The sequence below is a fragment of the Procambarus clarkii genome, chromosome 34 (assembly GCF_040958095.1).
Source record: "Procambarus clarkii isolate CNS0578487 chromosome 34, FALCON_Pclarkii_2.0, whole genome shotgun sequence".
Classification (NCBI taxonomy): Eukaryota; Metazoa; Arthropoda; class Malacostraca; order Decapoda; family Cambaridae; genus Procambarus; species Procambarus clarkii.
In genome coordinates this window covers 4971665-5094951 of record NC_091183.1, presented here as the reverse complement: position 1 = coordinate 5094951, position 123287 = coordinate 4971665, and the positions used below count along the sequence as shown (strand labels likewise).

Genomic DNA, 123287 nt, shown 5'->3' with positions numbered 1-123287 from the left:
AACGCACTTCTCAGCCTACTATGCAAGGCCCGATTTGCCTAATAAGCAAAGTTTTCATGAATTAATATATTACCTCTAATTTTTTTCTTATGAAATGATAAAGCTACCCATTTCATTATGTATGAGGTCAATTTTTTTTATTGGAGTTAAAATTAACGCAGATATATGACCGAACCTAACCAACCCTACCCTACCTAACCTAACCTAACCAATCTTTATAGGTTAGGTTAGGTTAGGTAGCCGAAAAAGTTAGGTTAGGTAAGTTAGGTAGTCGAAAAACAATTAATTCATGAAAACTTGGCTTATTAGGCAAATCGGGCCTTGCATAGCAGGCTGAGAAGGGCGCTCTGGCTACTAGGTACGACATATATAAATATATATATATATATATATATATATATATATATATATATATATATATATATATATATATATATATATATATATATATATATAATATATATTTTTTTTTTTTGAGATATATACAAGAGTTGATACATTATTGTACTGCCACTAGTACGCGTAGCGTTTCGGGCAAGTCCTTAATCCTACGGTCCCTGGAATACGATCCCCTGCCGCGAAGAATCGTTTTTTCATCCAAGTACACATTTTACTGTTGCGTTAAACAGAGGCTACAGTTAAGGAATTGCGCCCAGTAAATCCTCCCCGGCCAGGATACGAACCCATGACATAGCGCTCGCGGAACGCCAGGCGAGTGTCTTACCACTACACCACGGATATATATATATATATATATATGTCGTACCTAGTAGCCAGAACGCACTTCTCAGCCTACTATGCAAGGCCCGAATTGCCTAATAAGCCAAGTTTTCATGAATTAATATATTGTCTCTAATTTTTTTCTTATCAAATGATAAAGCTACCCATTTCATTATGTATGAGGTCAAATATTTTTTGGGGGAGTTAAAATTAACGTAGATATATGACCGAACCTAACCAACCCTAACTAACCTAACCTATCTTTATAGGTCAGGTTAGGTTTGGTAGTCGAAAAAGTTAGTTTAGGTTAGGTTAGGTAGTCGAAAAACAATTAATTCATGAAAACTTGGCTTATTAGGCAAATTGGGCCTTGCATAGTAGGCTGAGAAGTGTGTTCTGGCTACTAGGTACGACATATATATATATATATATATATATATATATATATATATATATATATATATATATATATATATATATATATGTGTGTGTGTGTGTGTATATAAGTATATTCGTTTTGGTAGGGACGCGAGTCTTATTTTCCTCGGCGTCACCCCTTTTATATGAAAGGAACCGTCATATATATATGTATCATATATATATATATATCATATATATATATATATATATATATATCATATATATATGACTGAAAACTCACACCCCAAAAGTGGCTCGAACCCATACTCCCAGGAGCAACGCAACTGGTATCTACAGGACGCCTTAATCCGCTTGACCATCACGATTAAGGCATCCTGTAGATACCAGTTGCGTTGCTCCTGAGAGTATGGGTTCGAGTCACTTCTGGGGTGTGAGTTTTCAGTCGCATATAGTCCTGGGGACCATTCAGGCTTGTTTGCATTTGTGTTCCTCACGTGTTCCCCAAAGAATGAGGTGATTTGATAAAAATGCTATGCCCAAGATTACCATCCGAGTGCCGGCGAGGGAGTGGTTCAAATAGCTTCGGCTATCACTTCCTTATGTCCGGTCGTGATGGTCAAGCGGATTAAGGCGTCCCTGTACATAACAGTTGCGTTGCTCCTGGCAGTATGGGTTCGAGTCACTTCTGGGGTGTGAGTTTTCAGTCGCATATAGTCCTGGGGACCATTCAGGCTTGTTTGCATTTGTGTTCCTCACGTGTGCCCCAAAGAATGAGGTGATTTGATAAAAATGCTATGCCCAAGATTACCATCCGAGTGCCGGCAAGGGAGTGGTTCAAATAGCTTCGGCTATCACTTCCTTATGTCCGGTCTTGATGGTCAAGCGGATTAAGCATCCCTGTACATACCAGTTGCGTTGCTCCTAGCAGTATGGGTTCGAGTCACTTCTGGGGTGTGAGTTTTCAGTCGCATATAGTCCTGGGGACCATTCAGGCTTGTTTGCATTTGTGTTCCTCACGTGTGCCCCAAAGAATGAGGTGATTTGATAAAAATGCTATGCCCAAGATTACCATCCGAGTGCCGGCAAGGAGTGGTTCAAATAGCTTCGGCTATCACTTCCTTATGTCCGGTCTTGATGGTCAAGCGGATTAAGCATCCCTGTACATACCAGTTGCGTTGCTCCTAGCAGTATGGGTTCGAGTCACTTCTGGGGTGTGAGTTTTCAGTCGCATATAGTCCTGGGGACCATTCAGGCTTGTTTGCATTTGTGTTCCTCACGTGTGCCCCAAAGAATGAGGTGATTTGATAAAATGCTATTCCCAAGATTACCATCCGAGTGCCGGAGGGGGAGTGGTTCAAATAGCTTCGGCTATCACTTCCTTATGTCCGGTCGTGATGGTCAAGAGGATTAAGGCGTCCCTGTACATACTAGTTGCGTTGCTCCTGGCAGTATGGGTTCGAGTCACTTCTGGGGGTGTGAGTTTTCAGTCGCATATAGTCCTGGGGACCATTCAGGCTTGTTTGCATATATATATATATATATATATATATATATATATATATATATATATATATATATATATATATATATATATATATATATATATATTAGTATATTTTGGTAGCAGTCTTTCCTGTAGACATATATTATTAAATATGACCGAAAAAGTAAGATTAATAATTTTAATTTCCCTCTCTTTCCAGCCCTAGATAATTTTATCACGGAGCTGAACACAGCACACGCAAGGAACCTGATGGGAATCTACTCCTTGCTGCTGAAAGCCTCCTTGGCAAGAGAGAACACAAAGCTAGAGACAATCACAGAAGGACTAATGGATGGAGCCTGGCCCCCGCTGAGAATAGGCGCAACTTTATGGGAGGGTTACAGACGAAAAACCCATCCGAAACACTCTCCACCTCCAGCGACTTACTAAGGGGAACTTACTGTACGGTCAGGTCAGTCCACGACAAAATATTCAAACTTTCAGACAACGCCATCCGAAGGAAGGAACTACGGCAGAAGGTAATGAACATCCTAAGACCACAGGTCCAGACCCAGGGGCAACAACTAGCTACACCCCGCTCAGTCTTATGGCCGCTCCCTGACGACGAGATTGGTACAAGCCAACAAACCCAGGTACAGTCTTTAGCCCCACCTAAAAACCCGGGGCAGCAGTCTACACAGCCTGGCAGAACGACATCTCAATCCCAGCCTCAGGTAGCTCAACCCCAACTACAGACAAAGGTTACTCAACCCCAAGCACAAACCGAGGTGGCAGCCCAGGCCCCCCAGCAGCCTCCACCCTGGCCTTATGCTCAACCCCCAGCAGGGTTCCTACCCTATGCCTACAACCCCTACTTTCAATCCTATGCCCAACAACCCGGGCCATACTCTAACCAGAATTTTCAAGGTCCGCCCAGACGCCCCCGCAGGGGCAGACCTGGGAGGGGCAAACCTGGGAGGGGCAGGGGCAGGAACAGAGTGTCCACACAGGGCGCCGGAAACGGCACCGGGTGGAACTATGGAGGAGGGCAAAACGAGACCTCAAACGGGCCAATATCAAACGGGCAAAATCCCTAAAAAAAATCGGTGGTATCCGAGGTCCCTCTGAGCACCATAGAGAGGGACCTCTTGAGTAGGGGCCTCTCCTTTGTGATTGGGCCCCCTACAGAACCCAAACGAGTACAGGCAGTAGAGGAAACCCTCTCACACCTAGAGACACAGATTAACAGGGCATGGAGCAAACTCAGGTCAGGGCCACAACCCCACCAAGAAAGGAAACAACAACCCGAGAGATCGCTTTCAATGAAATACCTGAATCCTGCCTCAGTTCAAGGCGCTACACGCCCTTAAGGCTCGCCCAGACATTATAATTAAACCCGCGGATAAAGGCGGTACTGTAGTAGTCTGGAGAAAAACGAGCTACACAAAGGAAATGGTAAGGCACCTCTCAGACGAGACGACTTACCAAAAAATACAGCAAGGCCACACAGCCCTGGAGAACGCCAGGACAAGGAGTAGAAACCTGGTCCTGAAATTCTTTAACAATAAACAAGCAAACTCAACAGGAGGTATACTTAGCTCAGCAGCAAGAGACTATTACCTTGCCTTTAAATCAGAGCTTCCGAACCTATACCTCCTTCCTAAGATTCATAAAGATATACACCCTCTTACAGGTACATGGCAGGGCAGACCAGTCCTTAGCGGTTGCAAAGCACCAACTCGCCCAATTGACTTGATCTGCACAGCATTACTAAACCCCCTTCTCTCTCTTTTAGATGAACGTCTGAAAGACACAACTGATCTTTTGCTGAAACTGAGGGATTTGAATGCAAGCAGAGGACCCGTCCCAGAGAACACGACCCTGTTCTCCCTTGACATAGTCTCCCTCTACCCAAGCATCCCCCAACGGCAGGCAGCGAGATTGGTCTCGACGTACTTTGACGACCATAAACACCTCATACGCCAGCCCCTCAGAGACGCAGGAGTTTAGAGGCCCCCCATCAAGGGCTCTCCTGGAGGAAGCGATTCTGCATGCCATGAGGGATACAATTCTATCCTTCGATTCAGCAGCTTACAGACAAGTAAAGGGAACGGCAATTGGAGCATCAAGTAGTGTGGCTATAGCGGAAATCTTTGCTTCACGTGGCCTTTGAGCACCAGAGAGCACTCCGCCCAGATAAACCAGACGTGTACTTCCGTTATATTGATGATATTTTCGGTATAGTGACTGGACAAGACACACTCCACCAGTCTTTCTACGCCTGGACAAATACGAGCCCACGAAAATCTGAAGTTCACCTTGGAGCAGAGTAAAACAAAGATAAACTTCCTGGATACGACAGTGTTCATTGGCAGTGAGGACAGGCTCCTCCACACGAAGGCCTACTACAAGCCCACGAACCTGCATAGGTATCTACGATACGACTCCAGTCACCCCTCCTCCTTGAAGAACTCCCTACCCTACTTCTTAGGTCTACGTTTGAAGAGGATAAACAGCCTTGAAGACACACTTGCTACTCAACTTCTAGACCTCTGGGACATGTTCTCAGCCAGAGGATACTCAGAACGAGTAATACCAACGGCTAAAAATAAACTAGACCTGAAGACGAGGTCAGAGCTCCTCATACAGGCCCCCACTCCAGACCCTCAGTCGAGATGGATCCTCCCATCGCTGTATTTTAACGGCCTAGCAAGCCCTCTCCATAATGCCCTGACTGACATCTGGAACTGGCTGAGAAACACCTATGGGGACCACCCTTCTTGGCCTAGGTTTGCCCAAACACCTCCAATGCTGGCCTGGAGACGAGAAAAGTCACTTAAGGATCATCTAGTACATTCCTGCCTCCCCAGGACACACTGCCTTTAACCGAACCTGACAGACCGATGGTGCAAGAGAATACCCCTTGGTTCCCTGGGTTCGGGCCACGAGGTTGAGAGGGCCCCACAACACAATACCTCGGTCTGTGAGGATGTCGAACAACACCTCGACATCCTCACAGACCGACATCACCTCAGCACTGAAACAAGGATAATCAAGAAACTAACAACGTTATATGGAGGACCTATGGCAATTCCACGACCAAGAGATGGCTTCCTGAACCTTGCAGGAATCAATCTCACTGAGGACCAAGTCACTCTCCTAAATCTGGGTATAAACTGTCACGTTATGTCCAGACCGAGTGAGATGGCCCGGAAAGTGGAGTTGGAGATTCTGTTGGACGACATATTCGACCTCGAGACACAAAAGAAGGTCACCACCAAAGATACCTTACAAGCAGAACTTATTGCGGAAGGAGGAAAGAATCGAGGCAACTACAGAAGCACCATACTGTCCTCCGAGCTCAAAGCGGCAGCTAAGAGCCTTCGTGAGAACAAGGAGATAGTTGTCAGGAGAGGTGACAAATCGCCAATGTATGTCATTCTTAAAAAAGACGAATATCTGGCGAAAATGAACCTCATACTCTCTGACCAAACTAAATTCCAAAGGGTAACGAAGGACACTACAGCCGAATTGAAAGCAAAGGTCAACAAATTGATCGAAACTGTGAACGCCAAGAAATCCGGACTCCACCTGCCAAAGACTATTCAGGAATATAAACCTGGATATGTGTATGGAAATGTCAAGACACACAAGCCTGGAAACCCACTTCGGCCAATCATCAGCCAGATACCCACACCTACGTACAGACTGGCGAAGCGACTCAACGGCTTGCTGACTCCTTATGTCCCTTGCGCCTTCAGCCTGAAGTCTCCAAGTGAATTTGTTGACTTACTGCGGGGAACACGGGCCACAGAGATAAGAGCCTCGTTGGACGTAGAATCACTGTTTACCCACTTACCTGTGGATGAAACAATCGGGATGATAGCCGACAGAGTGTATCGTGATCCGGCCTGTACTCCTCTTGACATACCAGAAAATATTCTAAGGAAACTACTCCAAGCTTGTACTAAAGAGGCACCCTTCTTGAGCCCGGATGGACACATGTATAAGCAAGTAGATGGGGTCGCCATGGGTTCTCCCCTAGGTGTCCTGTTTGCAAACTTCTACATGGGTATCATCAAGCAAAAAGTCTTAGTCGACATAAACTTGAAACTGGCCATATACTGCAGGTATGTTAACGACATTTTTACACAGGTACCTGATGTCAGACATCTGCAGGAGCTGAAGGAGGCATTTGAGCAGAATTCTGTGTTGCGTTTCACTTACGAGATGGAGAAGGATGGGAAGCTGCCCTTTCTAGATGTAACAGTCATGGAAAGGAGCGGAGTTTTCCACACTGCAGTCTACACTAAGGAAACAAACATAGGAATGTGCCTGAATGCCAACAGTGACTGCCCAGACAGGTACAAGAGGAGTGTTGTTAACGCTTATGTCGACCGTGCTCTCAGCCACAGCTCAGAATGGAAGCAAGTCGACGAAGAACTCTGTAGGGTAAGGCAGGTCCTAGTCAACAACGGCTTCTCCAATGGTTTCGTGGAAGATATCATAAGAAGGAAAGTGAAACGCCATGCAACCTCTGAAGAGACAACTAACACAACACCTATACCCCCTATTAGACTATTTTACAGGAACTTCTTTTCCACAGCCCATAAAACGAAGGAAAGGGTTCTGAAAGATATTGTTAGTAGAAACGTTATCCCAACAGACAAAAATCAGAAGATACAACTGACAATTTACTATAAAACAGAAAAAACGGCCAGCCTACTCATGAGAAACTCTCCAGACACAAAGCAGAACGCTTTAAAAGAGACCAACGTCGTCTATGCCTTCAAATGCCCTCTTGGGGACTGTAAGCCTCAAAAAACTCAGTATATAGGCAAGACAACAACATCTTTTTCCAGGCGTTTAAGGATGCATAAGCTACAGGGCTCCATTAAGGAACATAGTCTCTTCCCACAACCAAAGTATCACCAGAGAAATCTTACCAAACAACACAGAAATCATCGATAGATACAGCGATAGCAGGCGGCTTGACGTCTGCGAGGCACTACACATCAAGAAGTCAACACCAGCAATCAACAGCCAATTAATGCACAACTATATTCTACCCACTTCTAGACTCCGTTCCAATATAGAAGCATCAAGAAATATGGGCCAATAAAAATAGGCCTTCTGCAGTTACCTACCTTTAATACCCATTGTTTCGTGTTCTGTCTTGTGTAAAAAGTTTATTTTCACCTCATCCAAAACTATTGTAACATGTCACCTCACCCAAATGTAGTTATAAAAAACTCGAAGATGTTTAAGCTCTATTCAGTTAAAGTTGTGTGTGTGTGTGTAAACTAAAGTCTTTGAAAATGTAATAAGTTTTACGAAACACGCTCAAGTGTCGCGTCAGACTAGAAATAAAAATGAATTTTGGAGAATTGATTTTTGAGTTACCATCAACAGTGAAAAGAGACGTTATATATATATATATATATATAACGTCTCTATGGGACTACACATGTGTATCCACCCTGGCTGACACCTATGTACACTTCGGAGCTGATCAAGCAGGTGGGGCGGCCAACCACAGGGAAACAGCAAAATCACTCAAGTACAGGCGACTGGAAGGTCAATACCTCTTTGTTCCCATAGCGTCTGAGACGCATGGCCCCTGGGGCAAGAGTGCCTTGGGATTTCTCAAGGAATTGGGTTCCAAGCTCATTGACGTCACCAGAGACCCAAGGGCTTCCAGTTTTTTATTTCAGCGTCTCAGTGTGGCGATCCAGAGGGGAAGTGCTTGCTGCGTCCTCGGTTCCTGTCCAGAAGCGTAGGAGCTTCAAGAGATCCATAACCTTTAGGCATTTGTCTTGTATGTTTTGTAACCTTTAAATACACAATAAAGGAAAAAAAAAAGGGAAGGGGGTGGTAGGAGAAAAACACACAGAAACTGTATTGGAGGGGACCTACATTCCCTCCAATGCGTTATGTGTGGTTTCCTCCGAGGCTATGGGTCCCCCTTCTTCCAGCCAGAGGTGGTACTCCCTTCCCTATTTATATATATATATATATATATATATATATATATATATATATATATATATATATATATATATATATATATATGTATATGAAGCATATATACAATAGTTATATATATATACTGTATATACAGGTCCACATTCTGGCAGAGCCAATCACAATGAATTGTTATAAAGAAAAAAACTATTAATTAGAGCTAACATTATTCAGAACCTTCAAACATACACACATATCTACTGATGGTATGCAAAATATATAATCTAATAGTTGAAGTGTAGTGACTTAGCTCTGTATAAACTATAGCATTAAGCAACCTTTCTTGACTGGTGTCAAACAAAGTAGCTCTTCATCTTTGAGAAAAACATAGCAATACCATAATTTAAGACTCCAAAAAAATCGTGCCATAGGATGCGAGCCGTCTGCCTGGCTACCAGCCATCCCAGATCCCACCAGGTGTGTACCACTTGCATGTCCAGCATCTCTGTCACACAGTCATTGCTGTCAATCTTGTACCGATATTTCTTGAATGTATTAACTGAATAGTAATGCCTAGTTCGTGTAATACAGAGAATTTTTATTATAGAGGGTTTTTCAGAAGGGATTCCAATTAGTGCCGACACCTCATCTGTGAAGTTTTGCTGCCTCTCTAGTCCTAACTTATGGAAGTGTCTGTCAGCGTATCCGAGACGGCGACGCCGATGGAGCTCTGACAGTGTGGCATCATCCATTTCCTCGCGGGACAGCAGAGTAATCACTCCTTTCATCACTGCCATGAAGTACTGAACCTGGGTAAAAATTTATATTCATTGTCCTAAATTCTGCTTATGTGATGCATTTTTTTGTTTTGTTGATTGGTTTTCATATCTGCAGAACAGTACTACTACCACTTCCACAGTCAAGTAATTTACTCTAGCCACCTTTTACGATCAAACATTAAATATTCCTCAACTGAATTTAGTTTTTGTAATTCTTACCAATTCTTCCTTTCAAAAATTTATTTCAACTTGCTCATCCTTAAGTAAAATATTGATCTCTCATTGAGTTACCACATTTTATTAAGGTGGTCTCTATTTCTTTAATTATCAGTACTGAAGACATTCAAACATCTTTACTAGCACTTTTATCATAGTAAATCATTTACTTGGTTTTTAATTTTCTTCACAATTAATGACCTTCATTCTTAGGAAGTAAGTAATTATCAAAACAAGGCACCAAACCGGGAAGGCTATGTAACACCATCAAATGTATGGAATAATCAGAGGGCGCTAAATATCGCTAAGGATGCCAATACGAGAACAGAAACGCATAAGGCGACCACCCCTCAAGTGACTGTGAGGGGCGGTCAGAAAGCAACACACACGCTCATCCTGGAAGTCAGGACATTCAACAAGGATATGCACGACGGTAAGACGGACAACGCAATTTGGACAATAAGGATCTGGGCGGCGCTCCATTAAGTGACCGTGAGTTAAGCAAGTATGGGTAAGATGCAACCTCGCCTGAGCCGTTTTCCACCGCCGGTTACGGTGGCAGGAGGAAGGCCACGGCAGAACACAACTCTTAAGAGTACACAGTTTGTTACCAACAACAGAAGACCAACAACCCTGTCAACGGGCAAGGATGGAGGAATAAATAACTGGATAAAAGTCGGAAAAAGGAATACCTTTAAGGGAAACGGGACAAGAGCGGATTGCCTCTCTAGTGGCAGCATCCACACGCTCATTTAAAGAAACACCAACATGGTTGGGAACCCAGCAAAACTCCATGGATTTTAATTTACTAGAGATAAGAAACAGCCAATGTTGAATCTCGACGACAACGGGATGGACAGGATTAAAGGACCCGAGAGTCACGAGGGCACTACGAGAGTCAACGACAATCACAAAGGAGGATTGACAACGAAAAGGCAGGGGACGGAGAGCATGGAGTATAGCATAAAGCTCTGCTGTGAAGATGCTAGTCTCCGAAGAGAGGCAACACATATAAGTGCGGTCAGGAAAACACCGGAGTAGCCCACACCGTCTGCGGACTTAGACCCATTGGTGAAGATGGAAACGGAGCGGGAGTATGAAGTGCACTCACGAAAAAGGCGTTTCAGAACCATAGGAGGAGTATAAGCTTTAATAATGCAGGTCAAGGATGTACAAAACTTCGGAAGGGGGCCCCCTTCACGGAGGCAAGGAAGGAGCAATACGAGGAGAAATATGAGAAAGATGAATGGAATGAGACCTGTAAGTGAGATAGCTGGACAGAAAGAGGGAGGTGGTGAAGAGGAACAAGAACAACAGGAGGGGTAAAAGTCAAAACACGACAGAGGCAAGAGGAAGGATGTTACAAGGACTGCGCCAGATAGCGAAGACAGCAGCAATCACGTGGGTCCTGGAGAGATAGGAAACCAAGCTGAGGGCAAGAGTCGAACGAAAGACACCAGAGCTGAGGCGCAACCCAGCATGGAGCAAAACATGAAGACAGCGAAGAGTAGAAGGAGAAGTGGACGAATAAGCATGGCAACCATAATCGAGTTTAGACAGAACGAGTGAGGAATGTAGAAAGAGGAGCGTATACCTATCTGCCCCCCAAGAAGTATGGGACAAAACCTTAAGTAGGTTAAGGGCCTTAGAGCATTCAACTCGGAGGTAAGAGATATGGGCTGACCAAGACAAAATCGTGTCAAAGATTAACCCCACAAACTTAGCGAAATCCTTATACACAAGGGGGATGTCCATAAATTGATAAAGAGGGACGAAGAATGACATGCTTCCGAGTAAAAGTCATAGCAAAAGTCTTAGACGCAGAGAACTTGAAGCCATGATCGGTGGCCCAAGACAACATGGCATCAATTGCAAGTTGAAGTCGCCATTGAAGGAGAGGCGAATCACCCCGACAGCAAAGGGTAAGATCGGTAAGGTAACATAGAGAGCAGAGAAGACGCCAGAAGGGAGGGAGGAAAGAAGACCATTGAGAGCAACAAGAAAATGAGTAGTGCTCAGAGTAGTAGTGAAAGGAACGATGTGCTCAGAGTGGTGAAAGTATTAGTGTAGAGTAGTGCTCAGAGTAGTGAAAGGAACGACGAGAGAGGAAACTTTGGAGGAAGAGAGGGAGAGTCCCACGAAGGCCAAAAGAATGAAGTTGGGACAGAATATGATACCGCCAGGTAGTGTTTTAAGCCTTTTCGAGGTCAAAAAGGACGGCAACAACGGAGGTCTTCGCAACAAAAGCAGTACGAATATAGACCTCCAAGTTCACCAGGACATCTGTTGTGTTGTGGCATTTGCGAAAACCAAATTGAGAAGGGGAAAGGAGGTGATAGTGCTCTAAGAACCACATCAGACGAACGTTAACCATATGTTCAAAGAGCTTGCAGACACAACTCGTAAGGGCAATAGGGCGGAAGTCCTTGGGGGAAGACCCGAGAGACCCTGGTTTCCGAATAGGGAGGACAACAGCATCGAACCAGTCCTCAGGGACTGACGACGACTCCCTGACCCGATTAAACAGACTCAGTAAATACTGAGACGAGCATGAAGGGAGATGTCGAAGCATCTCATAATGAATGCCATCGGAGCCTGCCGCCGTAGAACCGCAGAGGGTCAGGAAGACTGGAGCTCAGAAATAGAGAAGGGATTGTTATATTGAAGGCAGAGATAGGTACAGAAATTCAAAGGACGAGATTCAAGAAGAGGCTTACGAAGAAGGAAGGAATGGGGAAGATGAGAACCAAAGCTAGCAGACGAAAAGTGGGAACCCAATTCGGTCACAACTTGCAACAGGTCCGCCACAAGAGTACCAACGAGGTGAAGGACCGGGGAGATATCGGGAACGAACTTACCTGCTATCTTGCGGATACGCTTCCCATACTTGACTGTACTTGACAAGATCATTGGCAAAAATGCTTGCCCTGATGGAAAACAAGGTCAATGAGTCTACCAGGAGATAAGAAACCTTGATAGATCATAATGGCTCTGGCACAGTGAGCATCCAAGGCTTCCCCTTGGACAAGTACCAGTAGGTTTCCTTCCAACAAGTCTCCATGTATGCAGTTTCCATTATAGCACACTTAGATTATATTTGCCATTATATTGTAATAATAGTTATTTATTCTTCCACTTTCCTTTATCTTATACAGGAACTGTGTTCTAAAGACCATTCGGTAACAAATGTCTCTCCATCTATAACATTTTGCAACTAAACTAAACGCATCACTCTGAACTATGACAAAATATTTACCTGCAGTATATAGTGATTTTGGCTGATTGAAGGATTTGCAAAGGATTCAACACGTAACACTTGACTCAGAAATCAGCTAACAGCTTTGCTTTTAATGCTCTGGTAAACACAAACATGAGCTTTTTCATTTAATTTGCTCAAAGGTATCTGGCCCAGTGATACAAAAACAATATTCTTTATAGAACATTAGTTGCATTTTCCTCAAGTCACTTACAGCCTTATATAGTTTTAGCACAACACTTTGTAAACCTGGAATACCCGCCATTCTTGCAAGATCCTCATTATATTCCCACTGCAATCCCTGGAAACACAAACCGTAACTGTCTCTATTTTCCGCTTGTTACAACTTGTAATAAAGTTGCTACATCTTGGCTTAACGTGTTTATGACGTATTAGAACGTTGTTATAACTTGCTATATTGATTATTATAACTGGTTAGGTGTTAAAACTTGTTCGAACGTTGTACCAACGTCGTAGTTTCAGTGTGTGTTTGGCGGGATGAACCCAATTTAGGAAAATATCTAATGGGAAGGCCTTTACTACACAGATCCCTAATAGCTTTGTCAGTATCTTCATCCATTTCCACCTTGCTAGGTAAAGTAACAGTTTGCGTTACTGTCTTCAGAAAGATATCTGAAAACAGTATGAAGACTATAGTATTTCTTCCTATGAAGAAGAAATACTATAGTAAGAAAAGTGCAACCATCTTTCAGTTGTTATGTCAGGTAATATATCTAAAAACATTCTACCATATACAACAATGATTTACCCAAATACTGTACTGTACGCAGATGATGAGTCACAATAACGTGGCTAAAGATATAAAGACTAAATCACACACCAAAAGATGAGGAGACGACAACGTTTCAGTCCGTCCTGGATCATTATCAAGTCGATTGTGAGGACCATTATCACAATGGACTTGATAATGGTCCAGGACAGACCGAAACGTTGTCGTGTCCTCATCTTGTCGTCCATGTAATAGGACCCATTATCACCACACTAGAAATACATATCTCTTTGATGTCCCCAGAGTCAAACTTAATCTGTGTAAACACTCTATGCAAGTAAAGGGACCCAGTCTATGGAACTCACTCCCTAATGAATTGAAAAGCTGTCCAACTTTTGCGTCATTCAAAAACAAAATTAAAAAGTACCTAATTTCATCTTCATAGTTTTTTACCTTGTTGCTTTAAAATTGCACTGTATCTATTGCTACCCAATCTCCCAATATTTATGTACCCAATCCGAACATCTTTACCATTGTGATCATTGCTGTCTTCTTATATATACTATCAATTTGCTGTATGATGCCTATTAATCTTGTTGAAAATTATCAATCAAGCTGTCAATGTAATCAATCAGAGCTTTAATATACCAATGTGCTTTAATATACTTACTAATCTCTCTCATTTGATTTATTCTTGCAATGTATCTTATCATTTTATTAATTCTGCTAGAATTTACCTACTTAAAATTATCTGTTAAATTTTCTTTCCTCCTATTTGGACACAAAACAGGACAACTATTTTTCTCTTGAATGTGAGCGCGCGACATATTTTCATGTCTGACGAACAAATAGTTCTATAATATTGAATTCTTATCCGATCGAGTTGGGATAGTATGAAGATGTTTGCCATGAAATTTTCGTTTTCTCTAATAGCCACATAACCTATTTGGGAGAACGGAATTGTCTTGTATCTACGTGGTAGAACTGTTGTATTGTTGACACGCGAAGTGTAATCAACGAAGTTTCTTTATATGGTGCCGGTCTAACGCATTCTTGTGTGAAATTTTATACATATGTTCTTCTCGAACATTCTATTGCGAACACATTTGTATAAAAATGAAATACGTACATAGAAAATTAAGGTCAAGACAGTGAAAAGAATATACACTTTTCAATACTGGTTTCGCTGATGTGCGGTAACAGGTAACACTTCGCCCACTTCCCACACACTTGCGGGTGAGCCGCGATCATGATTCTACATTTATATGCATATGTCCGTGTAGAGAATTTTATTGTGATCTCTGAGATACCAAATTTAACGCTGTAGGACAAGTGTGGAGTTGACAAACTTGAAAAGAATAGAAACATTTCGTCGCTGTTTGGAGCTCACGGCTAGTGATCGACGTAGTTCTTTATTTGGTGGTGGATTAACTCATGCTTTGGTGACATTTTATACATATGTTCTTCTAGAACATTCTATTGCGAACACATTGGTACTAAAATGAAATGTGTACATCGAAAATTAAGGTCAGGACAGTGAAAAGAGTATACACTTTTCAGTGTTTCCGCTCCATGGCCCGAAACGCCGAGAGCACTTTGTGCTTACTTTTTTCCTCGTTTGCTGGGAGGATGAGAGTCTTAAGGACCTGCCCGAAACACTGCGCGCACTAGTGGCTTTACAAGATTGTAATTAATTACCTAGGTGTAGTTACAGGATGAGAGCTACGCTCATGGTGTCCCATCTTCCCAGAACTCTTTGTCATATAACGCTTTGAAACTACTGACGGTCTTGGCCTCCACCACCTTCTCCCCTAAATTGTTCCAACCGTCTATCACTCTGTTTGCGAAAGTGAATTTTCTTATATTTCTTCGGCATCTGTGTTTAGCTAGTTTATATCTATGACCTCTTGTTCTTAAAGTTCCAGGTCTCAGGAAATCTTCCCTATCGATTTTATCAATTCCTATTACTATTTTGTATGTAGTGATCATATCACCTCTTTTTCTTCTGTCTTCTAGTTTTGGCATATTTAATGCCTCTAACCTCTCCTCGTAGCTCTTGCCCTTCAGTTCTGGGAGCCACTTAGTAGCATGTCTTTGCACCTTTTCCAGTTTGTTGTAACAAACTACGCTGTTGTAAGAATTATCCAGAGTGGTTTATCGACAAAAGAGAATGGGAAGCTGAGCCCGCATGGTGACCTGGGAACCTGACCCCAGGGGAATTCGCGGTGGAAATAACCGACGCCTTGTTCATAGCTGCGTATAATGAATCTATATAGATATATAGATTAGATATAGATATTATTAAATATTAATTAATATTTATTTATTTAGATATTAGTTAGATAGTTAGATATTAAGTCACTGCACATTCTCTCATGTGTATTATACATATATAAAACGCTAAACTATAATGCCAATCCTGATCTTAAAAGCTTCATAGAAGGTTGTAACAGAACCCATGAGCACCACACCAGAAATAAATACAGTTTTGATATTCCTAGAGTACGTCTTAATCAAACTAGAAATGCTCTGCAAATCAAGGGGCCCAGAATGTGGAATGACCTTCCCAACCATGTTAAAGACTGTACCTCTCTCAACCAGTTTAAGATAAAAACTAAACACTACCTAATAAATTCCCTGTAATCTACCTCACTCCTCTATTGTCAACCCATGTCTGTTATTTTCTTTTCTTTTTTTTTAATCAACACTGTTTGTCAACCTATTGTATTTGTGCTGCTTTTTCAGTCATGTTCCCCCTTTTTTTATCTTTATTTGTATTTGTTCTCAACACTTTTTATTCTTTATGCTCAATTAGTATTAAGTTCTAGATATTAATGTTTTTCTTGCCCGAAACGCATTGCGTAATAGTGGCTTTAGGCATTGTATGTACTAGCTCTATCTATATATCAATCCATTAATGTAACATCACTTGTATGTATATACCTTACCTGAATAAACATCTGAATCTGAATCTGAATCTGAATCATCCTATAGTATTCAGTAATTTAGAGAAATTAGCCTTTATTCATTTTGCATTAAAATTGTATTGTATAATAGTACTGGATACAATATCAAGAGTATTCTAATTATTGAGTTTAAGTCACCATCAGTGACATCACGAATCAGATCTAACTTGTAAGGCGGAGTGACCGGCGGTCATAGGTCATCAGGGTTGACAGGTCTACTATTTCTCAAAGTTCAATTAACCATTTTGGGGGATCGGGAACAGCTCTGCCGTTAGATGTTTGTGTAATTTAATTTCAGTAAAATAATTCAACCAGTCTGGATCAATTCAGTACAAACAGAGGTTAATTGTTATAACTTAAACCTTGCTAAGTAACTGGGGTAAGCGATGCGGAAGGATACAATGTTCTAGTCTGGGCTTGATCAGACGAGGACAGGTCAGTGTGGAAACAGGAGCAACTGGGAGAGGCCAACCATCTTACCTCTCCCCAAGACCAGCCCAACATCTTTAGCTGGTTGCCCAAGGTATAGTTGCTATGGTTATTTATAGAGGTAGTCTCATTGCCAGTCAGGTCAAGTAGGGAGTGTTAAAGTGACAGGGAGTGAACATATTTAGATTTTTGTTTTAGTTTTCTTTTAATAAATTAATTAAGTTAATAATTTGCATTTTTACTGTTTCCATGTGTTTTATGTGTACACTTGTCCTGGTCACGTGGTCCACACGAGGTAGAGTTGGATTGGGCGCCGATTCTAACATCGAATCATTCCCGTGTAATTAATTTCACACTCTTAAGTTTCCACGGTCATCGGTTATAGTGGGGATCAAGCCCCAAGGTTGATTAATTCGCATGATCGATCCAGACCTCGATCATTGCTGTGTTACTGGTCTGGTGGTGGCAGCGTAGAGGCGACTCTAGGGTTTTGCTCAAAGCCTAGGTCACGTCATACTGGGTGTAGAATCCTAAGTCGGTCAATCGTCTTAGGACCACGTGGCGTGGAGTTGGCTTTGGTAAAAGTTTTGGAGTCCCTTGGTAGAGAATAAAAAGTAAGAATACGGGTAGAAAGAGGGCAAAGAAGGAAGATAAGTCAGAGAGGAACCCTAACCCGTGTTACATTGTTGATGTGCTTCTTAAGATATGGGCACCACACAACTGCTCCATATTCTAGCTTTGGCCTAACAAAAGTCGTGAACAATTTCTTTAGTATATCGCCATCTATATATTTAAAAGCAATTCTGAAGTTAGAAAGCGTGGCACAGGCTCCTCGCACAATATTCTTTATGTGGTCCTCAGGTGCTAGTTTTCTATCTAGAACCACCCCTAGATCTCTTTCTTTATCTGACTTCTTTAAAGAGTTCTCACATAATATATAGGTTGTGTGGGGTCTATGTTCTCCTATTCCACATTCCATAACATGGCATTTATTAACATTAATTTCCATTTGCCAAGTGGTGCTCCATATACTTATTTTGTCCAGGTCTTCTTGAAGGGCATGACAATCATCTAAGTTTCTTATCCTTTCTATTATCTTAGCATCATCAGCAAACATGTTCATATAATTCTGTATACCAACTGGTAGATCATTTATGTAGGCAATAAACATCACTGGTGCAAGAACCGAACCCTGTGGTACTCCACTTGTGACATTTCTCCAGTCCGATACATTGCCTCTGATCACAGCCCTCATTTTTCTATCAGTCAGAAAATTTTTCATCAATGTTAGAAGCGTACCTGTCACTCCTCCAATATTTTCCAGTTTCCAGAACAACCTCTTATGTGGAACTCTGTCGAAAGCCTTTTTTAGGTCCAGATAGATGCAGTCAACCCAACCATCTCTTTCCTGTAATATCTCTGTTGCTCGATCACAGAAACTGAGTAAATTCGATACACAGGATCTTCCAGATCGAAAACTATACTGTCTGTCTGATATTATATCATTTCTCTCCAGGTGTTCTACCCATTTAGATTTAATTATTTTTTCCAATATTTTGACTATTACACTTGTCAATGATACCGGTCTATAATTAATTAATTAAGATTAATTAATCTTCCCTGCTTCCACTTTTGTAGATTGGAACTATGTTAGCCTTTTTCCACACATTAGCTACAACTCCTGTAAACAGGGATGCCTGAAAAATCAGTTGAAGAGGAATGCTGAGCTCAGGTGCACATTCTCTCAGAACCCATGGTGAAATTCCATCTGGACCAACTGCTTTGTTCTTATTTAGCTCCTTGAGCATTTTTTTCACTTCGTCTCTAGACACCTCTATGTGCTCTATGTTGTTCTCTGGAATTCTTATTGTATCTGGTTCCCTGAAGATTTCATTTTGTACAAACACACTTTGGAACTTTTCGTTTAATGTTTCACACATTTCCTTTTCATTTTCCGTGAATCTATTTCCCATTTTCAACCTCTAAATATTATCCTTTACCTGCAATTTGTTGTTTATGAATTTATAGAATAGACCTGGTTCTTTTTTACATTTGTCTGCAATCCCTTTTTCAAAATTTCTTTCTGCCTCTCTCCTCACTGCCGTGTAGTTGTTTCTCGCATCTTTGTATCGCTGGTATGTTTGGGGGTTTGTAAACACCATGCTATGTATTTTCCCAAACCCAATATACCTTCTTGTATATAAATAAATAAATAAATAAATAAATAAATAAATAAATAAATAAATAAATAAATAAATAAATAAATGAATAAATAAATAAATAAATAAATAAATAGCCAAACGTCTCTGACCTGCTGCAGGAATTGAACCCAGAACTTTTCAGTTAATGAACTGACTGCATTGACCATTGTATTACAGGACCCTCCTTTTATTTTATGTATATACAAAATGTACAGTGGGTCGTGAAAGTACATTTTTGCCAAGCCACTAACATGCATAGCATTTCAGGAACGTCCTAAAGCTAACAGAATTTGCAATTGATTTAAAACTAGGTGAGACAGTCAATCTTGTATACAAAAAAAATGTGATGACAGAATCTTAATCCACATAATTACTACCATGTACAGTAATAATGCAAGGTACAAAGAATGGCCGCTAGCTTCCCAGATTCCAACTTTGTGAATCACAGATTAACGAAGCAAAACTTGTTTAAAAACTTAACACATCCTCATGAATCCAAAATAGTTCTGCAACAAACCAGAACATAACAATGAATGTAGGCAAGAAATTCACAATGCATCACTCTAGATCAAAGTAAATCTAGAATGCAAAAATCTATATATGCAGCCATTCAAGGGTTCAATCCAACTGATAAACTATACAAAAAGGTGGTTAAAAAAAAGCTTCATCGTCTCAGGTATACTGTATACTTAGATAAAGCATTAGGAACATTTAACTCGTATCTAGAAAGTTTCCTCTATAAAGTTATATTTACTACATCTTTAGAGGAGTATATACCATACATTGCAAATTCTATACAAGAAAAATTAAACCAGATTTATGTATAATGTCTACATTAACCAGTACAGTAATATTTTATTTCCCATGTAAGACTAAAGTTGATAATATGAAAAGCATCTTTCTAAGATCATCCAGCTACTAAAGATTCCACCATGTCATAAAACAGGATCATGTACACTCACTGTTATCACAGTTGACTACCAAGAGAGAGCTCTCTCTGTACCGACCACTACAACTTGGCAGTCCCCACACACTTCTGGGTTTCCCTCACGTTAGTCACCTAACATGCTGCCATTAAAAACAAAGTAACAGAAAATGTGTAGGCCATAAGGAAGGGAACAGCAACAGCCAAATCTGATCTGAAAGGCTTTTTTCACATAAAGTGTAGGTTTTTCTGAGCTATTCCATTACGCTACACAATAACAATATCTACCAGATACATAAAAAGGAGAAATATATAGGGCGACTCCTGTGCTGCCAAAAATCCCTTGAAGGATGTTTGCGGTGTGTATGTGTAATTACCTAAATGTGTGTGTACTCCTCTAGTTGTGCTTGCGGGGGTTAAGCTAAGGCTCTTTGGTCCAGCCTCTCAACTGTCAATCAAATGGTGTTGTTACGACCCTGGGTTCTTCAGTGGAAACCAGAGGTCAAAAATTTAACTAATTAAGCTACGTTAGAGTAGGAAATCGCAACCCGATGTGGCTTTGTTTGTATCTTCCCTGCCAGACGTAAGACTATTCTTGTTTCTGAAAGAGCATTTAAAGACTGAGCTGGGGGTTGATTATTAAATAATAACATAGGCACCAACTATGCTTACTATTACTTTTTAATCATTTGTAAATTAAACCTGAGTAAACTTGGTATAGGGCTGCGGTACGATTAGTTGAGCAGTCTGCCGGCAGCTGTGGGGAAGGAGACTGAGACTCCATCTTTTTCTGAGCTGGTGTAATGTGGACAGGAACCTCTTACCCTTCCTCTTCGTTTCCATATTTCTGTGTCTTGTTCAAGCTAAGTATATACTGTGTACATTATTCAATTTCTGGCATACTCATGTTCTATGTGTAGGGCATTATATTTCGTGTGTAGTAGGTGTGTTTAGAGTTTATATTAATAGTTATTCTAAAGGGGGTCCCATTGGAACCACGTGGTCCCCTACCCTAAGCTGACTCTAACTTCAAGTTATTCAATAGTAGAGCTTTACCCTAGCTTGTGCTCAGTGTAAAACCTTGTATCCTGTTTATGTGGACCAAGGCATTTAACGTAAGGTAGTGTGGTAAAGTTATTATTATTATTGTTATTGGTGTGAATGTATATGGGAGGGCTGTTAACGGGTTAATAAATAAGTACCTTAAAACAGAGTATCCCTTCTTCCTGTGTGGGAGTGCATTGATCAACCCTTAGATTGACATATATGGTCTAGTAGCAAGTTATTATTACTGTGGATAGTTTATTTTGGGGGTCGGGCCTTTTAGCTCTCCCATATTTGATAACTGTCTTCTAACTACCCTTACCCCTTAATAGTACCAGTTCCCCCATAGCAAGCCCACCACCCATTTATATCTATAACAAGTGGGGGCCTGTCTGGGATGAACAGTATAAGTGTAAAAAATTAGATTCTTGAGTGCCAAAACTAAAATTTGTTGTTTTCCGCAGAACGGTTGTGTGCTAGCCTAGGGTCCAGCTCATCTAGCAAAGGACATTCTTGCACTGACTGGACACCCAGCTGGATCCCTTCACGATTAAGGTTAGTGTGGCCTTGTGTTAGGGGCCGTGCAAATTTTTGTTTTTTTCCAATTTTTATTTTTTAATTTTTTCTTTGGCTGGGAGCTAAAATTATTAGTGATGTCATCTGAAATGCAGAGACTGGCAAGGGAGCCTTCAGTGGTAGAGATAAAGAAACTTACCAAGTCTTATTTAGTATTGTTAGGCAAGGAATTTGGCCTAGAATTAAATGACGCGGATAAAAAGTGGACTTTGGTGAATGAAATATTACAGCATTGTATTGATGAAGAACTATTGGCAAGTGATACACCTTTATGCCAACCTAGCCAAGCAGAAAGTGCAACTCATAGGGATAGAGAATTAGCTCTAGAGTTAGCAAAAATATAATTAGAGGAGCAAAGACTCAAAACCGAGCAGGCTAGAATTAGAGCGAATGCCACTGGACCTCCACCTGCCAGGGATTCAAACCCCAGGCATTATGAGAAAAAGCATAATTCACCTGAATTTTCCGAGTCAGACCCTGAAAGGTTTTTCAACCATTTTCAGAGATTGGCCATGTCCATGAACTGGCTAAAGGAAGAGTGGGTGAAAATCCTACAGGGAAGACTTAGGGGGAAAGCACAAGATATTTTTATAAACATGCCTGACGACGAGTGTTTTGAATATGGTAAAGTCAGGGAACGTATTTTGCGGGCATATGAAATTACTTCTGAAGCTCACCGCCAAGTTTATCACAACCAACCGCTCACTGAATTTGCTAATGATCAAATTGGATTGTTTGATAAATGGATTCGCTCGGCTAAAGCCGAAACATACGAGGCACTCAAGAATACTTTGTTAATTGAACAGTTTATAGATAGTATGCCAGACATTGTAGCTCAGTATATTAGAGGAAGGGTAGAGGTAAATTCTAAAATAGGGGATTTGGCCAAGTTGGCAGAAAACTACTAATTGGCGGGCAAAAGGCCCAATAAAAATAATTGTACCCCACAGAGTAGCAAAATTTATACCCACAGCCAGTCCAGACCAGCTCATTCTAACACTTTAACTAATGCACCTTCTGTTTCAGACATAACTAACCCTGTTAAAGTGTCTAGCCCCATGGTACCTAAGGGTGAACTGAAGGGTAATTCTGTTAGTAATGTCTTTTCTCCCCGACGTTTTTGTGGTCACTGTAAATGTCCAAACCACACTATTAGCCGTTGTTGGCAACTGTACTCGGAAAAAAGACCCAATGCTCTAGTTGTGACACAGGGCTTGAGGCCTTCGGAAGGGTTAGAGAGTAAGACCTCCAACCCACAGTGGTTGGTCTTGCTTGCCCCATTCTTATCGAAAGGGAGACTACTTTTGTCTGAGGGTTCTTCCTGGAAGGACGTGGTGATCTTCCGAGACACCGGTGCCATCCAGACTTTAATTTTAGAGAGTGCGTTGCAAGGTGCCAACACTCTCGACACTGGAGAGGTGGTACTGGTCGAGGGTGTCACTAGTGATACTCGAGCAGTACCCCTCCATAAGGTTACCCTGGAATCTGATTTCCACAAGGGTGTACAGTTGGAGTCACTTCATACCTACCTTTCCCTAATGTTGATGTAATAGTTGGTAATGATTTAGCAGGGGATAAGGTAGGGGACTCCAGACTGCCTATTATGTTGCCTACCCCTAAGGTTTGCCTGGATCCACCCGCCGCAGAGGATAATGTTGTGTACCCTGCGTGCGCAGTGACCTGGTCTATGGAACTTAAATGTAAGGGCAGCCCTGTGCTTGCCAAGGTGGTAAATCCCGAGGACACAAGGAGCTTTCCGAGTGGTGAAAACCAAGTAGACCTCGCGGACACATTCATGGCCCGACTCGATGACGTGGCCGAGGACATTGTGGAGAGCCTGCCACCGCCATCTACCGAGAGTAGTGGGGAGGTGGAGGAGAACACTGTTGAGCCTCAGCCAATGGCATCTGACCAAGGACTAGATGCCTCCTTGAGTGACTTACAGAAAGCTGACCCCACTCTTGCAGATTGTCATGAGACGGCCGTCTCTATGGAGGAAATTGTAGACGCAGCATGGAGACCACAGAGTGCTCCCTTGTCAAATGAAACGAAACGCTTTGCGTAATACTACCGAAACGCTTTGCGTAATAGTGGCTTTAGGCATTGTATGTACTAGCTCTATCTATAAAGCCAACAAACTTTGTAAAATCTCTTTATGTATGTACCTTACCTAAATAACAATTATTATTATTATTATTATTATTATTATGAGTGGGAGGTAGTCCACCAGGTTATGTTGCCGACCTGTTATAGAGAAAGAGTTTTGGCAGCTGCTCATGATGATCCTATGGGGGGACATCAAGGTATTAATATTACGTATCACAAAATTTTAAAGTATTTTTTCTGGCCCAAGCTGAAAAGCGATGTGGCAAAATTTTGTAATGCGTGTATTGTTTGTCAACTGGTTGGGAAACCAAACCAGACTCCACCTAAAGCTCCTCTAAGGCCTATTGTCATGCCAGAGGAACCATTTTCTCATGTTGTAATGGACTGTGTTGGACCATTACCTAGAACTAAGTCTGGTAATATTTACCTAATCACGATGATGTGTATCACTACTCGTTACCCAGAGGCTTTTGCTGTAAGGAACATCCGAGCAAAACCTGCTGTTGCTTATATGTTGCAATTTTTTTCCACTTTTGGAGTGCCTCGGGTCGTGCAAACTGACAATGGTACTAACTTTAAGTCTGATATTTTTGAGCAATTTTGTAAGGACTGTGGAATAACTCATAAGGTTTCCTTCCCATACCATCCACAAAGTCAGGGGGTAATTGAACGTTTCCATCTAACTCTGAAGCAGATGTTGAAGACATCGTGCGAGAGTTCCCACACCTTCTGGGACGAGAATTTACCGTATGTTTTGTTTGCGGCTAGAGAGGGATTACAAAGTTCACTGGGTTGTTCTCCTTTTGAGTTAGTCTTTGGCCATAAAGTTCGTGGACCCTTGCAAATGTTACAGGAGAATCTGTTAGGGAACATAACGTTAACCGAAGGTTCGGCTTTCTTTTCGCAACACCACCAGAGACTCAAGGACTGCAAGGCGGCCGCACTAAAGTATCTTGGGAAGGCCCAAGAAAAGATGAAAGACCGAAACGATGCTACGGCTAAGTTGCGGGTATTTCAGCCTGGCGACCCTGTCCTGGTATTAAAGCCTCGACTAGGGAACACTATGTCCCACAAGTACGAAGGCCCCTACATTGTGACAGAAAAGACTGGGGACCTCACGTATAAAATGAGGCACTCTGACAAACGTAACCAGGTAATGCTCGCACATGTAAATCGGCTGAAGAAGTTCCAGGGCCCCAGGCCCATTGCACTAACCAATGTTTCCATTTCCAGTGAGGAAGGGGATGATTGTTCTGGGGACCCAACTAATCTCATTCTCAATAATTCTAGTTCTGTGAATGCTGTGGAGGAGGGACTGTCCAATTTGCAGATGGCCCAACGTGAAGAGGTGCAGTCGTTGGTTGATGAATTCTCCAGTCTGTTCGGGGAGGTCCCGACCCAGACTGATGCCATTTGCCATGATGTCGAGTTGACGGACTACACTCCCATTCGCCTTCAACCCTATCGGATGAGTCCAGAAAAGAAGGCCATCGTACGGAAGGAGGTCGACTTCTTGCTCCAGCACAGCCTCATCCAGCCAAGCCAGGGCTCTTGGTGCTCGCCCTGCCTTTTGGTCCCCAAACCAGATGGCTCCTGGCGATTATGCACCGACTATCGGCAGCTCAACAAGGTGACCATTGTGGATGCCTACCCGCTGCCCCTCCTCGAGGACTGCATCGACAAGCTGGGAAACGCCAAGTACGTCTCGAAATTCGACCTCTCGAGGGGGTATTATCAAATCCCACTCACTGAACGTGCTAAACAACTAACTGCGTTCGTGACACCCGAGGGTGTTTTTGAGTATCAAGTGTTACCGTTCGGCTTGCGTAATGCCCCTGCCACGTTCCAGAGACTCATGAACTCTCTGCTCGCTAAGGTGCCAAATTGTTGGGCGTATTTAGATGATATCGTGCTTTTTGACAGTAATTGGGCTGACCACATAGCTAGGTTACGCCAGTTGTTCGCAATCTTGAAAAAGGCAAATCTTACCTTAAATGCTAAAAAGTGTCATTTTGGCCAAGGCACAGTGACGTACCTCGGTTATGAAGTGGGCCAAGGAAAAGTGTTACCTCGGCAAGATAAAATCAGTGCCATTCTGGAATATCCAGTGCTAAAGTCTAAAAAGGACGTTCAAAGATTTATTGGTATGTGTGCGTACTATCGACGTTTTTGTCACAACTTTTCCAGTGCTGCCACTCCTCTCACAGACTTGTTGCGGAAGGCCGTTAAATTTAAGTGGTCATCAGACTGTGCAGAGGCATTTAAAAATTTGAAATTGATCTTAGCTTCCGCCCCAGTGCTTGCTAGTCCAAGGTTCGATCGACCGTTTAAAATTCATGTGGACGTGTCTGACTTGGGTGCTGGTGCAGTGTTGTTGCAAACTGGGGATGATCAAGTGGAACACCCAGTATATTATTACTCTGTGAAATTCGACAAGGCACAACGCAGTTATTCAGTGGTAGAAAAAGAGGCGTTGGCGCTAGTGTTAACATGTAAAAAGTTCGAAGTTTACCTCACAGGTAATATAGTGGAAATGTACACGGACCATAACCAACTAGTCTTCCTGACTCAGATGAAGGGTAAGAATAAACGCATCCTCAGGTGGGCGTTGTACCTACAGGACTTCAATCATTCCATTACCCACCTACCGGGCCAACTCAACGTGATGGCGGACGCTCTGTCCAGGTTGCCGGAATAACATTCATCTAGGCCACAGGAAGCCATTTACTAACTGTCATGCTTTAGTTATTTTTTTTTAGGTTCTCCTGTGACATTAAATATTGCGTGTCCAAATTATTTACTTCCCTGTTTTTTTTGTGTATGTTTTTTTTTTCTTTCAGAGAACTCCTTTGTATTTTTCTTGCAAAGAAACTGTTGTTTTTTATTGATTTTTTTTTTGTCATATGATTTTCTTTTTATTCTCTGTATACTCTTACAAAAAAATATGACTACTATTCTAGTAGTCACATTTTTTTATTCTCTGAAGGGGGGAGGAGTGTTACGACCCTGGGTTCTTCAGTGGAAACCAGAGGTCAAAAATTTAACTAATTAAGCTACGTTAGAGTAGGAAATCGCAACCCGATGTGGCTTTGTTTGTATCTTCCCTGCCAGACGTAAGACTATTCTTGTTTCTCAAAGAGCATTTAAAGACTGAGCTGGGGGTTGATTATTAAATAATAACATAGGCACCAACTATGCTTACTATTACTTTTTAATCATTTGTAAAGTAAACCTGAGTAAACTTGGTATAGGACTGCGGTACGATTAGTTGAGCAGTCTGCCGGCAGCTGTGGGGAAGGAGACTGAGACTCCATCTTTTTCTGAGCTGGCGTGGTGTGGACAGGAACCTCTTACCCTTCCTCTTCGTTTCCTTATTTCTGTGTCTTGTTCAAGCTAAGTATATACTGTGTACATTATTCAATTTCTGGCATACTCATGTTCTATGTGTAGGGTATTATATTTCGTGTGTAGTAGGTGTGTTTAGAGTTTATATTACTAGTTATTCTAAAGGGGGTCCCATTGGAACCACGTGGTCCCCTACCCTAAGCTGACTCTAACTTCAAGTTATTCAACAGTAGAGCTTTACCCTAGCTTGTGCTCAGTGTAAAACCTTGTATCCTGTTTATGTGGACCAAGGCTTTTAACGTAAGGTAGTGTGGTAAAGTTATTATTATTATTGTTATTGGTGTGAATGTATATGGGGGGGGGGCTGTTAAGGGGTTAATAAATAAGTACCTTAAAACAGAGTATCCCTTCTTCCTGTGTGGGAGTGCATTGATCAACCCTTAGACTGACATATATGGTCTAGTAGCAAGTTATTATTACTGTGGATAGTTTATTTTGGGGGCCGGGCCTTTTAGCTCTCCCATATTTGATAACTCTGTCTTCTAACTACCCTTACCCCTTAATAGTACCAGTTCCCCCATAGCAAGCCCACCACACATTTATATTATAACAGGTGTACAGATTCCTGACCCTACTGGGCTCTATCATATCTACATTTGAAACTGTGTATGGAGTCAGCCTCCACCACATCACTGCCTAATGCATTTCATTTGTTAACGACTCTGACACTGAAGAAGTTTTTTCTGACGACCCTGAGGCTTACTTGGGTAATAAGTTTCCACCTGTTTCCCCTTGTTCACGTACCACCCATGCTATGTGTGTGTCTCCAAGACTGAACCTTTACTTTTATATTTATCATTACTTATTTTGCTAATTTTTAGAGAACGTACTGTGATTTTTTAAAAATTCTTAACCTTGCTACCATTGAAGTAACAAAAGTGACCATATAATTCTTAGAGAGCCATACCATTATTTAGGGAAACTGAACATATATTGCAAAAAATCACATTGAAAATCAGTAATTCAACAGATGTACTCTACATACCTGGAAATCAAACATAGGAAAAGGGCAGACCATGGAAGTTATGCCAATGAATGCCATGGAGGTATACTTAGTGTTAATGAGGTGCTTGTACAGGGGTTTGACAACATTGTCTTCCACAGTAATGCCACACTCCTTTGACAAAAATGGGTATGAAAACGTATAACCTAGAAAGAAAATGTAAAAAAAATGTATTAGTAGAATGTACAACATATTTATTAGTAATTTATACATTATTCATGCCTCATTGGACATGTATATGGACATCGACTGGACATGTATATGAGTGGGATTGGGTGGTTATAGATAGGAGCTGCAACGTATCGGCCAATAGGCCTTCTGCAGTTGCCTTTGTTCTTATGTTCTTATTGTTTCCACTGTGTCTCAGCCCCATTAACTTCTGTTTCTTTTTCACCAAAATTAAATAAGATTAGGTTGGTTGATCAAGTGAATATATCCATGCAAAGAATTACACACAAGCACAAGATAGAAGCTAAAAAATAGAAGAAAAAGAGGTGATTTGATCACTATATACAAAACAGTAACAGGTACAGGTATTGACAAAATTGGCAAAAATTTTTTTGAAATCTGGAACTTCAAGAACAAGAGGACATAGATTTAAGCTATGGAAACAAAGCTGCTAAAAACCAGCGTTGAATGTAATGAAACGCCATTTTCTGGATGAGTTCCTGAGGCTCCCCGAAGCTATCCAGGCTGAATGGATATGTATATCTTTCTGGTATCAGTCAGTGCATGGAGTCTTTGCCTACCGGGGACCACGAGCCAGAACCTGGCCCCCTCTAGAGAGGCACGAGGAGCAATGGCCTATAGAGACCCCCCTGTGGTTGGGAGCATTCTGTCTGCCATCGACCGTGACAGGCACCCAGAAAGGTAGGCGCCCCAAAACAAACCCCTATTCTGGTAAAACTATTGCGACCGAAGGCCGAACAAGTGGACAGAACTCCCCAAACGAATTAGCAAACTAGCATGACGTCATCGCGCTGCTGTCTGCGCACCCCCCTCTCCCCTCCCCGGGAAGGGGAAGGGGGAGCCCCAGACCTACCTGCCGGCGACCCAACCTTTAGTTCTTAGGCTGGATCTCAAAAAGCGCGATAAACACAGCCGACCAGAGGGAGGGATGCCGGGGAGCCTCCGGGACTCACACAGAAAATTGTGTTTCATTACATTCAATGCTGGTTTTCTGGTTGGAGCCCTGTCGGCTCCCCGGAGCTACCTCACCACAGATAAGAAAAAGAGCGAAGGATCCAGGAGGCGGACGCCACGTGCCCTAACATAAAATCAAGACCACAGACGAAACTAAAAGACCTTGCAGACTAACCCCAGAACAGGAAGAAGGGAAGGAAGGGAACCCAGGCAAACCAAAACGCATCCACGGGCCCAAAGGCCAAGATGCGCAGAGAACAGCGAAGAGCCGCAACCGAACAACAAAGGAGCCACCCCTGGCTTGACCAACCAGGCAGCAACCCAAGGACCCCTCCAGAAAGCAGCAGACCCAAACAGAACCCAAGAAGAAAGAGACTGCATCAAACGAACCTATCACGAGGACCAAACAAGGCAGAAAAACACGGGCGCCGGAGGAGAGCCAGAAACTCCCCGACCCGCCCCTAGAGGTCAACACCAACAGAAGAATGAGACATGAAAGATAAAACAAAAACACACCAGAACCAAAACAAACAAACCGAGGAGAAGAAAGAAAATGACCACCCGGGCCAACGACCAGGATGGCACCGGAAGCACAAGAGCAGGCCGGAGGTGAAACAACGCCCAAGACAGCTAGTGGAACGGAGAAGAAGGAACAGCAACATCGAAAGTGACATCGTAAAAGCGGCTGGTCCGCCTGAGCCGGTAACCACCCCCTCCCCCTCCCCCAATATTGGGAGGGTAGGTTATGCTAATGAACAAGAGTACTAGTTAAGGACAGGGTTGTTAATTAATTTTATTTCAGCAGGAGTCTCTGTCCTTTCTGGCTGTCGATAGTAATTTTACCGACTAGCTTTTTTTTTTTGGTTTGTCTATCTTTCTAGGTAACCACCTCGGTCGATGACGGAATATGACACTTTTAATGTAAAGTGCTCACATGCCATTGTTCCCTGTTTCTCTGAGGGGACCAGGTTACCGGTATACATAAGAACTCCGGTAACTGATGACTACAAACTGTTGTAATCCACAAGTTAGTAGGAATTATTAGCTAGAGGATCATTACTACAACACTTAACGAATGATGATTGGAAGTACATGTAAGTAGTCAGACTATGGATCACATATCTAAGAAAGGTCAATGGATTAAGACCGAAGCGGTTTAGCCAAATTACTAATTCCTGGAAAGAGGAATTATTCTTCGTCAGGCTTCTAGGATCAAGGTTACCGCTCTAGGGATAAGGTTAATCGGATTATGCCTTCCTTGAGAGGCGGGGTGAAATGTTTGAGGCCATGGCTGACTGGAGTCAGTCTGATTGTGGGAGTTGAACTGGCAAGTCCTCTGGATCCCCGTTTGCGGCAGCAGCGAAGTCTAGCAGACAGCTATGCGAGAACCTGATGTGATCGTAGTGACGAAGTTAAGTCTGCAGTATGTGAGTATTGAATGAAAGACTAACCGAGTGTGGAGTGTTGTAGTAATCATTCCGTATTAGGGACTTAGGCGGAAGTTACGAGTGTGGGTGGTGATCGCGGAGGTCAAGTGGTCTATGGGTATTGGAAGTGTATTGACCTAATAGAGTATGTTAATATGTATTTATTTGTCAGAGTCTATTCTTTGTAATTAAATGACAAAACCCGACGGCCTTTAAATACCTTCCATATGTTCATTCATTGTGTTCCAGTACAAACCGAGTCGTACGCCTCAAGGGTCTGGTGTGTGTAGGAGTATAGGTGGTAGTAACGGTTGCTGAGGCAAGGTGTTATGTGTTGTGTATTCGCTGTGTTCGGAATGAACCGGGGTTCAGCGTCACGACATATTTGGTGGCAGTGCAAACAGGTTTTGGAACACTTTGAGAGATGAAGGAAGTGTGTTACTGGTTTAGTTGGTGAGGGAATGTTCGGGAATTGGTAGACGTCGGGTTGTGTTCAGGACGGTGGATATTGGAGTGAGGAAGGGAAGGAGTGTGGGCCAGTGAGTGGCCATAGTGGGGTGTGGGGCCAAGATGTGTGGCCAAGTGGAGTGGCCACGTTGTGCGGCAGGGAAAGGTCTCCTAAGGGGTGGAAACAGTAATGTGGGGAACTGATAAGTGACGTTGTTAATGGTGGCTTAAAATTATAAGTGATTCTAGTGAGATTAAGGGAATAAGGCCAAGTAAGGTTACTGTACGGCAAAGCGTCAAGCTGGTTCATACACGAGCACATAAGGGGCGAGTAGCCATGACGGGTACGGGTAGTAATAGGGGCGCCAGTGGCCAGGCCACGAGTAATGTCGGTCAGGGTGAGAGTGGTGATAACACGGCGGCGTTGCTTACGGCGCAGGCGGCAGCGTCAGAGACAATTGGGCAGGTTGCACAGTGGTTGAAAAATGTGTTGAGCACGCATGAGACGACTAATGCAGGACCTAAGGTATATGGAGACATACCCACGTTTTGGGGCGCCAAACGGGATTCGAAAGGTCAGTTACTGACGGATATTAGAACATTTTTCTTTGCTCTAGAGAAGGCGACTAGTGTGGGGTCATGGTTGGATCAGGCAAAGATTGCATTGGCATATTCCAAGGGGAAGCAAAGACCCTGCTCAACTCGGCGGAAATTAGAGAAATAAATAGTTATAGCGAGTTTAAGCAGGAACTGATAGATCATTACGATGTGCAGCACGATGCAGTAGAACTAAAGGCTCAGTTAGCTGCACTTAAACGAGAACCAGGGGAACAATTAAGGGCGTTTGGCCATAGAATAAGACTCTTGGGTGATGTGATTGAGCGGACGGAAACGCAGTTCACGGGGGTAGTAAGAGATTCTATGCAACGGAGTGTTTTTTTCGGTGCATTACCGCGGGAAAGTACGTTACACTGCAGGGAAGCTAAGTCTTTTAAGGAAGCGGTGAAACATGCAGTGTTTTGGGCGGAGAATAGCCCGACACATAAACTGACAGAGGATGACATTTTCAAGGAAGTGTCCCCTAAGGAACAGGCAAATCTTGCAGACACGCAAGAGAGACAGGCTCAGCTCTGGGCCCCAGTAGCTCAGCCAGTGGAGGATGGACCCGCGGCGGGGGTCACACATTCCAAGGGCAAGGGGCGAGGTGCTCCTCGACGTGACAATAATAAGGGCTGGGAGCCAAGGGTGTTCCACCCACGACACCCCACACAATACGAGTGGGGTGTCGTGGGGACCCCATCAGGGTACTCGTGGGCAGCGAGGAGGCTATAATCAAGGGGCACGTGGAGGCAGGTTCACTCCTGCTCCACCACGATACACGCCTGCTCAGGGAGCAACAGGAATGTACCACCAGAACCAGGGAACCGGTAGAGGGTATCCCCGGGGAACGGAGTACACTGCAGGTAAACACGAGCCAGACCGACCTAAGCAGACAAAAGTGTGTAAGCTGTGTGGTGACGGTAGTCACTTGGCCTGGCAGTGTAAGCTTTTTGTTCCACCTAATTACCCAGTGTGTACAGTAGGGGGTGGCGGACAGTGGTTGTGTACCGTCGGGTCGGGTCATCCCATAAAGGTTCATTTACGGTTAAAGGGCACTATCTATACAGCCTTGGTGGACACCGGTGCTTCCGTGTCCATCATGAGTCGTAGCGTGTTAGGATCAGATGTCAGGCTGGTACCGAACAACAGGAGATTAACGGCGGTGGGGGATAATGCGTTGCGGGTGTTGGGTGAGACAACTGTGGATTTCCAGCTAGAAGATAGATGGTTTAAACATAGTTTTGTAGTAATACAGGATATAGGGCTGAAACATAACAACATTATCTTGGGAATTGATTTCCTCGAAAAATACTCATGTACCATAGCGTTCAGCGCAAGGGGGAATAAATTGGTATGTGGGGGTCAAGCGGTAGACGTTAACAAGGTTAGGAGTAGAGAAGGAGTAGCAGTAGTGAGGGGTAACTGTGGTAACTCGGCTGGGGACCAGAATATACAGTGGGCAGTCACGGTACCCAAGGATGTCACCATTCCGGGAGAAGCATCCTTAGTGATTAAAATGGCATGTAAAGCCAAGGGAGTAGACGTTGTGCAAATTGAGCCATTGGATAATCCAGCAGGGTTGGTGATAATGGAGACTATTGAAGACATAAATGAAGGGGTAATTCGGTTGAGGGTTTTTAATCCCTCTCGGTGGCCAGTCACCTTGATTAAGCATGCACAGGTAGCGTGGGGGAACCCTGTGGAGGAGATTATTGCAGCCATGTCAGTAAGTCAGAGTGAGGGCGATGAGGACAGAATGGATAAATTAATGGGAATAGTGGATAGGATGTCCATGGAAAGGGAGGTTAAGGAAGCCTTAAGGGGCTTAGTCAGGGAGTTCCCGGATGTTTTTTGCGTTGAGAGGAGAACCCCCAGGGTGCATTACTCAAGGAGCACATAGGATTGACGTAGAGGGCGCACATCCAGTATATACGAGAGCATATAGCATACCAGTGGCACACCAGAGGGAGGTGAAAGAGGAGATAAGCCAGCTAAGAGATCATGATATCATTGAACCATCCAGTTCACCGTGGCACAGCCCTCTCGTAGTAGTCAGGAAAAAGAATGGGGGAGTGAGGTTATGCGTAGATTTCCGCAGAATAAACAAGCTGACGAAAGACGAAGCATACCCATTACCTAACATACAGGACACATTGACACACTTGAAGGGTACACAATATTTTACCACATTAGACCTACTCAGTGGGTATCACCAGATACCGCTGGAGGAAGAGTCGAGGGAAATCACAGCGTTTAGTGCGTGCAACGAGCTCTGGCAATATAAACGACTTCCTTTCGGGTTGAAGTCAGCACCTGCTGTGTTCAGTAGGCTAATGATGAGTGTATTATCGGGGTTGATAGGTCCCACAGCGTTGCTGTACCTCGATGACGTAATCGTGCTGGGAAAGTCATTAGAGGAGCACATGCATAATTTGAGGAAACTCTTGCTAAGGCTGAGGTCACACAACCTCAAAGTGAATTTCGAAAAATGCAGTTTTTTTGGAGAATCGGTAACATTCCTGGGTCATACAGTGGGCCGGATGGGTATCAGTCCATTGCCAGATAAAACCAGGGATATTCAAGAGTTCCCAGTTCCACAGAACAAGAAAGAGTGCAAATCTTTCCTGGGGTTGGTTAGCTATTATCGGCGATTTATTAAAGATTTTTCAAAAATTGCAAGACAATTACATCAGATCAGTGGACTTGCAGAGTTCGTGTGGGGGAAGGAACAACAGCAGGCGTTCCAGGTACTGAGGGCTGCTGTCAGCTCTCGCAGTATCTTCGCGCACCCAGATTTTAGCAAACCGTTTCTGGTGTATGCGGATGCTTCTGGCGCAGCGATAGGTGGTGTGGTAGCTCAGGTGGATGAGCGAGGACGGGAGCGTCCCATTGCATTTTGTTCACGAGTACTATGTCCTGCAGAGAGGAACTATAGTACGATTGAGAGGGAAGCGCTCGCGATCACATTCATATTACAACGGAACCGGTACATCTTGCTTGGACATGAAATTTGGCTCAGAAGCGATCACAAACCCCTTAAGTATGTGTTCGAGTCCAAGGAGCCTTGTCAGCGACTGGCACGGTGGGTTACCTCGCTCTCAGAGTTTAACATTACAAACTTTGAACATGTACCAGGGAAAAGCAATGTGGTCGCTGACGCGTTGTCAAGGTGTCACAATGTAGCAGTGGTGAGTGAAAGGGGGAAGGAAGATGTGTCGTGGAATGTGAGGGAGTTGATACGGAGTCAGGAAGGTCACCCCCTGTGGGGGGAGGTAAGGAAGTTTTTGAGGGGTCAGCGTGCGGAGTTGAGGTCACTTCCAGCCCCAGTGGATGAGTTTGTGGTTGAAGATGAGGTGTTGTATCATCTTGGTAGGGTTTCGGGTATACGGTCGGAACCAGTATACCAGGCAGTCTTGACACCGGAGTTCCAGAGGACTGCAATGTGTCTGTGTCATAACATCCCAGCAGCAGGCCATGGAGGGGAGTCCAAGACGTTGCAGAGGGCACGTCAAAGGTTCTATTGGCCATCCATGGGTAAAGATATCAAGGTCTATGTAACCTCTTGTGACAGTTGTCTGAGGTACAAGGCACATAGGTTGGGGGCGGAACCTTTGCGTAGGTGGCCGGAGGTGAGTACTCCCTTCGAGAGGTTACACATAGATCTCATTGGGCCGCTACCACAAGCTCATTCAGGGGCGAGGTACATATTTGTAGCAGTGGATGCACTCACACGGTTCACTGTGGTGAGTGCACTCCGTTCTAAGTCGGCAGAGGATGTGACCCAGGCAATGGTGGAAAGTGTGTTAACCAGGTTTGGGGCTCCTCAACAAGTTGTGTCAGACCAAGGGTCAGAGTTTATCAATCAAGTATTTCAAAGCATCGCGAGTGTGTATCAATTCAAACATACTCCAGTGCTGGCATATCGACCATCGGCGAATGGTTTGGTTGAAAGACACAATGCTGAAGTAATCAGTATTCTGCGGCATTTGGCTGCAGATGATGTGCTTGCATGGGATCAGAGTTTGTCGATGGTGGAGTCGGCGCTCAACACGGCGTTCAATAGGTCGGTGGGAGAAACCCCGCATTTTTTGTTGCATGGGTTCGATCCCCGACTTCCGTTCACGACGTTCACAAGCAAGCAACCGCCATGCTATGCATTAGACTTCAAAAGTGTTGTCTGTAGGCGAGCAACCAAGGCATTTGACTTGGTGAAACTACATTTAAGAAAGTCGACAGAGGTAGCAGAGGCATATTATAATGCACGGAACAAGGTCCAAGCAAAGGTGATCAATGAAGGTGATAGGGTATTCGTGAAGCAGATGCACGCTCAGGCAGAAGGTAAGTTGGCACCCAAGTTTGTGGGGCCATGTCGGGTAATTAGCAAAAAGAATGCAGAAGTTAAGGTTAAGGTGCTAAACACAGGGCATGTGTTCTCCTGTCACCCAGACCGCGTCTATACACTGACCGGTCAGGCAAGTGAGGAGCCATACCCTACGGGGAGTGTGCCAGGGGAGAGCACACCAGCGGCTGAGAACATAGGTAGGGGTATGAGGAGTTGGCAATCAAGGGTAGATAACACAGAACAGCCTTCGCAGGACCGGGGACAAGGTCCACAGGCGACGGTGACACATCGCTATCCGACCCGCTCTCGTGGGGTCATGAACACAGAAGGAGCATAGTATGTACTGTAGAGTAGTGCATGGGCATGGTAGTTTTGTAGAGTGTGGGGTAGTGTGTAGAGAGTGGTGTTGAGTGGTGCATGGGCATGGTAGTTTTTGTAGAGTGTGGGATAGTGTGTAGAGTGTGGTGTTGAGTGGTGCATGGGCATGGTAGTTTTGTAGAGTGTGGGGTAGTGTGTAGAGTGTGGTGTTGAGTGGTGCATGGGCATGGTAGTTTTTGTAGAGTGTGGGATAGTGTGTAGAGTGTGGTGTTGAGTGGTGCATGGGCATGGTAGTTTTGTAGAGTGTGGGGTAGTGTGTAGAGTGTGGTGTTGAGTGGTGCATGGGCATGGTAGTTTTTGTAGAGTGTGGGATAGTGTGTAGAGTGTGGTGTTGAGTGGTGCATGGGCATGGTAGTTTTGTAGAGTGTGGGGTAGTGTGTAGAGTGTGGTGTTGAGTGGTGCATGGGCATGGTAGTTTTTGTAGAGTGTGGGGTAGTGTGTAGAGTGTGGTGTTGAGTGGTGCATGGGCATGGTAGTTTTGTAGAGTGTGGGGTAGCGTGTAGTGTTGTGTAGAGTACCATGTGTAGTGGGTGGTGTAGTGTTGTGGCGTTTGGACGCCTGGTATGGAGTGTGGTGTTCTGGAGTGCATAGCGGCACAGGAGGCCAGGTGGTGGTGGGTACGGTGAGTATCGGTGTACTGAGGTCAGGTGCGTCAGGACGCAGAGCCTGGCTGTTGAGAGACATGGTGTTATAATGAGGTCATCAGTGGTTGGGTTGACCAGAGGTGATGGTGTGTCGGAGTGGGTAAGTCTTATGGATAGGATTATAATGTAGAATTTCAAAATTTCAGGTGTTGGTGGTTGCAGTGGGCGAGCCAAGTAGATATACTAATTTCTCATTAATTAAGTTGTTACAGGAATCTCGCTAGAGGCGAGCCAGTGGCAGTATGATGCTTTAGTGACATAAGTGTGAAATTATTTTAATGAGGTATTTATTGTGATAATGTATGTGTATGTATATACTGTATATTACCTCATCGGCACCATTACTGAGTGTTAGGCTTGAGAAGGTCCCCCGGGATCATGTCACAGAGCTTCAGGTAGAGTAGAAGGGAAGCTATGAGGCTACACTCAGTTATTCTAGAGAAAAAAAGGGGGAGGAAGTGAAGCCAAGGTGACGTTATAGGCGAAATTCGCCCCCTGACATCAAAGCAGGAATAAGGGCCAGCTGCAATGGTTTTGCAGCTGCACTCAGGCTATATACGGGGAGAGAGTAAGGAGCCGAGGGGGTTATGTAATAATGGGATCGAGCCAGGGGGCTCCGAGGGAATATTTTGCAGGTACAGCGGTCGGGAAGGTGTGAATACAGGTGGACACACTCTGGGCGGATGGGCCTAGACCAGAGAGCTGTGAGGGATCTACAGCGTTCTGGGATTGGTGCCCTGGAACGAGACGTCAGCACAGACCCAAGGGAACATGACCCTGGGGTAGGAATCTTCGTTGCTCTGGAGGCCAGGATCACGTTAGCTCAGAGCAACGATGGGACATTGACAACATTCACCAGGCTGGACAGCCTGGGTTTTGTCTGGGTCATGGAGGATCTATGACCTAGCAACCATGGGACACGAAGACAAGAGAGGTGATGCTGCCAATTGTGGAGGAGGCCAGTGAAACATTGTGTGATCATTGTAAGCCTTATGTCAACAGTACAGGGCAAGATGTTAAATTATAATTAACTTATTACTAAGGATGAAGAACCTTAGATATATATGTGTTGTGTATATATTAATGACTAGTGTCATTTCTGTTTAAGTGCCAGCATTCTGGTCAATGTAATTTTATGTTTATGTTTGTATGTAATTATATGTCAGCAGTTTAGGTATATGTGCATTGCTGGAGATGGGAAAAATTATTACAGACTATTTTACCTGTGCTATGATGTGAATATAATGTATATGTTGGAGAAGTGTTGTGAGCCATGTCGGGGAAAATTTTAATTTATTTCATCGTGTGTATGATGAACTTTTTGGATGATTTTTTAGTTGTACACATATGGTGGGTGCATCCTCCAGGTCCTTGCACTAATGGAACCATTGCAATGATGCATATGGGGACATATGCGTGTTTAAGGAGGGGAGTGGTGTTGTAATCCACAAGTTAGTAGGAATTATTAGCTAGAGGATCATTACTACAACACTTAACGAATGATGATTGGAAGTACATGTAAGTAGTCAGACTATGGATCACATATCTTAGAAAGGTCAATGGATTAAGACCGAAGCTGTTTAGCCAAATTACTAATTCCTGGAAAGAGGAATTATTCTTTGTCAGGCTTCTAGGATTAAGGTTACCGCTCTAGGGATAAGGTTAATCGGATTATACCTTCCTTGAGAGGCGGGGTGAAATGTTTGAGGCCATGGCTGACTGGAGTCAGTCTGATTGTGGGAGTTGAACTGGCAAGTCCTCTGGATCCCCGTTTGCGGCAGCAGCGAAGTCTAGCAGACAGCTATGCGAGAACCTGATGTGATCGTAGTGACGAAGTTAAGTCTGCAGTATGTGAGTATTGAATGAAAGACTAACCGGGTGTGGAGCGTTGTAGTAATCATTCCGTATTAGGGACTTAGGCGGAAGTTACGAGTGTGGGTGGTGATCGCGGAGGTCAAGTGGTCTATGGGTATTGGAAGTGTATTGACCTAATAGAGTATGTTAATATGTATTTATTTGTCAGTGTCTATTCTTTGTAATTAAATGACAAAACCCGACGGCCTTTAAATACCTTCCATATGTTCATTCATTGTGTTCCAGTACAAACCGAGTGGTACGCCTCAAGGGTCTGGTGTGTGTAGGAGTATAGGTGGTAGTAACGGTTGCTGAGGCAAGGTGTTATGTGTTGTGTATTCGCTGTGTTCGGAATGAACCGGGGTTCAGCGTCACAACAAAACTAGTAACTCACATCAGCTCAGATAGCTTCAGGAAGCCGACAAGGCTTTCCCAGAAAATCACAAAACATTGAATATAAATTCAAAGAGCCACAGAAATCAAAATATGTCTGTTTTTGTGTCTAATAACACAAAGCCATTCCAATACTGTACTTTATATTCTTCTGCCCCCCCCCCCTCACACTCCTTCCCAACAAAGTTGACTTTATAATAATTTTATTTACAAGAAGGTACAATGGGTTTGTGAGTTTACATAAGATTGGTATTTTTACATTCTTCCAAATCCATTAACATGCACAGTGTTTTGGGCAGGTACTTAATTTAACAAGTCATATATTAAAGTTTATTTGATATCACATATTAAAGTAAAACTCGGGTACAGAAAGCGACAATGTGTTAAAGAACATAAGCAGTGGAAATGAGAATGGAAAACATGTGGTTAAACACAGAATGTGTGATGAGTATAGTAATGAGGAAGGAAATGATAGGTTTGGAATAAGAAACGAGTGAGTGAATAAAAACAGATGATTTTCCACCCGTAGAATTATAAACCCATGGAACCCCCTATCTACCGAAGCCGTAAATGCCAAAACAATTGAATTTTTAAATCCAGCTTGAAAAAATCATCAGGACAAGTGTGGGGACCTTTGAAAAGCTGCCAGCATCCTATTCTTGGTGAGCCCACTCTAGTGTGTTAGTGGTGTACCCATTCTGGTAAATTCAGGAAATACAGTGTGGTGGGGAGGGTGACGTGCGATACACTTAAGTGGTATGGACATTGGTAGCATGACAAAGCATCATTTATCAAGATGCATAATGGTGATATAAGGGGACTAATGGTGAAATAAGGGGACAATATAATAGAGGCACATGACCAGTGTTTGGGGGAATGCAGAGCAGAACAATACATGAAAGAAAGGGAGAGATGTTAGGACATCATGACTATAGATATTGATGCACAAATTAAGTGGTACTGCTTTGAAATATTCTAAAAATAATTTGCACAAAGTGAGAGTGGGATGTTTCACATAAAATATATACTGGTATTATAAAAGTCTCTTTTCTTACCAGTACAATACATGATAACATCAGCCTCAGCAGAGGACCCATCTCCAAACACAAAACCATTTTCCAAGGCAGACACCACACCACGAACTTGACGAACATTGGGTGGCAACTCTGATGGTACTGGTGTTGGAAGGTTGTGTGACAGTATCACCTGAAAATCACAAATAATTTTTAGATTATTTATTATTATTTGGTATAAGAGTAATTAAATTAATAAAGAATGATTATGATTGCATTGGCACCATGCTGTGGTGAAGAGCAGCATGGAAATAAGGCATACAGTGAGGAATATACATGTCTTACTACAACTTCACTACTACAATACTTGTAATAATGTTGCTATAACAGTTGCAGCTGCAACCACCAGCATGGCAACGACAATAGCTGCTACTATTTCTACAAGCACACAAAGCAGTAGTGTCATGTATTGCATATATACTGTGTCTGACCTGTAACAGGTATCTATAGGCTTTCTACAACTGTGGCATGACTAGAAACAAAACTTTCAAGGTGAAAACTTGATTCAGAAGGAGTTGACAATAGCGTGCAATTTCTGTTCTGGAAAGATTTGTAATAATTTCTGGAAAAGGGTTAAAATGTGTATGGACCTCTGATCCTCAAACAATATTCTCTAATTGTACTTGTGGCCATCTTATACTTCACTGGGTCTATTCTATACTTCTGATCTTATCTTTCACTATGGTAAGATATTTTATTGTGTAGATTTGAGACTGGACCTCTGAGTATCATCAATTAAAATATTATTTTACAAACTCACTCATCTCTGCCCAGAGGGGCCAGTACAACTGGCAAGAGAGACCAGGAACTAAGACTGAGTCAGCCACATGGAAGACTACAAATTCTACACCAAACCTACTGTCTAGTGAAAAAACCCAGCTTTGAATGTAAAGAAACGCCATTTTCTGGGTGAGACCCGGAGGCTCCCCGGAGCTTACTAGGCTGATATGCAAATGTCAGACTTTGGCATCAGTCATGTGTATGGAGTTCTGTGGGCCTACCGTGGACCACGAGCCAGAACCTGGCCCCCTCAGAGAGGCATGAGAAAGCAATGACCTATAGAAACCACAGTGTGGTTTGAAGCATTCTATGTCTGCCATCAACGGGTCAGGCACCCAGAAAGGTAAGCATCCCAAAACAAACCCTTATTCTGGTGAAATTATTGCTACCAAAAGCCGAACAAGTGATAGAACTCCCCTAAAAGAAACGAGCAAACGATCATGACGTCACACGTCGCAATCTGCACAGCTCCCCCCTCCCCGGGAGTGGAAATGGGGAGCCTCAGACCACTTACGCCGGCTATCCACCCGTCAGTTCTGAGGCTGGATGTCAAAACACACACAAAAAAACGCCAACCAGGGGGAAGGAGGGATGCCGGGGAGCCTCCGGGTCTCACCCAGAAAATGTCGTTTCATTACATTCAACGCTGGTTTTCTGGGGGGAGCCCCTTCGGCTACCCGGAGCTAACTACCCACAGAGGAAAAACTTTGGGACGTACCCCGGGAGGCGGTCGTTGCTCACTCCACAACTCTAAAGTCTAGACAATTGGCTGCAACCGCCAACACAAAATGACACAGGCCCGACTAGGCCCAGGGACGTGCACGAGGTAACGAGCAGCCAGGACCCTGTTCGACCACCAAAAGCTGTCGGAAAATCCGACAGCATTTAATATATACAGATAATAGCTGTGTTGTATAAACAAGTTAACCATAGAAAACGTAACTTGTAGTGGAATTACCGTCTATAGAAAACGGGATATCATCACCACATACTATTATATTCTCCACCTATTATGGTGGGAATTATTCTTAAATACATTAGTCTTTGGACTTTACCATCATAAAAACATCTTATATAAATTAACTTAATTATCAATATTAAAGTAGAGTAAATGTGACCCTTCTATCACTTTCTGAAATCTGGACAATGTAAGCCAGGCGTCAGGTGAGGAAGGAGGGCAGCCATTGTTGTGTCACCTCCGAGACGTGTGGAGCAAATTTGGCTCCTATCATATGTGGACAATGTCGGCCAGGCGTCAATAGTATGGAGTGTTAGATGCAGCCATTGTTTGTACTAGACCAGAGGCTCACGGGAGCAAATTCGGCTCCTGTTAATTTTACTTGGACGCAGTGTTATGGAAACCAAAGGTGTACCATTATCAACACGCTGTCTACAAATTCAAGTTAAGTGTCTATCCGAAACCCGTTTATCATTCATTTATGGCCATTAATGTCAGGATATAGGGTGTCCCGGTTAGATCACGAAATCGCCTCAAACTAAAGGAAATTAAGCCAGGTCTTCAATGTTCCATGTACAGTATTTTCTCTGATATAGCTTGTCATATATAGGTATCTGGCTTCACAGTTAGCGCCCTTTTGACAGGTCAAGACGAGGAAGCAAGATTTTGTGCACCAGTTACTGGGTGATGGAAGCTACCTCAAAGAGGATAATTTGGTGTCTACACCCTAGTTATACCTGGTGGACTAGCCTGCTGTACTATAAGATAAGGAACCTCTTCAATGTATGTAGTTAATTCTGTAGTTTGATTGGCTGCATATATATTAATTTAATAACCCCCCCCTATTGTGTAGAGGATCGATTTGTGAGATTATGAGATTATTGCAGAAATACAGTCCACTTATCATTATACAAATTGCTATCGAAGTATATAAATTAACGTAAATATAAATTCATATAAATTAAATAAATATAAATCTCACAGGTCGGTTCCCACATTATTTGGTCCTTCGAACCGGATTATTTGGACCTTCGGAACCGGAATATTTGGTCCTTTGAACCCACATTTGGTCATCTTAGTACCGGATGAACCAGTTAACCAGTGGATTCATTAAATATACTAGTGCAGTGTTATTTAAACAAAGGCCAGCCAGTCAAAGACAGCGGCGAAGCCTCGTGGGAGCTCAGGAGCTCCCCCTCAACTGAGTTCAGCTTCGTCAGCGGTTTCATGCACACCCACAGATATTTGGTGGCGTGTTATTTCATGAAATGACAGCGCTAATATTGAAGCCAGCCAAGTAGTGGCTGTGGTGTCGCGTGATTGTTCACGGATTTCGTGGTGTTACATTTCGCGAGAGATTATCTATGAATTTTGTGGACTTTATTTCGCGAGGTCACTAATAATATTTAATACTTCTAGATATTATTAGAAGTTTCATAGAGGCTAATTAAGAGGCTATTATCAATAATTGTGTATATTATTTCTCCAAAATAGAGAATTATTTAATATATATTGCACTAGTGATCACAGTATAATATTTACTAATTGCCAACCCACAACAGGGTAGGATATTAACATTGACTAGTTGAACTATTATCGTTCATCCTAGTCCCATTATTACCATAGTCAGTTGTACTATATTGATCAACCTAACACCATTAATGAATGGTCCAGACCCTATTTTGGGTGTAATTTTTATCAACTCGAGTTGAGTTGTATATATAATAATTTACTTATGATCATTACACCTTTGAGTGATTAATTAGTGTCAATTCCATCCTAGGGTGATATAGAAGAGCTAACCTAAAGGTACTTCCAGTGACACTGGTTTATCACTCAAATTATTAGTGTGTATGATTATATATATATAATGTGTATTAATTTTAAGTGCTAACCTCTAGTAGAGGTAAGATTATTGCCTAGTGAGTGCAGAATTTACCCTAGGCTACCATTAGAGCTTGTTCAGTATTATGAGCAGCCCAAGTACAAGTCCCACAAGGCTTCACCAACGAGCCAGTATGGATAATGCAGGGAGAATGAAAAGAACCCTTGCAGGTCTTAAAGGCCACTTAACAAGACAGATCAAGAAATGTGAAGATTTGTCACAACAATCTCAAGTTGATTATGCTGACCTGGAAAGCTATTATCAAGCAGCTGCAGGTAAATTTGAGCAAATCAAATGTCAAATAGCAACATATGTGGCTGAACTTGCCAACACCAATTTATCAGAAACAGAAATAGACGACATTATGGTTGATCTTGCGAATTATGAAGATCACACTCAGGCCACGTTACAGCCTTATGTCAAATTAATTGCCCAGAACAAGGCAACAGCAACAACAACAACAGTTGCATCTAATACGAGTCAAGCAGAAGCTCGACTCCCTCCAATTAATTTACCCACTTTCTCAGGAAAAGATGAGGAAGATTGGGACGAATTTTGGAACAAATTCGTTGACCTTGTAGACTCAAAACAATCTTTACCAAAGAGTAGTAAATTCTCTTATTTGCAAGGCCAATTATCAGGTGAGGCTAAAACAGTAGTATCCCATCTGAGATTAACTAATGACGGCTATGATCTGGCAGTAAAACTCCTCAAGGATAATTATGCTGATCCAGAAGTAAGAACATCAAATTTAGTTCATGAGCTGTTGCATTTACCCCCACCGGAGGCTTCAGCTGATTCACTCCAAGTCTTCAACCTGGAGGTAGAATCATTGATCAATGCCCTCAGCCTGACAGCAGATACAAACGGGGCTAAGTGGGTCTTGAAAATAATTGTCCAGGAGAAAATACCTAGGGACATATTGAGACAAATGAGTGCTCATTACAATAAAAGCATCTTATCCATGAATGAAATATCTGAAGGTTTAAAGTCAGTAGTTCATCAATTACGAACACATGACAAATTAAAACCACCAAGTAAACCCTCAGAAACCAATAATAGTAAACCACAGAGTACCAAAGGTACTCCAAATCAATCTAGACAATATAATTCAACACCATAGTGGAACAGTGGCAGTGTGGGCGTATATGCAGTGGGACCCTCCAAGCCTATAGTTACTGTGTCACCCAAGAACGTGACACCAAAGGGTACTGGAAGCTATGGAACATGTTTGTTCTGCAATGAGAAACATTCAATGTACCACTGCTCTAATTTTCCTGATAGTGACGCCCGTGTTGAGCGACTCAAAGATTTGCAACATTGCACGAGGTGCCTCAGGAAACATAACATCAACGACTGTGATACCCAATTACACACCTGTAATAGGTGTAACAAAGGTCAGCACCATGCAGCATTGTGCAGAGACACCAAAACAACGTCTCCAAACCCCAAGGTGGAAGATAGCATTCCCACCTCAGTACAGTACTGCAAGGTGCAACAAACAAAGAGTGTCCAATCGGCAAAGTCTAAAGGTAATACGACTTTGCCTACTGCCCAAATTACCATCCTGAATAAGAGGGCCAAGGTCCATACCCGTGGGTTGTTTGACCAAGGATCCCAGAGAACATATATCACTAAAAAGTTGGCAGATGAACTACAATTAAGGCCTGTAGCCCAGACGTCATTCAACATCTCAGGGTTTGTAACAGATGCAGGACCTCAAGTCTACCAGGTGGTACAACCATCAGTACGTTTAGGCAGGTACGTCTGTCGAGTACAAGCCATTGTGGTGGACAAAATACCAGTAGACCTACAAGTTCAAGGTCTGAGAGCAACAGCCAAATTCCTGAGAAATAGAGGAATAAAATTGGCAGATAATATTAAGTCTGATCACCTCACCGACTTCGGTCTCCTTGTAGGGACAGACTATTGTCATCGATTCATCGGTAGCCCTACTAAATATCAGGGTATAACCATGTTAAACTCTGCAGGAGGTAAATTACTCTCAGGCCCAGTATCAAGCCTGAGGAGACCTATGCCTGCAGATAAACAATACCAGTAGAAATCTAAATTTGTCAGCTGATTATATTTCTCCAGTAGCATTATACTAAGGAGATTACAGCTGACTATACCAACAGAGGTTGATGTTAGTATCATCATTTAAAGCTGAAGATGAGTTCATGAGGCCTCAGTGGCAAATCAGTGAACAGTAGCTTAAACAGCTACAAGTCACTGCGACCAATGTCACTGAACCCACTGCAGTCTCAGAACCATACTTTACTTTAATGATGAGCTATTCAATCTTCTGAATCAATTAACTAAATTAAACCCCAATAAATCTGATGACTGATTTGATACATTTATTATTTAATCAAGATGTATTCCATGGGCCTCAGTGTTTATGTATCAGTGACTAGTTACCTGAACAAACTTCAAGTTATATCTAATGTCACTGATCTCACTGCAGTCCCTGAATCATACTTGACTGTAGTACTTGATCACATCCAGTCTTCTGGGTTAAATAATATGTAATAAGGCTTGAATATTAGCCTTTCAAGAGTTGACAGGGAAATGAAATTGCATTAGACTTCTAACCCCTGCAACTCTAGTACGGGACATCCGTCCTGTATGAACAGACACACAAATGTGTGATTACTAACTACTAACATCAAATTAATCAAATAATTCGAAGGAGGAGTATCGGTGTTCGTCTGTTCTAATTAGGACTTCGACCCGTGAGCAGCCCCTGGGGAATTATGTCGGAAAATCCGACAGCATTTAATATATCATACAGATAATAGCTGTGTTGTATAAACAAGTTAACCATAGAAAACGTATCTTGTAGTGGAATTACCGTCTATAGAAAACGGGATATCATCACCACATACTATTATATTCTCCACCTATTATGGTGGGAATTATTCTTAAATACATTAGTCTTTGGACTTTACCATCATAAAAACATCTTATATAAATTAACTTAATTATCAATATTAAAGTAGAGTAAATGTGACCCTTCTATCACTTTCTGAAATCTGGACAATGTAAGCCAGGCGTCAGGTGAGGAAGGAGGGCAGCCATTGTTGTGTCACCTCCGAGACGTGTGGAGCAAATTTGGCTCCTATCATATCTGGACAATGTCGGCCAGGCGTCAATAGTATGGAGTGTTAGATGCAGCCATTGTTTGTACTAGACCAGAGGCTCACGGGAGCAAATTCGGCTCCTGTTAATTTTACTTGGACGTAGTGTTATGGAAACCAAAGGTGTACCATTATCAACACGCTGTCTACAAATTCAAGTTAAGTGTCTATCCGAAACCCGTTTATCATTCATTTATGGTCATTAATGTCAGGATATAGGGTGTCCCGGTTAGATCACGAAATCGCCTCAAACTAAAGGAAATTAAGCCAGGTCTTCAATGTTCCATGTACAGTAATTTCTCTGATATAGCTTGTCATATATAGGTATCTGGCTTCACAGTTAGCGCCCTTTTGACAGGTCAAGACGAGGAAGCAAGATTTTGTGCACCAGTTACTGGGTGATGGAAGCTACCTCAAAGAGGATAATTTGGTGTCTACACCCTAGTTATACCTGGTGGACTAGCCTGCTGTACTATAAGATAAGGAACCTCTTCAATGTATGTAGTTAATTCTGTAGTTTGATTGGCTGCATATATATTAATTTAATAACCCCCCCCCCCTAATGTGTAGAGGATCGATTTGTGAGATTATGAGATTATTGCAGAAATACAGTCCACTTATCATTATACAAATTGCTATCGAAGTATATAAATTAACGTAAATATAAATTCATATAAATTAAATAAATATAAATCTCACAGGTCGGTTCCCACAAAAGCCCCGTGCCCAAATGCCAGCCCAGGACACGGTACCAAAGATGACAGCAAGAGCAGCTAACTTACATACGTCATGGGTACGGGGATAGACCGCAGGCTGGCTAGCCTGAAGAACTCTGCGGACAACCTGGGAGACCCGCACCCGCGATCAGGAAAGAAGGGGAACCGGATCAACCTAAAGTGCGTCCCAGGACACAGAAGTCATGGTGCGCAATAACAGCGAAGAGCCGTCACCGGACACAAAACACGATGCACCCCGGCCCAACCAATTAAGCATCAACTACCCAGGGACCCCTCTAGAAAGCAGCAGTCCCATTCTTCGCCAGAAAAGAAGGAGACTGCTGCAAACGAACAAAACCAACATGAAGACCGAAAGAGCAGAAACCCCTGCGCCAGAGGAGAGCATGAAGCTCCCCAACCCGACCCCCAGAGCCCAATGCCAACAGAAAAAGAGCCCTGGAAAACAATCCTGAACCGAAGGGGCCACACCAAACCAAGGAGAAGAAAAGAGCACTCTGTCCAATGACTAGGACGCCTCAGGCGGCGCAAGAGCAGGTCGGAGGTGAAACAATGCACGAGACAGCTTGCTAAACGGCACAGAAGTAACATCAATACCGAAAGCAAGTGAAAGCGGCTCTGCCAGCGCCGCAGGATACGAGGCGACAGTATGGGGCAAGAGGACGGCCCCAAACCTCCAAAAGAGAAGGACAAGACAACGCCAACAAACGCAGCTACAGCAGAAGGAAAAGAAAGAACCACCAAAAACCCCACACCGCTGCCAAGAAGGAGCACGCAAGTGGGACACCATCACCGAAGCCACCCGACTACCAACAGAAGGTGAGAGACTCGAGGCAGAACCGAACCAGCCCCGCCATGGCCAATCGAGCCTAAGAAGAGGCGGAGCCGCAGGAAGATCTCGGGTGCGACCACGGAGCCAGCAGAGCTGGAAACCCAAGCCGGCAAAGCAGGAGATGGAACGTTCGCCATACAGAAAAATATCCCAACGCCCGCAAGCCCACCAGGAGATCGGAGACGAAAGTCTCAACACGCGATTCTAGAGAAGGGAAACCGAGAGACTGTGAACATGCCAACAGGTCGGGTAAGCCAGGAAACCAGGAACCCAAACTTGGCAATAGGAGAGCCAAAAGGCACAAACAAAACACAACCATGTAATTACCTAAGTGTAGTTACAGGATGAGAGCTACGCTCGTGGTGTTCCGTCTTCCCAGCACTCTGTCATATAACGCTTTGAAACTACTGACGGTTTTGGCCTCAACCACCTTCTCACCTAACTTGTTCCAACTGTATACCACTCCGTTTGCGAAAGTGAATTGTCTTATATTTCTTTGACATCTTTGTTTAATTAGTTTAAATCTATGACCTCTTGTTCTTGAAGTTCCAGGTCTCAGGAAATCTTCCCTGTCGATTTTATCAATTCCTGTTACTATTTTGTATGTAGTGATCATATCACCTCTTTTTTCTGTCTTCTAGTTTTGGCATATTTAATGCCTCTAACCTCTCCTCGTAGTTCTTGCCCTTCAGTTCTAGGAGCTACTTAGTAACATGTCTTTGCACCTTTTCCAGTTTGTTGATGTGCTTCTTAAGATATGGGCACCACACAACCGCTGCATATTCTAGCTTTGGCCTAACGAAAGTCGTGAACAATTTCTTTAGTATTTCACCATCCATATATTTAAAAGCAATTCTGAAGTTAGAAACCGTGGCATAGGCTCCTCGCACAACGTTCTTTATGTGGTATTCAGGAGATAGAAAACTATCTAGAACCACCCCTAGATTTCTATCAGAATTCTTTAAGGATTTCTCACATAATTTATAGGTTGTGTGGGGTCTATGTTCACCTATTCCATAACATGGCCTTTATTTACATTAAATTCCATTTGCCAAATAGTGCTCCATATACTTATTTTGTCCAGGTCATCTTGAAGGACATGACAATCATCTAAGTTTCTTATCTTAGCATCATCAGCAAACATGTTCATATAATTCTGTATTCCAACTGGTAGATCATTTATGTAGACAATGAACATCACTGGTGCAAGAACTGAACCCTGTGGTACTCCACTTGTGACATTTCTCTAGTCCGATACATTGTCTCTGATTACTGCCCTCATTTTTTCTATCAGTCAGAAAATTTTTCATCCATGTTAAAAAATCGCGAGCTGGTTACCTGGTTGATACCTGGTTGATGGGGTTCTAAGAGTTCTTCTACCCCCCAAGCCCGGCCCGAGGCCAGGCTTGATTTGTGAGAGTTTGGTCCACTAGGTTGTCGCTTGGAACGGCCCGCAGACCCACATATCCACCACAGCCCGGTTGGTCCGGCACTCCTTGGAGGAAACTATCTAGTTTCCTCTTGATGTTGTGACGGAGTTCCCCCCCTTATAATTCTCCCACGCCTGCAGTAAGAGTCATGTCTACTTTTCCCAAGCGTTCTCTACGTTGCAGGCTACAATTTGATATATGGGAGAAAGTGAAGTGTTCTCGGAGAGCCGAGAAATTTGTGAAATAGCAATATTTTGGCCTGTGGTATAGGCCCTTTAGGGAGCCAAGATGGCGCTTGCCTCCCTGATCTCCCGCCAAAACCATGTGACGTCAGTGGCACCGGATTGGTCACCGACAGCAATGTGGCACCGGGAGCCAATGAAAACTTCCTGTAGCGAAAGTGACGTCACGAAGGAAGGGGGTCCAGGCCGCGCGCCACTCTGGCGCCATCAGTCAGACGCGACACGTCATAGAGGTCGGACGTGCGACGGTTGGTCTTGTATGTTGGACAGTTGTTTCCCGCTCCCGTGGATTTACGCGTCACCTGAAGTCCGCCAGTACTCTGAGAAGTCTTCCCTAGTTCATGTGTTGAACCAGAAGAGGGAATTGACGGTTATTTGAGCAACAAGTGCTCCAGTCAGGTGCTGTGCAAGAAGCAGTGAAGCCGTGCAGTGACGTATGTGACGTCTGTGGCAATTCACCAGTTCGTGACAGCATAGTGGCAGACAGAGCCACTGGGTAGCTGAGGAAGAGAGGACTATTTGGGGAAACCGGACGACTGTAGCTGAGACGTAGGCGACAGCCGTTGCTGGGAGAAGACGACGGCCAGGAGACCGACTCCAACCTTCAAGAAGTTAAGAAGGAGGACGGACCTGCAGTGAGGAGGCACGAAGACGACGCGCTAAACGGTGGGACGACGAGAGGCTCTGGTAGGACACGACGACGTGTGTGTGGGGGCGCTCCCGACACGAGGACCAGGAGCTACATCTCGACTCTCATCGGAGGATAGGGTGAAGTAGGTGTTTCTAGTTCCCTCCCCATTCCCCTTTAGTTAGCTATGTTATTCGGCTATATTATCTAGCCTGAGGATTTTATATGTCGTGAGCAAGTCTCACCCATGTCACGATAAAGCACCAGTGTGCTAGACAGTACTATCAAGAGTACTTGTAATATTCATGTTGATTATTGGTGTGTACAGGCACCAGGAACAAGTGACAAATTTACTGTGTTGTGTATATCTTTCTATAGATTTTGGTATGAACATATAGTGGTAAATTATATATAATATTATGCCAGTATTTGAAAGTTAGGCTGTGTGCCCAGAAATCATTTATTTTCCATGTATTGATATTTGATGTATCTACATTATATATGCTATGTTCATGCAGTGATAAGTCGTTTGTGAGTACAGTGAATTATTGCGTTATCACCCACGAGAGAAAGTACTGAAAACTCCAGTGTTAATATTTCATAATATATTGTTGGATGAATAACAGTGTAAGGCCATTACAGTGAGTCATTATAGCATTGATTGTAGAAAAGACTGTTTGAGCCTGAGTACAGTGTAACTGAGTAATACGGTTTATTTGTGCCAATATCGAGTGGGCGAGTTTCTAGTAATATTGGAGAATTTAAAGAAACAGCGCGCGTGAATCTAGGAAACAAGCAAAGCTTTCGCACGGAGAGGCCAGGCGATCAGCTGTTCTTGACACTTGATGAGGGGGGGGAGGTGTTGCCACCTAGTGATCGCATGCTATTCGTGGGAATTACCGGCCGCGTCAGGATCAGTTGATTTATTTGTTATTGTTTGGCCTTGTGACATCTTTCATGCCTTTTAAGTAAAATACAAAATCACCTTTGTGTTTTTATCATTCCCTCCATTGATCTTGTGGCTATATTACACTGAAAGCATAGAGTGATAACAATAAGTACCTGCCTGATTCCTGATCTTTTGAGTGTGACCTTGCCAAAGCTACCACTAATTCCACCAGTCCACTGATGGTGTTACTGGCCACCTAAAACACCAGTTGGCGACCTTGTTGTTAACCGTAGAGCCCGATTGTTGGGGAGGGCACACGACAGTCAAGTGCACGAGTCGTGTTCTCACTCTTTCTTAATTAGAGGCCGTTAAGATTGACTGGGAGACTCTCCTGGCGTGCAGTGGCGCCGTGAGGATCGAGTGAAAACCCGCAGGGCTACGGTGAGTGACCTTGAGCATAACTATTGCTCACCCCAGAGTAAGGGTAGAGAATAATAGAGAGGTGAAACCCCAACATTGGCGACCTTGCCAGGATCTCGATCGGAGTAAAGGTTGCAGTGGTGGTACTTGGCAGTGGTGTTAGAGATCAGGTGCAGATTATCACTCATAGCACAAGATGGAGGATGATAAAGTGACGAGGTTTATTGACTCTAGAGACGAACAGGTGTTGGAAGAGTGCACCGAGGCACAATTACAGGCTATAGCGGATCATTTTGGAATAAAGCTGAAATCGGCCAGAGTTGGTGAAAGAAGACTAGAGATAATAGCTCAGCTCAGGGCTCGAGACGAAGCTTTGGGGGAGGAACGGCCCCAAACACCTGCCAGTGAGGGTGAACACCTGAGTATTGGTGGAAGCAGCAGGAGATCCAGCGGCAGCAGGCACAGCATAAAGCTGGAAATAATGAAGCTGCAGCTAGAAGCACAGCAGCGCAGAGAAGAGCGAGAAGCGCAGCTGAGGAGAGAAGAGGCACAGCAGCGCAAGGAAGAGCGAGAAGCAGAAGCGCAGCTGAGGAGAGAAGAAGCACAACAGCGCAAAGAAGAGCGAGAAGCACAACAGCGCAAAGAAGAGCAAGAGCGAGAAGCACAGATGAAGCGTGAGGAGCGAGAAGCACAGATGAAGCGTGAGGAGCGAGAAGCACAGATGAAGCGTGAGGAGCGAGAAGCACAACTGCGCCGGGAAGAGCAAGAGCGAGAAGCAGAAGCACAACAGCGCAAAGAAGAGCGAGAAGCACAACAGCGTAAGGAAGAGCGAGAAGCACAGCTACGCCGAGAAGAACAAGAGCGAGAAGCACAACTACGCAGGGAAGAACACGAGCGAGAAGTTAGGCTGAGACAAAGGGAAATAGAAGCCAACAAGGAGGTAGAGCTAAGGCGAGCTGAATTAGGACTCTGTATACCTGCTCCGCCGCCACAGGAAAACCGACGAGTGAGGGAACGAGACCTGCCGGTCTTTGTGCCTAGTGAAGCCGAAAGTTTCTTCGATCCCTTTGAGAGAGTTGCTGCTATGAAGAGGTGGCCGAGGGCGGAGTGGGCGGAGTTGGTCCAAGGGAGGCTCTCAGGTGAAGCTCGCCAAGCCTTCACTATGCTCGACTTCCAAGAATGCACTAACTACGATGCGGTAAAACGAGCTGTGCTCCGTTCCTTCAAGATCACGCCGGAGTGTTACCAGAAGAGGTTTAGAGAATGTACCCGGTCACCAGGAAAATCGTATGCGGAGACGGCGAGGGACATGGAAAGAAAGTTCCTTAAGTGGATGGACTCTGAAGAAGCGGGGTCGGCCGAAGAAATCAAGGAACTAATGGTCATGGAAAAGTTTATGTCCGTGCTCCCACCCGAGATCAGGATGAGGATAAAGGAGGCGGACATGAAGAACCTGAGGGCCACAGCCGACCGAGCCGACATGTTAGAAGAAGCCCTACGCCCACGCCGAGAGGGACAGCACCGACCACCCGCATACGTCGGAAATGATAGGAGTTATAGAAGGACGGATGGATGGAGGACAGGAGCGAGTTCTCCCAAATCCCACCTCTCAAGTTGGAACACCCGAGGAACAAAAGGTGTTGTAGAGCCGATAGAGGAGAGCCAAGCTGAAAGCTCGGGAGTTGTTACTGCAACTGAAGGAAACAACGAGCGGTGCGGGAAAGACACAGGGTGCGACGGCCTCTGGAGGCAGTGCTAAGGCGGGCGGTGGCGGATGGTCTCCGCCGAGGGGCCGCTGCTACAACTGCGGAATACCCGGACACGTCGCGCGGGAATGCAGACGCCCTAAGCAGTGGGGACACATTGCTTTAGTGATGTTCGAGGACCAGAGGGCCGAGAGAGTGCGGGATGATCCCGTGCTGAGTGGGGAGAAGAAGGTTCACCCATTCGTGTGTCAAGGAACCGTAAGGATGGGGGACGCAGACCCCATCCCCGTGAAGATCTTAAGAGACACCGGGGCCGATTTTACCCTGGTAAGTGAGACCCTGTTCCCCGAGGGTTACGAAAGTACCAGTGTGGGGGTGGCAAGTGTGACCACTGTGGGAGGCCCGGTGAGTGTGCCCCTACACCAGGTAACTTTGGATTCCGATTATGGCTGCCAGACCCTTGTGGTGGGAGTCTGTACATCAATGCCCAAGATGGAGGCGCAGGTCATCTTGGAGAATGACGCGTGTGGAGGATATGTCCTTCCGCATCTCGTGAAGGGCGAAGAGTACATAGAACAATACAAGAAGACAGGCGGAGAGTTGAAAGTCTGTGGGGACGAGAAGGGAATCGCACCGGTGGCGATCCCAGTTTGTACGGTGATACCGAGACAACGCGAAGAAACAGGAGGTTGTGGATCTGATGGGGCTGAGGAGTCGACTGACAGCCTGGGAACAGATCACCTCTGCGTAGGACCCAGAGAACGAGTGGAGGGCGAAAGTAGCCCGAATGGTGAGTTGCAGGTGACACTCACCGGTTCTCCAGGGGTAAACCGCACTCGTCTCGGAGAGTTACAGCAGGAGGAGTGCCCCGAATTGGTTAGTGAGGCCGAAGGAGGACGTGTGGGTCCTGAGAAGGCTTACTTTCCATTTATCTATATTATATATACCTTGCTATCCATGCTGAAGGAACGATGGACACCAGGAGCGACCGTGGGAACGGTGAACGAATATGTCCAGAAGTTTAAAGAACGTCTCACTAGAGCGAAGGAACTGGCTGGGAAACACCTGAAGGAGGCGCAGCGTAAGATGTCGGAGTGGTACGACAGGAGAGCTGCGCAGAGGGATTTTCAGGCCGGATCCCAAGTAATGGTTGTGCTTCCAGGTAAAGGTAAGGTGACCAGGTCGCGGTTCAAGGGACCATACCAAGTGCTGCGACGGTTGGGTCCAGTGTCGTACGAGATTGGGAAGCCGGATGGACCCCGAAAGAAACAGGTGTGTCACGCAGACCGCCTGAGACCTTTCTTCAATGTGGAAGGAAGAGCCGCCAGGCAGGACGGAACGAGTACCGGAGAACCCCAGCGGAAGACGGGTCTGTGTGTACAGGGGGACCAAGAATTCCCGGAGGAGGAAGAAAAATGGTCCAGGGCGGACGGCACCAGTCTCACCAGCACTGAGAGTCTGACAAGGATCAAGGTCAAGCACATCAAGGGGAAGGACGACGTAGTAGCGGACGCCCTATCCCGCATACACTAACGAGACATGACTCTTATTTTAAGGGGAGGGGTATGTGACGGAGTTCCCCCCCCCTTATAATTCTCCCACGCCTGCAGTAAGAGTCATGTCTACTTTTCCCAAGCGTTCTCTACGTTGCAGGCTACAATTTGATATATGGGAGAGAGTGAAGTGTTCTCAGAGAGCCGAGAAATTTGTGAAATAGCAATATTTTGGCCTGTGGTATAGGCCCTTTAGGGAGCCAAGATGGCGCTTGCCTCCCTGATCTCCCGCCAAAACCGTGTGACGTCAGTGGCACCGGATTGGTCACCGACAGCAATGTGGCACCGGGAGCCAATGAAAACTTCCCGTAGCGAAAGTGACGTCACGAAGGAAGGGGGTCCAGGCCGCGCGCCACTCTGGCGCCATCAGTCAGACACGACACGTCATAGAGGTCGGACGTGCGACGGTTGGTCCTGTATGTTGGACAGTTGTTTCCCGCTCCCGTGGATTTACGCGTCACCTGAAGTCCGCCAGTACTCTGAGAAGTGTTCCCTAGTTCATGTGTTGAACCAGAAGAGGGAATTGATGGTTATTTGAGCAACAAGTGCTCCAGTCAGGTGCTGTGCAAGAAGCAGTGAAGCCGTGCAGTGACGTATGTGACGTCTGTGGCAATTCACCAGTTCGTGACAGCGTAGTGGTAGACAGAGCCACTGGGTAGCTGAGGAAGAGAGGACTATTTGGGGAAACCGGACGACTGTAGCTGAGACGTAGGCGACAGCCGTTGCTGGGAGAAGACGACGGCCAGGAGACCGACTCCAACCTTCAAGAAGTTAAGAAGGAGGACGGACCTGCAGTGAGGAGGCACGAAGACGACGCGCTAAACGGTGGGACGACGAGAGGCTCTGGTAGGACACGACGACGTGTGTGTGGGGGCGCTCCCGACACGAGGACCAGGAGCTACATCTCGACTCTCATCGGAGGATAGGGTGAAGTAGGTGTTTCTAGTTCCCTCCCCATTCCCCTTTAGTTAGCTATGTTATTCAGCTATATTATCTAGCCTGAGGATTTTATGTCGTGAGCAAGTCTCACCCATGTCACGATAAAGCACCAGTGTGCTAGACAGTACTATCAAGAGTACTTGTAATATTCATGTTGATTATTGGTGTGTACAGGCACCAGGAACAAGTGATAAATTTACTGTGTTGTGTATATCTTTCTATAGATTTTGGTATGAACATATAGTGGTAAATTATATATAATATTATGCCAGTATTTGAAAGTTAGGCTGTGTGCCCAGAAATCATTTATTTTCCATGTATTGATATTTGATGTATCTACATTATATATGCTATGTTCATGCAGTGATAAGTCGTTTGTGAGTACAGTGAATTATTGCGTTATCGCCCACGAGAGAAAGTACTGAAAACTCCAGTGTTAATATTTCATAATATATTGTTGGATGAATAACAGTGTAAGGCCATTACAGTGAGTCATTATAGCATTGATTGTAGAAAAGACTGTTTGAGCCTGAGTACAGTGTAACTGAGTAATACGGTTTATTTGTGCCAATATCGAGTGGGCGAGTTTCTAGTAATATTGGAGAATTTAAAGAAACAGCGCGCGTGAAACTAGGAAACAAGCAAAGCTTTCGCGCGGAGAGGCCAGGCGATCAGCTGTTCTTGACACTTGATGAGGGGGGTAAGGTGTTGCCACCTAGTGATCGCATGCTATTCGTGGGAATTACCGGCCGCATCAGGATCAGTTGATTTATTTGTTATTGTTTGGCCTTGTGACATCTTTCATGCCTTTTAAGTAAAATACAAAATCACCTTTGTGTTTTTATCATTCCCTCCATTGATCTTGTGGCTATATTACACTGAAAGCATAGAGTGATAACAATAAGTACCTGCCTGATTCCTGATCTTTTGAGTGTGACCTTGCCAAGGCTACCACTAATTCCACCAGTCCGATTGTTGGGGAGGGCACACGACAGTCAAGTGCACGAGTCGTGTTCTCACTCTTTCTTAATTAGAGGCCGTTAAGATTGACTGGGAGACTCTCCTGGCGTGCAGTGGCGCCGTGAGGATCGAGTGAAGACCCGCAGGGCTACGGTGAGTGACCTTGAGCATAACTATTGCTCACCCCAGAGTAAGGGTAGAGAATAATAGAGAGGTGAAACCCCAACAATGTCCACGGTTGTTTCGGCAATATTTCTCATGCTCGCTGGGAGGGTATTGAACAACCGTGGTCCTCTAATGTTTATACAGTGCTAGAAGCTTACCTGTCACCCCTCCAATATTTTCCAGTGTCCAGAACAACCTCTTTTGTGGAACTCTGTCGAAAGTCTTTTTTAGGTCCAGATAGATGCAGTCAACCCAGCCATCTCTTTCCTGTAAAATCTCTGTGGCTCTATCATAGAAACTGAGTAAATTCGATACACAGGATCTTCCAGATCGAAAACCATACTGTCTGTCTGATATTGTATTATTTCTCTCCAGGTGTTCTACCCATTTTGTTTTTAATATATTTTTCCAATATTTTATGTATGGGATAAATGGAGAAAACGGAAAAACACAAGAAAAGACCAGAAGAAAAACCCCAGCACCAACGGCCAGGGACAAGAGCGTAGAAGGAAGATAAGGAACGAAAAGGCAAGTAGCAAAACGGGAATGGAAGGGACACGACCAGCAACACACAGAACCGCTGGTCACGTCCCGACAAGCCACGCCAACAACATAGATGTGTGACACGTCCGAATGGAAGTGATAAGGTAGAGAAAGACCAACTACGGGACCCCAGGGGCACACGCACCTGTGGGACACCGGTAGAATGAAAGCCCAACGAGCCAGAGAGACATGGGAAAGAAGCATTGCAGTGTCAGTAGTAAAAAAGCGGAACGCATGAGGAAGCGATGTGGCGAAGAATGACACCACACACAGCTTCAAGCGCAGATATGATAGAGCCCAGCAGGCCCAGGAACCTGCACATGAGCGAATGACAGGTAAGAAGCGGGACTAAAAAGCCAGAGCTCAACTCCCGCAAACAACTAGGAAAGGGCAACTAGGTAAGTGCCGTACAGAGAATCCAATGTACATGGAAGGGCTAAGCCAGGCACTACAAGACGTGCAAGGAAAAAGTGACCCAGATAAGACCACAAAAAACGGGGCCACGACCCCCTTTGCAACCATCAACCCAGATGAACACGTAAGACCCCAGGAAGAAGCACGGAAGGGCCAAACAAAATCCACAACAAATCCCAAACATGCATCCACAGCAGGAAAACTGCAGCAAAATGCCATCTCAAAACATCCAGACAGGAACACTGACCCCATAACATATACCCCCACCAATGTACCTTGCAAGCTGGTGGAGGTAGGGCCCCTATCTGGACTCAAGCGTGGGCTGGACATGCATAACAGTGGGACTGGATGCGTATAAATTGGAGCTGCCTCGTATGGCCCAAGAGGCCTGCTGCAGTCACCTGTGTTCTGATGTTCGTATCCAAAATCACCAACCAGCGTCTGGCCGAAAGAGAAGCCAGACCGCATAAACTCACTTGCAGAACGTAGACACGAACGTATCATGATATATAATAGCCGAGAAGATTCCGGGAGCACCGCCAGTGGAAGAAGGCAGAGCCGCATATGCAGGAGAAAAACAGGGTAGAGGCGAAGGAGGAGCCCGACACCCATATGCAGGGAAAACCCAGCGTCCTCCCCATAGCAGCAATCCAGAACACCCCCAGGAGCTACAGGGCACGGACTGGAGAATGGAGAGGAGCAAGAGGCGAAGTACCCAAGAGAAAGGGGACGCAAAACCCCAGCACACCGCCCGAATAAAAAACAACCACGGCGCATGCGCAGCAGTGATGCCAGAAGTCGCGAGCTGAAGAAAGAAACCGTGAATGTGACTAGAAAAATAGACAAAATAGTGTTGTTAACGACCGAATCCCGTATGAGAGTACACAAGGCAGCCGCCAACCGTAGTCGAAAAGAGCAGGAAGGAGCGAAAAGAAACATAGCACAGCATCCCATTTGGGCTACAAAGAGCCCAACCGGGATACATTAAGGAGCCCAATCTGGCAACCCTGTGCAGTGCAGGACAGTGCACGGAGTGCCCCTATATTGCCAATCCTGACCTCAAAAGCTTCATTGAAGGTTGTAACAAAACCCATGAGCACCACACCAGAAACAAATACAGTTTTGATATTCCAAGAGTACGGCTTAATCAAACTAGAAATGCTCTACAAATCAAGGGACCCAGAATGTGGAATGACCTTCCCAATCATGTTAAAGACTGTACCTCTTTCAACCAGTTTAAGATAAAAACTAAGCACTACCTATAAATTCCATGTAATCTACCTTACCCCCTATATTGTCAACCCATGTCTGTTTTTTTAAACAAATCTGTTTGTCGACCTAATTGTATTTGTGCTGCTTTTTCTGCCATGTTCCCCCCTTTTTTATTTTTTTATTTTTATTTTTAATTGTTCTCACATTTTATACTTTAATCTCAATTAGTATTAAGTTTTAGTCTTTAATGTTTTTCCTGCCCGAAACGCTTTGCGTAATAGTGGCTTTAGGCATTGTATGTACTAGCTCTATCTATAAATCTATCAATTTTTGTAAAACCTCTTATATGTATGTACCTTACCTGAATAAACATTTATTTATTTAATAAAAACACAAGACACAAAGAACGAAACAGGGCCGAAAACTGCGAAGCTTGGAGAAGGACCAACAAGCCCCAGAAGGGACCGGAAGACGACAGACGTTCCAAGAATACGGAAAGAAGCAAAACCTTCCCGATCCTTCAAGAACAAAGAAGCAAGCGTGAAGCACGAAGGCACAGAAGGCAAAGTTGCACCCGAGACCAAAAGTCACGCAGAACCCCGAGGGGGACATGACTGAAGGCCCGTCCCAAGAAGAAGGGTGGAGAAACGTACCTACCGACAGCACGGACCTGACGGATCCAAGGGACAAGGAACCGATCCTGGGGAGGGCCTGACCCCCAAAAACATGTCCAGAGAGGGAGGGGGGGGGGGGAGAAAAACCTCTCTTCTCGTAACGGCAAGCCCTGACCAAAGCGTAGAAAAACCCCAGCGGGGTCCAAACGTCAGCCAGCCCTGGGAACCCACAAGGCAGGTCCCAGGGCCGAGGTCCGGGCAACCGGACCAGTACTAAGATTGATTGATTGATGAAGATTAAGCCACCCAAAAGGTGACACGGGCATGAATAGCCCGTAAGTGGTGGCACTTTTGAGCCATTACCAGTATCAACAGCTGATACTGGAGATCTGTGTAGGTGCGACTGCACCCTGGGTGACGGGAGACAACTTCTCCCCCAGTACTAAGGAAGGGAGCCCACTGGTAGACTCATACAACACGGCTGGAGGAACAGGCTCGAATGCCTCCGTCGCTACCCCGGAAGGGAGAAATCCCCGAGACCGCCCGAGTCTCAAGACCAGCGAAGCCCCGCCCCGACCCCGAACCCACAAACGGTATGGATCCGGATGCAGGAAGAAAGGGGGAGGGGGGGGGGGGTAACTATAACAGGGAAAAGACAAGGGGGCGCGGAAGGAAAAAACCGAAGCGTCCCACACCCCCAAAGCCCCGTCACACCAAGCAAAACGGGGCAGCCCCGGGGCTCCCAGGGAGCAAATAACCTAGCGCATTGCACCACCGAAACTTGCAACGCCCGTGCTGCCTGCACCTGCATAGTCAGCATAAGACTGGGTAATCGAGCCACAAAGAAGCAACAAAACTCGCAAGGCTCCGGGCCAAAGGTGCCACCGACCCTACAGGCAGCAGTCGGAGGCAAAACAGTGAGAGTCACCCAGAGACAAGGGGACAGAGCAACCCTCGAACTCGCACAAAGCGAGGGAGGACTCCGGGGCCACATCCATCGGACCTACGTGCCCCCTCGGGGTTTCCAAGGGTCCTGAGCCTTTACCAAAAGGGACTCACGCCCATGTAATCCCAGGCAGGGTACTGCTAACCGGCGCCCACAAATACTAAACAACCTTTTAAGAACTGAACCCCCGAGACGTGTACACTCACGGGGACCTAGCAGGGGGAACCACCGGAAGGAGGAAGAGTACTCAGTACAGAAGGGGCAAGAACCAAGGCAGACCCCCCACCAGGCAGACAAACAAAAAGAAAGAAAACCGCGCAGGAGGACAACATACCTAGGAGGAACACACAACAACATCACAGAAGACACCACGAAGGCAAATACTGCTTGGAAAGCAAGGCCAGAGAAGACACCCGCCCCTGTTTGCATTAGCTGACGAACTGGGGTTGAGTAGCCAGCGCGGTGGGTCCGGTGCTCCCTCTATCCCCCTCCAGGGGGAAAGAGCTGCGCAGAAGAGCAACGCAACGGTGTGATGACATTTGCTTGTTTGCTCGTTTTCTTGGGAATTGAGGGAATTCTGCCTCTGTTCGGGTTTTCAGTTGTAAATTTCTTACCATGGGGGGGGGGGGTCTGTTTTGTTATGCCTACGTTTCTGGGTGCCTAACCCCAGTCAATGGCAGATAAGGTTAACCCCCCCCCCCTCCACCCCACCGCGAACAGCTAGGGGGGTTTTCCAGGGCCATTGCTCCCTGTGCCTCTCCAAGTGGGCAATGTTTTAACTGCTGATCCCCGGTAGGCAGAACTCCATATACTAATGTCCCGGTCTAATGATTCGCATATTAGCCTGATAGCTCCAAAGAGCCTCTGGGGCTCCCCACAAAAAAAAACAGCATGCAAGCTTAGCTTATGGTAACTATCTCTATACAGTTTGCTTGCTTTAAAAAAGAAAGATTTTTATATCTAAATCAAAGATTTTTAAAATTTTGATTTAAATCAAGAAACCTTGGCATAAATGTTGCAACGCCACAGAAGGGATCACCCAAGAAACTGTTGTTGTTGTTTAAGATTCGCTACTTGGAACAAAAAGATCCAAGTAGCACGGGCTAAGGTGAGCCCATGTCGTCTTTAGTGAAATCTAACAAGCATTATTGAAATAAATATTCCATTACCATGTATTCTGAATTAATTTATTTACCTCTTTTGCCACTGGAGAAAGCTCTATTGCAATATCCATGCCAGATGATGCAGCCCCTAATATCACTAGAGTTGCTCCTTTGTATGAAGATGGCTCCCGGTAGTCATGGCTATGACTCTGGCGGCCCTTGAACTTCTCAATGTCTTTGATTTGTGGTAAACGTGGGACAGAGTAATGTCTGAAACAAAGCAAAATGGATAAACACCTTTAAGTTATAAAATATTTTAGTTATAAGAATTTAGCAGCTCTAACAACTTTCAATAAATTACATTTCATTTATGCATTGTAGGCCAGTCAAAAAAAATAATAGTATCTTATTTAGGAAAACGTATATATATAGTGGTACCTCAGCTTACGAATTTAATTCGTTCCCAGAGACGGTTCAAAAGCCGAAAATTCGCAACCCCGAAACGAATTTTCCCATAAGAACTAATGTAAATTAAAATAATCCGTTCCATACTCCCAAAAATATTAGCGTCAAAATAGATTTCATACCTAATTCTCCCAAATATTTAGTACTACAGTATGTACATGTTATTGCTTACCTTTAATGATGACTCTTGTTGGCATATGGAAGACGGTGAGGACGGGGGGGGAGGAGGAGAGGTGTTAGTGTTTGGAAGGGGAGTTCCCTTCCATTATAACATCAGGCAGTGATGACGTCTCTGGGGTACTCTCTCTCTCTCTCCTATGTTTTGCCTACATACCACTAGGACCTGCTTGTGGCTCACTGCTTGTTTTTATCACTAAAAATCTTTCCATAAAGACTTGTTTTTCCCTACATTGTAACACTTGTCTGTAGTGAGGCATCACTGTGTCACTAAAAATGTTAAGGCAACGGCCTACTACAGCTTGCTCTGGATGAGTTGTTTCAACAAAAGTTTGCATTTCTTCCCATAGTATACAGCACTTTTTTATTGTTGAGGAAGGGACATTCTGTACTGCCTCCTCCTCCCAATGCCACAGTGTTGTGACATTCACAACACTGTGAATGCCACTTTTTTCTAAATTTCTCAAATCATCCCCTGCTCGCTTTAAACTCTTTCTTATCTGCATCACTTGTTCCAGGGGTTATCTTTAAAAGGTCTTCATGAAATAGCCTTGCTTTCTCACAAATGATGGCCTCAGAAACGCTATTACCTGCTAACTCCTTGTTGTGCATCCAAATTAATAAAAACTTTTCATCGTCCTCGAGTATTTGTGCTCTTTGTTTCGTGATTGTTAATACACCTTTTTACCACTTTAGCACTCATAATGTCCTGTTTCTTGGCAATTACAGTGCATATCGTTATCATAGATTTGTTGAACTACCTAGCTAGTTCAACAACTCGTGTACCATTTTCATATTTACGAATAATCTTTTGTTTTTGCTCTATGGCCATCCTCACATGTGTTTTCTTAGGTTGAACCTTACCACTGACTTTCTTGGGACCCATGGCGTAATATATAATAATTACTTTTAAGTTCAAAACCCCAGAAAGCTAAAAAACAATTAAATTCTTTACAAAAAATTCACGCACGATCGTCACTAAGCGGGAGGTACTGGTAAACTGAAGTGCGAGCAACTGTGCAGGAACTATGCGCTAGGACGCCCATACGCGTATCAACAAACTACGTTACCTGAAGCAAAGCTCGAAAGCCGAATCACATTTTACAAAAATATTGGGCTCGTAAACCGAAAATTTCGTAAATATTCGTAAGCCAATGTGTCACTGCACATACGTACTGTACAAGGATACAAGCAAATTGTTGGATTAAAATATAGGCAAGTATATCACTTAAAGCCACTAATGCGCAAAGCATTTCGGGAAGTCTTTCTCACCTGTGCACTCACCTACTTGTGCTTGCAGGGGTTGAGCTCTGGCTCTTTGGTCCCGCCTCTCAACTGGTGTTACCTTGTGCCTCACACTGAGAGCCAGATGCACTTAAATTTTAATTTGCCAAGTTTGCTTTTAACTGTAATGGGAAATTCCTTCTTGGCTTTCAACCAATAGGTAAAACATTCATGTACAGTTTTCACAGCACAGATTATAAATATACACTTTAATAAAAACCTAATACTGCACTGTCCTTTAACAACCCAACCACTTAGACTGTTCAGTATAGCGACAGCCTAACTTCTTACAGGTCGGTGTTTGAACCCCTGAAGTCCAAGTGGCTGGGTACTGTTCCTTCCCCTAGGTCCTATCCCGGATCGTTGTTCTCATATCCCTTCCAATTGTTGGTCATACTTGCTTGGTACACCCCTCATATTTACCTTACCTTTAACAATATCTGGCTTTATCAATTTTTCTTTGCATGTGCTGGAGTTGTTAAATATAAGTGTTGCACAAAATTTAAAAATACAGTACAGTCAGTCCTCGATACTCATGGGTGATCCATAGCTGGAAACCCTTGTTCAGAGAGTTTGAATTTGTAGAGGCCAAGTTAACTGATATGGGACAATAGGGATGCAGGACACTTTGTTGGGTCACAATGCAATACTGGTAATGTATTTGTGTACAAAACCAGAAGACTTTAATTTTTGTGTTTATTGCATTTTCCTTATTTTTTTGCATGCAAATATATTTTTTATAAGAACAAAAAAGTTGTATTATTATTTTTTAATTGCTCACAGACAGACAGTGGCACTTTGGATGATAGGTGTACTTAAAGTGATCTTTTAAAAAATTGCACAAAATGTGCTATTTTGCATTCTCCAAACAAGTAAAGATCAAGGGGCTAACTGTACCATATTTGTCAAAACAATATCAAGTCAGCATGGCTATAATGTACAGTAAACTGTTATAATGACTATATATATTCAATTAAAAGGTGATGTATTAAAATGAAACATATGGACTAGTCTATGAACAACAGAAAATCTTAGAGCTGTCTTAACTAGATTATCTATATTTATTTATTTATTTATTTTTATACAAGAAGATACATGGGTTTATAAGAGAACATATCATTGATGTATTTACATTCTTGTAAACCCACTAGCACACATAGCGTTTCGGGCAAGTCCTTAATCTAACAGATAATTTTAAGTAGGTAATTTATATACTGTACTGAATCATATATCACAAAACAAGGTTTTATTGAATAAAAAAATCTATGAAAATAAGATTTCCTTACCCGTTACAGACAAAAATTGCATCAACAGTGCTAGTAGTTATCTCCTCAGATTCTAGGCATCTTACACGCACATCCCAGGCTGGAGGTCCTTCACCCTTCAACACAGGCTTTACTTCTTCCACATAATGCCCAAACTGAAAGTTACACATAACATATACTAAACTAGTGTACAGTATAACCTGTTATCCTAAATTCACCTTACTCTATTCACTATATTACCTGTCACCTATTATTTTTTATATATATACAAGAGTTCTTAAATTCTTGTACAGCCACTAGCATACATGGCGTTTCGGGCAGGTCCTTAATCCTAATTTCTCCTGTAATACGACCCGCCAAATCGCTTAACAACCAGGTACCCATTCACTTCTGAGGGAACAGAGGCTACAGTTAAGGACTGGCGCCAAGTAAATCCTTCACGGCCAGGATACGAACCCAGGCCAAAGCGCTCACGAAACGGATTAAAGACTCGACAGCCAGCAGCCGCCGTGAGCAGACGTGCTCCCAGGAGCTCCCGCCACCTACAGGAGAATCTGAGCGTTGGCTCCGCCCGCCTCACTCAGGATTGGTGCGCCAGCCAGCCAATCACAGCCGGCCGGCCGCGTAGCAGCCAGCCTCACTCACTGCCAGTCAGCTACAAGCTCTCTCGGCGTCAAGACACGCCGGGGCAACTGTACTGTGTCCCAACCCAGCTCTCCAGACGCATACAGCAGTATGATGTCCTAATAAAATAACTACCCATCCTCATCCTTCACCCCACACCCCCTCCCCCCCCATTCCCCCACCCCCTCCTCCCCATTCTCTCCCTGCCTGTAACACAACACACCACACACACACAATACACAATGCATAACCTACTAATCATAGAATTAAGGTGTGAATAAGGCTGTCTTTCTAAACTGTTTCTACCTCTTGTATTTCGCCATTCCAAACGATCATTCCCGAGCAGTAGCCAAAACCGGGTTCTTGAAATTCTCGCGGAGGTTTGATCGGGCAACTAACAGCCTTGTAGCAGGCTTAGGCTATCGATAGGTTCAATTACCACCTTGTCTAGTAGCTCTAGTTGCCTAGCAACTAGAAGTTAGAGGCCTCGGCCTAACTAACACCCACCATCCACTTAGTCTACCTGGACACTTCACAACCACCCACCACAGTATAGATTAGATTAGGCTGCCTGGCCCACCAAGCTATGGCGACCAAAGTCAGATTCACAGACGAATCTGGCCGGGTTCTTACTCCAGCCCAACTACTTGAGGTGGTTCACGAGACCACCCAGATTACCTACAAAAATGTGTACAAAATAACGAATGGAGCCATCTTGTTGGTACCCAATGCAAACCTCCCAGACCTCCTTTCGTCAGACACCATGAACAAACTAAGGGAGAAGAATATCACTGTCTACCCTCCTGCCGAATTCCTAGCCCAACGCACCATCTTTGTACATAGGATCCATGACATCATCATGGATCACTCAGTTGAGGAAATAATTGCAGAAATAGAGAGGAAAAACAGGGATGTTTAAATACTTCAAGCCCACAGATTCACAACCCAACGCAACAACCAAGTACTGAAACTTACTCTGGCTTCACCGGAGCAAGCAACGCAAGTCTGCACACAAGGCCTTTCTGCATTTGGCATCATGGCTGAACCTGACAAAATCAACCCACAGAGGTTTTACAAGCTCAAGCAATGCTTCAAATGCTTTCAGTATGACCACTATTCCAACGCATGCAACAATGGAACCCCCAAGTGCAGCAGGTGCACAGGGGAACACAGCTACAGGGAATGCACAAACCCAACACCCAAATGTGCTCTATGCAATGGTCCACACATTGCAATCTCGCATCTTTGTCCACGTAGGCAAGAGGCAATCAAGCAATTGCAAGAAACGGAGACAGCAGCCCGTCAACAAGCAACTATTACCATCCCTGCCCCTCCTCCACCAGTAAATGCCTGGGGCATCCCTAACCAACAACAGGCCCAGTCGGTGGCCCAAGGGGGACACCAAAGCACCCAACATCCCCATAACCCCACGGTTATACCAGAGCAAACCCAGAATCATACACAACAGGCCCCAACACCTAACTCTCTTGTACCAAACCCCGATCCTAAGCCCAGCTTAGGGGCCGAACTCCTAACATTTGCACAAATCCAATTTCCAGACAACCCAGTGAAGCTCCTAGGTTTCTGGAACTCACTTAGGAAAGACAATGGCCTGCCCCCTGCCCATATGTCCGAGGACTCGCTTGCCTACTTGACTCCTAACATCACAACAACCGCCGGCCAGGCCCAAGCACAACCCAACAACCCCAACCCTAGTGCTCCTCGCCCCCAGGCCTCAACCAACGCCCAGGAGACTCCAAACTCCCTGAACAACCCCGGCCCCTCCACCCCGACAATCTGGCAAACACCTATGTCCACCCTTCCTGAAACAATCCCACATGAGATCGTCCTCAAAGCTCTCACAAACTCCCTTGCCATGCGGAACCCCATCCGGGGCCCAAGGAATTTTCGCTTCAAAAACCGCAGCCCCACAACAAGATATTCCACACAACGCTGTACCAAGAGGCCTAGGACCAACACTTACAGTCGAATCCCATCCCCTGAGGACAGAGCAAGGGCAAGCAGTCCCCATAACTCTCCACCAGAGAGCGATTCTAGCACCACGGATGTGGACATCATGAACAGCAGTGACCCCGAAGACCCCTCAATGGCACAGCAAGGTATGGGAAACCCCAACCCCAACCAATCTCCGGCCGGAACCAGGAACAAGATACCTGGCTCAACAGCTTTACCCCCCACCTCCACAAACAGAAGCGGCCAAACCGAATGTAATAACACTGGCACTAGAGCCAAACAAACACTTCCGTCTCATAGTCAATAATGGGGATCACAATCCTTCAAGTGAACATCAGACATTACTTCAACAACAGATACCTACTCACTCTGGAAGTAGCCAGACTTAACCCAGATGTTGTCTTACTCAATGAAACAGCGGTCAGACAGGACCAGCACATCTCCATCTGGGGATATTCCACCAGAGAAGTCAACAGGGGTAGGTACAGTGGGGTGGCAATACTGATAAAAAGAGGGCTCTCCTACCGCCCCATCCTCGTAGAAGACAACAACTTTCTTGCAATAGAACTCACCACTTCACACGGCCCCCTCATCGTCTGCACCGCATATCTACCACCTAGACTGGCCTACCTCCCCTCCATCCCTCTGAACAAGCTGCTCGACAGGAACCTCCCCACTATCATCGCAGGAGACCTGAATGCCCACCATCAGGCCTTATTCAACGCACCTGCCAGGCCAGACCTCAAGGGCAGGCAGCTCTTCAATCTAATGCAAAACCGGGACCTCTCCTTCCAAGGCCCCCACTTTAAGACGTTCTTTGCGGGCAACCAGAGGGGCACCCCTGACATAGTGCTGACCAACAGAGATTGTGACCTGTTCCACTGCAGAGTAACCCCAGGCAAGAACGTGGGGTCGGACCACATCCCTGTGGTCACATCCCTCCAAGCAGCCCCCTTCAGATATGTGGCACCATCCAGGCCCAGACTGGGAACCATACGTGCCCGTGAATATGACACCTTCCTTGCTGACGACCCCATCATTGAGTTCGAGAACCTCCCAACCCAAACAATCGACCAAGCAGTAAACACCATCCACAACCGGATCCAGCTTGCAACCGAGGCCACTTGTGAAATATCCACCACAAGGACTTACCACCAATATAAGCCGACCCGAGAAATCAGAGGCAAAATGAATGAGTACCAGCGAGCCTGCCAAAGCCACTACCAAACTGGCCAGCCACCAGCGTTGACCCTACAAACACTCAGAAGGGAAACCATAGACCTTACGCTGACCCACAAGAGCCACATTTGGGGAACCCTAGTGAGACAGGCCAACCAGTACAAAAGAGAGCCGGGTACTTTCTGGCGCAAGATCAGACAGCTCCTGGGATCGGTTAACCCCAGCCTCACCCACCTTGTACACACATTTCTTGACGAAGATGAAGAGGAGCAACAAGAAAAAATAGAAGACCCGCAGAATCAGGCTGACCTGACCTGATGGGCGCAGTTTGGAAAAAGACACTCACAGCTTCAAACAGCAGAGCCTTCAACAACACTCACTTTGAACGTGTCAACCAATGGACAACAGAAAATGCCGCCTCCCTTAACAGCACCCCTCTGATTGACCTGACAACCCTAGAAGACGACCACCCTCTAACAAGACCCATAACTATGCTAGAGATGAGAGGAGTCATCAAAAGCACCAGAGATAAGGCCCCAGGACCATCAGGGATCAAAGCGCTGCAGATCAAACTTCTACCAGGCAATCTTCTGCAATCCATACTCAACCTATTCAACGCTATGCTGGCATCGGGTCACATTCCTGTAGCATTCAAGTCAGCCAAGATGATATTCATTCCCAAACCCAAGAAAGACCCCCACCAACCTGGCAACTACCGTCCAATCTCCCTCTTAGACACAATAGGCAAGTGCTTTGAAAAAAATCATGTCAAACCGTCTTAACTACTACATGGAGTACAACAACCTCTTCACAGAAAAGCAGTTTGGCTTTCGAGCACATAGATCAACCCAGCACGCAATTAACAACATCTACGACGCCGTAAGCTCAATTCGCAAGCAAAAACACGTAGCTTTGATTGCGACGAGGGACGTACACAAGGCCTTCGACAGCCTGTGGCACGATGGTCTTGTTTACAAATTAGCAGACTTACCAGTGCAAAACTGGACCCTCCTCAGGCTGATCAGAAATTTCCTTAAGAATAGGCAAGTTACCCCCAGCTTCAAGGCAAAAGAGGCCGCAGCCTTCACCCCAACAGCTGGAGTCCCCCAAGGATCATGCTTGAGTCCGGTTCTCTTCAACATCTTTGTAAACGACCTACCCCAACCAGAGTATAGGGACACCATTATCGTACAATTTGCGGACGACGTAACACACGTAATAACATCTAACCCTAGCATCCAAGCGGCCAAGCTTGCAACTGTAACCCGTAAGGCAAACGTAGAACTAGCAAGGACTGTTAACTGGGAAAGGAAATGGAGGATCACCACTAACCCAGAAAAGATCCAATTAAGCACTGTCGGCTGTATGGCCTTCTCCATTGAAAATGAGGGGGGAATAAGAATCAGGGGTGAACCCATAGCCATCTCAAACTCCAACACAGTGCTCGGGTACAACTTCAACAGGCTACTCAACTCCTCCCAGTACGTATCCCAGAAGACAGCGATGGCCCGGGGCTCACTGGCGAGGCTCTTCCGTTTCAACCAAGCCCCATCCCACATCAAGCTCCACCTGTACAGAATGATCATAAGGCCTAGCTTGGAATACCCTTACGTTCCCCTGAACCTCACCAACAAATCCAACATGCTGAAGATCCAACGAGTACAAAACAAAGCACTTTGCTTTGCAGAGGGCCTGACTCTGAGGGACAGGGTAAGAACTGACCAAATCCATGAGACGCTCAACATGAAGCCAATGAACATCAGGCTCAGCTACCTGGCCAGAAGACAGCTGTACCGTATGAAGAACATGTATGTCCCAGACCCAGAAGATCCCTTCGTAGCAGAAAACACCACCATCGACTACGAGATCCACGAACCACCACACAGAACCAGAAGAATCACTCTCCAACAAAAAGTGATCAGGCATATCCATGATGAGGCCTTCACAAACCCTCAGATACTAAGCGGTCTGCCAGACGATCCAGATGAGTGGCCCATCCCGGACCCAATCTACACCAAATGAAGAATAAAGAAAGAAAGAAAAAAAAATATATATATAAAACCAAAAAACCATTTGTCGTGGCGTCAGAAGTGTAACTACCCTGATGTTTCTAAGATTAGCCTACTTCAGCCAACTCCATCGGCTCTAGTGCTTTAGGACACCAACAAGGTCACAAACACTAGCCCCCCCAGCCAATGTACTGACAACACAACATAACACATACGCAAACAAACAACACATACAAAAATGTCAACCCATGGTGGACAGGCCACCGAACTTTCAAACCTCCTCTCTCTCTACACTCGCATCCTCTTCCTGAATTTCATCTCCCCATCCCTCTACCTCCCCCATCCTTTCCATTCCCTATGGACATCAATCCGAATCCTCACGAAACGCCAGGCAAGAGTGTTACCACTTTGCCACGGGGACTAACTATGCAGTACATGTTTTAACTTTGTATTCGCTTATAACTCTTATATATTTAATCTTTTTTTATAGGAATAACTTCAACTATTATAGTCTTAAAAGATACCTGAAAGTGTTCTCATTTTCCAAACAAGAGATGCCATGTCAATGACGATACTTTTTAAGACATTGGTGCTCTCTAGAGTGGAATATTGTTGTACACTAACAGCCCCATTTCAAGCTGGAGAAATTGATGACCTGGAGAGCTTGCAAAGATCTATCATCGCTAGACTCCACTAAATAAAATATCTACAGTAAATTAATGAGACTGTCTAAAAATTGTAAATGTGTATTCTCTTGAGCACTGGCAGAAGAGATACATAATTTATACTTTATATAAATGTTATAAGAACTAGTTTCAAATCTGCACACAAAAATAACATGAGACCAGAAAGCATGCAGGATGTGCAAAATAGCCCCACTGAAAAGCAGAGGTGCAATAGGCTCGCTGAGAGAACACTCTAATCAGCATCAATGGCCCAAGACTTTTCAACACACTGTCCCTACACATATGGGGCATAACTTGCAGTGTTCAAAAGAGAACCAAACAAGCAACTTCAAAGGATAGCTGATCAACCAGGAACCTTCATCAGGCTCATGATGAAGCCTAGATGCAGGTCTCCGTCCTGTATCTAGGACGTAGACCACTATACTATAAGTTGTTACCTGTAATTTCTGATGTAGACGCATGTGATGTACCTGCTGATTACTCATACATCCTGCATTTCTATGTGCAATTATGGATTGCAATCTCTAAAACAAATGTTCAATGAATTTGTAAGCATTTTCAGGTACCGTATGCCTGATATATATATATATATATATATATATATATATATATATATATATATATATATATATATATATATATATATATATATATATATATATATATATATATATATATATATATATGTCGTACCTAATAGCCAGAACGCACTTCTCAGCCTACTATTCAAGGCCCGATTTGCCTAATAAGCCAAGTTTTCATGAATTAATGTTTTTTCGTCTACCTAACCTACCTAACCTAACCTAACCTAGCTTTTTTTGGCTACCTAACCTAACCTTACCTATAAATATAGGTTAGGTTAGGTTAGGTAGGGTTGGTTACGTTCGGTCATATATCTACGTTAATTTTAACTCGAATAAAAAAAAATTGACCTCATACATAGAGAAAAGGGTTGCTTTATCATTTCATAAGAAAAAAATTATAGTAAATATATTAATTCAGGAAAACTTGGCTTATTAGGCAAATCGGGCCTTGAATAGTAGGCTGAGAAGTGAGTTCTGGCTACTAGGTACGACATATATATATATATATATATATATATATATATATATATGTCGTACCTAGTAGCCAGAACGCACTTCTCAGCCTACTATGCAAGGCCCGATTTGCCTAATAAGCCAAGTTTTCATGAAATATTTGTTTTTCGACTACCTAACCTACCTAACCTAACCTAACCTAACTTTCTCGGCTACCTAACCTAACCTAACCTATAAAGATAGGTTAGGTTAGGTTAGGTAGGGTTGATTAGGTTCGGTCATATATCTACGTTAATTTTAACTCCAATAAAAAAAATTGACCTCATATATAATGAAATGGGTAGCTTTATCATTTTATAAGAAAAAAATTTGAGAAAATATATTAATTCAGGAAAACTTGGCTTATTAGGCAAATCGGGCCTTGCATAATAGGCTGAGAAGTGCGTTCTGGCTACTAGGTGCGACATATATATATATATATATATATATGTCGTACCTAGTAGCCAGAACGCACTTCTCAGCCTACTATGCAAGGCCCAATTTGCCTAATAAGCCAAGTTTTCATGAATTAATTGTTTTTCGATTACCTAACCTACCTAACCTAACCTAACCTAACTTTTCCGGCTACCTAACCTAACCTAACCAATAAAGATAGGTTAGGTTAGGTTAGGTAGGGTTGGTTAGGTTCGGTCATATATCTACGTTAATTTTAACTCCAATAAAAAAAAATTACCTCATACATAATGAAATGGGTAGCTTTATCATTTCATAAGAAAAAAATTAGAGAAAATATATTAATTCAGGAAAACTTGGCTTATTAGGCAAATACGGCCTTGCATAGTAGGCCCAGAAGTGCGTTCTGGCTATTAGGAACGACATATATATATATATATATATATATATATATATATATATGTCGTACCTAATAGCCAGAACGTACTTTTCAGCCTACTATTCAAGGCCCGATTTGCCTAATAAGCCAAGTTTTCATGAATTAATGTTTTTTCGACTACCTAACCTACCTAACCTAACCTAACCTAACTTTTTCTGCTACCTAACCGAACCTAACCTATGAAAATAGGTTAGGTTAGGTTAGGTAGGGTTGGTTAGGTTCGGTCATATATCTACGTTAATTTTAACTCCATTAAACAAAAATTGACCTCATACATAATGAAATGGGTAGCTTTATCATTTCGTAAGAAAAAAACTAGAGAAAACATATTAATTCATGAAAACTTGGCTTATTAGGCAAATCGGGCCTTGCATTGTAGGCTGATAAGTGCGTTCTGGCTACTAGGTACGACATATATATATATATATATATATATATATATATATATATATATATATATATATATATATATATATATATATATATATATAGCAGTCTTTCCTGTAGACATATATTTTTAAATATGACCGAAAAAGTAAGATTAATAATTCTAACACGAATTTTCTCTATCTTACGTTTCTTTTCACTGTTGATGGTAATTCAAAGATCAATTCTCCAAAATTCATTTTTATTTCTAGTCTGACGCGACACTTGAGTGCGTTTCGTAAAACTTATTACATTATCAAAGACTTTAGTTTACAAACACACAACTGAAACTGAATAGAGCTTACACATCTTCGATTTTATATCTACATTTGGGTGAGGTGGATGAGGTGAAAACAAACTTTCAACAATGGGTATTGAATAGGTATTAAATTCAAACACAAGATAGAACAGGAACACCATCTGGTCACCATTTGGTCCGGGAGACATCTCCCATCACGCAGGGTGCAGTCGCACCTCCACAGATCTCCAGTATCATCTATTGATACTGGTGATGGCTCAAAAGGGCCACCACTTACGAGCTATTCATGCCTGTGCCACCTTTTGGGTGGCTTCATCTTCATCTTAACACATTCACAAGGGAGACATCTCCCGTCATGCAGGGTGCATTCGCACCTCCACAGATCTCCAGTATCAGCTCTTGATACTGGTAATGGCTTAAAAGGGCCACCACTTACGGGCTATTCATGCCCGTGCCACCTTTTGGGTGGCTTAATCTTCATCAATCAATCAGAACAGGAAACAATGGGTATTGAATGGAAGTAATTGTAGAAAGCCTATTGGTCCATATTTCTTGATGCTTCTATATTGGAGCGGAGTCTTGAAGTGGGTAGAATATAGTTGTGCATTAATTGGCTGTTGATTGCTGGTGTTGACTTCTTGATGTGTAGTGCCTCGCAGACGTCAAGCCGCCTGCTATCGCTGTATCTATCGATGATTTCTGTGTTGTTTGCTAAGATTTCTCTAATGATACTTTGGTTGTGGGAAGAGACTATGTTCCTTAATGGACCCCTGTTGCTTATGCATCCTTAAACGCCTGGAAAGAGATGTTGTTGTCTTGCCTATATACTGAGTTTTTTGAGGCTTACAGTCCCCAAGAGGGCATTTGAAGGCATAGACGACGTTGGTCTCTTTTTAAAGCGTTCTGCTTTGTGTCTGGAGAGTTTCTCATGAGTAGGCTCGCCGTTTTTCTGGTTTTATAGTAAATCGTCAGTTGTATCTTCTGATTTTTGTCTGTAGGGATAACGTTTCTACTGACAATATCTTTCAGGACCCTTTCCTCCGTTTTATGGGCTGTGGAAAAGAAGTTCCTGTAAAATAGTCTAATAGGGGGTATAGGTGTTGTGTTAGTTGTCTCTTCAGAGGTTGCATGGCGTTTCACTTTCCTTCTTATGATGTCTTCTACGAAACCATTGGAGAAGCCGTTGTTGACTAGGACCTGCCTTACCCTACAGAGTTCTTCGTCGACTTGCTTCCATTGTGAGCTGTGGCTGAGAGCACGGTCGACATAAGTGTTAACAACACTCCTCTTGTACTTGTCCGGGCAGTCACTGTTGGCATTCAGGCACATTAATATGTTTGTTTCCTTAGTGTAGACTGCAGTGTGGAAAACTCCGCTCCTTCCCATGACTGTTACATCTAGAAAGGGCAGCTTCCCATACTTTTCCATCTCGTAAGTGAAACGCAACACAGAATTCTGCTCAAATGCCTCCTTCAGCTCCTGCAGATGTCTGACATCAGGTACCTGTGTAAAAATGTTGTCAACATACCTGCAGTATATGGCCGGTTTCAAGTTCATGTCGACTAAGACTTTTTGCTCGATGGTACCCATGTAGAAGTTTGCAAACAGGACACCTAGGGGAGAACCCATGGCGACCCCATCTACTTGCTTATACATGTGTCATTCCAGGCTCAGGAAGGGTGCCTCTTTAGTACAAGCTTGGAGTAGTTTCCTTAGACTGTTTTCTGGTATGTCAAGAGGAGTACAGGCCGGATCACGGTACACTCTGTCGGCTATCATCCCAATTGTTTCATCCACAGGTACGTTGGTAAACAGAGATTATACGTCCAACGAGGCTCTTATCCCTGTGGCCCGTGTTCCCCGCAGCAAGTCAACAAATTCCTTTGGAGACTTCAGGCTGAAGGCGCAAGGGACATAAGGAGTCAGCAAGCCGTTGAGTCGTTTTGACAGTCTGTACGTGGGTGTGGGTATCTGGCTGATGATTGGCCAAAGTGGGTTTCCAGGCTTGTGTGTCTTGACATTTCCATACGCATATCCAGGTTTATATTCCCCAATAATCTTTGGCAGGTGGAGTCTAGATTTCTTGGCGTTCACAGTTTCGATCAATTTGTTGACCTTTGACAAATACAATTTGTCTCCACCTTGAAAAACATAAATTAATAAATGAGTCGCAACATGGTTTTACAAATGGCCGTTCATGTTTAACAAATTTGCTAACTTTTTATTCCATCATATTTGAGGCAGTTGATAGTGGTAAGGATTGTGATGTTGTGTACCTTGACTTTAGCAAAGCTTTTGATACAGTGCCACATGAAAGACTAATTAAAAAAAATAGAAGCTCATGGTATTAGGGGTGCTATATTAACTTGGATTAGGGCATGGCTATTCCAAAGGAAACAGGGAGTTAGTATAAATGGGGTTAAGTCAGAGTGGGATAATGTTGTTAGTGGAGTACCTCAGGGCTCTGTCCTGGGCCCTCTGTTGTTTATAATATATATAAATGATTTAGATTCAGGTTTGAGTAGCAACATTTGCAAATTTGCCGATGATACGAAAATCGGTAGGGAAATTAATTCGGAGGAGGACTCACTATCACTTCAAGTTGATCTAGATAGGGTTTTGAAATGGTCAAAGGATTGGCAAATGCAGTTTAATGCTGATAAATGTAATGTTCGGAGGCTAGGTAATGATGATAGAGTTACAAGATACGAGCTAGATGGTGTTGAGATTGCGAAGTAGGATTGCGAAAGGGATCTGGGAGTTATGATTAGTAAGAATTTAAAACAAAAGGATCAATGCATGAATGTTCGTAATAAGGCGAATAGGACACAGGGATTTATTAATCAAAGCGTTAGTAACGAGACACCTGGTGTAGTTCTTAAGCTATATCTTCCTCTGGTTAGGCTCCATTTAGATTATGCAGTTCAGTTTTGGTCGCCGCATTATCGAATGGATATAAATTCACTTGAGCGTGTCCAACATAGGATGACTAATTCCCCAAATTAGAAATCTTTCATATGAAGAAAGATTAACAAAGCTTAAGTTGCATTCACGGGAAAGGCGAAGAGTTAGGGGTGACATGATAGAGGTTTACAAGTAGATGAATGGACATAACAGGGGGGATATTAATAGGGTATTAAAAATATCAACACGAAACAATGGGTATAAATTGGATAAGTTTAGATTTAGGAAAGACTTGGTTAAATACTGGTTCAGTAACAGGGTTGTTGATTTGTGGAACCAATTGCCGCGTAACGTGGTGGAGGTGGGGTCCCTCGATTGTTTCAAGCGCGGGTTAGACAAGTATATGAGTGGAATTGGGTGGTTATAGATAGGAGCTGCCTCGTATGGGCCAATAGGCCTTCTGCAGTTACCTTTGTTCTTATGTTATGTTCTTATGTTCAGTATAATACTAAGAAAATGTATAATTATATGAATGTAAAATAATGATAAATTCTAAGATAGCTCGAAGGACCAGAATGAGTAATTAAATGAGAAAATCAGTGACTTAAAGATCTATGATTATATAAATAAATTCGATTAATTAGGCAATGACTGTAAATTATATAATTCTAGAGCCAGCCTCCCATGACACATTTGGGGAATGGGGTTATCTATAAGATTAATCTATGTGGAACATATTATGCAATAATAATAATAAGTATAAGATGCACACACATAGATAATGAGTAAAATAGGTAATGCAAAACATACTACTGCAATGTGAAGATAAATAATGCATAAATGGCAGTATCAAATATATGGAGATAAGTATATCGACTCTGAATAATAAGATACTATCTACAATGAAAACTGATTATGTCTCAGCTGTGACAGGGGACGTAGATGCAGTCCACTTTACGCCAGGCTGGAAACAGTTTGAGATAGTGTTACTTGGCACACGTGAGGGTATGCGGTCACACGCTTCCTCAGGAGTGTTGCACCATGCTGCAATAATGATAATTCTGGAATTTCACCTCAAAACTAGTATTCACACACATATAGGGTAATACCTAAATATTTGGAGGGGAAAGAGCTGCACTTACATGAGATTATTTTTACGCCCGCAGCATAACGACATGGCACCTACATGATCTTATTTAAGAGCTCGTTAAATAGAACAAATGAGGAAAAAATGCCTGCCGAACTGGTGTCCGTGATTCTGGGAAGCTGCGTCCTCAATCTAACGTCTAAGGATGTAAAGATGTCTTCAGGATGGTAAGATTTGTTGAACCGCTTCGGAACACCACTTGTTGATCGCGAATATGGCGAGAGTCCTTTCTCTTCTCCTTTCCCAAAGTAGTGCAGGCGGAATAGCTCGCCGTGAGGATTCGAGCATAAATTATATTTATTTATTAACGCTAAATAGGGAAGGGGGCGTGTATGAACACTTTTGATGGTTCAGATAAATTCTCTGTGGTGATGTTTAATTCTCACAGTGCACGTCAGTTAATGTAGACGGCACAAATAAAACAATACGGGCTTGGTGGTGGAAATGATGTTAGATTATGATATGATTTATTGGAACAGCGATTAGGCTGGGTAAAAAAATTCCACTAAACTATTGTATACTAAAGTAAACCTATTACTAAAATATTATTCCTAATAAAGGAAAGTAAATGGTTACATTGGTGTTAGATCTACAGGTATGTGGAAATTTTATCCCCCGTGCGTGGCTGACGCAACACTACACAATTCTAGGAGAAATTACATGATGTTCCACAACCTAATACAGTAAATTCTACAATACTAAACTACGTATTAGTAGTGTTAGTTAATTATTATGCTTAATACAGGAAATACATCCTGTTGTATTAAGGATTATTAAATGAACATTAGATGTGCATGAAGCCTAATACAGGAAATACATCCTGATGTATTAGGGATGAGAATAACTGTTGGAAATTTCCAACAAACCTACCTTACTTCTAAATGTCAACCCATGTCTTACTATTTAAAAAAAAATGCTGTTTGTTGACCAACTTGTATATTGGCTATTTTCTACCATGTTCCCCACTTTTTTTATTTAATTATTTTTTTCATTCAACACAATTAATACTTTAAGCTCAATTACTTTTAAGTTTTAGTTTAAGTATTTTTTCCCCACCTTTCCTTGCCCGAAACGCTACGCGTATTAGTGGCTTTAGGTATTGTATGTACTACCTCTATCTTTAAATCTAACAGAATGTTTGTACTGTAACGCTGCAACTATGTATGTACTGTTCCTAAATAAATTATTATTATTATAAAGAAAGCCTAAATAATTTTGAGATGTTGACCACAGGGTTGCCGCATCTTCAACACCCGGAACGACAACAACACCTGTCGGCCCTGCCCTCCCTCCTCTTTTATCAGCTGATCCTTGAGCTCTCGGCAACCAACAAATAACGTAGCATCACCCGAAGGCAGCTAAGTACACAGTGACCCAAATGTGATTGAAAAACAACAATAAGACCAAACCGTATTCTCTCATTTCGACCTCACTAGTGTTGCTCCCTGGAGGAAGCTGTAACCGACGTTCACTGCTGCCTCACACCGAGTCTTCCCTATTGTTCCTGCCTACATTTATCCTGCTACCATGCATAACAAGACCGGTAAGGCCCTTAAGAAAGGAAGCACACCTATCAGGAACAACAAAACTAGCCAGGCTAGCAACATGATTAGTTCAGCTATCTCCTCCTCGGTGGCCGCCGTTGGGGGTACCGACTCTCCCCTCGTCAACAATAACAAACTATCTCAGCTGGGCGCAGCGCCGTCTCCGACTCGGGCCATGCAACTATTATGTAGCCATATGAATCAACTTAAACGACCTGCTGCCCCTTGTTCTGACTTCAAGCGCCTTGCTGACAACCCTTGGCTCAATTTATTAACCCAAGTACATGAAGACCAAATGTCAGTAATCAAAGAGCAGTCGGCCTTTATAATGAACCTGCAAGGTTCATTATTATCTTTGTAGGATGAAGCTGGAGCTTTACTCAAGATTAATCAAGATCTATCTACCAAAGTCGACCACCTCGAACAAGAATTAAGCCTTCTCAAGAACACAGTTACTAACTTCAAACCAGATGAAACCACTAGAAAACAGGAAAAAATGTTACAAAAGTTTGAGAACCATCTGAACAACCTACAACAACAACACACTGTTACGCAAGACGAAACAGAGCAACATAAACTACTTGAGTCTGTCGTTATCTCTTCACGTGATTTTCCCCATGAAACAGACGGAGAAGACTGTGCTGCCATTGTGATCAAGGAACTGCAGGATAAGATAAGTTATACAATCCAAAAAAGTGACATGAAATCAGCTTACAGAGTGGGTATCAAATCCTCTGATTCAAATAACATGAAAATTCGCGTGAAATTAGATAGCTGCTCCCGCAAGTCAGACGTTATCCTGGAGATATAATTTCACAGTCTCGAGGACAGGAAGCCTGTGAGGCTTATCAAGGCTTCCCTAGGACAACTGGTGACCTCCCTCCCAGCGAAGGGGATTCTTACCAACTTTGCCAACACAAAATAAAATTAAATCAAATATATAACCCAATAAGAAATTAATGCACATGTGAGGCTTTATTGCATATTCACAAGTAAATACTGTACCTTGATGTAAGGATAAAGGTTGTGATTTTCTGCATAACTTTCCAAGTACTTAAGAACTTCAGTGTGATGTATAAATGAAGAGTCGCCAGATTGAAAGGGATAATCAGGAAAAGCCATTACCTCCTTTGGTAGATTTGTCCTACAAACAGATAATAATTATTAAACAATTGCAATAAGAAATCAAATCTGTATTTAAATAAAATGGAGCATTATTCAAATTTTCCATCATCAACTTACTGCCTCCACACTGTATACAACTTTTTATTTACATTGAATCATAAACCAGATGAGCACACACTTCAAATGAATTCAGTTCATTCCAAGGATTTGTCCCTTAACCATTGAATTGTGCGACACAACCACAAGAGAATGGCGAGAATGTTCTTGCCATTCATTTGTAAAACATGCGACACAATCAGGAATGTTTTAAACATGCGGCACAACCAGGAATGTTTTAAAATACAGTATTACGTTAGATTTAAAACTTGTATGGGTACACGGAGCACACATCTGCTTCCTTGGGCGCCTCATTTAAACAGATACCATCTTGAAAAAAAGTTGTAGGCAGCCCTCCTGGGTATCAGGGCCTCAGTACTAAGAGAACAACCACAAGTAGCACGTGCAGCAGCAGCTCATGCTTATATGCATAGTGTAATAATAGCATAAAACCAGCGGTGAATGTAATGAAACGCCATTTTCTAGGTGAGCCTGGAGGCTCCCTGGAGTTATCAGACTGATATGCGATATATATTAGTCTAGGGCATTAGTCAATGGACTTCAGCCTACTGGAGACCACGAGCCAGAACCTAGCCATCTCCAAGAGGCCTCTGGAAACCCCTCTGTGGTTGGGGTATTCTTTGTCTGCCATCGACCGGAGTTAGGCACCCAGAAAGGTAGACATAACAAAACAAACCCCACATGGTAAGAATATTGCAACCGAAAACCGAACAGGGAGGCAGAATTCACTCAACTCTCATGGAAACACGCAAACAGGCAAACGTCACACCACCACCACAGCACCGCTTGTCCGTGCAGCCCTCCCGTGCCGGGTACTCACACACACCCAAATTTGGAGGCTGAGCATCAAAAACAAAACAAAAACTGGCAACGGGAGGAAGGGTGCCAGGTAGCTCCAGGGCTCACCCAGAAAATGGTGTTTCATTACATTCAATGCTGGTTTTCTGTGGGAAACTCCTTCGACTCCCTGGTGCTACATAACCCAAGATAAGTAAAAAGAGGGACTTACCCAGGAGGCGGCCACCATGTGCTCCTCAACTCAAAGTCGAGTCAACTGGTTGCAACCTGCAACCCAAAGCCACACACGAACGCCAAAGACCAGGAATGTTTACCAAATAACGGGTGGCAAAGACCCTGTTCAACCTCCAAAATCCCCGTGCCCTAATGTTAGCCCAAGCTATGTTGTCGAAGACGACAGCCAAAGCAGCAAATTTACGAACGTCATGGGCACGAGGATAGACCGCAGGCTGGCTAGACTTAATAATCCTGCGGACGACCAGGGAGACCAGAACCCTGGAACAGGGAACGAGGGAAACAGGATCACCTCAAAGCGCATTCCTGGCAACAGAGGCCGAGACGCGCAGATAACGGTGAAGAGCCACAACTGGACGCAACACATGATGCATCCCTGGCCTGACTATCCAAGCATCAATAACCCTCCGGAAAGCCGCCGTCTCGTTCTTCGCCAGAAAGAAAGGAGAAGGCTGCAACTTAACAAACTGATCACCAGGACCGAAAGAGCAGAAACCACTGTGCCGGAAGAAAGCATGAAGCTCAGAAACATCTTAAACAGAAGAACCACCATAAACCGAGGAGAAGAGAGAAAAAGAGAGCACCTGGTCCAAGGACCAGGATAGCTCAGGCGGTGCGTGAGCAGGGCGGAGGTAAAACAAACACAAGAAAGCTTACGGAACGGGGTGGAAGTAACATCTACCCCAAATGCAAGCTGGAGCGGCTCTGCCAGCGTCGCACGATAACCCTCTTGTAAGATGCTTAGACTTGATGTCGACTCTCTGTTCACTAATGTTCCGCTCGATGACGTTCTCTCTTTCCTTAGACATAAGGCGTCTGAGGCCCTTCTTCCTTTCCCACTGACGTTTTCCTCGAACTCATTAGACTCTGTGTTGACTCTAACTCTTTCTCTTTCAACGGTAATTATTACACTCAAACTTTTGGTGTCGCTATGGGTTCCCCTCTCTCCCCTGTTCTTGCTAATTTTTAAATGAAATACTTCGAAACTGTTCTTCTTTCTTCTATTGATACTCGTCCCTCTCTCTGGCTTCGCTATGTTGATGACATTTTTGCTTTATGGCTTCATGACCTTAGTCTTTTCCAGCATTTCCTCTCCTCTCTTAACAATCTGGATAATAAGAACATAAGAACATAAGAACAAAGGTAAATGCAGAAGGCCTATTGGCCCATACGCAACCCGCGCTTGAAACAATCGAGGGACCCCACATCCACCACGATACGCGGCAATTGGTTCCACAAATCAACAACCCTGTTACTGAACCAGTATTTACCCAAGTCTGTCCTAAATCTAAACTTATCCAATTTATACCCAATGTTTCGTGTTCTGTCTTGTGTTGATATTTTTAATACCCTATTAATATCCCCCCTGTTATGTCTATTCATCCACTTGTAAACATCTATCATGTCACCCATAACTCTTCGCCTTTCCAGTGAATGCAACTTAAGCTTTGTTAATCTTTCTTCATATGAAAGATTTATAATTTGGGGAATTAACTTAGTCATCCTACGCTGGACACGTTCAAGTGAATTTATATCCATTCTATAATATGGCGACCAAAACTGAACTGCATAATCTAAATGGGGCCTAACTAGAGCAAGATATAGCTTGAGAACCATACCAGGTGTCTTGTTACTAACGCTGCGATTAATAAATCCCAGTGTCCTATTCGCCTTATTACGAACATTCATGCATTGATCCTTTTGTTTTAAATTCTTACTAATCATAACTCCCAGAACCCTTTCGCAATCCGACTTCGCAATCTCAACACCATCTTGCTCGTATCTTGTAACTCTATCATCATTACCTAGCCTCAGAACTTTACATTTATCAGCATTAAACTGCATTTGCCAATCCTTTGACCATTTCAATACCCTATCTAGATCAACTTGAAGTGATAGTGAGTCCTTCTCCGAATTAATTTCCCTACCGATTTTCGTATCATCGGCAAATTTGCAAATGTTGCTACTCAAACCTGAATCAAAATCATTTATATATATTATAAACAACAAAGGTCCCAGGACAGAGCCCTGAGGTACTCCACTAACAACATTATCCCACTCTGACTTAACCCCATTTATACTAACTCTCTGCTTCCTTTGGAATAGCCATGCCCTAATCCAAGTTAATATAGCACCCCCAATACCATGAGCTTCCATTTTTTTAATTAGTCTTTCATGTGGCACTGTATCAAAAGCTTTATTAAAGTCAAGGTACCCAACATCACAATTCTTACCACTATCAACTGCCTCAACTATGCTGGAATAAATAGTTAGCAAATTTGGTAAACATGAACGGCCATTTGTAAAACCATGTTTCCACTCATTTATTAATTTATGTTTTTCAAGATGGAGACGAACTGTATTTGCAATTATTGATTCAAGTAACTTTCCCACAATAGACGTTAGGCTAATTGGCCGATAGTTGGACGCAAGTGATCTATCTCCTTTCTTAAAAATTGGTACCACATTAGCTACCTTCCATAACTCTGGCACTCTGCCTGAGTCTATTGATTTATTAAATATGGTAGACAGTGGGTCGGAAAGCTCCTCTTTGCATTCTTTAAGCACCCTGGCAAACACTTCATCCGGCCCTGGGGATTTGTTTGGTTTTAGTTTTTCTTTTATTTGTTTAATTACATCCTCCCTGGTAACTGCTAAACTAGTCAACCTGTCCCCATCCCCACCCACATAGACTTGTTCGGCTGAAGGCATATTGTTAAGTTCTTCTTTAGTAAATACAGATATAAAATATTTGTTAAAAATACTACTCATCTCCTTGTAATTATCCGTTATTTGACCTGTCTCAGATTTTATGGACCTATCCTTTCCCTAGTCTTAGTTCGATATAACTGAAAAAAAACTTTAAGATTTGACTTTGCTTGCTCTGCTATGCGAACTTCATAGTTTCTTTTTGTTTTCCTAATCTCTTTTTTAACATTTCTAACCAGTTGTGTGAATTTCTGTTCTAAACTGACTTCCCCATTCTTAATCCTTTTGTACCAAGCTCTCTTTTTACCTATAAGGTTCTTTAAATTATTTGTTATCCACTTTGGGTCATTAGTATTCGATCTATTCAATTTGTATGGTATACTACGTTCCTGTGCTTTGTTTAGAATATTCTTAAATAAATTATATATTAAATCCAAATCGAAATCCCCTTTTACGTCACCTATCGCTGGGTTCATGTCTCGCTCCAAGACCGGCCCACACCCCATACCCAAGACTATCCAATCTATTTGACCCAATAAATTTCTTAGGCTATTAAAATCAGCTTTTCGAAAATCTGGCACTTTAACACAATTTTCTCCTACAGGTCTATTCCATTCTATGCTAAATCTGATTACTTTGTGATCACTGTTCCCTAGCTCACTCCCTATTTCGATGTCATTAATTTGTGTTTCCCTGTTAGTTAACACTAACTCTAAAATATTATTTTCCGCGTTGGTTCCTTAATGTGTTGCGTAAGAAAGCAATCGTCAATTAATTCTAGAAAATCTTCTGATTCACTATTCCCTGTTTTGTTCACCCAGTTTATTCCACTAAAATTAAAGTCACCTATGACATGAATACTGTTAGATCTAGATGCTCTAGATATTTCACCCATAGATGCTTTGCTTCCATTCTCTCTAAATTTGGTGGCTTATATATAACTCCTATTATAATATTATTTGCTTTTTCGTTTAATTCTATCCAAATAGTGTCTGTGTGTGGCTCAGTTTTGATTCCCTCTTTGAGACTACATTTCAAATTGTCCCTAACATATATGGCTACTCCCCCTCCTCGTCTAATATATCTATCTGTGTGAAATAGTTTAAATCCATTTATTTGATATTCAGCTAATAGTTCTCTATTTTCTACATTCATCCACGTTTCGGTAAGTGCAATAATATCTATTTTTTCTGTGCAGACAAGAGCATTTCATTCGTTAATTTTATTTCTTAGACTTCTACTGTTAGTGTAATATACCCTAAGTGAATTGTTATTTTGAGGCCCTTTTCTTTCCCTGATCATTTTGCCAATTCTTTTCTCCCACAAACACATACTTTTATTACCTCCTTCCTCCAAATCAATTCCAATACCACTATCTACTAACAGTTTAAACCCAAACAAACACCTCTAACCACTGGTTCCAACGAGTTCGCAACAGCAACAACCCCAGCCCTGGATAGATGCACCCCCATCACGAGCATACATTTCATTTCTTCCATAGAAGTGTTCCCAGTTGTCTATGAAAGATATTGCATTTGATTTGCAATATCTTTCCAGCCGGCAATTGACACCAAGTGCCTTCGACATCCATTCATTTCCCACTCCATTTCTTGGAAGAATGCCACATATGATCGGGATTCCTCCCTTGCTCCTAACTAATTTAATGGCTGTCCTGAATCTCTGTATTAGTTCCTCATTCCTAACTCGCCCAACATCATTACCCCCTGCACTAATACAAATAATGGGTTAGTTCCCATTTCCCGTCATAATATCATTCATGTTTCCAACAATATCACCAATTCCAGCTCCCGGATAGCAAACCCTTAATCTGTTCCCCCTATCTCTGGCACAAAACGTTCTGTCTAAATACCTCACCTGGGAATCTCCCACAACCAAAATTCGCTTTGGAATTTTAGTTGTGGGAGCTCCTTCTATCCATTTCAAAGTTGAATGGGAATCGAATTCACTCCTTCCTTTTCTTGACGTTCATGTTCACAGCTCTGTGTCCGGGTTCTCTTTCGTTGTCTACCGTAAACCCATGCATAGTGGCATGTACATTCACTTCTTTTCCTACCATCCTCCTCCTGTTAAGAAAAGTGTCCTCGTCTCTCTCTTCCTCCGCGCTCTATGCCTCAGCGACCCTCATTTTCTTGATTCTGAAATTGCCCTTATCTACAAATCATTCTCTCGCCTTGGTTACCCTTTGCATTTCATCAATTTTGCCAACTCTCAAGCAAAACGCAATATCTTTCATCCTAAATCTGCTTCCAACACAAGTAGCACTGTACTATGCCTTCCCTTCATATCTGAACTCAAAACTTTTACTAATACCTTTCGTCCTCTTGACATAAAGCTCGCCTTTCGACAAACTAACACACTTCGTAGCAATCTAGTTCACACTGCTCCTCCTGCTTCTAATGCTGCTGGTGTCTACTCTATTTCCTATTCGTCTTGTCTATGACCCTCCATAGATCTCAAGAACAAGGATATGGACAAAAAATAACGGTGTGGCCATATAACTCACTTCCCGCCCTCTCCAATACTTTGGTGACACTGGCCGTACACTGAATGACAGACTTAAAGAACACAAGAGAAGTGTTAAGTCTGCAGACACTAACAATACTCTCTTCTGCCATGTGAGGGATTCTAATCATCCCATTGATTGGTCTTCCTCCAAAATAATCTTTCCTGCCTCTACTCTACACAGACGCCGTCTTGTTGAATCGACTCTAATACACAATGTACCAACATGAACTTGAGTCCTGGCTTTGTTGCTGTGGACTCTTCCCTTTCACAGTATATACTTAAATGCTCTAATCTTTCTAACAAACGTGACCTAACTTAAGCTTACCCTACCATCTATCTTTCTTTCTCTTTTCTCTCTTTTCTGTCCATTGTTTTCTTTACGTTTCCTTACTATCCTTTTCTTATTCCTATTACTATCTCCTCATTCAACGGTTATAATAGGAGCTGCCTCGTATGGGCCAATAGGCCCTCTGCAATTCTTATTTCTACTACTATCCCCTCTACTCCACTTTGCTCCTCACCTCTCTCTAGCCTATTTATTGCCTGCATCTACTTCCTCTTTTAGGTTGCAAGAGCAGGAAAAGTCCTAAACAGACTACATTTAAAAAACATGATTCTTGATAGAGAGGGTGATCATCCACACCCAAATTACACTCCTTCCGCGCCGTGGGAAGAGCCTACTTTCAAAATAGTAATAGAAAGTCTCCCAATGAAAAAGGCTGCCTATGATCCGACAATCCTAAGGCGCATAATAGAAGAGCAAATGTATACCATAGCAGTAGCAGGAGCCACCCACATCTTCACAGACGGATCGGTGGACACAGAAAACGAGAGTGCTGGCGCTGCTCTTTGCACTACCAGCGTACAGGCATATTGGAGACTGGGAGGACTAGTATCATCAACCCAAACTGAGCTTTTTGCCATACAACAGGCATTGGCATATGTGATTCAAAATGCAATCATACACACAGACTCAAAAGCTGCACTTCAAATACTAGGACAAAAACAGTGTGAAAGATAATGTGGAAATAATTACCACCATTTTGTATCTTGGAGCAGTCGCTAAAGGCAAAGGACTCAACATAACTTTAAACTGGATCCCATCCCATATTGGAATCCCATTAAATGAAAAAGCTGATGAAATTGCTAAATTGGCAACTCGTCATCCAGTGATACATAAAACAATTCAACCCAGCCTAGAGAACATAAAAAAATCATCACCAAAAAACTCTCACATCTCAACAAAGCCTACCTGCACCAGAGAATACCTGAAGGTTCGCCATCTGCAACATGGTATCTTCAGGCTACCAAATTAGAAAGGTTAAATATCCCAAAAGGAATCCACAGGGAAATAGCAGTTAGGTTATATAGACTACGTCTAGGTTACAGATGCAACTGGGAGATTGGTGAACCCCGACAGAGAGAGTGCATCTTCTGCCAAACTGTCACAGAAAAGCCATTACTTCACTATCTACTGGAATGTGAAGCAACCAATGACCTTAGAAGAGCTTTAAGAGTTCCTGAATCATGCAGTGGCCACCCTGAAGCCATCAACACAGCCACTCTGTTGACCACTCTCCTGGTCAACAAAGGTGTCCAGCAGCTGGACACCCTCATAAAGACTGTGAAGCAGTATCCTCCCCCGCGATAACAGCTTGATGGTTAAAAGCAACCTCAGAATACTGAGAAAAAAATTGTACCACTTACGGGCTATTCATGCCCGTGCCACCTCTTGGGTGGCTTAATCTTTATCAATCAATCAATCTTCCTCTTTTCACACACCACCACCATTTGGTCACCACTTGGTCCGGGAGACATCTCCCGTCACGCAGGGTGCAGTTGCGCCTCCACAGATCTCCAGTATCGTCTTTTGATACTGGTAATGGCTCGAAACGGCCACCACCTACGGGCTATTCATGCCCGTGCCACCTCTTGGGTGGCTTAATCTTCATCAATCAATCAATCTTCCTCTTTTTCGTTTCTTTTAGCTGGATCTTTTCTTTTCTTAGCTGGATCTTTTGTCAAAGATCCAGCTAATCCCAGGCCCATCTCTCTTCAAAGCTGTGCAGCCAAGACGGCTGACAGAATGGCACTCAACAGACTGGAGTGGAAAATGCCTAAACTGCACCATGATATGTATGCCTATAGAAGAGGGGTTGGCACAGTGGAATGTATTACAACTCTGTTAGCCCACATGAATGACAGACCAGGAATGCAGATATTCCTGGACCTCGAAAAAGCCTTTGAACTGGCTAGCGCCCCAGCTATTCTCTGCTGCCTCATTGACAAAGAGGTCAGAGGCAACCTGCTCTCCTGGACCAAAAACTGTCTCATAAACAGAGAAGCAAGAGTGAAACTTCATGGCACAGTCTCTGAGTACAAAAGACATGAAAATGGTACACCGCAAGGAGGTATTCTCAGCCCTCTTCTCTTCAACTGTTTAATGGAAAGAATAATGAGGTTGAAACTCCCACATCACTGCAGGCTGCTAAACTACGCGGACGACTTTGTCATCATCATAAAAGGAAGGGATGCGGCGCGCCTTGCACCCAAATGCTTAGACTGCATCAGTAAAGAGGCAAAACAGATTGGGATCAAACTCAACCCCTCAAAATCAAAGGCCATGCCCATAAAAATAGCGAAGCCCAACATCCAACTCACAGTACAGGGTCAACCAATAGAATGGGTCGACACCTATCAGTATCTACTGATCCTGGACACACACATGAATTTCAATGCTGAGGTCACTTATTTGAGAGAGCGAACTGTGGCCCGGACGGCAATCCTCAGGTCGCTAACCTCCCTTTCTGGCGGAGCCAATCTGCAAGTCCTTCGCACATACTATGTACAGGCAGTCACATCAGTGATCGATTATGCCGCACCTGCACTCACAAATCTATCACACCAACAGTGGAAAAAGCTTGAAGTTGCCCAAAACAATGCTATGAGAGCTGCTCTGGGAGCCCCCATGTGGACCAGGCTTGAAACACTTAGACTGGAGACGGGTTTGCCCTCTCTACAAGAAAGAATATCACAAAGGACAGCTACAATTATCAGTAAGATAATTATTTTTTCTGATCCAATCCCAGTACGGCAGGCCTTGGTGGTTGGACTAGGCCAAAACAATGGAAACTCTTGGGTTACAAGAGCAGGAAAAGTCCTAAACAGACTACTTTTGAAAAACATGATTCTTGATAGAGAGGGTGATCATCCACACCCAAATTACACTCCTCCCGCGCCGTGGGAAGAGCCTACTTTCAAAATAGTAATAGAAAGCCTCCCAATGAAAAAGGCTGCCTATGATCCGACAATCCTAAGGCGCATAATAGAAGAGCAAATGTATACCATAGCAGTAGCAGGAGCCACCCACATCTTCACAGACGGATCGGTGGACACAGAAAACGAGAGTGCTGGCGCTGCTCTTTGCACGACCAGCGTACAGGCATATTGGAGACTGGGAGGACTAGTATCATCAACCCAAACTGAGCTGTTTGCCATACAACAGGCATTGGCATATGTGATTGCACAAAACACTCAAAATGCAATCATACACACAGACTCAAAAGCTGCACTTCAAATACTAGGACAAAAACAGTGTGAAAGATAATGTGGAAATAATTACCACCATTTTGTATCTTGGAGCAGTCGCTAAAGGCAAAGGACTCAACATAACTTTAAACTGGATCCCATCCCATATTGGAATCCCATTAAATGAAAAAGCTGATGAAATTGCTAAATTGGCAACTCGTCATCCAGTGATACATAAAACAATTCAACCCAGCCTAGAGAACATAAAAAAATCATCACCAAAAAACTCTCACATCTCAACAAAGCCTACCTGCACCAGAGAATACCTGAAGGTTCGCCATCTGCAACATGGTATCTTCAGGCTACCAAATTAGAAAGGTTAAATATCCCAAAAGGAATCCACAGGGAAATAGCAGTTAGGTTATATAGACTACGTCTAGGTTACAGATGCAACTGGGAGATTGGTGAACCCCGACAGAGAGAGTGCATCTTCTGCCAAACTGTCACAGAAAAGCCATTACTTCACTATCTACTGGAATGTGAAGCAACCAATGACCTTAGAAGAGCTTTAAGAGTTCCTGAATCATGCAGTGGCCACCCTGAAGCCATCAACACAGCCACTCTGTTGACCACTCTCCTGGTCAACAAAGGTGTCCAGCAGCTGGACACCCTCATAAAGACTGTGAAGCAGTATCCTCCCCCGCGATAACAGCTTGATGGTTAAAAGCAACCTCAGAATACTGAGAAAAAAAAAAATTGTACCACTTACGGGCTATTCATGCCCGTGCCACCTCTTGCGTGGCTTAATCTTTATCAATCAATCAATCTTCCTCTTTTCACACACCACCACCATTTGGTCACCACTTGGTCCGGGAGACATCTCCCGTCACGCAGGGTGCAGTTGCGCCTCCACAGATCTCCAGTATCGTCTTTTGATACTGGTAATGGCTCGAAACGGCCACCACCTACGGGCTATTCATGCCCGTGCCACCTCTTGGGTGGCTTAATCTTCATCAATCAATCAATCTTCCTCTTTTTCGTTTCTTTTAGCTGGATCGTTTCTTTTCTTAGCTGGATCTTTTGTCAAAGATCCAGCTAATCCCAGGCCCATCTCTCTTCAAAGCTGTGCAGCCAAGACGGCTGACAGAATGGCACTCAACAGACTGGAGTGGAAAATGCCTAAACTGCACCATGATATGTATGCCTATAGAAGAGGGGTTGGCACAGTGGAATGTATTACAACTCTGTTAGCCCACATGAATGACAGACCAGGAATGCAGATATTCCTGGACCTCGAAAAAGCCTTTGAACTGGCTAGCGCCCCAGCTATTCTCTGCTGCCTCATTGACAAAGAGGTCAGAGGCAACCTGCTCTCCTGGACCAAAAACTGTCTCATAAACAGAGAAGCAAGAGTGAAACTTCATGGCACAGTCTCTGAGTACAAAAGACATGAAAATGGTACACCGCAAGGAGGTATTCTCAGCCCTCTTCTCTTCAACTGTTTAATGGAAAGAATAATGAGGTTGAAACTCCCACATCACTGCAGGCTGCTAAACTACGCGGACGACTTTGTCATCATCATAAAAGGAAGGGATGCGGCGCGCCTTGCACCCAAATGCTTAGACTGCATCAGTAAAGAGGCAAAACAGATTGGGATCAAACTCAACCCCTCAAAATCAAAGGCCATGCCCATAAAAATAGCGAAGCCCAACATCCAACTCACAGTACAGGGTCAACCAATAGAATGGGTCGACACCTATCAGTATCTACTGATCCTGGACACACACATTAATTTCAATGCTGAGGTCACTTATTTGAGAGAGCGAACTGTGGCCCGGACGGCAATCCTCAGGTCGCTAACCTCCCTTTCTGGCGGAGCCAATCTGCAAGTCCTTCGCACATACTATGTACAGGCAGTCACATCAGTGATCGATTATGCCGCACCTGCACTCACAAATCTATCACACCAACAGTGGAAAAAGCTTGAAGTTGCCCCAAAACAATGCTATGAGAGCTGCTCTGGGAGCCCCCATGTGGACCAGGCTTGAAACACTTAGACTGGAGACGGGTTTGCCCTCTCTACAAGAAAGAATATCACAAAGGACAGCTACAATTATCAGTAAGATAATTATTTTTTCTGATCCAATCCCAGTACGGCAGGCCTTGGTGGTTGGACTAGGCCAAAACAATGGAAACTCTTGGGTTACAAGAGCAGGAAAAGTCCTAAACAGACTACTTTTGAAAAACATGATTCTTGATAGAGAGGGTGATCATCCACACCCAAATTACACTCCTCCCGCGCCGTGGGAAGAGCCTACTTTCAAAATAGTAATAGAAAGCCTCCCAATGAAAAAGGCTGCCTATGATCCGACAATCCTAAGGCGCATAATAGAAGAGCAAATGTATACCATAGCAGTAGCAGGAGCCACCCACATCTTCACAGACGGATCGGTGGACACAGAAAACGAGAGTGCTGGCGCTGCTCTTTGCACGACCAGCGTACAGGCATATTGGAGACTGGGAGGACTAGTATCATCAACCCAAACTGAGCTGTTTGCCATACAACAGGCATTGGCATATGTGATTGCACAAAACACTCAAAATGCAATCATACACACAGACTCAAAAGCTGCACTTCAAATACTAGGACAAAAACAGTGTGAAAGATAATGTGGAAATAATTACCACCATTTTGTATCTTGGAGCAGTCGCTAAAGGCAAAGGACTCAACATAACTTTAAACTGGATCCCATCCCATATTGGAAACCCATTAAATGAAAAAGCTGATGAAATTGCTAAATTGGCAACTCGTCATCCAGTGATACATAAAACAATTCAACCCAGCCTAGAGAACATAAAAACATCATCACCAAAAAACTCTCACATCTCAACAAAGCCTACCTGCACCAGAGAATAGCTAAAGGTTCGCCATCTGCAACATGGTATCTTCAGGCTACCAAATTAGAAAGGTTAAATATCCCAAAAGGAATCCACAGGGAAATAGCAGTTAGGCTATATAGACTACGTCTAGGTTACAGATGCAACTGGGAGATTGGTGAACCCCGACAGAGAGAGTGCATCTTCTGCCAAACTGTCACAGAAAAGCCATTACTTCACTATCTTCTGGAATGTGAAGCAACCAATGACCTTAGAAGAGCTTTAAGAGTTCTTGAATCATGCAGTGGCCACCCTGAAGCCATCAACACAGCCACTCTCCTGGTCAACAAAGGTGTCCAGCAGCTGGACACCCTCATAAAGACTGTGAAGCAGTATCCTCCCCCGCGATAACAGCTTGATGGTTAAATGCAACCTCAGAATACTGAGAAAAAAAAATTGTACCACTTACGGGCTATTCATGCCCGTGCCTGTTCATGTCTTTATGAGGGTGTCCAGCTGCTGGACACCTTTGTTGACCAGGAGAGTGGCTGTGTTGATGGCTTCAGGGTGGCCACTGCATGATATGTGTTTGTGGGAGAAAGGAATTGGCAAAACGATCAGGGAAAGAGAAGGTCCGCAAAATAACAATTCACTTAGGGTATATTACACTAACAGTAGAAGTCTAAGAAATAAAATTAACGAATTAAATGCTCTTGTCTGCACAGAAAAAATAGATATTATTGCACTTACCGAAACGTGGATGAATGTAGAAAATAGAGAACTATTAGCTGAATATCAAATATATGGATTTAAACTATTTCACACAGATAGATATATTAGACGAGGAGGTGGAGTAGCCATATATGTTAGGGACAATTTGAAATGTAGTCTCAAAGAGGGAATCAAAACAGAGCCACACACAGAAACTATTTGGATTGAATTAAACGAAAAAGCTAATAATATTATAATAGGAGTAATATATAGGCCACCAAATTTAGACAGAATGGAAGCAAAGCATCTATGGGATGAAATATCTAGAGCATCTAGATCTAACAGTATTTATGTCATGGGTGACTTTAATTTTAGCGGAATAAACTGGTTGAACAAAACAGGGAATAGTGAAGCAGAAGATTTTCTAGAATTAATTGACGATTGCTTTCTTACACAACACATTAAGGAACCAACACGGGAAAATAATATTTTAGATTTAGTGTTAACTAACAGGGAAACGCAAATTAATGACATCGAAATAGGGAGTGAGCTAGGGAGCAGTGATCACAAAGAAATCAGATTTAGCATAGAATGGAATAGACCAGTAGGAGAAAATTCTGTTAAAGTGCCAGATTTTCGAAAAGCTGATTTTAATAGCCTAAGAAATTTTTTGGGTCAAATTGATTGGAAAGGCTTGGGTATGGGGTGTGGGCCGATCTTGGAGCGAGACATGAACCCAGCGTTAGGTGACTTAAATGGGGATTTCGATGTGGATTCAATATATAACTTATTTAAGAATATTCTAAACAAAGCACAGGAACGTAGTATACCATACAAATTGAATAGATCGTATACTAATGACCCAAAGTGGATAACAAAGAATTTGAAGAACCTTATAGGTAAAAAGAGAGCTTGGTACAAAAGGATTAAAAATGGGGAGGTCACTTTAGAACAGGAATTCGTACAACTGGTTAGAAATGTTAAAAAAGAGATAAGGAAAGCAAAAAGAAACTATGAAGTTCGCATAGCAGGGCAAGCAAAGACAAATCCTAAAGGGTTTTTTCAGTTATATCGTACTAAGACTAGGGAAAGGATAGGTCCATTAAAGACTGAGACAGGTCAAATAACAGATAGTGATGAAGAGATGAGTAGTATTTTTAATAAATATTTTGTATCTGTATTTACTAAAGAGGAACTTAACAATATGCCTTCAGCCGAACAAGTCTATGTGGGTGGGGACGAGGACAGGTTGACGAGTTTAGCAGTTACCAGGGAGGATGTTCTTAAACAAATAGTAAAACTCAAACCAAACAAATCCCCAGGGCCGGATGAAGTGTTTGCTAGGGTGCTTAAAGAATGCAAAGAGGAGCTTTGTGACCCACTGTCAACCATATTTAATAAATCAATAGAGTCAGGCAGAGTGCCAGAGTTTTGGAAAGTTGCTAATGTGATACCAGTTTTTAAGAAAGGAGATAGATCACTTGCGTCTAACTATCGACCAATTAGCCTAACGTCTATTGTGGGAAAGTTACTCGAATCTATAATAGCAAATAAAATTCGTCTTCATCTTGAAAAACATAAATTAATAATTGAGTCGCAACATGGTTTTATAAATGGCCGTTCATGTTTAACAAATTTGTTATCTTTTTATTCTAGCATTGTTGAGGCAGTTGATAGTGGTAAGGATTGCGATGTTGTATACCTTGACTTTAGCAAAGCTTTTGATACAGTGCCACATGAAAGACTGATTAAAAAAATAGAGTCTCATGGTATTGGGGGTGCTATATTAAGCTGGATTAGGGCATGGCTATACCAAAGGAAACAGAGAGTTAGTATAAATGGAATCAAGTCAGAGTGGGAAAATGTTGTAAGTGGAGTGCCTCAAGGCTCTGTCCTGGGACCTCTGTTGTTTATAATATATATAAATGATTTAGATTCAGGTTTGAGTAGCAACATTTGCAAATTTGCCGATGATACGAAAATCGGTAGGGAAATTAATTCGGAGGAGGACTCACTATCACTTCAAGTTGATCTAGATAGGGTTTTGAAATGGTCAAAGGATTGGCAGATGCAGTTTAATGCTGATAAATGTAAAGTTCTGAGGTTAGGTAATGATGATAGAGTTACAAGATACGAGCTAGATGGTGTTGTGATTGCGAAGTCGGATTGCGAAAGGGATCTGGGAGTTATGATTAGTAAGAATTTAAAACAAAAGGATCAATGCATAAATGTTCGTAATAAGGCAAATCGGACACTTGGATTTATTAATCGCAGCGTTAGTAACAAGACACCTGGTGTGGTTCTCAAGCTATATCTTGCTCTAGTTAGGCCCCATTTAGATTATGCAGTTCAGTTTTGGTCGCCATATTATGGAATGGATATAAATTCACTTGAACGTGTCCAGCGTAGGATGACTAAGTTAATTCCCCAAATTAGAAATCTTTCATATGAAGAAAGATTAACAAAGCTTAAGTTGCATTCACTGGAAAGGCGAAGAGTTAGGGGTGACATGATAGAGGTTTACAAGTGGATGAATGGACATAACCGGGGGGATATTAATAGGGTATTAAAAGTATCAACACAGGACAGAACACGAAACAATGGATATAAATTGGATAAGTTTAGATTTAGGAAAGACTTGGGTAAATACTGGTTCAGTAACAGGGTTGTTGATTTGTGGAACCAATTGCCGCGTATCGTGGTGGAGGTGGGGTCCCTCGATTGTTTCAAGCACGGGTTGGACAAGTATATGAGTGGGATTGGGTGGTTATAGAATAGGAGCTGCCTCGTATGGGCCAATAGGCCTTCTGCAGTTACCTTTGTTCTTATGTTCTTATGTTCTTATGTGCCACCTCTTAGGTGGCTTAATCTTTATCAATCAATCTTCCTCTTTTTTTAACGGGAGACATCTCCCGTCACGCAGGGTGCAGTCGCACCTCCACAGACCTCCAGTATCATCTATTGATACTGGAAATGGCTCAAAAGGGCCACCACTTATGGGCTATTCATGCCCAAGCCACCTTTTGGGTGGCTTAATCTTCTCTCTCTCTCTCTTCCTCTTTAACCTTAAACTGGATCCCATCCCATATTGGAATCCCATTAAATGAAAAAGCTGATGAAACTGCTAAATTGGCAACTCGTCATCCAGTGATACATAAAATAATTCAACCCAGCCTAGAGAACATAAAAAACATCATCACCAAAAAACTCTCACACCTCAACAAAGCCTACTTACACCAGAGAATAGCTTAAGGTTCGCCATCTGCAACATGGTATCTTCAGACAACCAAATTAGAAACGTTAAATATCTCAAAAGGAATCCACAGGGAAATAGCAGTTAAGTTGTATAGACTACGTCTAGGTTACAGATGCAACTGGGAGATTGGTGAACCCCGACAGAGAGAGTGCATCTTCTGCCAAACTGTCACAGAAAAGTCATTACTTCACTATCTTCTGGAATGTGAAGCAACCAATGACCTTAGAAGAGCTTTAAGAGTTCCTGAATCATGCACTGGCCACCCTGAAGCCATCAACACAGCCACTCTCGTGGTCAACAAAGGTGTCCAGCAGCTGGACACCCTCATAAAGACTGTGAAGCAGTATCCTCCCCCGCGATAACAGCTTGATGGTTAAATGCAACCTCAGAATACTGAGAAAAAAAAATTGTACCACTTACGGGCTATTCATGCCCGTGCCACCTCTTAGGTGGCTTAATCTTCATCAATCAATGAACTTCCTCTTCACAATCGACTTGAGAATGGTCCAGTACGAACCGAAACGTCGTCGTCCCTTCACCTTATAGTGTGTGGTCTGGTCAACTTAAATTAGCCACATTATTGTGACTCATCGCCTGCATACTCAACTATGTTATGCCATTTGGCATATACTTTTACTTATAGCCAATAAGCATAATTGGTGTTCTGCAGAATTTTGCCTTATCTTGTTACTTGGCTTTAAGCATACTTTTAATAAAGGTTACTCTGGTTATTCCCATTATAAATTTGCTTTAACTGTACTTACTGTATCTACTCAACTATGTTATAGAATTTGTCATTTCACTTATAGCCATTTTGTGTTACTGCAGAACTTTACATCGTTATAATCGACTGTTTTAATATATAAGTCCCCCATACTGGCTTGCGTCTTTCTCCCCGAACAGAAAAAGCCATTAAAAAGCAACGACATTGATTCTTCCCTTAAAACATTAAATATATCAAATTGAGCTTAAAAACGGCTGAAAGAACGTCTTACGAAAACTTTAATGATCACTCACTTGAGGTTTTTATACATGCTGGAATGAATGGGCAGACCGTGTTCATCGGTTCCCGTCTGAGGGGAGTACACCCAAGTCCCTCCGACCTCTGTTGCTTTTTCCCACACCACTGGCAGCATGTCACCCGCGGCCAGGATGTGGCGGGCGGCACACAGCCCTGCGGCGCCTCCTCCTATAACTCCCACAACCTTCATTATCCTGCAATTGCATTCATATCTGAATAGTATATGTATTATATATACAGTATTTTATAAAGCCACTAAATATTCAGAGAGAGAGACGAAGATATATATATATATATATATATATATATATATATATATATATATATATATATATATATATATATATATGGAAATGTCAAGACGCACAAGCCTGGAAACCCACTTCGGCCAATCATTAGCCAGATACCCACACCCACGTACAGACTGGCGAAGCGACTCAACGGCCTGCTGACTCCTTATGTTCCTTGCGCCTTCAGCCTGAAGTCTCCAAAGGAATTTGTGGACTTACTGCGGGGCGCACGGGCCACAGGGATAAGAGCCTCGTTGGACGTAGAATCGCTGTTTACCAACGTACCTGTGGACGAGACAATCGGAATGATAGCCGACAGAGTGTATCGTGATCCAGCCTGTACTCCTCTTGACATGCCAGAAAGTATTCTGAGGAAACTACTCCAAGCTTGTACTAAAGAGGACACCCTTCTTGAGCCCGGATGGGCACATGTATAAGCAAGTAGATGGGGTCGCCATGGGTTCTCCCCTAGGTGTCCTGTTTGCAAACTTCTACATGGGTACCATCGAGCAAAAAGTCTTAGTCGACATGAACTTGAAACCGGCCATATACTGCAGGTATGTTGACGACATTTTTACACAGGTACCTGATGTCAGACATCTGCAGGAGCTGAAGGAGGCATTTGAGCAGAGTTCCGTGCTGCGTTTCACTTACGAGACGGAAAAGGATGGGAAGCTGCCTTTTCTAGATGTAACAGTCATGGAAAAGGGCGGAGGTTTCCACACTGCAGTCTACACAAAGGAAACAAACATAGGAATGTGCCTAAATGCCAACAGCGACTGCCCTGACAGGTACAAGAGGAGTGTTGTTAACGCATACGTCGACCGTGCTCTCAGCCACAGCTCAGAATGGAAGCAAGTCGACGAAGAACTCTGTAGGGTAAGGCAGGTCCTAGTCAATAACGGCTTCTCCAATGGTTTCATCGAAGACATCATAAGAAGGAAAGTGAAAAGCCATGCAACCTCCGAAGAGACAACTAACACAACACCTATACCCCCTATTAGACTATTTTACAGGAACTTCTTTTCCACAGCTCATAAAACAGAGGAAAGGGTCCTGAAAGATATTGTTAATAGAAACGTTATCCCTACAGACAAAAATCAGAGGATACAACTGACGATTTACTATAAAACCAGAAAAACGGCCAGCCTACTCATGAGAAACTCTCCAGACACAAAACAGAACGCTTTAAAAGAGACTAACGTCGTCTATGCCTTCAAATGCCCACTTGGGGACTGTAAGCTCCAAAAAAACCAGTATATAGGCAAGACAACAACATCTCTTTCTAGGCGTTTAACGATGCATAAACAACAGGGCTCCATTAAGGAACATATAATCTCTTCCCATAACCAAACCATCGCCAGAGAAATCCTAGTAAACAACACAGAAATCATCGATAGATACAGCGATAGCAGGCGGCTTGACGTTTGCGAGGCACTACACATCAAGAAGTCAACACCAGCAATCAACAGCCAATTATTGCACAATATATTATATATATATATATATATATATATATATATATATTAGTATATTTTGGTAGCAGTCTTTCCTGTAGACATATATTATTAAATATGACCGAAAAAGTAAGATTAATAATTCTAACACGAATTTTCTCAATCTTTCGTACATTTCTTTTCACTGTTGGAGGTAAATCAAAAATCAATTCTCCAAAATTCATTTTTATTTCTAGTCTGACGCGACACGGGCGCGTTTCGTAAAACTTATTACATTTTCAAAGACTTTAGTTCACAAATACACAACTGAATAGAACTTACGTATCTCCGATTTTATATATATATATATATATATATATATATATATATATATATATATATATATATATATATATATATATATATATATATATATGAAAGTCTTACAGGTCTTACAAGTCTTCATTCGCATATAGTCCTGGGGACCATTCAGGCTTGTTCGCATATATATATATATATATATATATATATATATATATATATATATATATATATATATATATATATATATATATATATATATATATATATATATATATATATATATATTTATATATATATATATATATATATATATATATATATATATATATATATATATATATATATATATATATATATATATATATATATATGCGAACAAGCCTGAATGGTCCCCAGGACTATATGCGAATGAAGACTTGTAAGACCTGTAAGACTTTCATATATATATATATATATATATATATATATATATATATATATATATATATATATATATAATCCCCACCAGACATCACTGGGCAAATACAAAATGTTCTTCCAGACATTCTCGTTGTCGAGCCACCGGACTGCACTCTCCTGGGTGCCCCCATTGGCCCACGAGCAATCGAGGAGGTCCTGGTTTCAAAAATCACTGACCTAAAGAGAATGCAGGACAGGATTGACAAGATTGATGCCCATGATGCTCTCTTTCTCCTTACAAGATGCCTGTCTCTCCCTAAGTTGACCTACTTTCTGAGATGTTCTCCATCCTACAGCAGCCCTAAGTTAAATGTGTATGACACCCTTCTAAGGTCCATGCTGGTGAAAGTCCTGAACCTGCCATTGGACGACTCTCAGTGGGAGCAAGCAACCCTTCCTGTAAGACTCGGCGGCCTTGGTGTCCGCACAGCCTCCCAAATTGCTCTACCAGCCTTCCTTTCCTCCTCTCATGCATCGCACGACCTCATCAGAGATATTTTACCTACAACCCTGAGAGATTCAGCAGGAATACACGATCCTGCTTTCACTGAATGTTCAAATCAGTGGGATGTTCTTGCAGCCCCAGCAACCATTATAGAGCCAACAAAACAACACAAACAGTCCGGCTGGGACCACCCTCTAGTGGAAAAAGTAGCTGATGCCATGCTCAGCGTCGCAACATCAGACAAGGAGAAAGCCCGCCTCAGAGCAGTGCGTGCCCCCCATGCAGGAGACTTCCTCCTGGCAGTACCCATGTCAGCAATGGGCACGCGCCTAGATCCAGAATCCCTTCGTGTAGCAGTGGCCCTCCGCCTTGGTGCCCCAATTCACACTGAATACAAGTGTATTTGCAACAGGGTGGAAGCAGACCAATACGGACTGCATGGGTTGCATTGCGGAAGCACAAAGGGCTGGCATGCAAGACACAACGAGGTCAATGACATCATCAAGAGAAGCCTCGTCTCAGCTGGGTGCCCAGCGGAGAGAGAACCTCGCATCCTAGGGGTCCAAAACCCGGATTTCCCAGCACTTCGCCCTGATGGCATCACCATATACCCATGGAAGGAGGGTAGACAGTTGGTGTGGGACTACACATGTGTATCCACCCTGACTGACACCTATGTACACTTCGGAGCTGATCAAGCAGGTGGGGCGGCCAACCACAGCGAAACAGCAAAATCACTCAAGTACAGGCGACTGGAAGGTCAGTACCTCTTTGTTCCCATAGCGTCTGAGATGCATGGCTCCTGGGGCAAGAGTGCCTTGGGATTTCTCAAGGAATTGGATTCCAAGCTCATTGACGTCACCAGAGACCCAAGGGCTTCCAGTTTTTTATTTCAGCGTCTCAGTGTGGCGATCCAGAGGGGAAATGCTTACTGCGTCCTCGGTTCCTGTCCAGAAGCGGAGGAGCTTCAAGAGATCCATAACCTTTAGGCATTTGTCTTGTATGTTTTGTAACCTTTAAATACACAATAAAGGAAAAAAAAACAAAAAAAAACAGGGAAGGGGGTGGTAGGAGAAAAGCACACAGAAACTGTATTGGAGGGGACCTACATTCCCTTCAATGCGTTATGTGTGGTTTCCTCCGAGGCTATGGGTCCCCCTTCTTCCAGCCAGAGGTGGTACTCCCTTCTCTATTATTAGAGAAGGGAGTATTATTAAATATGACCGAAAAAGTAAGATTAATAATTCTAACACGAATTTTCCCTATCTTTCTTACGTTTCTTTTCAGTGTTGATGGTAATTCAAAGATCAATTCTCCAAAATTCATTTTTATTTCTAGTCTGACGCGACACTTGAGCGCGTTTCGTAAAACTTATTACATTTTCAAAGACTTTAGTTTACAAACACACAACTGAAACTGAATAGAGCTTACACATCTTCGAGGTTTATATCTACATTTGGGTGAGGTGGATGAGGTGAAAAACGAACTTTCAACAATGGGTATTCAATGGGTATTAAATTCCAACACAAGACAGAACACGAAACAATGGGTATTGAATGGGTATTAAATTCAAACACAAGACAGAACACGAAACAATAGGTAGTGAATGGAAGTAATTGTAGAAAGCCTATTGGTCCATATTTCTTGATGCTTCTATATTGGAGCGGAGTCTTGAAGTGGGTAGAATATAGTTGTGCATTAATTGGCTGTTGATTGCTGGTGTTGACTTCTTGATGTGTAGTGCCTCGCAGACGTCAAACCGCCTGCTATCGCTGTATCTATCGATGATTTCTGTGTTGTTTGCTAAGATTTCTCTGGTGATGGTTTGTTTGTGGGAAGAGATTATATGTTCCTTAATGAAGCCCTGTTGCTTATGCATCGTTAAACGCCTGGAAAGAGATGTTGTTGTCTTGCCTATATACTGTTTTTTTTTAGGCTTACAGTCCCCAAGAGGGCATTTGAAGGCATAGACGACGTTGGTCTCTTTTAAAGCGTTCTGCTTTGTGTCTGGAGAGTTTCTCATGAGTAGGCTGGCCGTTTTTCTGGTTTTATAGTAAATCGTCAGTTGTATCTTTTGAATTTTGTCTGTAGGGATAACGTTTCTACTGACAATATCTTTCAGGACCCTTTCCTCCGTTTTATGGGCTGTGGAAAAGAAGTTTCTGTAAAATAGTCTAATAGGGGGTATAGGTGTTGTGTTAGTTGTCTCTTCAGAGGTTGCATTGGAATTCACTTTCCTTCTTATGATGTCTTCCACGAAACCATTGGAGAAGCCGTTGTTGACTAGGACCTGCCTTACCCTACAGAGTTCTTCGTCGACTTGCTTCCATTCTGAGCTGTGGCTGAGGGCACGGTCGACATAAGCGTTAACAACACTCCTATTGTACCTGTCCGGGCAGTCTCTGTTGGCATTTAGGCACATTCCTATGTTTGTTTCCTTAGTGTAGACTGCAGTGTTGAAAACTCCGCTCCTTTCCATGACTGTTACATCTAGAAAGAGCAGCTTCCCATCCTTCTCCATCTCGTAAGGGAAATGCAACACAGAATTCTGCTCAAATGCCTCCTTCAGCTCCTGCAGATGTCTGACATCAGGTACCTGACATCAGAGCAGTGGGTAAGCGCTCGACGAATATAAGCATTGAGAACACTGGCTTCGTAATAGTAAAAGACTCAGATGAACTAATTGACCTAAAAAGACACCTAGAGAGAGAGTCAGTACTCCGATTTACACATGAAAATAGTGAAAATAACAGTCTGCCATTCTTGGATGTACTAATAACAAAAACAGGAACCTCTTTAAGCACCAACGTATATACCAAGCCCACCAACATAGGATTATGCCTGAACGGTAGAAGTGAGTGCCCCCAAAGATACAAAGCCAGTGTTCTCAATGCTTATATTCGTCGAGCGCTTACCCACTGCTCTGAATGGAGCAACGTGAGTAGAGAGTTTGAAAGAGTAACTCAGGTATTGGTGAACAACGGATATAGCAACGCGGAAATAAACGCTGCTGTAAGAAGACACTTGGACCGTTGGTATAATTCAGAACCTAGAACAGAAACCACAACACCCCCAATAAAATTATATTACAAATCAACCATGCACAGTGAACATATAAAAGAGGAAAGAATAATGAAAGAAATAATCCGTAAAGGAGTAAAAAGCACTACTCCTAACCAAAACATAAACCTGATAATATTCTACAAAACCAAGAAGACTTCCGAACTCCTTATCAAAAACAGCCCGAAGCCGACGGAGAACCCTCTACAGCAGTCAAGCGTTGTATACATGTACACTTGCCCCCACGAAGGATGTAACCTTCAATGTAAGTACATAGGTATGACGTCGACCAAGCTGACGAGGCGTTTGACATGCCATCTTCAATCTGGTGCCCCTAGGAATCACATGAGACAAGCCCATGACATTACTCTAACAAGAGAAATGTTGAACAAGAATATTTGCATAATAGACAAAACCCAAGATTCAAGAAGATTACAAATTCTTCAGGCAATTCACATAAGAATAGAGCGACCTACCATGAACACCCAAATCACGGAACTATTTACTCTACCCACCATGAGAGTAAGGACAAGACAAGAACATATCGATGCCAACACAGAAGACAATGTCCAACATAACAGGCCAATTACACTGGATTAATCTTTGTGTTTAGATAGGAGATGCCTCGTATGGGCCAATAAGCCTTCTGCAGCCCCTATGTTTATCCCTTATGTATCCCCCCATGTTTTTCACCTTCATTGTATTATCACCTGACCTAATGCGGGTATAAAATCAACTAGTATTGTAAGATCTGTTCACTTGAGAATGAACCATGGAGGTTCGAAACGTCGTGCAAATTATACAAATAAGTGTAATACACTCTATAGTAAATCACTTCTTTTCTTCACCTTAAAAGTACGAAAATGAGTTTTGGAGAACTCCTATTCCAATTAAGCCCTGATGCTAAGAAAATAGTTAGAGGGATAGAAGCCCTAAACCAGAAAATAATAAATACAGAATATGCGGTCATATTCAATGAAACATGTTTGAAAGAAAACCTGCTGCCAGTATACACCAATATATATATATATATATATATATATATATATATATATATATATATATATATATATATATATATATATATATATATACATATATATATATATATATATATATATATATATATATATATATATATATATACATACATATATATATATATATATATATATATATATATATATATATATATATATATATATATATATATATATATATATATATATATTCATACATACATACATACATACATACATACATACATACATACATACATACATACATACATACATATATATATATATATATATATATATATATATATATATATATATATATATATATATATATATAAATATATATATATATATATATATATATATATATATATATATATATAAATATATATATATATATATATATATATATATATATATATATATATATATATATATATATATATATATATATATGCAACAATGATCACAAAAAATCACAATCATTCTACTTTGCTCTGATGAAGGCGAATTAGCCGAAAACGCGTTAAGCATTTTCTATTTTTCATATGTGGTTATTCTGCATATATATATATATATATAAATATATATATATATATATATATATATATAAATATATATATATATATATATATATATATATATATATATATATATATATATATATATATATATATATATATATATATATATACACATATATGGGTCCCCTTCTTCCAACCAGAGGAAGTATCTGTGACGGTGTTCCCCCCTTTGTAATTCTCCCACGTCTGCAGTAAGAGTCATGTCTACTTTTCCCAAGCGTTCTCTACGTTGCAGGCTACAATTTGATATATGGGAGAGAGTGAAGTGTTCTCGGAGAGCCGAGAAATTTGTGAAATAATAATATTTTGGCCTGTGGTATAGGCCCTTTAGGGAGCCAAGATGGCGCTTGCCTCCCTGATCTCCCGCCAAAACCGTGTGACGTCAGTGGCACCGGATTTGTCACCGACAGCAATGTGGCACCGGGAGCCAATGAAAACTTCCCGTAGTGAAAGTGACGTCACGAAGGAAGGGGGTCCAGGCCGCGCGCCACTCTGGCGCCATCAGTCAGACACGACATGTCATAGAGGTCGGACGTGCGACGGTTGGTCCTGTCAGTTGGACAGTTGTTTCCCGCTCCCGTGGATTTACGCGTCACCTGAAGTCCGCCAGTACTCTGAGAAGTCTTCCCTAGTTCATGTGTTGAACCAGAAGAGGGAATTGACAGTTATTCGAGCAACAAGTGCTCCAGTCAGGTACTGTGCCAGAAGCAGTGAAGTCGTGCAGTGACGTATGTGACGTCTGTGGCAATTCACCAGTTCGTGACAGCGTAGTGGCTGACAGAGCCACTGGGTAGCTGAGGAAGAGAGGACTATTTGGGGAAACCGGACGACTGTAGCTGAGACGTAGGCGACAGCCGTTGCTGGGAGAAGACGACGGCCAGGAGACCGACTCCAACCTTCAAGAAGTCAAGAAGGAGGACGGACCTGCAGTGAGGAGGCACGGAGACGACGCGCTAAACGGTGGGACGACGAGAGGCTCTGGTAGGACACGACGACGTGTAGTGTGGGGGCGTTCCCGACACGAGGACCAGGAGCTACATCTCGACTCTCATCGGAGGATAGGGTGAAGTAGGTGTTTCTAGTTCCCTCCCCATTCCCCTTTAGTTAGCTATATTATTCGGCTATATTATCTAGCCTGAGGATTTTATATGTCGTGAGCAAGTCTCACCCATGTCGCAATAAAGCACCAGTGTGCTAGACAGTACTATCAAGAGTACTTGTAATATTCATGTTGATTATTGGTGTGTACAGGCACCAGGAACAAGTGATAAATTTACTGTGTTGTGTATATCTTTCTATAGATTTTGATATGAACATATAGTGGTAAATTATATATAATATTATGCCAGTATTTGAAAGTTAGGCTGTGTGCCCAGAAATCATCTATTTTCCATGTATTGATATTTGATGTATCTACATTATATATGCTATGTTCATACAGTGATTATTCATTTGTGAGTACAGTGAATTATTGCATTATCGCCCACGAGAGAAAGTACTGAAAACTCCAGTGTTAATATGTCATAATATATTGTGGGATGAATAACAGTGTAAGACCATTACAGTGAGTCATGGTAGCGTTGATTGTAGAAAAGACTGTTTGAGCCTGAGTACAGTGTAACCAAGTGATACGTGCTATTGTAGCCAATATCGTGTGTGCGAGTTCATAGTAATATTGGAGAATTTAAAGAAACAGCGCGCGTGAATCTAGAAAACAAGCAAAGAGCTTCCGCGCGAGGGTCCAGGCGATCAGCTGTTCTTGACACTTGATGAGGAGGGGGAGGTGTTGCCCCCTGGTGATCGCAGACTATTCGTGGGAATTACCGGCCGCGTCAGGATCAGTTGATTTATTGATTATTGTCTGGCCTTGTAACATCTTTCATACATTTTAAGTAAAATACAAAATTACCTTTGTGTTTTATCATCTCCTCCATTGATCTTGTGGCTACATTATACTGAAAGCATTGAGTGATAACAATAAGTACCTGCCTGATTCCTGATCTTTTGAGTGTGACCTTGCCAAGGCTACCACTAATTCCACCAGTCCACTGATGGTGTTACTGGCCACCTAAAACACCAGTTGGCGACCTTGTGGTTAACCGTAGAGCCCGATTGTTGGGGAGGGCACACGACAGTCAAGTGCACGAGTCGTGTTCTCACTCTTTCTTAATCAGAGGCCGTTAAGATTGACTGGGAGACTCTCCTGGCGTGCAGTGGCGCCGTGAGGATCGAGTGAAGACCCGCAGGGCTATAGGTGAGTGACCTTGAGCATAACTATTGCTCACCCCAGACTAGAGTGAAGAGAGGTGAAACCCCAACATATCCCTATAAATAATAAATAATATTGTGCACCCCATGTACTGAATTATATATAATATGCATTATATACAATATATAATATATTATTAAGCTACTAGCAAGGAGACTTACTAGTATGAGAGGCGACTAGAGTATGGAGAGAGAGAGAGGAAGACAGGTGTAGACGGGACGACGTCTGGGCCAGCACTGACCCCCAGCCAGCAGCCACACCTCCCAGGTATGGTCACCCACCCACCAGCACCCAGTGGGTGCTGCTCCACCCACGTGTTATAGTCAACATTATAAAGTTTTACTTGATGAGTTGGTCAGTTAATTACGGTGGTTGGCCTTATAATACCCCTGTTGGCTAGGTTGATAAGCCATGAGTTCAACACCAAATTACTTAGGAGAGGTTAGGCGGCCTCTGCATTGTAACTAGGTGGGTCCAAAACCTATCATGACCTTTATCAGTAACCCGCCAATCACCCTCCACCCCACATGCCACGAACAACTAACCTTACCCACCCACCACCACCACGGCGACTTACAACACATTTATACAACACACACACACACACACACTGGTGTAGTTTACTTGTCCATTATGAGAATTTTGTTGATGTTGGCTGAGGAGATGGGGGCGACTGGCGCCTCGATTGCACCAATAGCAACATGATGTCAGCCTTGTATATTGTTATATTTCTCCTCCTGGTGTGCAGTAGGAATGATTTGCTGCATCAATATGGTAGACAAAGCAACATAAGTAGCCAAAGTGGGAATCCTTATCTGTGTTTTTCGGCCTTCACGTGATGCACTCATTTCGTACACAGGCTTATCGTACACTTATATACAGTACATATAAATTTAAAAATTATTTTGTAAGCCTACATCATCAATTTAGCTTCATATATTTATTATCATGGGCTTGGTAAGGTTTTAACATTGAAATTGAAATAAGTTTATTGAGGTAAAATACACACAAAGGCATGAGGTAGCACAAGCTATTCTGACCCCGTTCAGTACAACGTGTTCATACATATATAGACACATCACAAACAATAAACACATTGCCGAACATTCTGAGAGACAAACATATACAATTCCTCCTGTACACAAACATCGACGTGAGAACCGAGTTATTTACAAAGTCAGGGACCTAAAGAGTGAGTTATCGGTGTCCGAACCTTTTGAATGTGACTTTAGTCGATCACGAAACATTTATTTTAGTTTTTAGATAATCAAAAAATATCTGACTATTATATGGGAGCCTTAAATAACGAAATATTATGTTCCATGCTATTCACTACACTTGAATTGTCAGTGTTGAAGTAAGACCTATGTTGAGAAGTAAGCTACCTATGTGACCTAATATACCTACAATTTTTCTCTCATCGTTTATTTTTTTCGTGCTATGTAACTGTTATCATTTTTATAAATTTTGCAAGTATATACCTACTTATAAGTTTCTTAGATTAAGGACCTGCCCGAAACGCTGTGCGTACTAGTGGCTTTACAAAAATGTAATTACTATGCTATGTATCCTCACAATCCCAATGTACCTTCTTGTAAATAAATAAATAAATAAATAAATAAGACTTTAAGGCTCATGCGGAGATCAGGAAGTGTCTTATTTTTGTGTCTTATTTCTTAAAATAAGTGTCTTCTTATGGCCTCTGATTTGAAATACAAATCGGAGATGTTTCTGAAGAGGGGGACAAAGAAACAGTTGCTCAGTGCGCCCCGCGCAGATGCGCGGGACGCCAGGGGCCATATAAATTTCGGGGCAGAGAGGGGCTCTCTTTACGGGCTATTCATGCCCGTGCCACCTCTTGGGTGGCTTAATCTTAATCAATCGAGGCTCTCTCTTACTCCACCCGACCGTCACAGTATTCGAAACTGCGCCGCGTTGCACCTCAACGACACGTGGACCAGTACTCAGTCCTGCATTCATCAGTCTGTCGATACGGCAGGGGCCCCCTGCCCTACTCATCCAAGGTAATGTAAAAATTTCTGTTAAAGTTTAGTCAGGACTATCCAGTGTTTGGCGTGTGTTGGCGCCTTCCCCCCACGGTCCGTGTGGGCCGCCTTAGTTCCTTAGTGCCTTCTGCACGTTCGCTTGTCTTGAGGTATGCAGGCGCGCCTTCAGTCTGTGCCAGGTTCTGCAGCGGCTGCTTTTTGCTGCTGCCGCAATGCCCCGGGTCGGCGTGTATTTACGCCGTGTCCCGAGTGAACCGCTCTGGTAGTGTTATCTTCCAGGCGTGCACTATGGGCACTGGTCAGCTGTGTTCCCTAGGCGTGCGCCTAGGGGCCCCGGTTCATGCCCCGCTCGGACGTGCGTGCCTGGCCGGGCCCCCTGCGAGCGGCCCGGCGTCGCCCTTGGAGGCGCCCCCACGTGGACAGGTTGCTGTTGTCCTATACCAAGGGCCATGGTGCGTGCCGCGCCTGGACGTGCATGCACGGCGGGCTCCCTGTGAGCGGCCTGGCGGCCTCCAAAGGATACCTGATCAACCAGGCTGTGACTCATACGTCAGGCTGCGAGCAGCCGCGTCCAACAGCCTGGTTGATCAGTCCGGCTACCAGGAGGCTTGGTCGACGACCGGGCCGCGGGGACGCTAAGCCCCGGAAGCACCTCAAGGTAGGCCCTTGGCGGGGGCGCCACGATGCCAGGTTGCAGTGGTCCTATGCTCCTTGGGCCGACCTTTGGGGCCCATGCCCGGTCGGTGTCACCACCGTGCCATGGCGCTCAGAGGAGCGCTTGCCTTGGGTTGTGTCTCGCTTCCTTCCTGTCCCTCTTGGGTGCTAAGCCACGCGGATTAGCGGCGTGGCCTTCCCTGGGGCGGGGGTCTGTCTGCATTCATGTCGTACCCGGGCGTGCCCGCTTCTGGGGGGCCTGCCTCACGCCCACGGGCCGGAGACGCCCACGCCTGGCTGTGGTGTCCCGGTCGGCAGGCCCTGAGGCTTCTTTGCCTAGGGGCTGCCTCAACGTCAGGTTGGGCTTAGCCGCGTGCCTCCCCGTCCCCTGCTGTTTTGGTCCAGGCTATCCACCGTTCTATGGTCCATTCTGTTCTAAGGTCCCCCTGTTCTGTTTGGTGGTGTCTTGGTGAGCCAGGGCGCGCTCAGGCGTGTTTTGCGTTCATCAGGTATGTTTGTATGGTAACATACCTGCAGGTATGTTTGTCTCCAGACGTCTCGTCTGGTCGGTTTAGCCCGGCACGTTCGTACCCAGATGTTTTCGCCTGGCCGGTTTAGCCGGCACGTTTGTACCCAGACGTTGTCGTCTGTCCGGTGTAGCCCGGTACATTTGTTCCCAGACGTTTCGTCCAGCTGGTAAAGCCGGCACGTTCGTACCCAGACGTTTTCGTCTGGCTGGTGTAGCCGGGTACGTCATTTCCACCACGTTTCGTTCGAACGCTGTAGCACAGTACTCCCGTGGTTTTCCTCGGTTGCGTGTACCAGATGTTGGTCTGCCTGGAGTGCCCGGTTATGCGGCCTCTTCCCCATCACAAGTTTTCAACGTCCAGCCCAACGCCTGGCCGTGCGGTCTGCCACTTGAGCGACTTCAAATCAAATCAAATCAAATGTTTATTTAGGTAAGGTACATACATACAAGATATTTTACAAAGAGTGATGGATTTAATTCTAATGAATGCGGTCATTTATTATTTAATTCTGTTCAATTTTAATACATTCGATTATTTAGACTTTCAGCTTGATTAGTTTCATTATGCGGTAAATTTAGGAAATTTATAGCATTGCTTACACCTCTTGCCTTAAAAAAATTCCATTTTCGTAAAAAAATTCGTATTTTCATGTCAATTTAGTCAACGGGAGCCCACTCCTGTTTTGGTGATTTATGTTCCTCCATCATTAACTATACCCCTTACATAAATAACTTGTTATATTCTTAGTCTTTCAGTCATGACGCGTATTAAGACTTGCCTCATTTATTCCTCAAGTTATTCCTCATTTTAGCATTGCGCAAGCCTCTGGATTTAGATCCTTTAGTTTTAGAGGTAATTAGGTATTTGTTTTTCACAACAATTTAATGAACGGGAGCCCGCTCCTGTTTTGGTGATTTACGTTCCTCCATCATTAACTAAACGCTTACTTAAATAACTGGTTATATCCTTAGTCTTTCAGTCATTACGTGTATTAAGACTTAAAGTTATTCCTCATTTTAGCACTGAGCAAGCCTCTGGCTTTTAGATTATTCCTGCACTTGATTTTATGAGTCAATTACCCTCAGCAATTTGTTACTGCAATTTATGTATTGCGTTTGCTCCACGTTTTATTTAACTTTTTGTGCCGCAATTATGTTTGTGTAACTGCCGCTTTTGTCATTGAGTTTAAGTTAAGTCAGCTAGTAAGTGCTAGTTAGGTAGTCACGACGTGTATTAAAGATTTTCAGTTTATTCCTCAATTTAGCCGGAAGGTACCGCGGCTTCCCAGCCGACGTCCTTCCTGTGACGAGTTAAGCCGGCGATGTTTTCAGTTTTATATTTATTTGGTCATATAAATATGCGGCCTCCCTGGCCGCTGGTTTATCCAGACGTGTTGTCTGCCCGGTGTAGCCCGGATGTCACTGCGGCCTCCCATGCCGCTGGTTTATCCAGACGTGTTGTCTGCCCGGTGTAGCCCGGATGTCACTGCGGCCTCCCAGGCCGCTGGTTTATCCAGACGTGTTGTCTGCCCGGTGTAGCCCGGATGTCACTGCGGCCTCACAGGCCGCCGGTTTACCCAGACGTGTTGTCTGCCCGGTGTAGCCCGGGAGTCACAGCGGCCTCCTACGCCGCTGGTCACGAAGTTCCAGTTGAAGCGTTCCAGCTGACGTTGTGCCTATTTTCACTCCTTTTCGTTATTGTATTTGGTTGTACTTACCTCGGCTCAAAGTGTTAATCCCGTTTTTCTAACGAGTTATAATCCAGATTTATTTTTAGCATACTTTGTTTTGCAATTTATAATTAATTATAATTAGTTATAATTAATTATAGTTATAATTGGTTTATAATTTTATTATTTACACCATTTATTTACGATTATTCATATTAACATAATTTATTACATTGTTAGGCTTTTTTCCAACGACGTCGTCCCAGACGTCGTTGTCCCAGCCGGTGTTGTTCCTGCAGAGGATGGGCCAGCTGGTGACTCGGCCGAAGCTGTTGCAGCGGGCACCCTCACAGACTCAGCTAGTTTCAGCAGACGATGTTACAGCTGCTAACGCCCCAGTTCCATGTTAGGCTTCCCGGCAGCCGATGCTTCAGTCATGAAGCTGCAGCTGAAGCGTTCCACCCGACGTTGCACCCATCAATTTATCACTCTTTTCAGTTTTTGTAATTCTCGCTTTCCCAGCTTCATGAATTGTTCCCGTTATTTTTATATGACAGTTATATTTCAGTCTTTAGCCTAAATTGTCTAGCAGCTGGCCTTCTACTTACCACTAACGTCTTCCCTGGTGGCCAGTTGCCGCTATTTTCCTCCCTTTATCAGATGTTGATGCTCCAGCTGTCGATGTCCAGCTGCACGTGCCCAGCTCCGATGCTCTAGCCGCGGATGGCAGCATTTTGCAGTTCAACATTCGGCAACGGTCGTTAAGTTAATCCATTATTTTGCACAATTTTGACTATTGGTGTTTGTGTTATACACGCTACGTTAATGTGGGTTTAAGGTCCAGGTACTACCCACGTGCATAATTCTTTAACTTATAAAACCCGTGCTTATTGTATTTGAGTTATTAACTAAGCCAGCTAGGTTGTGCTAGTTGCCGTGACACAGGCCTCATGCTTCTTGCTTCCGTTTCCCTGGCTTCACATTTACCACTAGCCTACTCACTTTATTTCCGCTCAGGATGCTTTGTCTTGTTGCATGTTTACTTTTACTGTGTTTACAGTATGTTTGTTTAACTTTTGCTTTGCCTTAAGTTATTAAGTAAAGTCAGTTAGGATGTGCTAGTCTCGGTGTTACGGGCCCTTGTCTCCTGCTTTAAGTTTCTGGCCCTGCATTTATGTTTAGTTTCCTCTGTAAATTATTACTGTTATTACGGGTAGCCCTTGCCGCATATTTGTTGTTTCTCCTGGTTACGTTATGTGGTTTATCATTTACGGCCTAAATGTTTACATTTAGGCCGTAAATGATTTAAATGGCCGTTTACATTTATATCCTCATACTACATTCTTCAATTGATACCCTCCTAACACCAGCTGCAGGTTTTACTTCCCGGTGGAAATTTATGCTTGTTCGCTCGACTTTGTTTAAGTTGTTAGGTATGGCCAGTTAGGCTGAGCGAGTTGCTACTCGCCGTCTCAGTTATCTCTAACTTAAGCTTTGACGCCCTGGCGTTGTGCGGTCCGCCGTTTTGGTGATTTATAATTTATATTATTTGTGAACATTTTTAAAATATATCTTATGATTGCTAGACTTTCAGTTATGAGTTGTATTACTTCCGCAATTTATAGCTTTGCTTACGCTTCATGCCTAAAATTTTTTATTATTGGACTCGCAATTATGATTCGTATTTATCACGGCAATTTTTTCCAGCAATTTACACTTTGCTTAAGTTTCACGTTTAATTTGTTATATTAAGGGACTTTCAATTAGGATTTGTATTAATCTATTGCTTTGCCTCTGTGCCATTAAGTTAATTTCAGCTAGGGTACGCTAGTTGCAGTGCATTCGGGTTGGGTCCCCCCCCCCCCATTTTTTCCTCTGGTTATTTCGTCCTATTACACTCGTTTCCCTCATTATATATTCTAAATAATAATAATAATAATAATAATAATCTTTATTTAGGTAAGGTACATACATAAAGAGATTTACAAAGTTTGTTGGCTTTATAGACAGAGCTAGTACATACAATGCCTAAAGCCACTATTACGCAAAGCGTTTCGGGCAGGAAATATTGTGCATTATATTTGACCACCCATTCTTCATCGTTTCGGCAGTACATTAAGATACATTTGGAATGCTACAGAGAAGTTTAGCATGGCCTCGCGCACGGTGTCATGCAAACTGGCTTTCGGCCTTCCATACGGCAAGCATAAGCCAGTCAGTCGCATGATGTCGGCCACCATGCTGTTGGTCAGCAGTCAGCCAGCATGTTGTTGGCCTTACGGTCACTAACGTTCTTTGGCTATTCGGCCTTCTGGGCTAATTTACTCTTCTTGTTCCTTCGCCATTGTTGTTTCTTACTACGTAATAGTATTCTATTTAATTTAACCTCATCTATCATTAGGTTAGGGGCCCTTACCTCCAACTGCTATTCCTTCCCCTGTGCTCTGCCCGCTTGGCGCACCACGTCGGCTTCTTATGTTCCCTTTTTTTTGCAGCCACGACAAGTCGGAACCCCCCCCTCCCCCCTCCTCACCCTACTGCGGCGAGGAAGAGAACGCGAGCCGGATATTCCTCTTATCACCGTTACAACGCACGCAACGGCGCTGGGATGCAGCCGCCCAGGGCCTACGTTAATACTATTATCTTCCCTTATTTGCTGGGCTATATTGTAGTATTAATATTATTCCGTATCGTTACTGTGTTACGGACCCGAGCCCGACGTCCGAGCACGGAGCAGTGACGACCGCGCCATCTGTGGGTCAGCTCCCGAAACCCCCTCCAAATGGACTACGACACCTGGTGAGGACGAGGCGTACTGGCTACGAGGGCCAGTTTCCAGTCCTGTTCAGCTCACAACACAGCCGCTGCTGACCTCTGTCTGAGCACCACCTTACCTCTGGTGAGGTGGTGCTCAGACGACAACGCCATCTATGGAGTGGATAGGTGAGCGTTTGTGTCTGAGCCTGTAAGTGAGGTGCTTTTGTGTGTCCCTGTTATTGATGACGTGTCTGCTTACAGAGTCGACCTGGGACTGCTGTAAGGGAAGTTGAGTCAGTCTACCCAAGGCAGCCGTCCCCACACCAAGTGCTTTGCTGCAGCAGCTGTGAGTCGCCTCCCGGATGAACACTGTGGTGTTACCCTGCCAGTGAAGTGGCAGTTGAAGGATTGTCGTACCCAGGACCGACTGGTGGAGACGATTAACCACTGGGGTATTGTGGACAGGAGAGTGATCTGTGGTATCACACGAGGCTCCTGACTAGGGCGCTACACTAGTATCGCTCGTGGAGTGGCCTGACCAGCGTTGCTGATCCGGAACCTGCCAGCAGTCTGCTGGACTTGTGGTTGACGGCCTCCACGGCGGTGCCCCCAGTGGAACTGTGTTTTGGCTGGCCTGTGGCCGGGGTAGACTCAGCTTTTCGAAGGATTCGTCGAGAGGCCACGAGAGCACCGAGAACTTGGCACGGAGAAGATCCAGGGTCTTCAGAAGAAGACTACTTTGTTAATAATAGTGTTAATACCCCTCCCCCTGTGTAACCTTTTATATATTATTTATTGGTGGCGGTTATTATATTATATTAAGTTTTGACTTTATTTCCCTTCCCCTTTTAGTTTACTTGTGTTACTGATCACATCCCTTGAAAGCCACTACTGGCTTGGGGCCGGATACCCTTCCTCTAACAACATCAGAGTAAGAACCCCGTTGCGACCCGAGAGGGCCGTAACATACTGTCATTCCAGTATTACTTTATTAAGAATATAAATTGTTATTATGGTTTGGCGTTGCTTTCTTAATTTCTTCTATTCTGCGGCACTTGCCGTCATCGGTAATTTACGATATTACATTGTATTCTTACATTGTACGGTTATTTACGACATCGTATTCTTAATATTATCCTGATTACAGTTACTGGATGCCAGTTCCCTGCCGTCGATTTCACTTTGCTCCTGTTCTAAAAGATGTAGCGAAGTTCACGACGTACTAGCTGCGGCTTGCAGACGCTCATTGACAACACAAGACTACACTCAGCGGCCACTTAAGGCAGACTCCTTGGCTTCTATTCAGCTCTATCACCCGTCTGGAGGCAGAGATGGGATGGAGACCAAGGGTAATGTTCCCCGCTCACATTCTTCATCCGCTTAGAACACAAGCATGTTACAGATTTGGTTCTTATTCCATTTTATTTTTTATGTATATATTGCTTTGTTGTATATACCCGTTCTTGGTATATGTATTGTTTATATTATCAAGATTTATAGTGTTTCGTATAATCCCTCTTTATATAGTTGCTTTGTGCTTCCTTGCTGTTCTCCTACTATCTTTCTCCCACCTTTGCTCCTAGCAAAGGTACTTCGCCCTTCCGTTTGCTGGAAGATTCATAGAATTGTTAGCCCCCTTCATTGCTACAGTATAGTTATTCGGAAAACTCTTATTCATCCAGGATTGTTTAATTAAGGAATCTCTTAATTCCTGCTGCTGGGCCCCCTCCCTCCGTTTTTTCGTCTCCTCCGTATTGATTCAGCTAGGGTTTACCTCTCGTCTGTGCTCTTGCCTGTCACGATAACACTGCATGCCGATTTCTGCCCACCCTTACTGCCTTATATCTTTCAACCCCGGGGAGGTGATCTACGCGACAAAAAGTCGGCGCACGCTCCGACTGGACCAGGTATCGTTTACATGGTCAGGAATCAACACTCTTCGGTTACTACAAGCACAGCTCAGGACGCACACATACCCTAGCCCAGCGAGCGACCCCCCCCCCCCCAACATGTTCTACCCGGCCCGTGCCCCAGTGAACAGGCAAGACTTCTCCAGGGTGCTTAATTCGCGCCGCCCTCGCAGAGCTAGGCTCGCCTTCAGCCGACCACGCCCTCTTACCTTTAGAATTGGCAGCGCCACTCAGCCCTCTTGACGGGCTCGCCAACGGAGATAATGGCGGGTCCAGCAACCAGCTGGAACCCCCAGCTGACTACGTCCGGGACGTTGTTGCTCTGCCACTCTGAGGCCTCCTTGCGGCCAGCGGGCCTCGTCCTTCGGGGGGAGGGGGGAGGGGGGGGGGGTCTGTCCAGCTGGCCTGCGGTGGGGGTGCAGCGCCGGTCCCCAAGTGTCCCGCTGTCCGCAGCTATCCTTTGCCCAGTCTAGGTGCTAGTAAGAGTCGGGAAACCCTTCTCCTTATTCCTTGGCGGCCGGCCTCACGCCCTGAGAAAAACTTCTCCCATTTGTCACATCAGTTTTCCCCCAGTCATTAGGTATTTTCTGCCCGCCTGTTAATTCTAGGATTTCCCATTATGTCTTGGTCGGGCTCTGTTAAGTGTTGTGTCTATACACTTTATTTCCCCTTTGTGTCCTGACTGTTATACCTAGTTCTAATTACATTTCATCTGCCATTAGGTTTCTGCAGAACGTGTTTGCCATGTCACTCGGCTATGCTTACTACTACAGGGGTACATTTTATGTTAATTAATTAGTCCTCAGACATGGACATGTTACATTTGTTAATTCCTACTTATATTATTTACATGTTCTGCAGAATTTAATTTACTAATAAATTTAAGCCCCAATCAACCTGTGTCTTTTTCCCCCTGGTCAGAAAAAAATAATACGTGTCTTATTTCGCAAAAGCTTTTGATAAATGTGACCATGGTGTTATTGCACATAAAATGCGTTCAAAAGGAATCACCGGGAAAATAGACAGATGGATCTACAATTTCCTGACTAACAGAATCCAATGTGTAATAGTCAACAAAATAAAATCTAGCCCATCAATCGTGAAGAGCTCAGTCCCCCAGGGATACTGTGCTTGCTCCAGTACTTTTTCTCATCCTCATATCGGACATAGACAAGGACACAACCTATAGCACTGTATCATCCTTTGCAGATGACACTAGGATTTTCATGAGAGTTGGCAACATAGAGGACACGGAAAACCTCCAGTCAGATGTAGATCAGGTCTTTCTATGGGCTACAGAAAATAATATGGTGTTTAACGAGGATAAATTCCAGCTCATGCGCTACGGAAAAATTGAAGATATAAAAACGGACACCACGTACAAAACTCAGGCAAATCATAACATAGAACGAAAAGCCAATGTAAAGGATCTGGGTGTACTCATGTCGGAAGACCTTACCTTTAAAGAACACAATAAAGTAGCCGTCACAACTGCAAGAAAAATGACAGGTTGGATAACAAGAACTTTTCACACTAGAGATGCTATACCGATGATGATACTTTTCAAAACGCTTGTGCTCTCTAGAGTGGAGTACTGCTGCATAATGACAGCCCCTTTCAAAGCTGGAGAAATTGCTGACCTGGAGAGCGTGCAGAGATCATTTACTGCTAGAATCCACTCAGTAAAACATCAAAATTACTGGGACCGACTAAAAAGCCTAAATCTGTACTCCCTTGAGCGCAGGCGGGAGAGATACATAATAATTTACACGTCGAAAATAATTGAGGGGCTGGTCCCAAACCTGCATACAGAAATAACATCACATGAGACCAGAAGACATGGCAGGATGTGCAGAATACCCCCGTTGAAAAGCGGAGGTGCAACAGGTACTCTGAGAGAGAACTCTATCAACATTAGAGGCCCGAGACTGTTCAACACGCTTCCACTACACATAAGGGGCATAACTGGCCGACCCCTCACAGTGTTCAAGAGATAACTGGATAAGCACCTCCAAAGGATACCTGATCAACCAGGCTGTGACTCATACGTCAGGCTGCGAGCAGCCGCGTCCAACAGCCTGGTTGATCAGTCCAGCAACCAGGAGGCATGGTCGAAGACCGGGCCGCGGGGACGCTAAGCCCCGGAAGCATCTCAAGGTAACCATTACATTCATTATACATGCAGCACACGTCATACGACTGGCCAGGGTCTAAGATGCTTTTTGTTAGCTTGGTTCATTTATTATGCACCTCATGTCCATCCTGAGAGCGTCTGGCTAGGCTTCATGAACAACAACATGTCATATTTAATTAATGAGTTCAAGAACTGTACCCAGGTAAAATTTATTTTACTAAGCAAGTTAATTACAGACCTGGTGAGCTAGTTACATAATGTGTTAGCAAACACACACACACACACACACACACACACACACACACACACACACACACACACACACACACACACACACACACACACACACACACACACACACACACACACACATATATATATATATATATATATATATATATATATATATATATATATATATATGTCGTACCTAGCAGCCAGAACGCACTTCTCAGCCTACTATGCAAGGCCCGATTTGCCTAATAAGCCAAGTTTTCATGAATTAATATATTACCTCTAATTTTTTCTTATGAAATGATAAAGCTACCCATTTCATTATGTATGAGGTCAATTTTTTTTATTGGAGTTAAAATTAACGCAGATATATGACCGAACCTAACCAACCCTACCCTACCTAACCTAACCTAACCTATCTTTATAGGTTAGGTTAGGTAGCCGAAAAAGTTAGGTTAGGTTAGGTAAGTTAGGTAGTCGAAAAACAATTAATTCATGAAAACTTGGCTTATTAGGCAAATCGGGCCTTGCTTAGCAGGCTGAGAAGGGCGCTCTGGCTACTAGGTACGACATATATATATATATATATATATATATATATATATATATATATATATATATATATATATATATATATATATATATATATATATATATATATATATATATACATATATATATATATATATATATATATATATATATATATATATATATATATATATATATATATATATATACATATATATGTCGTACCTAGTAGCCAGAACTCACTTCTCAGCCTACTATTCAAGGCCCGATTTGCCTAATAAGCCAAGTTTTCCTGAATTAATATATTTACTATAATTTTTTTCTTATGAAATGATAAAGCAACCCTTTTCTCTATGTATGAGGTCAATTTTTTTTTATTGGAGTTAAAATTAACGTAGATATATGACCGAACCTAACCAACCCTACCTAACCTAACCTAACCTAAATAAATATGTAAGGTTAGGTTAGGTAGCCAAAAAAGCTAGGTTAGGTTAGGTTAGGTAGGTTAGGTAGACGAAAAAACATTAATTCATGAAAACTTGGCTTATTAGGCAAATCGGGCCTTGAATAGTAGGCTGAGAAGTGCGTTCTGGCTATTAGGTACGACATATATATATATATATATATATATATATATATATGTGTGTGTGTTTTAATATTAGTATATTTTGGTAGCAGTCTTTCCTGTAGACATATATTATTAAATATGACCGAAAAAGTAAGATTAATAATTCTAACACGAATTTTCTCAATCTTTCGTACATTTCTTTTCACTGTTAGAGGTAAATCAAAAATCAATTCTCCAAAATTCATTTTTATTTCTAGTCTGACGCGACACGAGCGCGTTTCGTAAAACTTATTACATTTTCAAAGACTTTAGTTCACAAATACACAACTGAATAGAACTTACGCATCTCCGATTTTATATCTACATTTGAGTGAGGTGGAAGGGGTGATGTGGCATTAACACAAGACTGAACAAGATGTGGCATTAATAGGGTATTAATTTCATCAACACAAGACAGAACAAGAGGTGATATTAATAGGGTATTAATTTCATCAACACAAGACAGAACACAAAACAATGGATATTGAATAGAAGTGTTTGTAGAAAGCCTATTGGTCCATATTTCTTGATGCTTCTATATTGGAGCGGAGTCTTGAGGTGGGTAGAATATAGTTGTGCAATAATTGGCTGTTGATTGCTGGTGTTGACTTCTTGATGTGTAGTGCCTCGCAAACGTCAAGCTGCCTGCTATCGCTGTATCTATCGATGATTTCTGTGTTGTTTACTAGGATTTCTCTGGCGATGGTTTGGTTGTGGGAAGAGATTATATGTTCCTTAATGGAGCCTTGTTGCTTATGCATCGTTAAACGCCTAGAAAGAGATGTTGTTGTCTTGCCTATATACTGGGTTTTTTGGAGCTTACAGTCCCCAAGAGGGCATTTGAAGGCATAGACGACGTTAGTCTCTTTTAAAGCGTTCTGTTTTGTGTCTGGAGAGTTTCTCATGAGTAGGCTGGCCGTTTTTCTGGTTTTATAGTAAATCGTCAGTTGTATCCTCTGATTTTTGTCTGTAGGGATAACGTTTCTATTATCAATATCTTTCAGGACCCTTTCCTCC

At 43.2% G+C, this 123287-nt stretch overlaps 1 protein-coding gene across 1 annotated transcript; it reads right to left on the bottom strand.

Annotated features, from left to right (window-relative positions):
* Positions 1-8901: 8901 nt before the first annotated feature.
* On the bottom strand, positions 8902-109456 carry LOC138370924 (uncharacterized). Its single transcript, XM_069335587.1, has 8 exons — positions 109400-109456; positions 99349-99546; positions 81456-81594; positions 65791-65924; positions 62671-62848; positions 40468-40618; positions 28167-28330; positions 8902-9357 (listed from the first exon to the last, which is right to left on the bottom strand). The coding sequence occupies exons 2-8, from the start codon at positions 99540-99542 to the stop codon at positions 8902-8904; spliced, it is 1416 nt and encodes a 471-aa protein (XP_069191688.1). The 5' UTR covers positions 99543-99546; positions 109400-109456.
* Between the last annotated feature and the right edge of the window lie 13831 nt (positions 109457-123287).

Bases quoted from the DNA above. Each gene is read 5' to 3' on its own strand.
- LOC138370924 (XM_069335587.1), bottom strand. From the start codon at position 99,542: ATGAAGGTTGTGGGAGTTATAGGAGGAGGCGCCGCAGGGCTGTGTGCC. The intron at 65,925-81,455 runs GTACAGTATTTA...TGTAACTTTCAG, and splicing joins ACCTTTATCCTTACATCAAG to TTTGGGCATTATGTGGAAGA. The intron at 28,331-40,467 runs GTAAGAAAAGAG...TTTTCTTTCTAG, and splicing joins TGTTATCATGTATTGTACTG to GTTATACGTTTTCATACCCA.